The sequence below is a fragment of the Microtus oregoni genome, unplaced genomic scaffold, assembly GCF_018167655.1.
Source record: "Microtus oregoni isolate MIOR12 unplaced genomic scaffold, Mior012 000001F_ref0000356, whole genome shotgun sequence".
Taxonomy (NCBI): Eukaryota; Metazoa; Chordata; class Mammalia; order Rodentia; family Cricetidae; genus Microtus; species Microtus oregoni.
This window is the reverse complement of record NW_024543060.1, coordinates 64,166,046-64,309,198: the sequence shown is the minus strand read 5'-3', so window position 1 is coordinate 64,309,198 and position 143,153 is coordinate 64,166,046. Positions and strand designations below refer to the sequence as shown.

The window sequence follows — 143,153 nt, the reverse complement described above, 5'->3', positions numbered from 1 at the left end:
TCCTCTATACCGTTGGGGCATCCATCTTCGGCCTACAGGCCCATAGTATCCAGAGATATCAAGAAAACTGAATGGGTTGTGTAAGTAAAATATATTAAACCATATTTCTAAATTTATAGAGCTGGTTTTGAAGTTGGACTCTGGCTCAGTCCCTCTCCAATTCCAAGCCTGTTAGTAAGAGAAAAACCCAGAGTTTCTGGAGTTTCTGTCTCATGTCAAGAGCCATGATATGAGACAGAAAGAAATATGAGTTTAGAAAACATCTTTGCTTTTCTTCATATCTATCATACTTTTCATTGAATATATCTATCATGCCTTTCATTGAATATATATATGTATGTCTATATATGTCTATATGATTAATTTTTAAGTTTTTCACAATGAACAAGGAGTTTTTTCTGAAGTGACATTTGAAGTTTCCAGGAAGAAGATGGGGCCCCACAACAACAACTCTACCTGGTTGATATGATGTCATGATACTGATAGCGCTACTACAAGACCTGTTTTGGGTACCAGCTGCACAAGACGATCCCAACTTGGTTAGCTGAAATGGTGCACATCTTGTACAACATTCTGGCCAGACCTCCACAAAATACTCAGAGACTATTTGCAATTTTAAAAGACATTGATCTTGAAATTTAACCATCATTTTACTTTCACAGGATCCCCCAGGAAGAACGTCGCCCCCATGACAGCTGGAAGTAATTCTAGAGGACGACGTACCCTTTCCCAGTAAAGTTTGCCCCTGGGTTTAGGGACATCATTTAGGGGTTGGGAGGTTGGGGGAGGAATTTTATAAGCTCAGGGATCATTTTGGAAAGAAAAAAAAAGAGGGATGATGGGATAATAGATTTATAATTGTGAGTTACTGTTTTTAGACAAATATATTGGTATCGATTCTTGTATATTGATACAAAGTTAAATTATATTGACTATTGTATGCATGCATGTTTCTACCTCTGTTTAAAACATTTTTTTATGTATTGACATATATTGTATTGATATATATATTGTATATATTTACCATATTGCAGTGTACATTTCTACCTCTGATTAAGATACTTATATAATGTTTGTGTATTGATATATATTTACCATATTGCAATGTATATTTGTACAGTGTTTATATTTGGAGGTCATTATCCTCATTTGTTATACAGTTGTTTATTGTCTTAGTCTTTAAGTTAGATAGATATTGAGAATTATATAGATTAATAGTCATCTAAGTTTGTCATTTATAATTAGACTAATCAGGTTCTTTAGATATATAGAGATTATACTCAGTATAGATAGATAATCTTCAACCTCTTCAAAGAGCTGTAGAAAATGGCCTTTAATCCAACTCAGAGTTTCGTGATAGTGACACACAATTGCTCCTGGCAACACCGCTCTATTCCCGAGAGAATGTTGAGCGCCAAAGACACTCCACCCGCAGGGCTGGAGAGATGGCTCAGTGGTTAAGAGCATTGCCTGCCCTTCCAAAGGTCCTGAGTTCAATTCCCGGCAACCACATGGTGGCTCACAACCATCTGTAAAGAGGTCTAGTGCCCTCTTCTGGCCTGCAGACATGCACACAGACAGAATATTGTATACATAATAAATAAATAAATATTTAAAAAAAAAGACACTCCACCTGGAGCCTTTCTTTTTGGCAGAATTGGCCTTGGGGCAAAGAAATGCCCATACCTCAACCACTGACAGAGATACAGAGCGTGCATCAATGGATAAAACAGGACTGTCATATCCTGCCAAGACAGGGTAAGATAGTTTTGAAAAGTTGCCTGTCTTTGAAAATGGTATGTCAGTTATGTTAGGCCTTAGCCAAAGTTGGTTGCTTCAACGCTGCTAATGTGACTTTGGGTGATTGCCCAGGTAGCTAGTTGTCTCTGTGATTTGTTGCATGTTTTGGAAGTTGTTTTACTGAACTTTCTAATTACCCAGGTAACATTTTTTCCCTTCTCAGATCTTCGATGGGGTTGAAGACTATATAAATGTAGTTACTTTTCTCTCATGACTTGGCCAAGTTATTTATTATACAAGACCTAAGCTAGTTAGAATAGGATATTTGTACTTATTGTATATAATTTCACAGTAGGTTTAGAACTCTCTTACTTAAACAAAAGGGGGAGGTGTTGCGGGAGGTCCTTCTGCTCCTCCAGCCTATAGCCACTGAGATACCAGCCCATTGGGACGTGGTCTCTCTCCCTTTAAAAAAGCGGCCACTTCCCTCTCCTCTCTCTCTTCATTTCCTGCTCCCCCGGCGACTAGACTCCCTGGTTGCGCAGAGGGCTGTTGTCTGGGACGGTGATCTGTAAGTTTTTTCCCCTTTAAATAAATACCACCCTATTAATCATAATTCCAAACTGGTGTGGCATTGTTTGTGACTTACGCCTTCACTCAAAGAACTGATAAAAAATACCACTCAAAAAGACAGTAGCTGTGGCTGGAGACAAAAAAGACACTGAGCTGGGGCTCAGTGGTTAAGAGCATTGCCTGCTCTTCCAAAGGTCCTGAGTTCAATTCCCGGCAACCACATGGTGGCTCACAACCATCTGTAAAGAGGTCTGGTGCCCTCTTCTGGCCTGCAGACATGCACACAGACAGAATATTGTATACATAATAAATAAATATTTAAAAAAAAGACAGTAGCTAGATGTGGTGGTGTTCACATTTAATCTCAGCATTTCGGAGGCACAGAAGCAGGCTTTTGAATTCTGTGAATTCAAAACAAACCTGGTCTACATAATGAGTTCTAGGACAGCCAGAGCTACACAGTGAGACCCTGTTTCAAAAAACTACAAAAAAAGAAAGTGTGTTTTTAGTTGTGTACAGGATAGCTACGTGGAATTATGACGTTGTTATTTTCATATCTATGAAGCAAGGGTTGACTGGTGTCAAGGTGACAAAGGGTAAAATTTTGATAGTTAATCTTTCAGGCTGTCAACTTGATCAGATCTGGAATCAATGAAAAAAAAATGCTTCTGGGCATTTTTGTAAGAGTATTTTCTGGAAGGATTAGTTCAAAGAGGCCGGCCCTCCCCAGAGTGGGTGGCACCTTCTGGTGGAGGCCTAGACACAAAGTCTGAGGGAGAAGCAGTTGATTTTTTTTTTTTTTGCCAGCCTGCCTTACCCCTGTACCAGCGAGAGATGCCATCCTTCATTAACACTGGAACTCTGCTTTCTTGGCTAAAGACCGTAGACTAAAGACCAGAGGCTCTCCAGGAATCCCCGAGGCCTTCTGGGACAGACGGGGACCACTGAGCTGCTGGGTTCTCAGCCTGCCTAACGTTCAGAGAGTCACCACAGAAGGTCAGCACGCGTTGTGTAAGCCAATCTGAACATTCCCTTTGTAACATACATTTTTACTCTACCGATTCTTCTCCTCGAGAGTCCGTGTGTGTGTGTAATGTAATTTGATCTTGTTCTCCTCCGTTCACATCTCTTATTCCTCTCACACTCTATGGATCCCCCTTTCCCTAACAAGCTCCTACTGTGAAGTCTTTTTGGGCAAGAGACCCTCTGAGTTTAATTAGGGTTCCTTGCTTGAGCATGGGTGGGTTACTGACTGCACCATGGACACCTGATTCAGTGGCCACATCAGATCCTGCATTTTCTGCTCTGTTTTCACAGAGGCTGAAGAGTCAACAGAGAATGGACTGAGGTTTTTTGTGTTTTTTAATATATTTTCCTTCTCATTTTTTTTTTACTAAAAATTTCTACCTCCTTCCCTCCTCCCGTTTCCCTCCCCCCTCCCTCTCCAGTCCAAAGAGCAGTCAGGGTTCCCTGTCCTGTGGGAGGTCCAAGGTCCTCCCCCCCTCCATCCAGGTCTTGGATTGAGGTTTATTCGTTCATTTTTGGTTGTTTGGGGTAGGGTCTGGATTTGTAGCCCTGGTTGTCTTCCAACTTGATGTAATCCCCCTGCCTTAGCCTGACTAGTACAGGGATTATAGGCAATCTGCTGCCACACCTGGTTCAAACAAACTGTTTTGTTGATGGTTGTGCATCAGTGCCTCACAGTTTCTGACTGTCTGATTCGTAGTAAATGTTGAATTAATGTTTGTTGAATGAAAATGATGTTTGATCTTACTTAATAATATGTATTATTCCTCTCTCTCTCTCTCTCTCTCTCTCTCTCTCTCTCTCTGTGTGTGTGTGTGTGTGTGTGTGTGTGTGTGTGTGTGTGTGTGTTTCAAGATAGGGTTTCTGACTGTCCTGGACCTCATTCTGTAAACCAGATTGGCCTCTAACACAGAGATCTGTCTGCCTTTGCCTCCTGACTGCTGGGATTAAAGGTGCGTGCCACTACCACCCAGTTATAAGTTTATTTTCTAAGTGGATAAGGGTTGGGGGGAAAAAAAAAGAAAGAAGTACAGAGGGAAACATATACAGAGGTAATGCAAAACCTGTACTTCTGGATGTGGTAGGATGTGGTAGCCAGTCTTTTGTTCCAGCTACGTGGGAGACTGAGAATTATCTGAACCCAGGTGTTCAAGGCCAGCCTGGGCAACGTAGTAAAGTCATTAAAAAACCAGTAAAACCTGTCTTCTGTGGCATACTGGAAACTGCTTGCTAAGATTAAAGAGTAAGCTATAAGAATGAATATGGCAAAGCCAGGTTGTTGTTGGACACCTTTAATACTAGCACTCAGCAGGCGGAGGCTGGCAGATCTCTGTGAGTTCAAAGCTATCCCAATCTGCAGTGAGTTCCAGGACAGCCAGGGATATATAATGAGATCTTGTCTCAAAAAAAAAAAAATTAAAGAAAGGGCTAGAGGGAATGAACTAAGAGAGAGGATGTTGGATCCAGTAACGGGGGAGATTTTATGATGAACTAAGGAATCCGAATTGTGTTGAGTCTTTTCTTGCAGGCATTGTGGGGCGGCTTCATCATGTCTTTGCACCTCCACACTTACCTTTGACCTCTATTCATGGTGATTAGATTCTTTAGCCAACACTTAGAGACTGACAGTAACGGTGGGTAGTTCTTCAGGACTCCACACAGAAACAGGCAAACTAATCTCCCCCTTTTAAGATTTATTTACTAATGCACAGTGTTCTGCCTGCATGTAAATTTTCAGGCCAGAAGAGGGCGCCAGATCTCATTATAGATAATGTGAGCCACCGTATAGATGCTGGGAATTACTCAGGACCTCTGGAAGAGCAGCCAATGTTCTTAACCTCTGTGCCATCTCTCCAGGCCTAAAACTGTTTCTGTAGCTAGCCTGAAAAGCAACGGGCTAATGCATGGCCTCCTGGAACTAGCTCTTGTAGACCAGGCTGGCCTCAAACTCACCGAGATCCGCCTGCCCCTGCCCCCCTCTCCCCCAAGTGCTGGGATGAAAGGCGTGCGCCACCATCGCCCGGTCCTGCATGGCCTTTTCATTCTGACATCACACATCATTATACTTTGTTATTTGTCCCCCTCTTCTTACCACCTTTGTTGGTCCTCTTTCTCCCTGAACAGTTTTTGCTTTCATGTCTCATGCATTTCATTATCTTCTTTGACACAGGGTCTCATGTAACCTCAAACTTTCTAGGTAGTAATTGAGGGTGACGTCAAATGTCTGATCCTCCTGCCTCTACCTCAGGGAGCTGGGGTTACATCTTGTGCCACCACACTTGGCTTATAAGGTGTTGAGCCTCTAACTCAAGGCCCAATACCAATGGAGATACATCCCAGCCAATGAAAGCGATTTCAGCAGCGAAGCAGACTGGTCTGTATTTACAAATATACGTCGTATCTCACACAAGCTATTGGGTCTTCTGATTTTCCCACAAACAAATCCCTGTTTAATTTCCCCTCAACGGCCACTGGAATAGCTTTAATTTTTTAACCTTTATTTATTTTTAAAAGATATTTATTTATTTATTATGTATACAATATTCTGTCTGTGTGTATGCCTGAAGGCCAGAAGAGGGCACCAGACCTCATTACAGATGGTTGTGAGCCACCGTGTGGTTGTTGGGAATCAAACTCAGGACCTTTGGAAGAGAAGGCAATGCTCTTAACCTCTGAGCCATCTCTCCAGCCCTTTAACCTTTATTTTATGTGTGTAGATGTTTCACCTGCCGGCATCATGTGATCCGGTGCCCTCAGAAACCAGAAGCGGGCATTGAATCAGAACCCTGGGACTGGGTTACAAACGGTTGCTAGCTGACGTGGGTGCTGGAAACTGGATCTGCTGGAAGACTCTTAACTGCGGAGCTGCTTCTCCAGCCTCCCCTCCACACCTTTTTTCTTTCTTTGTAGCACATATAACTTTTCTTCTTCTGTCTCTGCAGCCTCTCGCATAGCCTAGGATGGCCTAAAACTTGACATATGGCTAATGCTCTGGCCTCCACCTTTCTGATACCGGAATCATGGTCATGTGCCACGGCACCTGGCGCTGGGTATATACCTTCTGTTAAGGTATCTGACACGCTGCACTGCCCTCTCTCTGGTTTTCTTACTGGCAATCAAGTCCAGGGCTGGTGCAAGTTCTCTTCCACTAAACTATATCCAAAGCCATTTGCCTGACAACATCTATTCTCTTTTCGTTCAAGGATATTCCCTCAAAATGTGGCTCTACCTGGTGACCCTTGTGGGCCTTTACTACCTTCTGCGTTGGTACCGTGAGAGGCAGGTGGTGAGCCATCTCCAAGACAAGCATGTCTTCATCACGGGCTGTGACTCGGGCTTTGGGAACCTGCTGGCCAGACAGCTGGACAGGAGAGGCATGAGGGTGCTGGCTGCGTGTCTGACGGAGAAGGGAGCTGAGGAGCTGAGGAACAAGACATCAGACAGGCTGGATACAGTGATCCTTGATGTCGCCAAGACAGAGAGTATTGTGGCAGCCACTCAGTGGGTGAAGGAGCGTGTTGGGAACAGAGGTACAAAGAAATATTTTCGCTTTTAATTTGTTTAGGCAGGAATATTCCAAGTTTTATAGTGTATACATTCCAAAAACATGTTTTAAAACACTTTGTCACTTGAAGGACTGTAATTTTTTTCCTTCTAAAATAGTCAATATAGTGGTAATTATCTATTTTCATTTTAAAATTCATTTTTTAAAAAAATATTTATTATGTATACAGTGTTCTGTCTGCATGTATGCCTGCACACCAGAAGAGGGCACCAGATCTCATTGTAGACAGTTGTGAGTCACCATGTAGATGCTAGGAAATGAACTCAGGACCTCTGGAAGAGCAGTCAGTGCTCTTAACCTCTGAGCCATCTCTCCAGTTCCTAAAATTCATTCTTTGATAATTCCATGCAGTATATTTTTTTTCATTTTTTTTTTGTCCCCCAACTCCTTCCAGCCCTCTCCCCTAAGCCAACTTCATACTCTTTCTGTCTCCTAAAAATAAAAGCCAAAGGAAAAAGGCGCTGAAAAGCACGGAGCCTGGTGTGTGGTCCTGACTGCTCCTGAGCAGGAGCCTGCCGAGACCGTGTCATTGGTGTCAGCACTGAAGAAAGCTGACTTCTGTCTTGCAACCGCAACCCATGTTGATAGCATCTTGGTTAGCAGTAGGATTTGTGCCCACTTCCCCTTCGTTGTGCAGGGATTTTGTCCAGCTTGAGCTTGTGAAGGTCTTGAACATGCTTCCATAATCTCTGCCTTAAAAAAGCTATTTATAAAAAAAATTAAAAAGCTGGGCGGTGGTGGCACACGCCTTTAATCCCAGCACTCAGGAGGCAGAGACAGGCAGATCTCTGTGAGTTCGAGGCCAGCCTGGTCTACAAGAGCTAGTCTTAGGACAGGCTCCATTGTTACAGAGAAACCCTGTCTCGAAAAACCAAAAATAAAATAAAATAAAAAATAAAAAATGCTATTTATTAGAAAGTTATTGTTTTTTTTTTTAGAATTTCATAGTATGTTTTGATCATATCCATGCCTCTCCTAATCCCTCTCAGATCCATCTTTCCTTTCCTACCCAATTTTGTGTCTTTTCTTTCTTCTTCGTCTTCTTCCACCCATCAAATCCAACTTGTACTCTTTGTATATTTTTGCATGTGCAGCAGAGTATGGTCAATTTACCAGGGGCTACATTCCCAGCAGCTACCAATTGCCGAGGGGTCCTCTGCTAGGGGTATGACTTTGTGCCCACCTCTTCTCACCATGTAGGATTTATGTCTGGTTGAATTTGCACAGATCTTGTGCGTGTCGTCACAACTGCTGTGAGTTCGTACGTGCAGCTCTCCTTGTGTGTGTCGTCACAACAGCTGTGAGTTTGTGCATGTAGCTCTCCTTGTGTGCATGTCGTCACAACCACTGTGAGTCCATGCGTGCAGCTCTCCTTGAGTGTCCTGAATATGCGGTTTTCTCGTGATCATTGCCTCTGGTTCTTACATCCCTTTCCCCCTTCCTCTGTAAGATTCCTGAACCTTGCGGGCAGGAGTAAGATACAGATGTCTCATTTAAGTCTGGGCATTTTGAAGTCTCATTTTCTGTACTTTGATTAGTTATTGGGTCTCTGTATTTATCACTGTCTATGAAAAATGGAAGCTCTTCTGATGAGGGCTGAGAGACGCACTAATCTGTGGGTGAATTGATGGCTCACGAGGGGCCATTTTAACACTAAGTCTGTTTATCAGCATAGTGGTAGGGTCTCCCCTAGGACCTGTGACCCGTGGCCTGATAGCGGTGCCAGGTAAGGGTTTTAATCCAAGCGGAAGATAGGAGTTATCCCTTGACGTTTGTGCCAGTGTTGCTCCATGGGCTGGTCTTGCCAGGCCAGTCACCAGCATGGTTCGCAGGGCTTGTGACTAGGGAAGATTGGTGGTTAGGTTATTTCTCAGATAAGACAGCCTTGATGACTGAGAAGAAGGGCCAGTAGGGGTGCAGTTTCTAGATCAGCACCAGCTCGATCTTTCCGTGTTCTATGACTCAAGAGTGTGTTTTCAGCAACAGAGACTTACTGCCAAGTTAGAATTTCCAGATACATATGGCCTACTGACCCTAAGTCAAGGTGTCGTGACCTTTTGTAGTGTCTCATTTCCTTGAGAATGTTTGCATGTTATACAGAAATGTTACATGGAAAAACGAACTCCATACATTTATAGACAAACTTATTAAATTTTCTAAAAATTTAATTACTGGGGCTGGAGAGATGGCTCAGAGGTTTAGAGCACTGACTGCTCTTCCAAGAGGTCCTGAGTTCAATTCCCAGCCATCTGTAATGAGACCTGGCGCCCCTTTCTGGCATGCGGGCACACATAGAAGGAATGCTGTACACATAATAAATAAAAAAAATTAATTATTTTATGTGTTATGGGTATTTTGCCTTTGTGAATGTCTGTGTACCACTTATGTCCCATGAAGGCTAGAAGAAGGCATTGGATACCCTGGGGCTAGAATAACAGAGTTGTGAAGATCCATGCGGATGCTGGTGATTGAGCCCAGGTCCTCTGGAAGAGTCGCCTCTCCAGCTCCATTAAACAATTCTTTATGTTCAGGAGATTTTTAGATTTCTTTTCTCCTTTGAAACAGTGCCTGGTGAAACCCAGGCGGGGACTATAAGCTTGTACAACCATGCTTGATTTCCCGACCAAAGTTTTAGTTCCACATTCTCCACTACTAAACGTCAAATAATACACATGGTTTTCATTTCTTTCTTTTTTTTTTTGTTTTTTTTTTTTTCGAGACAGGGTTTCTCTGTGGTTTTGGAGCCTGTCCTGGAACTAGCTTTTTGTAGACCAGGCTGGTCTCGAACTCACAGAGATCCGCCTGCCTCTGCCTCCCGGGTGCTGGGATTAAAGGTGTGCGCCACCACCACTTGGCTGATTTTCATTTCTTTAGCTGTTCTTCCAGAAAGTTTGACTGATTATCTAGCTTACCAAGTTCAATTTTTCCTTTAAAATATATTATTTGTTATTATTGTGTGGGGCACGCATGTGCCATGGTGTGCATGTGGGGGTTATTGTCTCCTTCCATCTTTACATGGGCTCCAGGGATCAAACTCAGGTCATCGAGGTTTGCTTGGCAAACTCTTCACCTGCTGAGTCGTCAGTCCAAGATTTTTCTTGTGTTGCTATTATTATTATCTTATTTATTTTTGAGACAGTCTCATGGTATAGCCTTGACTAGCCTGGAAGTCCTACGTAGACCAGGCTAGCCTTGAACTAACAGCATTTCTCCTGCCTCTGCCTCCTGAGTGAGTTTCGTCATTCCTTCTTGAGACTCTTCCATCTAAAATGACTTTCTTCCTGACTGAATACATTTCTTAGAATCTAAAACCCAGACATATTGTCCCCCTGCCCCCCAGAAATACTAAAGTTCACAGTGGTTGAAAACTGCCGTAAGAACTCAAACCAGCAATCCTGGTTCTATTTGTTTTCTCTGGAATATTGCATTCCTTAGGTTTGGTCTGACTTTTAAAAACTTCCCATTGACAGGGACCAAGTGGTGGTATGGGCTTTAATCACAGCGTTTGGGATTAAACGCTGGGCAGAGGCAGGTGGACAAGTAAGTCTGCACAGAGAGTCTCAGGGTAGTCAGGGCCATATAAAGAGAACCTGTCTCAAACACCACACACACGCACACACACACACACACACATGCATGCACACGCATGCACACACACAAATACACACACAAATGCACACACATGCATGCACATACACACGCACACATGCACACACACATGCATGCACACACATGCATGTACACACACATGCATGCACACACACAAATACACACACACAAATACACACACAAATGCACACACATGCATGCACATACACACGCACATATGCATGCACACACATGCATGCACACACATGCATGCACACACACATGCATGCACACACATGCATGCACACACACAAATACACACACACAAATACACACACACAAATACACACACACAAATACACACACATGCATGCACACACACATGCATGCACATACACACGCATACATGCACACATGCATACACCAGAAACAAAAACAAGCAGCAACAAAAACAAAAAAGAAAAACCCAAAAAATCCAACCCCTCCAAACAAAACAAAACAACAATAAAAATAATCTGTCTTAGGGTTACTATTGCTGTGAAATACCATGAGCTTTGGGGAGAAAAGGTATTATTTGGCTTATGTGTTTGTTTGTTTGTTTTTGTTTTTTGCTTTTTAAGACAGGGTTTCTCTGTGGCTTTGGAGCCTGTCCTGGAACTCGCTCTGTAGACCAGGCTGGCCTCGAACTCACAAAGACACGCCTCTGTCTCCCGAGTGCTGGGATTAAAGGCGTGCGTCACCACTGTCCAGCTATTGGCTTATGTTTCAATATCACTATTTAACACTGAAGGAAGTCAGGACAGGGACTCAAACAGAGCAGGATCCTAGAGACAGTAACTGATGCAGAGGCCATGGAGGGATGCTGCTTACTGGCTTCTTCCCATGGCTTGCTTTGCATTCTTTCTTATAGAAACCTGTACTATCAGCCCAGGGATGGCACCACCCCCAATGGGCTGTCCCTGCCCCATCAATCTCTAATTTAAAAAAATGCCTTAAAGCTGGAATTTACCGAGACATTTTCTCAGTTGGGGTTTCCTTATTTCAGATAACCGTAGCTTGTGTCACGTTGACATAAAACTAGCCAGTACAAAAATCCCAAACCCAAACCCCTTTCTACTAATATATTTTATAATTAATATATATGTATATATATTTCCACACACACAGACACACACATATATATATTTCCATATACACACAAACACACATATATTTCCAGACATGGTAGTTCACAGTTGTAATCCCAGCGCTTGGGAGGTTGAAGGATCATTAGTTGCAGGTTGGCCTAGGTTTTGAAAGGAGATCTTATCTCAATTTTATTTTTCTTTTCTCTAGAATTTTTAGTTGTTTATTAGCAGGAAAATTGGCCAATGTAAGTCATTGTTACTTTTATCAGAAATCTAAAGTCTTGATCTACATTCTGTTCTCTTAGGACTCTGGGGTTTGGTTAACAATGCAGCCGTTTTCCCACCAATTTCCTACATTGAGTGGCTGAAACCTGAGGACTACATGTCTGTCTTTCAAGTGAACCTCGTTGGTTTGGCCCAGGTGACTCTGAGCATGCTTTTCCTGGTGAAGAAGGCTCAGGGCAGGATTGTCAATGTCTCCAGTGTTTTGGGAAGAGTCGCTTTTTTTGGAGGATTCTACAGTTGCTCCAAGTATGGCGTTGAAGCATTTTCAGATATACTAAAGTAACCAGCTAACCAACTCTATTAATGATAAAATCAAAAGTCCCCAGAACTTGGCTGCTGCGCGCATCGTACTTTGTGCTCTCACAGACTCAGAGGCAACAGGAAGTCGACTGACTACCACACTGAGTGAAGCCTGAGATAAAGACCTCAAAGTCTGCCCCACAGTGACACACTTCCAACAGAAGGTGTGGCCCAGGTTAGAGGTGTGCCCTCCAGCCTTGAGGTGGGGGTTAAAGGCTGTGTCGTTCATCCTCCTGCCTCCAACAAGGCCACACTTTCTAATAGTGCCACTCTCTATGAGATTATGGGATTATAGATTATGGGGTCCAGTTACATTCAAACTAACACACAGAGAGAGAGAGAGACAGAGACAGAGAGAGAGAGAGAGAGAGAGAGAGAGAGAGAGAGAGACAGACAGAGAGGAACTGAAATAAAATTCATTTTCATCTAAGGAGATGAATTCATTTTCATCCAAGTACTCTCATTTCAGACGTGAGGTTCAAGATTTTGGGGTGAAGGTCAGCATAATTGAACCTGGGAGCTTCAAAACTAGAATGACAGACCCAGAGTTAACCATGGAGAGAAGCAAGAAAGCCTGGGAAGCAGCCCCTGAGCACGTCAGGGAATCCTATGGACAGCAGTTTTTTGACGACTGTAAGTTGTGTGTGTGTGTGTGTGTGTGTGTGTAGGTCTGCATGTGTGTGGGTGTGTTTGCCTGTGTTTGCACATGTGGAGAGCAGAGGAGGAGAACTTTGGGTGTCATCACTCACCCCCACCTTAGTTTTTGAGACAAGGTATCTGAGTGACTTTGGGGCTTGGCAGGCTAGGAAGTCCCAGCATCTATTATCTCCATCCCACCAGTGCCGGAGTTACAGACATGGCCTGGCTTTTCCGTGGGTTCTGGGGCTTTGTCTGGTAAGTATGTTACCTGCAGTACCTCTAATCCCAGAGTTTCTCTTTTGGTAGATATTATAGAGATAATGTGTGTGTTGTATAAGAAAAAGAAAGGAAGACAGGTGGCTTCTGTGGGCATTCTTTGCCATGCACCACATCCTAGGAGTATCGGGCATGGTTCTATTTATATGAAATGCCCAGGCAAATCCATAGATTAGGTGTTGTCTTGGGTTGGGTGGATTGGAGAGAAGAGTGGCTTCAGGGTTATGTGTTTATGTGTGTGTGTGATTGTATGCATATTAATGTATGTATACATTGTGTTTGAACTGGGTCTATATTATGTGTGTGTGTGTGTATGTGGGTGTATATATGTGTGTGTGGTGTCATGTGGTGACCAATCTCAGGGCCACGCATGTTCTAGGCAAGAACTCCACCATTGATCCACATCCCTATCCTACAGGGTTTAAGAATGCAGAAATATTATAAAACTCACATGTGATGGTCACACAACTCTAAACACATTAAAAACCCATGGTTTGTACACTTTAACTGGCTAGATTTTGTGATATATAAATAACTAAAATGCATACATTTACAGGTGAGGGCCAGCAATAGAGCTCAGTTGGTGACGGTGCTTGCGACATAATCCCGAGGACCTGAGTTCAATTCTCAGAGCCGTATAAAGGCGTAGGACAGAATCAACCCCACACAGCTGTCCTCTGACCCCGTGCATGTGATGTATCGTCTGCAGACATATATAAATATACACACGATAAATAAATAATCACATTTGCAGTTGAAAAGAAAATCTGCGTACATTTGTTGAATCAGTCATAGAGCTGAGTTTTACAAATAAAATTTACTGCTGGGCCATGGTGGTGCACGCTTTAATCCCAGCACCTGGGAGGCAGAGACAGGAGGATTTCTGTGAGTTTCAGGCCAGCATGCTCTACAGAGGGAGTTCCAGGACAGCCAGGACTACACAGAGAAACCCTGTCTCAGAAATAAATAAATAAAATAAAATTTACTAAGGCTGGGTGTGTTGGTACACACCTTGAATCCCAGAACTTGGGCGGCAGATCTCTGTGAGTTTGAGGCCACTCTGGTCTACAGAGCAAGTTACAGGACAGCCACGACTACACAGAGAGACCCTGACTCAAATAAACAAGAAAATCCCCAAATGTAATTTCCTAGAATTAAATAAAAGCTAAGGGTTGGTCTTTATGTATGTGGCTAGGGATGACCATACCAGGAAGCAGAGTTCTGCTCTGGAATCCTGGTCCTTGCGAATGTAACTGGAGTTAAGACGTCCATTGAACACGCACAACAAACCCTCAAACGATCCAGAGGAGACTGCTGACCTCCTTCCTCTGTTTCTTTAGTTTACAGAGTCACCAAACAAAACTTGATGATGAGCAACACCAACCTGAACGTTGTCACCGACTGCATGGAGCATGCACTGACTTCTACGTATCCACGCACCCGATACTCTGCTGGCTGGGATGCCCAGTTTATCTTCATCCCTCTATCTTATTTGCCTACGTCACTGGCAGACTACATATTGACCAGATCTAGGCCCAAGCCAGCTCAGGCAGCCTGAAGGATTCCCGTTCAGTGGCTCTTGGAACGAAGAAATTATTTCCATGTCAAGGTTGTTACTTCAAACCCAAGATGTCTGTGCAAATAAGCTTTCTTGCCTAAATCATTTTCCTGGCATTCTTTTCCTTTCCTCCCTGATGTGGGATGCCCCTTTGTATGATGTGAATATGACTGGTTAATTAATAAAGAAAACTGGCTTGGCCTGATAGGCAAAAGAATAGAGGTAGGCAGGGAAAACTAAACTGAATGCTGGGAGAAAGAAGGGTGGAGTCAGAGAGAAGCCATGGAGCCACCACCAGAGACAGATGCTGGAACTTTAGCCGGTAAGCCACAGCCATGTTGTGATACACAGATTAATAGAAATGGGTTAAATTAATATGTTAATAAGAGTTAGCCAATAAGAAGCTAGAGCTAATAGGCCAAGCAGCTATTTAACTAGTACAGTTTCTGTGTGATTATTTCGTGAGTCTGGGCAGCCAGGGAACAAACAAGTGGCTCCTCCTCCAATATCTCCCCACCCCCACACATACTGGGTCTCACTCTGTAACCTTGGCTGGCCTCACTCTCAGTCAAGATGTTCACATTGCAGGTTATCCAATTTGCTGCTCCTTTAATTATGTTTTTCCTGAGAATATTTCCATAGTGTGCCATTCTTTCTCATCCTATTCAACATAGCCACATAAGAACAATTGAACCTGCTTTTTCTTACATACTTATATATCCACGTGTGTGAGAATGTGCGTGGGAGTGCAGGTGTCCCAAGACACAGAAAATAGGCGATTGTGAGCCTCCCTGTGTGGGTGTTGGGAACTGAACCTGGGTCCTTTGCAAGAGCAGCAACTGCTTTTAATAACTGAGCCATCACTCCAGTCCCTAACTGAGCCTCTTTGTTTGTTTGTTGTTGATTTTTTGTTTGTTTTTTGAGACAGGGTTTCTCTGTAGCTTTGGAGCCTGTCCTGGAACTAGCTCTGTAGACCAGGTTGGCCTCGAACTCTCAGAGATCCGCCAGCCTCTGCCTCCCGAGTGCTGGGATTAAAGGGGTGCGCCACCAACACCTGGCTAAAACAGAGTATGTTTGTTTATTCTTCCCTCCCAACTTCTTGTCTTCTTTTCTTTTTTCCCATGAACCCCTAAGTCTAATTAGTGGTGTCTGTAGGTACAAGGGTGTGAAGTCATCCACGGGAGCATGAACAACCTTACACCCTACCAGGTCCACATCCCTAAATAAAAATTACCTCTCCTCCTCCAGCAGCAATCAACTGCCAATAGCTGCTCAGCTAGGGGTGGGGTCTCATGAACCCCCCCCACCCCCCATGCATGCTGGAATTTGGATGGGCTTTATCTCGTGCAGGGAACCAAAGCCTCTGAGAGTTAGTAAGTGCGATGGTTGTGCCATGTCCAGACGAAAACACTTCATAGCATCATTCTCGGCTCTTATGTCCTTTCTGCCCCTTCTCCTGCAATGTCCCCTGAGCCATGATGGCATCTAGTTATGGTAGGTATCCGAGAGCAATGGTAATGGCCTGTGTTGTTTTGAGGGCCTCTGGAGCCACCCCAGTCCGTGACTTGCCGGGATGCATTCCATGGCACTAAGATTTTTTTTTTCTTTTGACAGGGTCTTACTATGTAGTAATGCATGTAGGTTCGTACATGTATTAGGCTAGTCATTTGCTGAAAACAGTAAACATAGGTTGAAAGCAACCTTGTAAAATGAGTGTACGCCCTACACATGGAACTCACATGGGTATTGCTTGTCAGCATGGGTTTCTTATCTGGGTCAGAGCCAGTGACTTCATCCCTTGTTAAACGCTGTTAAAGATTTCTGTAAAGTTTTCCCTCTTTCCTTCCCCACGTGATGCTTTCTGTGCTGTTCAGTAAGAAAGAGTGAAACCTTTTGTTAGAGGTGACACACAGACAGAGACAAATTTACCGCACAGCCTTTAGGCATCCACAGATTTAGACTCAAACAATAGAAAGACGGAAGAGGACAGAAGGCACAGGGAGAATAAAGCAGAGAATTCACGTCTGGGATTGCTTGTGGTCAAATATATATATGTAATTTTGAAAGGGATTTTCACTTTGCCTAGCCATAGCTCAAGCTCCTGAACACAAAATCTCGTTTCCTTAGCCCCCTGAGTATCTGGGACTCACAGGTTTGTACTGCCATGCCTGGTTTGTCTAAGATAAAGACAAAAAATGGAGTAGCATGGATAGCACTAAAACTCTAAAAAAATATAACAAGATATATAACAGTTACAGGTCCACATGTCATACACAAGTATGTGTGAGAGAAATCTCCATGTCCTATGACATGCGTTCCCGAGGGTAACCAAGAACAATGGTAGCTTGGGAGGGCCTATGGGACCTTGTTGACCAACAGCTGGACAAGAGATAACACATACCTGGACTGAGCTTTTTAGCTGATAGCCCCCGGTGTATGAGAGAGGCATTCCACCCTCCCCATTATAGGTCAACACTGCCAAACTTCCTTTATATGTGTATATACACATATCACATACACACACATGCATGCACATATCACACACACATACACACTACACACACTTACATACACACCATACACATGCACACGTGCATGCATATACACAAACATATCACAAACATACATGCGCACACACCCCTCCACACCACACAGAGACACCACACATTCATGCTTGCGCACATCACACACACACATATACACTGCACACCCCTCCACACCACACACACATGCAACACACCCCTCCACACCACACACAGACACCACATACACACGCATGCACGTACCAAGTACACATCACAAACACATACACACACCACACACATGCACACACCCCTCCATACCACACACATACACGCACACGCATGCGTGCACGCACACATCACAAACATATACATACACACCACACACATGCACACACCCCTCCATAGCACACACACTCACACACACACACTCTAGGAAACTCTACGATAGTAGGTTTCCATGTGGCTTTTTCAAAGATCTCTGGTGTTAGCTATCCTCCTTACGCTCCTTCCTCCACCCTAGGGTTTCTTTTTCAACACTAACATGACCCTATCAATTTCACAGTTTAGCCTCTGTATTAATGAGAAGTTGACAACTTTTGACAGATACAGACTCAGATTTGATTGGTGGGAGCGAACATCTAAGCTCAAGAACCTGTCACCACTGGGGATTTGTTTTGTTTTGTTCAAGGCAAGGCTCTGTGTAGCTGCGGCCATCCTGGAACTCGCTCTGCAGACCAAGCTGGCCTTGAACTCACAGAGATCCACCTGCCTCTGTCTCCCGAGTGCTAGGGTTAAGTCTCTTTAAGGAGGGCACCTGTGGCACATTGCTAGGCTCCTCTATCTCTCGCTCCCCTTATTATTCCCACAAAATCAATGCTGTAAACCAATCTATCACGTCTAAACCAAACTCTGCACAGCCTAGTTTGTGACAAGGACAAAACCTTCTGCTCTGTGGCTCTGAGAACACGCTTCGCCCTCACGCATTGTGACCATTTCTTATTCGGTGTAGGGGCTGTCGTGATGAGCGCAGTTTTCCTCGACTTTATCAACTTGATTTTAAAGGTTGTTTCTAGATGATGTGTCAATGGTGACAGCTCAAGTTATAAAAGTTTAGAAGGCGTGGGGAAGGCTGGGACGGCTGCAGTGATTTCAGAAGCAGAGCTGGAGTCCCCCCCAGCCAGTATTACTCAGCGTCTGGCTGTGCAGCTACCGTAGTGCTATTGTTTGTCTCTTGCAAGTGGGTCTCTTGGGGGCTCCGAGAGAGATTGTTTCTTGAACAGAAGACTTGCTTGATAAATATTCATTGGATTTGAAAGTACAGGTCGTCATTTAAGATCCCTGCCAGCATGAAGAATAGCTCATTGGGATGTGGTGCAGGCTTCTGGTGTGGGCGGGAGTGGTAAAAGGAAGATGGTTTTATGTGGTACATCCAGGACTCAGAGGCAACTGGATAAAAAGTACTTGGAACAACTTCTGATGTGCTTTTATAATATATATATATATAATGAGGTTCTGGAGCTGAGGCCTCTTCAGTCTAGACCCAAGGAAATACAATGTCTCCTATACACTTCTTAGATTATTTAATTTTAAATTTTATTTTGAAATTAACAATACTTTTTTTCTTTGTTTTTGTTTTTTTGTTTTTGTTTGAGACAGGGCTTCTCTGTGTAGCCCAGACTATTCTGGAACTCTCTCTGTAGACTAGGCTAGTCTCTAACTCACAGAGATCCACCTGCCTCTGTCTTCTGAGTGCCAGAATTAAAGGTGTGTGCCGCCATCGCCTTTACAATACATTAAAGTCACCTCTGACTTCAACGATACATTTTGTTACAGACAAAGATAACTGGAGGAGGAAACTCCTCTTTGTGAGTGTAAGGAAACTGTCATCCATGCTGGATGAGGGGTTTCTAGGAAGGTGGTCTTGGGGTCACCTTTGCCTCTGTAAGTGACCCCTAAACATGCTCCATGAGTCAGTCAAGAAACTCATCACCTCCTCAGGTTGAATTTTGGTGGGATTGCACTTGTGCTTGTCAGCTGAGGTGACACAAGGAGGAGGGGACATTGCTTACACCGCCTGGGGAAGGAATCCTCAGGACAACTACTTTGTCAGCTTGTGTGTGCATAAGCACACATAGGCGCACACACTTTCAGAAAGGAAGGAAGGGGCAGACAGACAGACAGGAAAGGGAGAATTCAGGATGGCGTGGTTAGCTCTGCGTTAGGCAATGGCTCAGGTTGGTCAGGGCACACAGGGAGCATCGGAACTGTCCAAATGTCGACCCTATTCTAGTTTTCCACTTGCTGTGAAGTTTGTGGCTATTTAGGAAATCTGCTTCAGAACTTACTTATGCATTCTACACGTATTCTTTTGTATGTGTAAATGATTCTAATTTCGATGTTGGAATAAATCCCTGGCAGGAGTTGGCCCGTTTCTGCCTGCCTGAGTGAGACTTGATGTGGCAACGGCAGTCACATCCTCAAGGCTGAGAGGCCTGCTGACGCCAAACTTCAGAGCTTGGAACAGATCTTGGGTGAGGTGAGGACAGAGTTAAGCTGCCAAACTAAGACTGAGACAGGAGGCCTGGGTGCTGTGGTGCTGAGTCCTCACGGTGGGGTAGTCTGTAGCTTTAAGAGGGGCTTGGGGGCAGGTGTTAGTACCTTCCCTGACCCTCCTGATTGAGTCCACAGGGCTAAGTGCTCCTTAGGCACCTAACACCTTTATCCAGTTCCCTTCCTACTTCTAAAGAGCAAGGTTCTCTGACTCTTCCTGCAAGTGCCAGCTCATTCTTTCTTACAGCTTTGTTCGTCCCCTTTGGACAATTTCCTCTCTAGTTTTACTGTTTGTTTGTTTGTTTATTTGAGAGCGAGAGGGTCTTATGCATTTTCAAACCTAGTTTGTAGTAGAGGACAGTCTTGAGCTATGGGATTTTGCCTCTACCTCCATGTTGATTACAGTCATGGGCTACTATGGGCTCTGCGGTGCTGGGGATTTGACCCAGGGCTTCATGAGTACTGGGCCATCAGTCCACCATCTGAGCTACATTCCTAGCTCACTCTAAAGCCTTACTTGAGTCTTCTACCCAAACTTCTTTCTTATTTTGCTTCCCATGGAACTCAGTCTGTACCACACTGGGCTAGGGGTAACTGTGCAAAGATTATTGGGGAAACCGTCTGCCCAGGGGTTAGCATGTATGTATAATCCATGTTAGCATGTATATATAATCCATGTTAGCATGAATATATACAGTCTGCTTTCAAAGGGCTGAATCTGTACACTAACCCAGACACAGGTTTTCTATATGCTGGTGCTGTAGCCATATCTGTTTTTCCTGACACATCCTCCCACCCTGAAGCTGAGGTCAGCTCCGGCTCTGGATGTTGGGTTATTTCTGCCTAGGGCTTCTCAGTTGTAAGCTCTTTTGGTCTTTAATCCCTGTGGTTCTGAGTCTGTGTGGTGGATAACTATTCGGTATGGTTAAACCTCACAGCTTACTTGAGGCTTTGGGACCCAGATTCTAAGAGTAACAAGAAGAAAATTTCATCTAAAAGATTATTACTCGTTGGCACAGACCATTTAGTTTTATGTCCTTTGTTGGCATGTCTGCTCTGAGGTAAAGGTTAAATTCTCTGAGTCTTCACTTGTAAAAGGCTGTCCCCTACCCCTTGAGAACTTAGGGTTTTACAAAGCCGCCCAATTCTGCCATCCATGCCTTCAGTGGATGCTGGATCCAACTCTTATCAGCTTCCAGAAACTCAACAGCCAGGGTTTTCTATGAGTGCAAAGACGGCAAAGCAAAGACACTCGTTCTAGCTGAACCAAAGATGCCTGGGTAAACGACAAACTCAGAGATGGAGGGAGGACTACTGGGACAGGCTTTTAACAGAGCTGTGATCATCTTTCTCTGACAAACAACAACAACGAAAACTCGATGGCGGTCGGGGAACATTTGCTTAACCTTGATAGTGAAAGCAAGTTATAAATAAATCTTAAAAAAAGGGGGGGGGCTGGAGAGATGGCTCAGTGGTTAAGAGCACTGACTGCTCTTCCAGAGGTCCTGAGTTCAATTCCCAGCACCCACATGGTGGCTCAAAGCCGTCTATAGTGAGACCTGGCGCCCCCTTCTGGCATGTGGGCAGATGGAGGTGGCTGGGCCGGAGGAGGGTGAACGAGAGACTACAGACATCTCTAACTGCGACGCGGGAAGACAGGTGAGGCAATCAACAACAACACTGAATGATATATTTTAGCTATATCTCATTACTTCTTTTGAGAGAAATATATTTTTTTCTAGACTATTCATTTAAAGGATTTGGATCGTCAGCTTCTATCTGTGTTCTTAGGGACACAGATCGCGTGTATGCAGTTGAAGAGAGGGAGGGGCAGATGCAGGAGCCTTCCGGGTTGGAATTATTAAGTGGTGGATAAAGACTGAGAGAGAACATGTTCTAGGTGATTGGAGATAGGAACTTTCTGAATTGGGGCTAAATAGACGAGGTTAAGCAGGGCGTGTTTTCTAATCTGAATTCCCTGTCCAATCAGCTGTCAGTCTGAATTCCTGCAGAGGAGGAATTTCAACACTGGCCAAAGAGAGAGTTAAGAGGATTATCCACTTAGAATGTGCTATGGGGTATTGGAGGCGAGAGGACACGTGAAAGGAAGAGTCTCACCTGATTGCTTTGTTTTTCCGTGAGAGTCTGAGGTCCCCAGGAGGTCACAGGGGCAGGCTGTGAGGAGACTCTCCGAGAGGGGCTTCCCTGGGGAAGCAGAGAGTGGGGTGTGGCGTCTTTCCAGCTTTAACCTGGAAAATGAATCCAAGCACTGAGATCATAGCCGTGGCCGAGGGTGGTGAGGAGGACCTTCTTCTGGGGGCCTGATCCACAGGCGGGTTCAAAGGTTGGGTTTTGACAGGACTCATGTTCTGTGTGGATTTAGAGGCATACCTCAGAGCAAGACTTTGGCAGAATCTTATTTGCGGTTTGGTGAAATTCCAGGTGTGGGAGGAAGCCAGGATTTTATCATTTAGAAAGCAGGAAAACCTGCGTAAAAGGCTGTCTTAGTTTCTATTGCTGTGAAGAGACACCATGTTCGATGCGACTCGTACAAAAGAAACATTTAACTGGGGACTTGCTTAGGATTTCCCAAGCTTAGTCCATTATCCTCACAGTGGGCAGCAGGCGGCATGCAGGGCACTAAGGCGGTAGCCGAGAGTTACATCCCGGGTCTGTAGCCTGAGCGAGAAGTTCTAAGAGCTGGTTAGGAACAAGCCTGAGCTAAGGCTGAGCTTTCATGACTGATCTAAGTCTCCATATCGGGTTTATTTTTCCTTGTGAGCTGGAGGCCCAGAGAAAAATCTGTCAACAGGAGTTCTTGGAAGCCAGGGGCCACCTGGGATGGTTCTTGGAACTGAAACCAGGTTGTCTGCAAGAGCAGTGAATGTTCTTAATGTTGAGTCCTCTCTCTAGCACCATATTTGGTCATTGAAACAGATGTTGTATGGGCAAAGTCTATCCGCAAGTCTTTCCAGGAATTGCTCTTCGCTGGCCTGGTCGCTTGGAAAGGGTGCTGTTCTAATTTACCCTCGGGAAGAGCTTTGGCAGGAAACTCACTATATAGATGGGGCTGACCTGGCACTCACAGAGATCCCCATGCCTGTGCCACTGCACCTGGCATAAAATACTCTTTTTTTCTTAAAAGGCAATTTTATTATTATTATTTAAACTTAAAAAAACCTTTAATAAAATGTAGTTACATCAGTTTTCCTGTTCCCTATCCATCCTGCCTTCAGTTCCTCTGAGTCCCTCCCTCCCACTCCTTTCATGTCCCCCACTCTCACTTTGACAGCCTCTTTCTCCCGATTATTATGTTATGTGTGTATATGTGTATATACATACATGTATTAAATACAACTTGCTGAGTTCATTTTTTTTTTGTTTGTGTGCATATGGTTTCAGGACTTGTATTGGACAAACAGTTAGTGGGCTCATCCCTGGGATAGGTTAACCCTCTTGTCTTAGTAATCATCAACTGCCCAACTGCCCTTTTCCAGACTGTGACCCTGTGAGGTTTTCTTCCTTCTGCATTAATTTGTCTGTTGATATTGCCATTGTTCAGATGTTATTCTATGTGTAGGTGAGTGTCTGTGTTTGTATACAAGTCCAGTGCCTCTGAAGCCAGGGAAGGTGTTGTTTTCCCAGGAACTGGTGTTTTAGGCTGCTGTGAGCGGCTTCGGATGGGTGTCGTCAAGCCAGGGAAGGTGTTGGATTCCCTGGAACTGGTGTTCTAGGCTGCTGTGAGCAGCTTCGGATGGGTTGTGTGGACAGAGCTCAGGGTGTCTACAAAAGCAGTGTACTTTCTTTACCTGAGCCATCTCTGCAGCCCTGTGAAGATCATCTTGGCTCTTAGGCCTACAGACACTCCCCACCTCCTCTCTAGCCCCGCTCCTGGCAGGAGCCTTTTCTGGCTAGCGTACATTACTGTGGCTGAGTGGAAATGCTTTAAGGTGACTTTAAAAATGGCTCATTGTTTCGCTGGGCACAATGACGCAGACATGATGCCAGCCTCAAGAGGCAGAGGCTGGTGCCTGTCCAGATCTAGGAAAAGTTGTGATACACAGTGAGACCTTATCGTCAAAAAACAAAGCAGCCCTGTCTGATGCAGGTCATTAGCAGAGATCACGCGGCTCATCAATTTGTTTCTTAACCTGTGAGTTAGTTGATTTCTACTCAACCTGCGGAAAGCCACGTCAATCAGTTAAGAAATGTTTGACTGAAACTAGTACCCAAGACCCATTACCCTCACCCGACCTTTCTCCTCCCTCTTCAACGCTGAGGTATCAACAGAAGACTAGGGTATTTAGCTAGGCAGTGATGGTGCACACCATTAATCCCAGCGCTTGGGAGGCAGAGGCAGGCAGATCTCTGAGTTCAAGGCCAGCCAGGGTTACACAAGGCCTTGACCCCTGCAAAAGAAAAAGTATATTTCAAGGATAAAGATGGATTTTTAATATTTTGTAGGATTCCATCCTAGATAAAGAATATTAGCTTGAATCTGAGAGCAGCCCTCTTTAACAGACACACAACTGCTGTGCATCTTCAGCCGACGGCTTCCCTCACCGCCTCACACGCCCCCGCCCTGACAAAAAACTTTTGAATCCTTGAATCATCGGGCTTTTCAAATATCAAGTAGATGAACTGGGGTTTGGCAATATAATGAGACCATTTGATACTCCCACCAGAGGCCCAAAGCAAGGATTCTGTGATGCTCTGAAGATTCCCAAGTGTTTGGTAGATGGGGACAGGGGACAGCTGGGCCACTGTAAGGAACAGGGTACAGCTGTACAGCCGGGCTACAGTAAGAACAGGGTACAGCGGTACAGCCGGGCCTCAGTAAGAACAACAAGGAGTCAATTTTCCTCCTCCTTTCTGTTTTTTTTTTTTTTTTTTTTTTTTTTTTTTTTTTTTTTTTTTTTTGCTTTTTGGTCTGGGTTTCTTGTTAAGTTGCATAGAGAAATAAATGGAAGGTTTCCGAGTCATAAGTTTGAACCACAGATCTTTAAGGAGCCATGAAAAGGTTTTGCTTGCTAAAATCCCCAAAGGGCAGAATTTCACTCTCTGCGAACAGAAGCAGCCCCTGGGCTAAAACACTCTTTCTTGAGTCCTGCCTGGGACTGGGTCATTGGAGATGGGCGGATTGCGAATATCAGCAGGTAACATTAATTCCGTTTGAATTTCGAAATTGGCTATGGAAGTGAAACCTCCGAGTCTGGCAGCTTGAATTACAGAAAAAAAAACCACAATTTAACCAAATCCTGGGCCTGTTGCCCAGAGAAACAAAACTGCTTTGTCACTTGGTAACTGTGAGCACCTGAGACTCGGTCCTTTGGGATCCGCTGGTGTCTGAACACATAGAACAGGTTTTAAGGTTCCCCCAATCTCTGAGTAATCAGGAGGGTACCGTCTTACCTGTTATTTAGGGCTTGTTCTCTCTGTCCTTCCTGTGTATCCTTTTCTCAACATTGTCTCTACATTTTATGTCCTGTTTATTCCAAAGCTCGCTGGGAGCACAATTTTGTAGGCAAAATTGACTGTTTGTAATTTTATACTGAACATTTCTACTTTGGGTGGATGGGGCTAACTTTGCAGCCCGACTAAAAAATGTGTAGCCCAGGCTGGCCTCGAACTTGTGATCCTCCTGCCTCTGCCTCCTTCAGCAAATCCTACTGGCGTGCGCCACCACAACCGGCCAGATTGGATTTTTAACTAGTTCTAGATGTAGCCAAGTTGATAACCAAGAATGGGGTCACAGAAGAAGAGAGGGGGAATCACCCCCAAAGACCTAATTCTTACGACAGGCTCACCTCCCAGCGTCTCCACTGTCATTCAGAACCCAGTAATCTCTGATGGATTGTTCATTGATGAAGTCAGAGTTCCCATGGCTCAGATGTCTTCCAAAGGCCCTCCCTCTGAATATCGCCACACTAGGGACCGAGTATTCAGCACGGGAGCCTCTGGTAAGCATTTAAGATCTAAACGATGACAGTCCCTCACCCACTGGAAGCAGCTGTCCAGGATGGCCCTGTGCCATGTGGTCCAAGAATGAGAATGGAGACCCTGTCTTCAGCTGCTCCTTTAGGTATGTTCCAGAGGACCCCAAGGGGTCTGCTTAGAACTTCTGGAAATTTTTAGTTAGGTTCACCCAGATTTTACTTCTTCCCTGAGCTGTTTACAACAATAGATAAAAAAGAACCACCCAGAAAGATTCAGTTTGTGCCTGACTATAGGTTTCATTTGATTGCTTTGTCATAATTCTAACCTTGGGATACTTTCTGAATAGAAAAACTTAAGAATGTCCTTAGGTTCAAATTAGTTTTTCTGACTCCATGAGTAGGCAAATTCAAGAAATACCAGTTTATAGAACTGATCAACCCAAGAATAACACAAAATTAAGCAAGATGCAGTCTAATTGCCTCTTGGTTTAAAAAAAAAATACTAGTCTGTTTTCTGTTTCAATAACAGAGTTCCTGAGACTGGGTACTTTCTATAATGAGTAGAGGCTTATTTTGGTTCATGGTTCTGGTGACCGGGGCAACTAATAGCATGACAATGGCTCTGCTTCACTTTTGGTAAGACTCTTGGGTTTTTTCAACACCCGGCAGAACATGGAAGGTCAGCTGAATGTGTCTAAAAGAGACGAGGGATGAATTCCCAAAGAAAGTCATTAATCCACCACATCTCCCACCAGGTTCTACCTTCCCACGCTGACACGTGATGAACGACGTTTCCAGTACACGCACCTTTGGGCAGGGGTTCAAATCACAGGAGGAGGCGGCTAAAGCTACTTTTGAGCAGGAGGGTCTTTTCTTACAAGAAGAATGACAGTTATTATGCACCACCATTTGAATGACAGTTATTATGCACCACCATTTGAATGACAGTTATTATGCACCACTTGTTTACAAATTGACTTCCGTATGTTCGAGATATTTTTTTTCCTGCTTTCTTGCACAATACGTAACCAACTTGCTTAGGGGCAGCACCCCCCACGGTAGGCTAGGCCCTCCCACCACCTCAGTCACACAGATTTGTCTACAGGCATCTGTTGGAGGTGGCTTCTCCGTTGATGTTTCTTTTGCCTTCGCTTGTGTTGGGCTGATGACAACAACCAGCACAGCCATTTTCTTTCCTGCTTAATTTTGCATTTAAGATATTTTAGATTGGTGAGCCGGGTCCACGGACAGAGGTGCTTGCTACCAAGCCCACTGGCTAGAACTAGACCTCTGATACCAGAGCGGGGAGGAGAGAACCAGCTCCCACAAGCTGTCCTCTGATCAGTACATACCAGCGTGAATGAACAAACACACAAATAATGAACGTGAGAAAGTCTTCTTTAGAGAAAGGAAATTCAGGGCATTAGGAGACGGCTCAGTCATAGGAGCCTATCCTGCTCTTGCCTAGGACATGAGTTCAATTCCCAGCTGTCACAGCCACCTCTAACTCCAGATCCAGGGGCTCTTATACTTCTTGGGTACCTATACCCAGGCACACTTCCCCCCCTCCCCCCTCTGCAGGACTACAGTGTTAGGGCCTAAGGAGACTCAGGACAGATAGCTAACTGAGAGGCCTACTAACATGTCAAAGAGGACTCTGGCCTCTCCCAGCAACACAAGTACAGGTTACAGGTTACAGAGGCCTGCTCCTCTCAACCCTTCTCACTCCTACCCTAAACCTCTCCAGCCTCCGGACTTTGCTTCCCTTCCCCCAGCTTTGCTTTTTCCTATAGAACCCAGACATTTCGGCCCAGTGCTCTCTTGTTCCCCTCCCTCCTCTCTTTGTTCTTTTGGTCCTCTGCAGTTGGCTCCTGATTCCTTCTCTTGCTTACTTCTTTTCTCTCTCACTCTATACCCCCTCCTCTCATGGTTTTGTCTCTTCTGCTGGCCATGTTCACTCTGGACCCTTCCAGATAGATACCTCTGGCTGAATTCTCCGTCCTTCTCCTCAGACATACCTTGGAGCAGTCAAGTTCTCATTTCTTTACACAGGTTAATTTTGTAGACCCGACTCCTGCTGTAATTAGTCTGTCTGTGCCTGTCATCTGCGAAGCCGTGTGGCTCTTTTGGGTGACACTCATGGACCTGTACTATACTTTGCACTGTGCTGTGAGAGACAGAGGGTGAGCCAGCCCCAAATACACCACTATGTCTTCATCATGGGTGTGACTTGGGCTTCAGCAGCCTGCTGACCAGACTGCAGACCAGGTAAAGGCTGAGAGTACTGGCTGCACGCTTGTTGAAAATGGAGGCCAAGCACCTGTGGGGTCAGACGTCAGACAGGCTGTAGTAATAAGGGCGGCGGGGCCGCTTCCCCAGCACCCCAGCCGCCCGCTCGGCTAGCTTATGCCCCGAAATAACAACACACAAATTGTATTCATTTAATCACTGCTTGGCCCTTTAGCCCTAGCCCTTACTGGCTAATTCTCACATCCCGATCAACCCATCTCTAATAATCTGTGAGAACCGGTCTTACCGGGAAGATTCTAGCCTAGTCCATCCTGGGTCGGAGCTTCATGCCCGGAGCGGGGCATGGCGTCTCTCTCAGGCGTCTGCTCCGGAGAGCAGAGCTGTGGAGTCTCTGAGCTCACTTCCTCTTCCTCCCAGCATTTTGATCTGTTTACTCCTCCCACCTATCCTCTAACCAATAAAATGGGCCAGGGCAGTTCCTTTATTAGCCAATGACCTTCCTCCATCATTTCCCCTTTTTCGGTTTAAACAAAAAAAAAAAATGGCTTTAACTTTAACATAGCAAAATTACATATAACCAAACAGTTATCAAGTAAAAGTTACAATAATCTTTATCATAACTAAAGAAAACTATAACTAACTATTCTTAACTCCATCAAAGACTCCAGAAAGATATAATATTGCCTAAGTAAACAAGAACTAAGAAACTTCAAACTCTAGAAATGACAAAGACATCTCGCTGCCTGGACAGTCACCCAAAGTTCTTTTGTACCATTGGGGCATCCATCTTCAGCCTTCAGGCCCATGGTATCCAGCAGACATTTCCATAAAGCAGGAAAATTCAAAGTCAGTTCAGTCACTATCTGTTGTGTCCTGCAGAATATCTCGCAGACTCTTTCAAAATGAATCAGGAACCCCGAAAGATCATCTCACCTTAGGCAAGTTCAGTAGTCCTCTCTCTGCGGGTTCTCTGTGTCCAGTTTATGCAATAGTCCAGGCAAGAGCAGTTTCTTGCCCAAATGGCTATCAAACTCCATAAGGTGCCTCTTCGATGCCCATCTTCCTCTTGAAGTACATTGGTGCTGCCAGGAGCAGAGTGTCTCATTGTCATGAAAAGTCCTAAGTTATTAAAACATTAAATGTCCTATTCTGTAATCTTTGAAAGACATGAAGAATGTCTATCTAAAATATATCTCTATATATCTAGAAAATCTAACTAACATGACTACAAGCTTTACTATTATCAATGATTATCCATTAACAACCTATATTTCTTAATTATACAGTACATTTTTAAATGAACTACACAATCACAATACCTTAATCAAAATCAGAAACACTTATACATATAACAAAATTGACCTTAAATCTCTATCAATAAAGCAAAATCTATACTAATGTAAATTATTCATATCTATATCATATCCCCCTTAAAATGTAAAAGAACGTTTATAAACCATATTTGGGAACATGGGCGCAGTTATTTCTCTCCAAACTGCTTCCTGCTGAATGGGGGCGTCGTTAATTAGGTCTTTCATGGTATAACCTGTGTGCTAGTTTCATCTCAGTTGGCAGTTGAGCGAAGCAATTTTTTGAAGGCGTTCACACCAACCCTTCAGGAGGGCGTGGTCCATCATACCAAATCGGAATAGAAGAAATGAACAGCGTCTCATCCTCTGTGAAAACAAAATAAGAAACTCCTCTCCAAAGCATCATGTCCTTAGATCCAAATTTCAAAGTCAAGGCATTTTCACAATATTTATGTTGGATTAGTTCAGCAGCATTTATAAACAAATATCTTTTAGCATCTGTTGCTCCTTCCTCAGCATTTAAATAATTTAAAGAGAGCATAATAGCATACAGTATCAAAATTTTCTGTGTATTTTCCATCTTTGTACAGCTTTGTTTTAACCTCTATTTTGTTTATTTTTACTTTTAACTTTTTGCTTTTTGAGATAGGTTCTCTGTATCTTTGACCTGAAGTAACTCTGTAGACCAGGCTGTCTTTGAACTCTCAGAGATTCGCCTGTCTCTGCCTCCCAGGCATTCGGGATTAAAGGTGTACACTACTACACCTTGAACTCACAGAGATCTGTTTGTCTCTGCCTTCTAGGCACTGGAATTAAAGGCGTGTGCTACCACACACAACTCTCTTCCTTTTTTTATGTTTACTTTAAGAACTTCAACTTTTAGTCTGCATATATTTTTAACATACTTCAAACCATTTAGAAATTTTCTTTGTCTTTGAATCTCTCTTTACTGTATATCTCTCTTTTTCTGACCACACGAGCCTTTAAATTACTGAGCAATATGGGTAGGATTAAAGGCGTGGCTTTGCCAGCTAGATCCAGTCCATTCCTTAGCTTTCCAGCCTCATGGCGGATATACAGGCTGTAGCCATGTTTACTGCAACAACTGTATGGCATTTCAAGGTCCCTGCCAGCAAGTGAGCTACAACAGACAACACTCACGTCCTCTCTTGATAGCCGGCCCTCCTGCCTCAAACAGTCAGAGTTTGCCCTGGCAGGATGGCCCAGAAAGCCAGCATTTTTAAATGGCGCAGCTTTTTTCCTGCTATGGCTGAAAACCGAAAAGCATGCGTTCAGCTTTTCGTCAACACCGTTTAAGTGTTTCGTGGCAGGACCTCTTAATGAGCTGCAGTCTTTGCAGCTAAAGCTGAGTCAGGAAGCCTCTCTTAGATGAGGTGCTTGCTTGCCTCTGGCAAGCAGAGCAGACCCGAGGACACAGCGAGTCTAGTTGCCATCAAACTAATCGTAACACTTTACTCCATTTATGCTCTATTCAAAAGCTCTGTCTCCCGCAGGAGCCAGACAGAGATCGCAATGGCGGCACAGCCCCAGGAAGTCGCGCTTTAAAATGACACAGCGTTTTTTTTTTTCTGCTACTGTTGCCGAATCAGGAAATCTCTCTACAGCACGCCACCAACAAACAGCAAAAATCTGTGTTAAACTCTCGCTCCCTTATTTTTAAGCCTTCTCAGGTTTTTTAAGTGGGTTTAGTTGTGCACACGTCTGGGCGCCAAGTGTAGTAATAAGGGCGGCGGGGCCGCTTCCCCAGCACCCCAGCCGCCCGCTCGGCTAGCTTATGCCCCGAAATAACAACACACAAATTGTATTCATTTAATCACTGCTTGGCCCTTTAGCCCTAGCCCTTACTGGCTAATTCTCACATCCCGATCAACCCATCTCTAATAATCTGTGAGAACCGGTCTTACCGGGAAGATTCTAGCCTAGTCCATCCTGGGTCGGAGCTTCATGCCCGGAGCGGGGCATGGCGTCTCTCTCAGGCGTCTGCTCCGGAGAGCAGAGCTGTGGAGTCTCTGAGCTCACTTCCTCTTCCTCCCAGCATTTTGATCTGTTTACTCCTCCCACCTATCCTCTAACCAATAAAATGGGCCAGGGCAGTTCCTTTATTAGCCAATGACCTTCCTCCATCAACAGGCTAGAGAGGGTAACCCTGGAGGCCAGCATGACACGGCGCAATGCTACAGCCATCCCATGGATAAACCGTGTGAGGACAGAATGGACAAGGGATTCGGCTCATCAGAACCGCTAGAATTGCCAGACAACCCATGAGGTTTACCTGAAGCCTGAAGGGTCGGATCAAATCTGAACAGAGGATTCTATTCAGATATATGAAATATATTTTCATCACGTGAAGACTCACAAATGAATAAATGCTCATAGATTAAGAGAATAAGGATTTGTATTTGCGGCAGCACTGGGGAAAACCCCATTGTCTATTACACGTGTTTATCAGCGTGGAAAACAGAAAAAAGTATATTGGCAGCAACGAAGTAGATTTAACCAGTGTGTGTGTGTGCGCACATGTGTGTACGCACGTGTGCATGTGTGTGCAAGGTGGAACAAAGAGCAAGCGAGAGAACAGAAAGCGGTGGCTGTGCTGTAGACCTTGCGAGTCTCAGGAAGATCCGGAGTGAAAACGTTTTGACGGCTTCTCCAACACAGAAAGCCATTCTGGGGCTTACATGCTGTTGTCTATGTCTTTTCCTCTAGAGAGCGGGACAAAATTGCTCTTTTAAAATTATAGGATGATGAGAAGGAGAGAAATCTACTGTGTCTAGCTAGAGAAGGTTCCAGAAGCAACCTTATTGTACCCCTGCAGGCCTGGTGGTTTTATGATGGGCCAGTTTTGAGCAACAGGTAATTAAGCCACAATTAAGCTTAATTAAGATAATTAAGTTCCAGTGTGGTGTAAGAAGTGCTGGCATGGGGGAAGTGAGCACCAGTCCTTGCTCTGGGGACTGCCATTGCCAAGGGTGGCATGCAAGGGCCTCGTAAGCTCCTGTTGAAAAGGTTCCCTTTGGTGACTTCAAATTTGTCCGTGAAATGGGCAGCCCACGTGCGGCTCTTCAGGAGCAGGAAGCAGAAGAGGTAAAGGTGGAAGCAAGATTTAGTACAGCGAGGGACGGAGCTGATTATTGGAGGAAGGTTTGGATGAAGTGTGCGAAGCAGGGAGCTTTATCGGCTTGGTTCTCTGGGGTGTCCCAAGTGTGGAAAGATGTGCGGCACACAGTGTCACCTAATAAATCTATATGCAGGCACTGGAGATGTGGTCCAGCAGTCAAGAGAGCTTGTTGCTCTTCCAGGTTGGTTATCAGCACCCAAATCAGGCAGCTCATCACTGCCTGTAACTCCAGCTCTAGGGGATCTAGCACCCTCTTCTGGTTTCTGCCGGTATCTGCACATATGTGGCATATAGGCACACAGATACAGACATATAAATAAGAAATAAAAACGCATCTTAAGAAGTCTATATGGGATAAGATAATCCCAGCTGCCACTGAGAACTGACTAGCAGCTGGCGAGTGTGAGTTTATGCGTCACCAATACTCAGCGGTTTGATTGTTATCCTGGAGGCCCAGCCACTTCCTAGAGAGGATGTGGAAGGGGCAAAGTCAGCTCCAAACTGAAAGCACAAGGAGCGGGAGGTCTGGATGATGGCTGTGTGGTCTTGCAAAAGGACTGAAGCCAAGAGGTGGATGGAAGGGAGGAAGGAAATAGCAGTGGTTCAGACCCGGCTGAACCAACGTGTCGGAGGACTGGGATCTGATGTCAGAAGGGTTGCCATGTTACGATGAGAGACTCGTGCCTCAGCAGATCCATAGCCCTAGCACAATCCCGGAGCATTCTGGCTCTGAACCCAGAGTCAGTGACAAACACTCCCTGGACTGAATACATTTGCATTATGATATGGCTACAAGTCTTCGGGGGCCAGGGAGTAGAATATAGTGATGTGAAAGAAAATGGTCCCCAAAGGGAGTGGCTCTATTAAGTGGTGTGGCCTCGTTGGAGTAGGTGTAGTCTCACTGAAGGAAGTGTGCGACTGTGGAGGCGGGGCTTGAAGTCTCATATATGATCAAGCCACGTACAGAGAGTCAGTTTACTTCCTGTTGCCTGTAAGATGTAGAACTCTTAGCTTCCTCTCTAGCACCACGTTCCACCATGATGATAATGGACTAAACCTCTGAAACTGTAAGCTACCTCATTAAATGTTTTCTTTTATAAGAGTTGCTGCTGTCTTGGTGTCTCTTCACAGCAGTAGAAACCCTGACTAAGATGGTCTCTGAAGCTCCCAGTCACTCTGAGGTAAGAGAGACCATCCAGGGAGGGGGGACTCTTTTAGCAATCTGTTTGGGAATTTGCTTTGTGAGGTTGCCAAACATGGTTATGGAGTCAGTCTCTGAACTAGGCATGATTAAGGAGGACCATGGAAGGAGTCAGGCTGGCTACTTTTACCTATAGTAGTTAATTGCATGGGCTTGAGATGTGTGAGAAGTGGTCACACAGCGATCACACCTAAACCGTCACTGGGGGAATGTTGGAAGGGCTTCAAGTCATTCTTCTGGGACCCCCGAGTGTTTATGAAAAGGTAGTTACATGAGGAACACGCTTGGCTCTCACTCTCCCGGTTGCCTGTCTGGTGATGTCATTTCTTGCTCCTGTGTGTGCTCTGGTTTGTTTGCGGTGCTATCGTGTAGATTTGTCATTATATCATCACCAGGGATGAGCTAACAGGATTTTATCATCTTGTACTGGCAGCATCCGCAATTGCAAGCTAAGTAAATCTCCTTTCTTCATAAAATTATGCATCTTCAAGTCTTCTATTACAGTGTTGAAAGACAGACTACATGGCCTTTTCCACCCCTCATATCAGGGACCCTGATACAATGGTTGCCCCAAAGGGTCCTTATTAGGGGGTCTGGACTTGGTGAATAGCTAGGGGCTGAGCACAGACACAAGCATCCTTCTTTATTCCCTCATATTCCCGACTTCCTAGTACTGTTTTTTTCATCTCCCAGCCCAGTGCTTTAGTTCCTACTCCTCTTTCTATGTTTTCTTCCCTTCCTCGCCAACTTCAGTCTTCCTAGAGGCTCTGGAACTGCATGGATTATGTGTGGTAGATTGAATGTAATTGGCCCCCATAATCTCACAGGGAATTGCACTATTAGGAGGCATGGGCTTGTTAGAGTAAGTGTGGTGTTGTTGGAGGAAGTGTGTCACTGTGGAGGTGGTCTTTGAGGTCTCTTATATGCTCAAGATACTACCCAGTGTCACAGACACTTCCTGTTGCCTTCTGGTCAAGATGTAACTGGTACCATGTCGACCTGCATGCTTCCATGCTCCCTGCCAGGATGATACTGGTCTGAACCTGTAAGGTACCACTTCAATTAAAGGATTATAAGAGTTGCTGTGGTCATGGTGTCTTTTCGCAGCAATAGAAACCCTAACTCAGACACCATGCTAAGAGGAGATAGATTCAGGGAGAAGGGGAGGGGCCTGATCATTTCAGAAGAATCACCGTGGAAACAATGCTAAGCATGTCTGTAGGGATCTAGACGAGGTCAGAAGACTCTCCAGCACAGTGCGCAGTGCCATCCCGTGGACCCCTAGACTGAGCAAATGGTAAAGGCAGGCTGGGAGAACCCCAGGAAGATGGTTGTGTTCATGGTGCTGGCCACTGCTTTGTGCAGGGAGTGTGGATTGTGGTGGCAGCTGCTCCTGGGGTGACAGTCCATGGTGACAGTGAAGTGGCCAAGGCTGGAAAAGCAATGGCAACTATCTTCTCTCGGATTCTGGACCAAAGCCTCCCCGCTGACATTCTAGAAGAAGATCTGACAGCTCCCATTCCTTGACGTGGCCCCTCGGGCTCCTGCTCTTGAGAAGTGCATTCCCAGGTTCATTGGGCCAAAGACAGCAGCAGTTTTTTTTTTAAATATTTGTTTATTATGTATACAATATTCCATCTGTGTGTATGCCTGCAGGCCAGAAGAGGGGCACCAGACCTCATTACAGATGGTTGTGGGCCACCATGTGGTTGCTGGGAATCGAACTCAGGACCTTTGGAAGAGCAGACAGTGCTCTTAACCACTGAGCCATCTCTCCAGCCCCCAGTAGCAGTTTCTAGGGACTTACTCTCTGCTGCCCAGAAGACAGCAAAGGCTGAAGGTCTGAAGGACCGAGACTGACTCATAGTAGCTTGTGATCAGTGCTCGGAAGATGGGCACGTGATCTGAGCATCACCCACAGTGAGTCTCTCCTAAGTCTCGGAGGCTGACTGTTCCAGCCGCCTCCCAATGACCAAGGCCTGTAGGCTTCATGCCTGGAAAGGTAAGGAGAAAATAACCATGAGAGTTAATAAACATGTTCTCTCTTTAAAAGTGTGTGTTGGAGGGGGTTTAAAATGAGCCAAGAAGTCATCATTAATTATTCTCTGTTCAGCGTGAACAGCTGCCTCCTACACTGTCGCCACCGCGATGAACTGTGTCCCCCTCCAACAGTGAGCTGAAAAAACAAACAAACAAACAAACAATCAAAAACCCCACAAAACCTTCCTCCTTAAGTTGCTTTGGTCGGGTATTTTGTTGCAGGAACTAAACCCCAAACTAGTCCCAGCGTGAGCGATGAATCGCAAATCTGCTGCACGGAGTCTGCCCTTCTACCTCCGGCCTCAGCTAGCATGTCTGGAAACCTCGAAACCTCATGCATGGGGGCAGGATTACGTACAGCTGAGCTGGCGGTGGGTGGGAGAAAGGGAGTGCCTGGCATCTCAGCTGAGGGCACGGGGACTCCCCCAATCCTCCTCTGCAGGGATGTCAGCGGGATGCTCAAGGCATCGGTTCAGCGCAGAGGCGGCTGTGCCATTCCTGGACCGCAGTGTTCCACAGCAAGAGACTATGGTGCTGACTGAGAGCTTTCAATTACACCATCCCGTATATTCGCCACAGTCCTGGGGCGTAACGAGCCTTGTCTCTGAGAAGCCAACTGATCCTTAAGCAGGTTAACTTACTTAAGAAGGTGGATCAAAAATTCCACCTTCCTTGAGATCCCTTGCGCCACTTTACTCCACACTGCCACCTAGTGGGCATAACCACCGAACAGCTCCTTGTCAACCCACGACGGCTAGAACAGAGGTGTGGTTGGTGGGTCACGGGAGTGAGGGGGGGAAGGGTTGGGGTGAGCTTGACTGCTTTCGACGAACCTCCAGAAAAACTTTATATTGTGATAGGTGATTATACTATGATAGCTGACAACCCCAGGGAACATCCCACCATACCACAGAACTCATAAAAAGAATAAAATGAAGGTTATCCCTTGAAACCCCAGGGTTACATAGATGGAATCTTACGGCTGAGCCCAGAAGGATAAGATTGGGACCAAATTCTCACTGTCCTTCTGGAGACAAAAGTCCAGTATTCACTGTCACAAATAATAGGACTTTAGACGTTGAATTAGTGAAGCTCTCTATTCTTTCAATTTCCTTTAAAATATTTAGATTACCACAAAATCAATTAACTGTTGGCGTATAGATCTATGAATATGAACACACCAAGGGTTGTAATTACCACCACAACCGATATAGACTAATTTCATGACCTCTCGTACTTCCCGCCACCCCTTTAAGGTCACGCCTTCACCCCACCCACACCTGCCACCACCGACCTGGTTCTCATCGTCGTAACTTTGCACCCATCCCACGCATCAAACCCATTTCCTCTCGCCCACCTTCCCAAAGAAGCACTCCAAGATAGAGTTACACAACTCTTATCTACATCCCGTCAAAATCCTAATCCTATCACACAGTCTAATCAGGAGTGGAAAGAAATCCCAGCACATCTCTCCCTGGGGTCCTGTGAGATTAAACAAACGAGTTATGTGTTCCTAGAACACAGCGGAGTTGTGTCTATAGGGCTGTAATTGTAAACATTCTCGTTCAAAGTCAGGGAAATGTAGAACAGACAAAAGTAGCTTGCAAATCTAGCGGGGCAGCAGTCTCCGGGTCCCAGTGCCTGAGACAAATCTCCCACTCTCAGCCCCGCCCTCTATGCTTTTGTCACGCCCCTGCGTCCTCTTGGGTCCACCCTGTGAGCCACCCACCCTGCTTCAGGGAAGCTGGTAGCTAGCTTCTGGAGCTGGCTAGGTGACATTTCTCTCGGCTGGCTGTGATTCTGACCGATAAGAGCAACTTAAGAGCTGGGTGTGGTGGTGTGAGCCTGTAATCTTAGTTCTTGGAGATAGAGACAGGAAAGTCAGGGGTTCAGGTCGAGGTCAGGCCTGGCTGTTACGAGTTTAAGGACAACTTGGGCAACTTGAAACCTCGTCTCTCCAAAAACAAACAAAAATCAGCTTAATGGAGGAAGGCATTACATAGGCTTAGACACTGAGAATCAAGGGAGGGGGGCAGCTTGTGGTGCTGGGACCACGAGGCTGTGCACTCACATCTGGGCAGGTTGAGAGCAGAGAAATGGGGCTACAAACCTCAAGGCCCACTCCCAGTGACCCTTCCTAAAGTCTCCACATTCTCCCAGACAGCACACCAGCTGGGGACCAACTGTTCAATGACATGAGCTGGGGTTGGGTGGGGAGCATCTCCCAGTCAAACCATAACAACAATAGAGGTTTGTGTCTTTATTTAGTGACAAGATTGGTCTTGAATTTTGGGCTCAGGGAATTGTCCCACCTGAGCTGTGGAATGGCGGGAACTACAGGTGTTAGTATTCAGGCATCTGCACTGGCCTGCCCTTGGGGTCCTGACAGGTCCTCAGTTGCAGCCACTAAGAGCATCTCCCCTGCGTGTTCACTATGGTCCTTTTAAAAGGTGGGCTGTAGTAAATAGGGGTGGCGGGGCTGTGTCCCCAGCACCCCGGCTGCCTGGCTAGCTTATGCCCAAAATAACAACACACAAACTGTATTCATTTAATCACTGCTTGGCCCATTTCTATCTAGCCTCTTCTAGGCTAATTCTCACATATTTATTTAGCCCATTTCTAATCATCTGTGTTGCACCCCTAGGTGCGCTTACCGGGAAGATTCTAGCCTATGTCCATCCTGGGTCAGAGCTTCATCGCATGTGCCTGTCTGGGAGCTGGGAGCATGGTGTCTCTCTGAGGCATCTGCTCCCGAAAGGAGAGCTGTGGAGTCTGAGCTCACTTCCTCTTCCTCCCAGCGTTCTGTTCTGTTTACTCCTCCCACGTATCTTCTAACCAATGAGGGCCAAGCAGTTTCTTTTTATTTAACCAATGACCTTCCTCCATCAGTGGGCCTTGCCCACAGCCTTCTCTTTCTTCCCCCCACCCCTGTCTGCTTCTCTGCCTGTCTCTGTCTACCCCACCTCTACTCTTTTGCCTCTTTCTTCTCTCCTGCTGCTGGTCTCCCTCCTCTCCATCTCCATTTTTATGTTTCCTTTCCCCAATGAAAAAACCCTCCATGTGAGTTCTGTCCCATGTCTTAGGCAGTTTTAAAAAAAATTACAACAGGGCCTGAGAAACTTTGTTGGGCAGTTTCCTGCCAGTTAACCTATGAGGATTTGACAGCTGTCTTTCGGTAATTACACACTGTTTGGCCTCTTAGTTCAGACTTATTATTAACTAGCTCTTACAACTTAAATCAACACATGTCTATTCATCTATGTATCGCCACATGGCCATGGCATCACCGCACGCACATCTTGCTTTCTGGCAGCTGCTTGCATCTCCTCCGACTCCGCCTTCTTTTTCTCTGTATTCAATTTGGATTTCCTGCTTAGCTATATTCTGTCTTGCCACAGGCCAAAACAACTTCAACTTAAAAACATATTCACAGTATACAGAGAGACATCCCACATCAAAGCCCCATTTCTTTCTCTCTCTCTCTCTTTCTCTCTCTCTCTCTCTCTCTCTCTCTCCTCTTTTTCTCTCTCTCACCTGCCCTCTCAGAGAATCTCCAGCAAAGAAAAGACCCCAAAAGCCCAGTTCCGCATTCTTGGCGGCTACTACAGTTGCCTCCCCTGAAGTTGCCAGCTGTGGACTAGTCCCTGCCTAGAGCGCTCAGCTTTCGACCATACTTGGGCACAAACCTAGCTTCCCAGCTTGTGGCAGACACGCCATCACCCTGCCCCTCGCCTACAACATATATAATCTTCCTGCTTTAGTTCGGGTGTGCGGCTTCTCCAGCCTCAATCTCTGGGACTGGAGAACCTGCCCAGGAGTTGCTTTGCTCAAATAAACCTATTGTTACACTTTTTAAATTCTGCTTGATCTGGCTGTGTGGGCAGAGAAACACCTATCTGTGGAGAGCAGATGAAGCCCTGTGAACATCATCTGACATGGGTTAAGGACCAAAGTCTTAGACCCATGGGAATGCCCAAGTTTTACCCTACGCTGTCAGACTCAGACGAACAGCAAAGCCCTTCTCTAGTCTGTGTATATTAAATGTCTAAAGTCTGTGATGGCTGCCTACTGATCCTCCTACTGAGATGAGCTAACTGCTCCCTCTGTGTCAGTGTAAATTGCCTGCGAGGAAAACTACCCACGGCTTTTCACCCACACCTTCCCTTGTCCCCTCCTGCTGTGGTCAGAATGGAGATGTGGTGGTGAGCATCACAGTGTGTAAACAGTGTAGCTCCGACACACTAAGGGCAACCGTCCGAGGAATGGGGTCCTGACCCTTCCTCCACGGCTTTGTCAAACTGCTGCTCTAACAGCCTCCAGACTGTAGTAGACCTCCAAACCTTAGCACAGCTGACACCATGATGGAGCCCAGCCTGGAGACATCATTACCTACCAGAACAAACCCCGATTCATCGAAGTCTATGTAGCTCTGGAAAAGCCCCTAAATGTTCTGACTTTGACTTCTGGCTTCTGTGGTTCTGCTTTGCTCAGCTCTTCTCGCTGGCTGATGTGTGTCAACCAGGACGTAGTTTTGGTGCTTAAAAGCCCACTGTGGGAAAGGCTCCGGACTGCACTTGGGTCTCGAACACCCAGTTTGCTAATAAAGATTTTATTTTGGCTTGAACCTGTGTCTTAGTGGCCTTCCCTGCCACTAAGCCGTAACACTGACAGACAGCAGAATTATGGTTGCAATTAAACCACACACATGTACTGAAAATGTGTGTCATATAACCCGGGTTTTCCTCTACACAGCTGCCTAGAATTACATCACATATCTGACACTATGGATTCAAATAGATCATTGCATTTATTGATACGTACCCCACTTGGCTTTAAAAATTTGGAATTTCATAATATTAAGAGGCATGGATTTTTCCAGTCTTTATTAGTTTTTGATTTTATTCTAAGGTAGCTAGCTACCTTTTCTTTTCTTTTTTTTTAATATTTATTTATTTATTTATTTATTATGTATACAATATTCTGTCTGTATGCCTGAAGGCCAGAAGAGGGCGCCAGACCTCTTTACAGATGGTTGTGAGCCACCATGTGGTTGCTGGGAATTGAACTCAGGACCTTTGGAAGAGCAGGCAATGTTCTTAACCACTGAGCCATCTCTCCAGCCCCTACCTTTTCTTTTTGAAGGCAAGGTGACTCGGATGTCACAGTACTGACTCCCACTTCCAAGTGCTTGCCTCTTGACGTTTTTTGTTTTCATTTATTTTTAAATGATTTTGGGGGATTAAACTAGAGTTATGCACTCATACTGAACAAATGCTTTACCACAGGGTCACATCTCCAATCCATTGTTATTTACTTTTTAAAATTGAGATCTAGCCGGGCAGTGGTGGCACGCGCCTTTAAACCCAACACTCGGGAGGCAGAGGCAGGCGGATCTCTGTGTGTTCAAGGCCAGCCTGGTCTAGTTCCAGGACAGGAACCAAAAGCTATGGAGAAACCCTGTCTCGGAAATAAAAAAAAAAAAAAAGTTGAGATCTATTTCACATGCCATAAAATCCACCCTTTCAGGTATGCAATTTATGAAAGGCTATGAAATTGTCACTACTATGTAGCTCCAGAACATTCTAGCTGCCCTGAAAGGGACTCTGTAGACATGAGATTTTGGGACTGTTCCCCACAGCCAGGCTCATACAGACTTTCTACACAGCCAGGCAAAAGGATGCCAGATGGTTCAGGATCAAGAAGAACAAGAATAAGAACAAGGTTTGCTGCATCCGGACCCTTTACAGCCTGGTGTACGGAGGGAGGAGGACACGGACCAGGAGGAGTCAGAGACACCGAAGCATTCCCTCTCCCCTGGCTTGGCAGTGCAGGAGCTGAAATGAAGCAGACATCGGCTTTGGACCGGACTGTATTAAAACACCGAAAAGCAACACGAACACACAAAAGGACTCCGCGCCTGTTAGCAGTCATGCCCAGGAGCTCCAGGCAACAGGGAATCTAGAATCAGTTCCTATCATAGTGCATTGACTTGGCTTGTGTATTTCATATAACTGGACTCACACTGTCACAAACAGGTAGCTGGGACTCTTTGCTTTATCTGGAGAAAACCATGAAACTGCAAGGAACAAGTACCCTTAGTGCTGACCGCCCTGCGTGTCAGACCCAGAGCTAGGGGCTTATGTCTCCAAGCTTTCGAAGCCAATCAAGGTAGAAGTTTACCACTTTTAGTACCAATATCAGGTGGTTGGAGTTGCAGCTCCTGAGCTTGGGGTGTTGGGACTCTTGGCTCTGTGACACTTGTCAGTGAGCGCCAACACTTCTAGTAGCTGGGGCTTTCAGCATTTGTACGTTGAGCTCCTATCTTTAGATATTCACAGTATTTCTGGCCTCACACTCACAGAGATCCTGCTGCCAAGCGTAGGATTGTAGGAGTCAGCCACCAAGTTTGGCTCCTTGTGGTGTCTCTCCTTGGTTGTATTTGGGATTCTTTGGTGGCAATCTAGAGTTATATAGTTCTTTGGGCGGAGGGGATGGGGCAAGGTCTTATATTTTATATAGCCCAGGCTGGCCTTGAATTAGCTATATAGCCAAAGAAGACCTTGAACTCCTGACTCTTCTGCCTCCACATTTGGTTTTTTTTTTTTAAATATTTATTTATTTATTATGTGTACAATATTCTGTCTGTGTGTATGCTTGAAGGCCAGAAGAGGGCACCAGACCCCATCACAGATGGTTGTGAGCCACCATGTGGTTGCTGGGAAATGAACTCAGGACCTTTGGAAGAGCAGGCAATGCTCTTAACCTCTGAGCCATCTGCCTCCACATTTGAAATGCTTGGTGGACCAGCTGGTGTTATAGTTCTGAGACTTCAGGGTAGGGGCCCTAGCTCTTGGTAGCTCGCGGTAACTCAGCTACGTTCTTGATGTCAATATTGTTGTCCTCACCAGAAGTGGAAGCCAGAGTCCTTTGTGTCTGACCTGTGCAAGTCGTGATAAAAATCACGAACATAAAGAGCTGCTCCGTGAACCGGGATGGAGGGAGTGCATAGGATGCATCCTAGCCTAATCCGGAAACAGTGGAAACAGCCCTCTATGCGAGGAACATGGCATACAGCCGTGAGAGAGAGGGACATGGCCTGCTTGTCTGGTGATTCTCATCCCACCAACCAGCCCTGTGTGTGCACAGCAGCTGTCCTTTCCACTGGTTACAGGCTTTACACGTATACCAGTCACAGGTCAAGGTTACAAACGAATCCCAAACCTGTTGTGTCAATCACGGGCTTTTTTTTTTTCTGACTCACAGGGGAAGTGCGCCACCTTCTGTTGGAAGTGAGGATAGCTGCAGCTGTACAGGGTCATCTAAAGTACTTCACTGTCTTTGCTGCGCGGAGGGAGTCCTCTGGTGCCAACCTAAGGTACCTGGAGGGATCGGCTGGAACACACTTGCCTCAGGCTGTCCATGAAGTGCTCAAAGCAGCCACAGTCTTATGAGGACGGTCAGGCTGGTCTCCACAAGAGGGGCTGCTCAGCTGACGGCTCCCAGGTATGTACAGGAAGGGTCTGAGAGCTGCCAACCCAGCAGCAGCCCAGCTTACCTAGGGAAACGTGAACATTGAAGGGTGCTTACAATACAGACCAGACCCAACCTTTTGTTTGTTTGTTTGTTTATTTACTGACAGGGTTTCTCTGCGTAGCCCTAGCTGGCCTGGAACTCGCTCTGTTGACCAGGCTGGCCTGTGGACAGACACCTGCTGCTCCAGAGCTGGGTTAAAGGCAAGAACCGCCGCCCTCTCCTCTACTCGTTTTCATGGCTGTATCACACACACCGCACAGACAGCGCATTTCCATGGCCGCATCTCACACCGCATACACACAGCGCATTTTCTTGCCCGTCCCTTAGCTGACAGACGTGTCGGTGGCTCTTATTTTTTTAGCTTTTATGGAAGTGTAGCTGCCAACAGCTGTGTACAAAGTTCCCTGTGAACGTGTTTTTAATTCCCTATCAGACTCAGTGCTGAGTCATATGGTAAATCTAAGTTTACCTTTCTAGGAAATTATCAGTGGGTTTTCCAAAGCAGCTGTCCTGTTGAGCGGAATTAGCTTTACTATATGTCATATTTGGGCCAAAAGTTTTATGTTTGTGGTATTTAATATTTTCTTATTTTGTTTTGACTTTAACTCCCGACTAGATAGTTAAGATAATATTTTAATATTTTCCAGTCAGGTATGAAGGCAGACGTTATGATCTTAGTGCCCAGAGAAGGAGGCAGGAGGATCATGAATTCAAGGTCATTCTCAGCCATGTAGTAAGCTGGAGGCTAACCTGGGCTGTGGGAGAACCTGTCTCAAAAACAACAACGAAAGCAAAACAACCCACAAAGTCTGGGTGTGGCTGTTAGCAGACAATCGCCTAACATACAGGAAGTCCTAGGCTTGATCCCTCTCACTCCAGAAACTGGGCTTAGAGGCGCACAACCATAATCCTAGCCCTGGGATTGGAGGCAGGAGGATTGGAAGTTCAAGGTCATCCTTAGCTATGTAGTAAATGTGAGACCAGCCTGGGATACAAAAGACCCTTTCTCAAAAACAGCAGAACCAAAAAATACGCCTAAGTTTTTTGTGGTGGGGAATTTTCTTAGTTTGGTCTCCTCATTTTGAGGCAAGAAGTTCCTGGCCTTTAAAATTCCAGAGCATCTTTGTGTCTTTCACCATAAGGCTTATTCATATGCTAAGGAAAAGAGCTGGATTTTCTTATTATAATATAGTAGATTCTTCATTAAATCCACTTTACCAGGCTTGGGAGAGCTCTCAGTCCGCGAAGTGTCTGCTGTGCAAGCATGAGGGCCGGAGTTTGGTCGCAGCACCCACGTTAGGAGACTCTGGGCAAGTCTGCAGCTACAGTTCCAGGGTCCTTGGGGCTCCCTGTGCCAGCCTAGCCAATCAGTGAACTTCAGACCAGGGTCCTTGGGGCTCCCTGTGCCAGCCTAGCCAATCAGTGAACTTCAGACTTAGTGACAGCTCCTAACAATATGGAGAGTGATGCAGGAAGACACCAGTCAGTGTGTGAATGCTCACATACATACAGCTGCCTTTGCCCTCCTAGCGTGCCTACGCTCACATGCCTATCTCCTCCCACAGCAACGCACATATATGTAATTAATAAACTAAAAAAAAAACCAAATAAGACGATAAAACCAACTCTTTATTGCTAGCAGGTGACTGGGAGAATTGACAGGACAGGAGAACTGCGCTGGGCTCTGGTGGAGGTAGGAGCTGCCGGAAGCAGCTGCAGCTAGCCTCCTGAGGTTATTCCAATCTCTATACTTCCAAGGAGAGACCCCTCACCCCATCAAGTTCAGACCACTGAGGATGAGGCACTGGCTGGATGGTGTCGCTGAGCCTTAGGAGGTGGCAACTGGTTAGGGAGACTTCCCAGTGCAGAGGGAATGGCAACCCACGCAGCCAGATCTATAAAAAGGTTGCTCCGGTGGTACCCACAGGCCAAAGGTGTGAGGGAACCTGTCTGTTGGTGCTGCGCGGGGTGTGTGTCTGTGTGTGTGTGTTCCTAGAAAGGCCAAGCGTGGTCTGCACAGCAGAACGCAGAGCGCAGAGCACAGAAGGCTGCATTTGCAGGCCAGAGAGAGGGGTTTCATAACCAACCTCACCTCCCCACCCCCACCCCGACCCTGCTACTCTGCGTCAAATCATTCTCCACCTGTTGTGTTTCCAGACTAGAGCAAAGCGACCCTACCCTGTGACAAGCTGCGGGTTTCTTCTGTGCAAACAAAGCCATTTGCATTCTCTTCCCACAGTGAGAAGACACCTGGTCAACAATTATTGGCGGGTGACTTTCATAGCCTCCCTTTCTGGAGAGGAGAAGTAGAGTTGACAAAATAAACAACCAACAAAGAAACGCCCTCTCCCAGGCCTCAGTGGCAGGGATCCAACTCATTCTCCATGGTCCAAAGGCAGACACCTCTCCCCCGGCTTCAGTGGGTGATCTTGCAATAGTGGTAGGCTTGCTAACCTCCTGCTTATTCAGGCTAGAAACTGGGTCTGTGCGTCTGAAACTGGGCCCTTCTACGGGGGGCATTGTCGAGTTGACTGACCTCTTGCTCTTTGAAGTTTGTCCAGGGCATGTAGGGACCACAGGAAATCAACCAACCAACCCCTCGACTCTTTTGTCTTCCGCAAGTCTCTCCACCTGTTTTGACATGGGTTGCCCATGCCATCCCATGGCCTCAAGCCCCACCCTGCTAGCTTTGTCAGTTTGCCTGGATGCACGCTCCTGTCACGGTTTGGACTCAACACTTGGCCTTAGCAGAGGCTTTAGGACACTCCTTCCAGTGAGTGGTGAGCTCTCTGTTCCTGAGACCTCCGCTGGGGCCAGCCCAGGGCTAGGACAGCTGGTTCTGCAGGATCAGGCTCAGTAGCCACACAGTAACATCCCTGTCCACACACTCTCTGGCTTCCATTTCCCGTTCCGGTGCTGTACAAATTCTTAGCTTTTTTCCTCTCTCCTGCAGCCATGGTTTGCAGTGACTCACCTGAGGCATTCACGCTCTTGTGAATTCTTCCCTGTGTCTTATCCAGACAGCTGGCCAGTCCCCTCAGAGAAGCGAGACCTGTTCGTTTACGGACAGTGCAGACTCCTTATAGTTCTTAGAGATGCCCTGGAATATCTTCCTTTCTCCCCCTTCCACTGTTCCAACCATGTTCCAACCCAAGACTCTCACCCTATGCGTTAATATCTTTGATCTGGAGGACACTGGGACATGGGAGACTAGACCTCATTTAAAGGCAGTAAAGGCTGTACAGAAATCTGTGCACGTGTGCAGTGTCTGTCTGTGTCTCTGTGTGTGTATGTGTTCATATGGGTACGGATGCACTTGCAAATGCGTGTGTGGAGGCCAGAGGACCATCTTGAGAGCCATCCTCAGGAATGCTGTCCGTCTCTTTTGAGACAAGCCTTCTCATTGGCTTGGATCTCACCAATTAGGGTGTACTGTCAGGACAATAAGTCTTAGGAATCCTCATGCCTCTGCTTTCCCAGCACTGGGATTACAAACACCTACCACTGGCCTTGAACTCAGGTCCTTGAGATTGTAAGGCAAGTGAGTTACTGATTGAGCTATGTTCCTGGCCCAAAAGATGCATCTTGTTAAATTTAAAAACCTATTTTAAGAAGCTTTGATTTAATTTTATGTGCATGAGTTACGAACACGTATATGTCTTCAATTTGGTTTAGGAGGCAGTCAGATCTCTGTGAGTTCAAGGTCAGCCTGGTCTGTGTAGAGAGCTCTAGCCCAGCAAAGGCTACTGAGGCCTTATCTCTAAAAGGAAACATTTAGGTTCTCAACAGTGCCCTACTCCTGGCCTGGTACCCTCAGGGAGCGTTAAGTTCAAATAATGCGTCGTCTTTGTACTTAGTTCCTTCTACTGTCAGGACCCATCCTTGTAGCGTGGGTGGATCTGTTTTTTTTTCTTCCCTATGCAGTACCTGAAGAGACCAGAAGAGGGCATCAGATACCCTGGAATTGGAGTGCAGACTGTTTTGAACCTGGTTTCTAGGAATTGAACCCAGGTCCCTCCACAAGAACAACAAGTGCTCCTAACTGCGGAGTCATCTCTCCAGCCCCTTCCTTTTAATTCTTCGAGCTCAAAGTCTTGGCAAAGGCAAGAAATTAGACTGTTCTATTTTTTTGTTTCATTTTTGTTTTTATTTGAGATACAGTTTCTTCGTGTAGTATTGGCTGTCCTGAAACTTACTTTATAGGCCAAGCTGGCCTCGAACTCAGAGATCTCCTTGCCTCTGCCTTCCAAGGGCTGAGTTTAAAGGCATGCACCACCACGGCCGGGTGTGTTCATATTTCTGTTAATGTCACTTATTGGCCAATCTTTAACTTCCTTGTTGTCTTGGAGCTTATAGTAGGAGCACCTCTTTCTTTTCTGATTGGGTTCTCAGCATGATGGCTAAGGTATTCTTTGGCCTAGATGACGCGTAAGAGGAGCAATAAACAATGACAGGAAGGCCAATTTAAGTGACGAGAACATTCAAAGCCGGGCAAATAAAGACAATTATTAACTCCAGAAAAAATAAACTACTTGGAACTTGGCAATGATTGCGTTATCATTGGATGTAATGCGGCATGCCATTCTGTCCCGTTCTTAGCCTCTCTGTTTTAGGAGGGGAGGAGCCGATCGATGACACAGGTTGAAATATCATGGTCCACAGGAAGAATCGACAAAATGATACCCAACCAGAACCGCCACATGATTGTGCTGTTTAAATAATGTGGCAGAAATAAAGAGTCCGCTGAAGCACAGTCCTGTGTGGAGGGGAAGTGGGGAGGGAAGGAAGCAAAGCTGCTTGTCTCAGTTTCCTTACAGGACTACAGACACATGGGACTACAGACACATGTCACTTAGAGTGTCGTTACAGGACTACAGACACATGTCACTACAGACACATGGGACTACAGACACATGTCACTACAGACACATGTCACTACAGACACATGGGACTACAGACACATCTCACTACAGACACACGTCACTTAGAGTGTCGTCACAGGACTCCAGACACATGTCACTTAGTTAAGGAGATGCAAACGTGCCAGTGGGAGGTCGCCCTTATACTAAAACCATGGAGTGTACTATAGACGGCCATGACATCATGAGGTGATGGAATCTTCCGGACCACCACCATGTGTGATCTGTCATGGGTAGAAACTTTGTGATGTGGGATCCGGCAGTGTTTGGCTGTCCGTGGCCCTATGATGTTTGTAAAAACCATACTTTCGAATGCGATAAGAGAGAAGGGCTTTGTTATTTCTGAAAGCATTCTTGTGCTGTGAAACTTGAATTCGTGTTTTGGGGAAAATACCAGTAGAATAAAGAAGAAAAGAACAGCAAGTCCCTCGCTCCCCAAAGATGATTGCTGATAATTGCCGTGGAGACTGCAGGTGACAATGCTTCCTCTGGTCCAGGAAGTCACCCAACACATTTCTTCTGCAGCTCAGGACTCAGTTAACCCAACAGCCCACGCTGGGCATTGCACCCGACTACGGTGTTAGGGGAGAAGGACGAGATGCAGCCCCTGTCCCTCCATTCTGTCACAGGTTAGACTTTTACTACCAGGGAAGCAGTAGCAACATTTTTCAGTGCCTTGAGACATCTTTGCCTTAATTTTTAAATTACATTTTTTTTTAAATCTGGGGGAACATGGGTACCATGGTGTGCACGCAGTAGCCAGAGAACAGCTTGTAGAAGTCAGATCTCTCCTTCCCACCACGCGGGTTCAGGTAATTAAATCAATCCAGCTGGCTGCAAGCAGCAGGCCTCTTTACCCAGTGAGCCAAATCTTTGGGTCACTTTCACTTCTTACTAACAAATCAATATTGTGCCAGTTGAGCTTAACCCTTGCATCCCCAGAAGCAGTGGGAAGCGAGGAAACTTTGCCGAGGCCAGTGATACATTTCAGAAGAAATAGACACAGCCCAATCAGTAATCTACTAAGTTTAATTCTTGTTATATACTTACCACAAGAGATAACAGGCCTTGACTTTGGTAAGAGTAGAGCCCAGTTATCCTGGCCCTGGCTTCAGACTAAAGGTAGGGGCCAGTATATCCCGATGACTCCCAGATCAGTGGTTCCTTGCAACTTTATAATCCTAATAATAACAATTAAATTAGAGGCTGAGCGTGGTGGTTGTTATGGTTTTGATCCCTTTAAGAGACAAGCCACGCCCACTCCCTCCCCCATCTGCTGAGGCAGGCTGATCTTCAGCTTCCAGCCTGAGCTCGCTCTCTTTTCCATCTTCCTCTTGGAGAGGCAGCTTTGCTTCTGCCTCTCTCCCCACTTCTCTGCTTCCCCCTTCTCTGTCTCTTTCTCCTCTTTCTCTCTCTCTCTTTCCCTCCCTCTCTGTCCTCCCTTCACCCTTCCTCCTCCATAACCCCCTGAATAAACATTCAACCTCACCCTGCATGTCATGTCTATCCATGTTTCCGTCTTCTGCCTGCCCGCCCGCCATGTGTCTCCCTGCCTGGGACCAGCCATTGCTCAGGGACCAGCAGCCGTCTCTGCCTGGGGCCCACTGCCTGCTGCCACATGGCCTGCCACCACTGCTCTGAGACCAGCAGCTGTCTCTGCCTGGAACTGGCTGCTCCCAGAGTCAGCTGCCTGCCACCACATGGCCCGCTGCCACCATTTGGGACCTACAGCATTTCTGCTGCCTACTGCCGTGGGGATCTTGCAGCATTTTTTAAAAAAGAATAACAGTGGTAAATGCCCATGATCCCATCACTTAGAAAACTGAGACAGTAGGATTGTAATTTTGAGGCTACAGGGATAAATAGCAGGACCTTGTCTTTGAACAATTAAAATGAAGAAAATCAAATTATGTACATTTTAAGGCCAATTTGGATCAAGAAAGTAGTAATTTCTCCTTCTATAGAAATATCATGAAGGATAAAAAAAGTAGAGAAGGCAAATTGGTGGGGAAGTGTTTTGCACCCGAGTTACTCACTGGGCGCTGCAACCCGCTCAGCCCTGCGGTTGCAAAGTGGTACGAAGGAAAAACAAAGGCTTGGCACAGGTCCCTGGAGATGGCCATTCGGGTCTTCTGGTCAATCCCTTATTTGTAGGTGGTTGTTACTGTTGGCGGGCTGGATTTAGGCTCACAGGAACTAGGTAATTTAAAATTCTATGTCTGCAAATTCCTGGGTGACATGTCCTCTCCCGCTAGGAGCACGGAGTCCTGCAGGCCAGCAGCAGTGTCTCTCCTGGGCAGGGCAGCCGATCCCCTGGCATGGCCGGAAGTCCTCTCCCCATTCCAATCTTCCCTGCTCACCTCGGTGTGTGGAGCACGCGGGTAACACGTGCCCGCGTCATGTTCCAGGCCTGCTTTCTTGGTGATTTGCCTTGCCCTCACAAACCCAGGGTTCATGACACTTATCTGTGACACTTGTCCGGGTTGGGTTCCTTGTCCTCTCTTAGCTGAACATCAGGAGCTTCCGGAGCCTCAGCTAGTGACTCAATATGCGCATGCGTGAGTGAGGTGTCGATGTGTGACTGGCTGCCCAAGAGAGCGAGGAAGGAATGAAGACCTCAAGGCTAGGGCAAGCCTGATTCCTCATCAGGGACGGCTACTTGTCACCTCAAACTCTGTGTTTGTTTTACTGTATTTTCACTGACCCCAAGTAATTCTTACAAATGACCTTGCCATTAGTTAGAAACGTCTAGAGCCAAATCCAGACTTGGAAGAATCCAAATATGTTCCTACCAGTGGGACACGAACGGAGATCCTGAACCCTGGAGGGAGAGGAATGAAAGGGACAAGAGACACGAGAAACGGACAGCAAGTCTGTGTTCTGATCTCAGGAGCATTCTATAGCAAACAGGCAGGAGGGTAGGATGCTGGAATGTCAGGTCTGGAGACGACCCTAGCTGATAGGAAGAGATAACGAGATACTGAGGGTTTGTGACTAACATAGGGAATGTTAATTACTTCTGAGGCCTGGGGCCTACAGGTCTCACAGGGAGATAAGACACTGGGTTATTTTCCTAGGCCCCAAACTTGCCCTACAGAGGCTACTGAACATCTTACTTAACTTGTGACTAAGATGGCAGTAACCAAAATACAGGTCTTTACACCTGGCACAAATACATGTTCTTTGAATACAAGACCTATGCTTCATAGCCAGGAATGGTGGCTTCTGTCTATAATCCCAGTATTTAGAAAGTGGAGGCCAAAAGTCCCAGGCAGCCATTTTTTTTTTTGTTTGTTTGTTTTTCGAGACAGGGTTTCTCTGTGGTTTTGTAGCCTGTCCTGGAACTAGCTCTTGTAGACCAGGCTGGTCTCGAACTCACAAAGATCCGCCTGCCTCTGCCTCCCAAGTGCTGGGATTAAAGGCGTGCGCCACCACCGCCCGGCATCCAGGCCAGCCTTATTTCAAATAAAATTAGCTACGTGCAACTGGCACACGCACATACTTGCACACATGTACAAACACACACACACACACACACACACACATACACACACACACACCCCAAAATTTTAGGTCTCCTTGGCCACCCTGGAAGACAGTATCAAATTACTTGGAATGAAATAATTTTCTCTTTAGTGAATCTTAGATTTAGAACAGTTTTTTTTTTTTTATTTTTTAAGATAGGGTCTTTTGTATCCCAGGCTAGATTTGAAGTTGCTGTGTAGTTGAAAAGGACCCTGAATTTCTCATCATCTTGCCTCCACTTCCTGAGTGCTGGAATTACAGGTATATTCTACCTTGTCAGGTGTATGCAGTGCTGGGGATCGAACCTAGAGCCTCTTGCATGCTGGGCAAGCAGTTGACACGGGAGCCCCCGCCCCCGCCCCCCCCCCCCCGCCCCCGCCCCCCCCCCGCCCCCCGTGCCCTCCCGCCCCCCCCGCCCCCGCCCCCCCCCGTGCCCCCCCGCCCCCCCCCCCCCCCCGCGCCCCCAGGGGGGTCTCTGTGAGTTCAAAGTTAGTATGGCTTACAGAACAAGTTCCAGGACAGTCAGGGCTGTTACACAGAGAAACCTTGTCCCCCAAACCCAAAAACAAATATACAAATAAGCCTCAGCACATTTTACAAATAAAAATAAACTATGAAAGGAAAATTACTTTAAGCTACAATTTAAACAAATTAACTATAAATCTTAATAGTCAAAGAAAGCCCGAGGAAATACCTTTTCCCTCACAGATGCACCTTGCTCAAGGAAATGGACGCACACAAACTCCCAAAGATCACGTAGCACCTGCCATTGAGAGACTGGAAGCTGGAGGGACCAGGGACCCAGTGGGCTCCCTGGAAAAGACACTGACGTTGCTCACGTGCCGTGGACAGACCTGCCATCTTCATTGTTTGGGAAATAATGGATGTGTTCAGTATAGGTGCAAACTTCTCCCAGAGTAGTTTCTCTCCATGGCTGGTGGAGTCCATAGACATGGAACCTAACGATTGAGACATTATTGCCCAACACTTAAACGAACGAATTAGTCAAGCATGTGTTTTCTATATAACTTTGCTACATTGTCAACATCAGGTATTCCTTTAGAAGCACATGCGAGCCTAGAGGTTTAAGAGAATATGAAATGTCACAGGCAGCTACGACTTATTTTTTTTTTCCCCTCAACACACAGGCCACTAGGCAGACAATCACTGGCAGTACCCAGGTGATGCTGGCACTCACAGGCACACATGCAGACAGGGACACAGACCACAGGTAGGCACACACAGGCCTGCAAGGCTGCTGGGCAAAGGCAAAAGTCGAAAAGCGTTCTCCTCTCACCTCAAGGTCATGTTTATACAGAGTCACATGAAAGAGTCATTTTGCCAGAATCATTACGTAATAGACTACATCACTGTTTACTTTTGGGTTCCAGGGTCCCCCGCATATCCTGAGTCAACCACTTTTAGCTGATTCATACCAGATACGTCAGCATCATGACGTCTAAACAGAAACTGGCCCGCATGTCCTGTTTCCTTCACTGTGCACAGTGTATGTGCAAATATCGTTCCATTTTGTTTAACACATGCAGAGTTTGATGCTTGGGTCTTGGAACCCGATCGCCATGGATACCAAATGATTAAAGGTCTTTAAGAAGCTGCATTTTGAGAATCACTAGCTAGACAAGTTTTTTAATCTAAGGACACAACGTTCTTGTCATTAATCGGCTCGTTTGTGCGTGCTGAGTCTCACTGCGGACATTGAGACTCAGGCCTGGGCTCTGAAGATTTCCGGACATGCCCTAATCATGGCACGGTACTTGCGGTGAGAGTTAGGTGATACCCTGCTCACCCTTAGGCAAGCCATGGAAGGCTTGCTGGTGTGGGTTCTGAGTAACTTAGTGCGCGTTTTCAACTTGAAAGCAGGAAAGAAGGGAAAGAAGACAGTTAACTCCAATACCCTAAAGTCCCTAAAGACTAAAGAGTTTCTGGGCTGCTCCTTATAGGTGGGTCTGTCATTTATAGACGACTCCCAACCCCTGCGGAGCTGGGCACATTGCATATGTGTGGTGGTCTGGATGAGAATGTCTCTCCCAGGCTCAGGTATGGGAATGTGGGGTCCCCAGAATTGTTTGGGAAGGATTAGGAAGTGTGCCACAGCGGGCAGGCTTTGAGGTTTAAAAAGTCCTCGCCATTCTGAACTAGTTCTTTCTGCCTTGTGGTTGTTGCCTCTACATGTAAACTCTCAGCTCCAGCTGCAGCACGACCACGGGCCTGCCCTGCTCCCTGCGGTGATGGACCCGAGAAAACATGGCAAACACACACGGTTTCACCCAGTCAGACCGCAGCTCTTGGCTTTTTGAGACAGTTTCCATATATAGCCTAGTCTAACCTTACACTCACTAGATAGCCCAGGCTAACCTCAAACTTGCGATCCTTCTGCCAGTGATGGAATTCTATTTTATTTCCCATTTAAATGCTGCTTTTTAACTTCTTTCATCTTTGAACAAAAAGGTGACTCTAAGCCTAGTATCAGTAATGTGCTGGGTTTTTTGTTTGTTTTTGTCAGTTTGACGCAAGCTAGAGTCATTTGGGAAGAGGGAATCTCAGTTGAGAAAGTGTCCCTACCATATTGGCCTATAGGCAAGTATGTGGGGGAGGGCCCAGCTCACTGTGGGTGGTGCCAAGTTATATAAGAAAGCAGGCTAACACCAGACTACAACCCCAAGGTCCAAATCAGGAGCAGAAGGAGAGAGAGCACGAGCAAGGAACTCAGGGCCATGAGGGGTGCACCCACACACGGAGACAATGGGGATGTTCTTTCCGGAACTCACCAAGGCCAGCTGGCCTGGGTCTGAAAAAGCATGGGATAAAACCGGACTCACTGAACATAGCGGACAATGAGGACTGCTGAGAACTCAAGAACAATGGCACTGGGTTTTGATCCTACTGCACGTACTGGCTTTGTGGGAGCCTAGGCTGTTTAGATGTTCACCTTACTAGGTAAAAGTTGAATCTTTCCTCCCGATGAGTCCCTCACTTCCAAAGCCCTTTCTGTCAAGGTCCTCGTCTGGTACAGGAGGCAACAGCACTAAGCTAAACAGCGACAGCCAATCCATATCCCATCAGGGCAGCGTTTGAACACGGTCTTTTTTTTTGCCGGGTGTTTCCAATTGTATAACGGCAGCCAGCGTACAGATCCGAGTTTTTAAAAATGAGAATGTGTTTTGTCTGAACCCTAGGACCAGAACGATGTGAACTACAAAATGTGTTAGAACAGTCACTAGTGGGTACTTAGCGATTGTGAGCGACACCCCAAGACACCCTAGGAAGCGACTGGAAGGGTGCCCAGCCTTAAGCAAGAAGATCCAAGGAGAAAGTTTGGAAAGAATCCAAGTAGTAGTTGTTGGGTAATAAAGTCCCAGTTCTGTGATGATATTTCACCTTTCAGTGAGTAGGATTCATCTTGATAAAAGCTTAGTGGGAAAACCCCACTGCTCAATGAGGAAACCACACAAGGCTCGTATATCCACTTTACAAGGGAGAGAAAAAGGATCAGTAAATAATGAAATGTTGATGACGGACATGCCAAGTAAAACAAGAATGACTCTGCAATAACCAACTGGTGTTTGCTTTGCCAGTTCCTGTGTCCGGGGCTGGAGAGACCTCAGAGACCTGATGCTCACACACCGGGGGCGGGGTGGTCCCCCGGTGTCTCCAGGGGTTGCACCTGTGCGCTCTTCCCAGCACATCCTTTGCCATGAAAGCCTTACTGGCTTTATAGTTATTATTGTTTTGGGACATGGTGCCATTATGTAGCCCCGGCGGGCCCCAGACTCAGGCTCCTCCTTCTTCATCCTCCCAGATGCTGAGATTACAGGCCTGTATCACAATGCCCAGCTTTTTAGGAATACCTTTGACTCCTACATTAAAATAAAAAGAACTAGGGAGTAACTTGAGACTTTGGTTATTTCGCTTTTCAAAGAGCTTTGGGGTCAGCATTCGGCTTAATTAAAAGAAAATATTCTGGTTTTTATCAACCTTTTAAAAGGTTGCATTAGCGAGTCCTTCCATGAAAATTTCCCAGTAAACTGACCTTTATTTATTTATTTATTTATTTATTTTTTAAGCATCTGCCAACTCTATGCTGTCTCTTTATTGACGTCCTTTTTATTGACAGGATTTTGCCAAAGATAATATGGCCTCTTTGAAAAATTCCCCACCTCGAAACAGGCCATTTCAGACCCAGTTTTCCCATTTGATCCTGCTCTTTTGTAAGCCAGGTGCCCTTAGAGGACACGAGAACCACAGAGCCCTTTCTCAGGCCCCAAGTGCCAAGGCTGTATGGTTGGAGTCCTTTCGGGCCTGAGTCTCCACTCTCTTTGAACTGACGTCCCTGGATCCGCTAGATGCTGCAAATGTCCCATTCACACTATGCCATGGTTTTGGGTTAGTGGGAACTGGGGATTGCTGGCAGCAGCTGCAGTTTATTTTAAAGGTAACAGGAATGGCCTTCTAGAATTATTTAGCATCAGTACCCGGATTCTGTCATTCTTCTATTTCTTGGTGAATTTAGATGACAGAAGCTTTTTTTTTTTATCTTTCTTTTTTTTTTTTTGACTTTTCAAGATAGGGTTTCTCTGTAGCCCTGACTGTCCTGGAACTCACTCTGTAGCCCAGGCTGGCCTTGAACTCACAGAGATCTGCCTGCCTCAGCCTCCTGAGTGCTGGGATTAAAGGCCTGTGCCACCACCGCCTGGTTTAAGGTTCACTCTTAGAGAAACGTGATTTACTTGCAGAAAACAAGGCTTTATTACTTTCCCTATCATTCTTTCTTGGCATGTAAGAATTAAATCAGGATATGTTTGGATAAAAATGTGTTAGAATGTTTGATTTTTAAAAATTATGCAATTACATTGTATGATGTGTAAGTCGGGTGAGATACATTTCTCTCTTCAATCGTTCTCACGGTGAAAACTTTCAGGGCTACTCCTCCCAGCTTTTTTTTTTTTTTTTTTTTTTTTGGTTTTTCGAGACAGGGTTTCTCTGTGGTTTTGGTCCTCCCAGCTTTTTGTCTCATACTGTGCGCTATTGTTAGAAGTTGTTACCGTGCGTGCCCTGTGGCTTCTTGTTCCTCTGCAGCTGTAGCTCAGAACCCGCCTGTCACCCTGCACTGTGTGTTTAAACAGCCGCACCTCCAGTCACTGCTTCCATAAATCGTAAATATGAATGTATTTTGTGGCTTAGACAGCCCTTCTGTCATTACCTTGGCCAGCGGGTGACTATAGAAAGAAAAATTGATTCAAAGCAAACTTATATATGTGTATTCTTAGACTCTGCCTCATTGATTTGGGAGTGCTGTATCCATCTGCAATCTAGGCTAGATCCCCGTCCCCTGACTCTCCTTTTGAGACAGGGTCTCACTATTGTACCTCTGGCTGGATTGGAGCTCACTCTGTAGACCAGGATGGCCTCAACCTCAGAGATCCATCTGCCCCCTGAGTGCTGGGATTAAAGGGGTGCACCACCATTCTGGGTTTAGACCCCAATTATTGTCCTTTTCTCTGGTGTCCAACTGCAATTCTCCAAAATAACACTAGTGATTTCTTTTTTCTCTTTTTCTAGTTTAGAATCACTTATGTCAAAGCTGTCTTGTCCTGAAGCCCTGCAAGCTGGTTGGTGGCCGGATTAAAGACTTATAAGAAATAACCATGAGCCTTTCTGTTCTTCATACCTGTGACTGTCTGGATCACTCAGGAATAACGTTGAAATCGTCCTTCAAACACACAACAGATTATAGCGGAACATGCCAGAACCCAAATAGAAACCTTCTCCGTTGGCAGTCCTAAGACTGAAAAATTGAGCTCACACTTCGTCATGACTTCTTTCTTCTCTTGTTTCTATAGAAACAACTCTTGTTGAAGATCTGACTGCTTGCGCCCTACAGTGACCTCCCGTGCCTGCACACAGTACCCTGAAAGGAGATGTGTGATTATAGATTGGGAGACTGCTCTGGCTTCTTTAAGGGAATTTGGTTCAATGGCAGGGAGAGGAATGGGCTTCAGATCAGAAGATGTTGATGTTCAGAAAGTGACCCCCTCTCCTACCCTCTCGCCTCTCCCACCCTTCTTTCCACTGTGAGCCATCACAGAAACCACTAGGCCTCTTCTCTAAGCCGGTCCTGGAAGCCAGAACTTCCTTTCTCCCCAGGCCAGCCATAAAAATCCCTGGAGCTGACTGAAAAGAGATAAACCCTTAAACTCCAGAGGGTCCTTCTTGCCCTGTCTCCAAGAATGAGAGGCTACAAGAAGGGACCAAGAAGAATCTGAACAGACGTGCCTTGCAGGATTTGCCCACCTCAGTCTTCAGTGATACATACACACACATGCACACATACACATACATGCACACATACACACACATGCACACGTGTACATGCATGCAAACATAGACAGACATGCACACACACCTGCATGTACGCACAGACACGTGTACATGCATGCACACGTTCACACACACATACATGTATGCACTCACACACACATGGCTGTCTGTGCTTCACTGAATCCAAGCTTGGAAATAGGCTCGCTTTGTAAGTCTTTGGGTCTTTAATCTGCAGACTCCATTGTCATGTCTGTTGTCATCTGTTGTTAATTTGTCTTTTGTTATGAGGATGTCTGTCAGCTATAACCCTTATAATAGGCAGACAGGCATCACTTCTTTCTACCCTTACACTGTCTAAAGTCATTTGGCAGCTGATAAAAAATTAAACCACATAAAATAATCTATTTATTAGAAAGCTATTTTAATCGTTCTCTACTGAGAACTGAAGCTGGAGAGATGGCACGGCAGCTAACAGCACTTGCTCCTCTTCTGGAAGAGGCTGAGGTCGGGCTGGTCTACATAGTAAGTTCTAGGTCAGTCTGGGTTACACACTGAGAATCTGCTAAAAAAAATGAGAGAGAGAGAGAGAGACGGAGAGAGAGAGAGACAGAGAGACACACAGAGAGACACACACACAGAGACACACACAGAGAGACACAGAGAGAGAGAGAGAGAGAGAGAGGGAGGGAGAGAGAGAGAGAGAGAGAGAGAGAGAGGATAGAGAGAGAATGAACACAGGAATTGCCAGAGAGCTTTAATGGCTATATTAATGAACCTTATAAAAATAAGTATGATTAGAGACAAAGAAGTACATTTTATATTGATAACAATATTCAGAAATAGAAAAAGTATAATGTGTACACCTCTAATGCTAGAACCTGAGGTATATAAAGCAAAATGCACAGGATTACAAGAAAAGAGATGATTCAATAATTACAATGGAAATTTCAATATTTCCCTTTAGAGTTTTAACAGAACTACCGGAAAATGTAAAAGGCTGTAGGAGACTTGAACATTAACCATCATGACCTAACAATGCTACCCAACAATGCAAGAATGCGCTTTCCTTTCAAGCATATATAGAACATTTTCTTAAATAGCTGATATACGAGGTCCTAAAATAAATCTCAATTATTATTTATTTTTTCTGAGACAGGGTTTTTCTGTGTAGCTGTGACTGTCCTGGAACTAACTCTGTAGGTCAGGCTGGCCTTGAACTCAGAGATTCACCTGCCTCTGCCTCCCAAGTCCTGGAATTAAAGGTGTGCGCTAGCATGCCAGGCTATAAATCTCAATTTTTAAAATATTAAAATTGCATCAAGATTGCCCTACAACCATAGAGAAATTAAATTAGTATTCAATACCCATCAACAAAAAATTTGAAAACTCCCCGACCTGCACATCACACACACACACACACACACACACACACACACACACACCTGCACATCACACACACGCACACACACACAGTCCTGCACATCACACACACACACACACACACCTGCATACATATCACACACACACATGCACACACACAGACCTGCACATCACACACATGCACACACACACAGTCCTGCACATCACACACCTGCATACATATCACACACACACATGCACACACACACAGTCCTGCACATCACACACCTGCATACATATCACACACACACACACATGCATACATATCACACACACATACACACCTGCATACATATCACACACACATACACACCTGCATACATATCACACACACATGCACACACACACACATACATGCACACATATGGAACTAGAATGGGATTTTTCAGCCTGTTCCATATTCAGCATTATCTCCCAACAGGGAAATGCAAACTAAACCCACTGGAGCATGCTGTCCCTATTGACTGCATCCGAAAGACGGAGTGTCCAGTGCTGCTGAGCACGGGGAGAAGTCAGAGTAAACACACATCGCTAGTGGGAACGTAAAAGGCAGCAGCTGCTTTGGGAAATCTGGAAAGTTTCAAGAAGTTAGGGCAACTCACAACCCAGTTACACAGTTCCTGGGCACCTACTCGGGAGAAATAAAAGCTGCGCTCACACAAAGATAGATCTATAGTGTTTGGAGATGAGTTCTCATGTAGCCCAGGCTGGCTTTAAACCTTCGATGTGGCTAAGGCTGGCCCTTGAAGTACTGATCGTCCTGCCTCCACTTCCCACGTGCTAGGGTTACAGTTGTGCACCACGACACCGGGCTCAAAACTAGCGTTTCATGCTTCCAGTAGCATCCTTGATAGTACCCCTAAGAAGGAAAATAGTGGGCACTCATGCTGCAAACAGGAAGCACAATGTGGCATTGCACAGGTTATGGCTCAGCACTAAGAAGGTCACTGACATATGGAATAAGATGGCTAAATCTCCAGACACTATTCTAAGTAAAAAGCTAGCATAAGGGACTACCTATGGTGTGCTTATATTCATATGCAGTTTCTAGTCATGGAGGCTCCCTGAGACAGGGAGTGGATCCCAGTTTCTTAGTTGGTACAAGAGAACATTTTAAATGGAGAAAATATTTTATTGCTGAATTAAATGTTCTATAATTGTGTAAATTTAATAAAGGAAGGAAGGAACTAAAAGATTCAAGAGGATTTACCTATGAAGAATATATTTTTGCTGAGGACTCACACAAAGGCCTGGCTTTCTCGCTGGAGCAGAGACTAACAATTGGACCTTAATACACAGGCACCCTCTTCCTGTAGCAAGGGAACTCCTGGTTGAGGGCATGGCTGCCCAGAATGCAGGCCAGTTTGCGCCTTTCCCAAGGTGTGTCTACATCCCAGCCAGTGTGTGTGTGAACAAGTGAGTTGTGCAAAATGTGCCATGCCCTAAGGGAGCAGAGACCTCCCTTTCCTCGTTCCAGCTGGCTGCTGCCATCTTGGACCATAGAACGTCAGAGCAGAAAGACACAAGGCATCGTTGCCTTCACAGACAGAAGTAGCACATTTTCAGGTGGAAGAAAAATCAGTGGTCATATATGTTATCCACCATCAGTTCTGGTGCTGTGACATATAGCTGGGAAGCCCTAGCTTTACGCTGTGGGTCAGAAACAACATTTGCATCCCTGTCTGTCTTCCTCTTACCGCATGACCTAAGTGGAAGATGCTATCATTTTGGAGAGTGTATCTGCTCCTAACCTGAAGTGATTAATCAGGAACCAGCCTTTCTCCCAGGTTAGGTCAGCCCTAGAGCCCTGAACCACTGTGTATTGATCAGAATCAATGACCTTACATACTGACACCCAACAAGAATTCCTTGAGCTTGGGTCTAATGGGGGTAAGTCTAAACTCCCATATGCTAGAGCTATGAGGTGTGGGGTATGAGCTGGAAGCTACTGTGGTTTGTGCTGCCCCGAGGCTCAAGTTGAATTTAATTAAGTGGTCAGTCAGGGAACCTTACTCAGTAACCGGGGCTCGTGCTCTCTTGAATGAATGTCTCCATCCAGAGACTAATGGAAGAATGGATGAAGGATTCAATGGGCTACCTCGAAAGTGAGCCTGAAACTAAAACCAGTTTCGTTAGTCTCGTGCCTTGTCAGTACCCTTTGACCTTGGATTGGAACTCTGAACCAAAATAAACTTCTTTCTTCATAATTTATCCAGTCTTTGATTGTCTTAGTTAGGGTTTCTCTTGCTATGATAAAACTCTGAGACCAAAAACACCTGAGGAGGAGAGGGTCTGCCTCAGCTCACACTTTCAACCCTGGGGGACACCAGGGTAGGACTCAAAGCAGGAACCTAGAAGCATGAACTGAAGCAGAAGTCATGGAAGGGTGTTGCTAAATGGATTACTCAATTTGCTTTTTTACATACCCTAGGACCACCTGCCCCAGGAGGGGCACCACCTGTTGAAAGGAGCTGAGGGCTGTGTTCCTGCCTCCCAGCTCCCGGACACCTGGCTAGCTTATGCCCCGAAATAATTACACAGAAACTGTATTCTTTTAAACACTGCTTGGCCCATTAGTTCTAGCCTCTTAATGGCTAATTCTCACATCTTGCCTAATCCAAATTTAGTAATTTGTGTAGCACCAGTCTTACCAGGAAAGATTCAGCATGTCTGACCTGGTGGCTTTCTTCATCATGTCTGCCCTGGAGAGGAGAGGCATGGTGTCTGAGTTCACTTCCCTTCTTTCCAGCATTCTGTTCTGTTTACTCCACCCACCTATGTTCTAACCTATCAGGCCAAGCAGTTTCTTTATTAATTAACCAATGAAATCAACATATTGATATATGACACTCCCACATCAACCACCCACAGTGGGCTGGTCCCTCCCACACCGATCATTAATCAATAAAATGCCCTACATATTTGCTTACAGGCAATTTGATATTTTTTTTTCTCAGTGAAGGTTCCTCTTCCTAAATAACTCTGTCTCAATACACATGGGCAAAAAACAATAAACAAACAAAACTAACCCTCCCCCCCAGCTAGAATATTGATTTTGTGTTATTAGCAACAGAAAATGGATAAAGACCCAACCTGCTGTCTGGTGTCCCCATGAAGAGGCAATCAGTCTTGGAAGGAGGCTAAGGGGTGGACAGAAACCTAAGTCCTCACTTGTGACATTCTGCTACTCAAATATCTCTCCCATCTTTACAACAAATGGATTCTCTCTCTCTCTCTCTCTCTCTCTCTCTCTCTCTCTCTCTCTCTCGTGTGTGGTGTGTGTGCATGTGTATGTGTGTGTGCATCTTTGTGTGTGCATGTACACGAGAGGAGTCCAGAGGATCACTTTGGGTATTGTTTGTTGGGGGCCATCCTCCTGTCTCTGGAACTGATGGAGGAAGGTCATTGGCTAATAAAGGAACTGCCTTGGCCCATTTTATTGGTTAGAAGATAGGTGGGAGGAGTAAACAGAACAGAACGCTGGGAGGAAGAGGAAGTGAGAGCAGACTTGACAGCTCTGCTCGCTGGAGCAGAGACACCATGCCCCGCTCCCGGGCAGACACACGCCATGAAGCTCCGACCCAGGATGGACTAGGCTAGAATCTTCCCGGTAAGACTGGTTCTCACAGATTATTAGAGATGGGTTGATCGGGATATCAGAATTAGCCAGTAAGGGCTAGAGCTTAAAGGGCCAAGCAGTGTTTAAATGAATACAGTTTGTGTGTTGTTATTTCGGGGCATAAGCTAGCCGAGCAGGCGGCCGGGGTGCTGGGAACGCAGCCCCGCCGCTCATATTACTACATGGAACAATGTCTCTGTCTGTTATGGGACTGGAACTCATCAAGTAGGCCACCCAGACAGCCCAGGGATCCACCCACCTGTCACTACCTCCCCAGCACTGGGGTTATAACCGTGTCATGAGTCTTATGAATCTACATAGCTCTGACTGTTCTGGAACTCACTATGAAGACCAGGCTGGCCTTGAACTCACAGATACCCATCTGCTTGCTGAGTGCTGGATTAAAGGTGTGTTCCACCATGCCCGGTTCATATAGCTTTTTAAAATTATAGGTTCTGGAACTTGAACTTGGGTCCTCACATCAAAACAAGCACTTCTCCAGGAGCCCTGGCTGCTCAGACCCATGGTACGGAGTCTCTCGACTCTATTCTATTTCTCTGTTTCTTATCAGAGCAAAGCTCCTCAAAGGAACTGTTAGTTCTTAGGAACTTCAGTTCTCCCCCTTCCCCAGGTAAAGAGAGAGGCCACAGTGAGGGAGTGGACATAGAACAGAAATGAGTTAATGATGAGGGGAGATGAAACACGGGGCCCAGGCTGGCAGAAAGGAGGGGTGCAGCGTGACAAACAGAGTCAGTGGTCGTGTTAATTTGTCGCTTACGGGAGGGTGTGTCCACCCACGGCCCTCCTCAGTGTCTTCAGCTACCCTGAGCCAATGGGAGCAATACTTAATGGTAAGAGTTATAATCGGAGACACCACTGTGTCAATTTACAGCAGGCTATGCAGTCCTCTGGGTTAGTAATCCTTTTAATTGTTTCCATGACCTGTGAAATTGATATAATTATTACCCTTGTTTTGCTAGAGAGAAAAAAAACAAAGCACAGAGCAGTTAATACTTTGCCCAAAGTCACAGTGAATGAACAACAGAGGGAGATTTAAACCCCTTAACTTTACTCTGGGACCATAATTTTAGTGTCCTTTGAAAGGCAAACACGGCGGGTGCGATGGGCACGCTCTGCCAGAGCAGCTCCAAGGCCGGGGTTTGGTGTCCTCCTTCCTCATTGCCTTCCACGGCTGCCTCCTGTGGAGGAAGTCCGGGGCCACCACCACTGCCCACAGCTTTTCTTCTAAATTCTCCATCTCACATGCTGGCTGGGGTCAGTGGGCCGAGGACCAAGTGCTCGATGACTTTAGGACAGACAAGGGGAACTGGGGTGTGCGTGTAAGGAAAACAGTGTTTTCTCCACATAAACCGAGACCCACTTCTGTGCAGAAGATGCTGACCCTCTTGCTTGGCCTGTGAGTTCCAGCCCCATTCCCCACCCCATCCCACCCCACCCCCGCGTGTGTGTGTGTTTTATGCACATGCATGTGGAACCCCAAGGCTGATGTTCAACAGCGTCTTCCTTGATTGCTCAGTTGAGACAGTCTCTCACTGAGCCTGGGCACCTAATTGACTAGACTTGGGCACTCCTTAAATCACCAGACCCTGAATTTCTTGTAAACAATTTGTTTTCCTCTGCGTTGAGCAGCCTGCAGCTGCTCTGAGCATGAGACCCTGGTGGCAGGCTGGTGGGTCAGCAGCTGAAGGATCCCAAGAGCAGGGGCGTGGCCAGAGCCCTATATAAGCTGCCCCTGAGCACAATAAAGTGGGCATTCTTGTCTCAAGGATGTCCCCGTGGCCCTGTCTGTCTGTCTCTGTCTGTATGTTTTTAAATTTTCAGCCTATTTCCTGTAGTGTGTAGCAAGTAGAGCACAGAACGGAACCTGTGTAACTACACATGTAGGGAGTTCTGGAGAGCTGTCCGTTTCTGTTCAAACTTGTGTTTAGAGTCAGAGACGCATGCAATCATGTCCAGCTTTTTATGTGGGTATGGAGGATCCGAATCCGGGTCTACACACTTGCCTGGATTGAGCCATCTCCCAACCCCAACTTGATCTCTTCTTTTCCAAAGCTTTTCTATGTGTTACAGTACCTGTGTTCTACCATGGCTTCTTTCTATGTGTTATAGTACATGTGTTCTACCACGGCTTCTTTCTATGTGTTATAGTACATGTGTTCTACCACGGCTTCTTTCTATATGTTATAGTACATGTGTTCTACCACGGCTTCTTTCTATGTGTTATAGTACATGTGTTCTACCACGGCTTCTTTCTATGTGTTATAGTACATGTGTTCTACCACGGCTTCTTTCTGTGTGTTATAGTACATGTGTTCTACCACGGCTTCTTTCTATGTGTTACATACAGTACATGTGTTCTACCACGGCTTCTTTCTGTGTGTTATAGTACATGTGTTCTACCACGGCTTCTTTCTATGTGTTACATACAGTACATGTGTTCTACCACGGTTTCTTTCTATATGTTATAGTACATGTGTTCTACCACGGCTTCTTTCTGTGTGTTATAGTACATGTGTTCTACCACGGCTTCTTTCTATGTGTTACATACAGTACATGTGTTCTACCACAGCTTCTTTCTGTGTGTTATAGTACATGTGTTCTACCACGGCTTCTTTCTATGTGTTACATACAGTACATGTGTTCTACCACGGCTTATTTCTATGTGTTACAGTACATGTGTTCTACCACGGCTTCTTTCTATGTGTTACAGTACATGTGTTCTACCACAGCTTCTTTCTGTGTGTTATAGTACATGTGTTCTACGACGGCTTCTTTCTATGTGTTACATACAGTACATGTGTTCTACCACGGCTTCTTTCTATATGTTATAGTACATGTGTTCTACCACAGCTTCTTTCTATATGTTATAGTACATGTGTTCTACCATGGCTTCTTTCTATATGTTACAGTACATGTGTTCTACCACGGTTTCTTTCTATTTGTTATAGTACATGTGTTCTACCACGGCTTCTTTCTATGTGTTATAGTACATGTGTTCTACCACGGCTTCTTTCTATGTGTTACATACAGTACATGTGTTCTACCACGGCTTCTTTCTATATGTTATAGTACATGTGTTCTACCACGGCTTCTTTCTATGTGTTATAGTACATGTGTTCTACCATGGCTTCTTTCTATGTGTTACATACAGTACATGTGTTCTACCACGGTTTCTTTCTATATGTTATAGTACATGTGTTCTACCACGGCTTCTTTCTATATGTTACAGTACATGTGTTCTACCACGGCTTCTTTCTATATGTTATAGTACATGTGTTCTACCATGGCTTCTTTCTATATGTTACAGTACATGTGTTCTACCACGGTTTCTTTCTATTTGTTATAGTACATGTGTTCTACCACGGCTTCTTTCTATGTGTTATAGTACATGTGTTCTACCACGGCTTCTTTCTATGTGTTACATACAGTACATGTGTTCTACCACGGCTTCTTTCTATATGTTATAGTACATGTGTTCTACCACGGCTTCTTTCTATGTGTTATAGTACATGTGTTCTACCACGGCTTCTTTCTATGTGTTATAGTACATGTGTTCTAGCACGGCTTCTTTCTATGTGTTACAGTACATGTGTTCTACCACGGCTTCTTTCTATGTGTTACATACAGTACATGTGTTCTACCACGGCTTCTTTCTGTGTGTTATAGTACATGTGTTCTACCACGGCTTCTTTCTATGTGTTACATACAGTACATGTGTTCTACCACGGCTTCTTTCTATGTGTTACATACAGTACATGTGTTCTACCATGGCTTCTTTCTATATGTTATAGTACATGTGTTCTACCACGGCTTCTTTCTATATGTTATAGTACATGTGTTCTACCACGGCTTCTTTCTATATGTTATAGTACATGTGTTCTACCACGGCTTCTTTCTATATGTTATAGTACATGTGTTCTACCACGGCTTCTTTCTATGTGTTACATATAGTACATGTGTTCTACCACGGCTTCTTTCTATATGTTATGGTACATGTGTTCTACCACGGCTTCTTTCTATGTGTTACATACAGTACATGTGTTCTACCACGGCTTCTTTCTATGTGTTACAGTACATGTGTTCCACCTTGGCTTCTTGGGGAGACACTGTTGTTCCCACTTCATTGGAAAAGGTACCTACTCACAGGGAACTAATAATTTGTCCAAGAGCACAGAGAATTTTAATACAGATATCTGGATTCCAACTCCCAAATGCCATTGCCACAGCTTGTGTCAGAGCTATGAGCAAAGCCCTGGAATGAGGAGGTAAGACCCATGCATAAAACACTCAGATTAACTGGTGTTGTAACTCACGCCTATAATCGCAGCACTTTGGAGGACAAGGAAGGAGGTTTGCCATAGGGTGAGGCCAGCCTGGTCTGGGCCACAGAGTGGGATTCTGTCTCATAAAACACACAGCAGCAGACTGCTAAAATGGTTAGCATGAAATCAAGTCTCTTTCCATAGGACATGAATGTTGTATATAAAGAAAGCTGATTAAACTGTGGTGTGCTGTACAAAGAACACACAGTTCTGAATAGTCTGGATTGAATAGCTCAGTGGGACCGCAGGATGGAGAAGAGCTTCCGTCTGCAGAATAAAGCACACACATCCCATGGACTGTGAATAACTGGAATCAGACGTCTTCTTGGATCTAAAAGCAATGTTTCTTTGCATAAAGTAAGAACAAAACTTGTGGGCAGAGGTTGTAGCTCAATGATAGGGAACTTGTCTAGCATGTGCAAGGGTCAGGGTTCAACACTAAGTATGGGGTATGGACCAAATTACTATTTTGATGCCTCTTTCTTATTAGGAACATTGGTGCCGTCTTCTTGGAGGCCGGTATTTGGAATAAAGGGGCGTCCAGTTCAGGAGAAAACAAACCAGAGTCATGTGTAGTTCTCTCAGGTATACTTCACTGGGCAGCTAGAGTGGTGCTCACTGTCTGTTTTGGTGACGTCTGAGGGCACCATTTTCCAGGCAGCAGCTACAAGCCTCGCACGTTCAGCTGTCTGTCCAGCAGGTTCCCAGACCTGAGTCATATCTCACCATTAAACTGTCCACGTCTCAGGGGTGGCTCACGCAGCGCCTGCCCCGCCACCCGAGGTGCTTGACTACCATGCAGAACTCCTTATATAGTATAGATCCGCAAATAGGCCCATGAGATGGCTCGCTGGGAAAATGCATTTGCCATCAAGCCTAAGGGTCTGAGTTTAATGTCTGGGACCCACATGGTGGAAGAGAATTGACTCCTGCAAGCTGTCTTCTGACTCCAAGCATGCCCCAGCACGGTGTGTGTGTGCGTGTGCAAATATATATTTGAGACAGGGTTTCTCTGTAGTTTTGGTGCCTATCCTGGAACTAGCTCTTGCAGACCAGGCTGGCCTCGAACTCACAGAGATCCACTTGCCTCTGCCTCCCCAGTGCTGGGATTAAAGGTGTGCTCCACCACCGTCTGTAGGGTTAAGACAGCCCCTTGAGGGGGCGGGGTTTGCCTCGGGCGAATGCCTACAGATAAATGGGCGCAGGAGGCGGCTCCGGCCCCTTTCCTTCCTACCTCCTGTGCCACGCGGGAACTTCGGTTCTGAAAGTTTATCATTAAAGTGTAAATATTCTTTAGTATCTGCATTGCATTTATTTACGCCGATATAACCGTCTGACTCATAATAAATATTTTTTAAAGTCATAAGGATTTTAAAAATCAGATCTTTCCCTTTTCTAGAACAGTTAGAAGAGTCACTAGAGACATGTGTAGAGACATATGTCCCCTCTCCTTGTGTTAAGGCCCTCTGACGGGTTGACGGGTTGCCTGTGGATCTTCGGCGTCACATCAGAAGTTCCAGCAGGAACATTTTGTTTGCTGTTCTGAGTTTGCCATTAATAGCCTGTATGTGATTGAGCTTAAGAGCAACGGGCTCATGTTTGTAGAGTGTCCTTGTGTAGAACTGGCTCAAAAAGGCTGGTCAGGCCGGGCGGTGGTGGCGCACGCCTTTAATCCCAGCACTCGGGAGGCAGAGGCAGGTGGATCTCTGTGAGTTCGAGGCCAGCCTGGTCTACAAGAGCTAGTTCCAGGACAGGCTCCAAAACCACAGAGAAACCCTGTCTTGAAAAACCACACACACAAATAAAAAAGGCTGGTCAGGCAAAGAGTGGCCACTTTCTGGCGCCTGGGCTCTTATTTTTCTTCCCACCTTCTCTTGAGGTTGAGGGACATCTGGGAACTTGCTGAGGTTCCAGGGGTGTGTGTGTGGGGGGGACAATCATATTCCCCAGGAAAGAAAAGCCCCTGGAAGGGCAGTGGTTGCTAGGGAATGAGCTGAAGAAAGGCTGTCGGGGGGTGTCATGGAAACAGAGGGACCGTCACTCCCTAGCAGGTGGACAGAGAAGAGATAGAGGGAGTGGTAAAGAGTGGGTTCTAGAACTCAAAGAGGCTTCTCTGTTAATCACTGTAGGGCAACTAAGGGCAATGGGCCTAGCCTCTTCCTCACTGAAACTAGAATGCTATTGGCATGAGGTGAAATGAAACCTTCTATGCACACGGGTTACTTAAAGAAACGTCTGCTGTGGCAACGTGTACTCTCTTTCCTGGGTGGCTCTTCCGGCCTGTCCTGTAGAGTGGGACCCAGTATAGTGTGTGACATTCCCCAGGCTCTCACCTACCTTACACAGGGCACAGCAGCTGCTCACCTGTCTTGCCAGTCCCCAAAGTGCTTCTGGAAACTGCCCCAGAAACGTTAGACATCACCCAGTGACTCCTCGTGTCTTTGGAGAAGGGACAGCTTCATGGAGATATTGGCCTGTCCAGAAGTGACATTACTTGTGTTTCATTTTCCAAAGTCCATAATTTCACTAGCAACTTCAGAGTTGGGGCAATAAAAGCTGAGAAAGGGAATCTGTGTCTTGTCAAACATCTTGCCCTTGCGAAGGCTCAATTTAGGTACCTACTTGAGTCGGGGGAAGGGAAAATGGTACAGCAAGGAGCCTGGGAAAGTATATATGACTATCTCAGACTGTTGTCAAACACAATCTCCTTATAATACAGTGTCTGTGTCATTGGTTTGTGACAGGGTCTCATGTGATCCAAGCTGGCCTCAAACACACTATGTAACAGAGAGTGACTGTAAACCCCCGATATCCTGGCCTCCACCTTCCCAATGCTGGGATCATGGGTATGCATACCACGCATGCCTGAAGCTGCTATGTCTTATGTTTATTTAGCACTCTCAGTAGCATAGAGGTTTGAATTTTGAACTTTTCCAGGGCGGAAAGCAGTGTGGCCAACTCTCCAACACCCCCATCCTATGACCGAACTACAGTTTATGTCAGCTTGCAGCCTGATTGGGGTTGAGGCCAGGACAAGCCCAAGCCACTTTGAGTCAGTGGGATTGATAGCAGCTTTTCTCTTTCAGGCCACCAGTCGGCACCCGAATCATGACATGGAGACTTATTATTAGTTATAAATGCTCAGCCTTATCTTATGCTTGTTTCTTGCTAGCTCTTTGCTTTTTCAAGACAGGGTTTTTCTCTGTAGCTTTGGAGCTTGTCCTGGCCTCAAACTCATAGAGATCTGCCTGCCTCTGCCTCCTGAGTGCTGAGATTAAAGGCGTGCGCCACCACCGCCTGGCAACTAGTTCTTTTTTTTTTTTTTTTAGTATCAGAGGTACCTTTTATTTTATTTTATTTTATTTTTTTTAAATTTATGTATTTATTAAGGATTTCTGCCTCGTCCCCACAACCGCTTCCCATTTCCCTCCCCCTCCCCCAATCAAGTCCCCCTCCCTCATCTGCTTGAAGAGCAATCAGGGTTCCCTGACCTGTGGGAAGCCCAAGGACTGCCCACCTCTATCCAGGTCTCATAAGGTGAGCATCCAAACTGCCTAGGCTCCCACAAAGCCAGTACGTGCTTAAAACTTAACCTGTTTCTTGTTATGTATGTTGAACCTCGGGGCTTTTCTGTATGTCTTCCTTACCTTCTGTATGTCTTCCTTTTATTATTTTTTGTGTCTGTCTGGTGGTTGCCTGGCTTCTGTTCCCGAGCATGTCCCTCAATTTCTCCCTCGTTCTCTCCATTCTTCTCTTTTCCTCCTACTTATTCTCTCTGCCCACCAGCCCCGCCTATCCCTCCTGCATCGCTATTGGCGGTTCAGCTCTTTATTAGTTCAATCAGGAGCCTTAGGCAGGCAGGATGAAACAGATGTAACACGTCTTTACATCATTAAACAAACGCAGCAGAAACAAATGTAACACATTTTTGCCTAGTTAAAATAATAACCCACAGCAGGGATTCTAAAAGAAACCTCAATGGGGCTCTGAGAAAACACCTTTCTGGAAGGCTGGGAAAGCAAGCTGTCTTCCCTGTGAGTTAGGAGCCAAGAAGCAAAGAGCTACAACCCTTGGCATTCCTGCCTCTGCTGCCAGTGCAGAGCCACGGCCCTGGCAGCTGGGTCCTGCTCTCACTGTCTATCACTTAAACCAAGTGGGAGCGGGCTTTCTGTTACTCCTTCCTTGGTTCCTTCTGCTGAACCAGAATCTGGTGCTGGGAATAGTAGGTAACAGACTGTAGCGGATTGTATATATGTCTTCTCCCTTCCTAGGGATGGGAATGCTAATTCCTAGAACCTGGGACAGCTGCCTGACTTGGGAGGGGTTTGCAGAGACAACTAAAGTCACATTTATCTCCAACCTCACCCAGCTGTTGATGAGACACAAAGACATTTTGACTTTCAAGAATCATATTTGAGCTTTATTGCATAAATAGTCATCAAGAATTTCAACATTTTTATTTATTTATTTAATTGCTATTGTTGGGACTGGTGGCACATGTCTGTAGTCATAATACTCTGCGAGCAGAGGCAGAAGAATCGCAAGTTTGAGGGACTATTGAAAGTTATAGCAAGTTCACGTTCAGCCTGAGCTACTTGGTAAAGTCCTAACTGAAAATCCGAGGGCTGGGAATGTAGCTTTAGGGGTAGAGTGCTTGCCTAGAATGCTCAAGTTCTGGGTTTGATATTCAGTATCTCAGAAGAATTTTTCTTTTTAACAGACGCTCATATAACCCAGAAGTTCATGGCTGTTTTTTAAAGTATGTATTATTCAGTTCCATGACATATGTGAAGATGTTACAGTTACTGTCCTACAGCTAGAAAAAGGAACCTGAACACGAGCTCTGTTTGTTTGGACACTGAGCTGGGGCCCATGGGTAAGTTGCTTCCCACTCTGGGCGTGTCAGCTGATTCTCCTGCAGCACTACCAGTGGCTCCCAGATGCACACAGGTACATCGACTCATCTAGGTCCTCGGTACCAGTTCATAGTCCTAGCCTCTGCTTGGGTCTATTGAATCAGATTGTCTAGCATTAACATTCATATGTATTTTTTTTTTCTGGGGTTTGTTTCTTGAGACAGGGTCTTATTTTGTAAACTGTTTGCCCTTGAACTCACAAAAATCCTCCTGTCTCAGCGCCCTCCCCCAAGTGTTGGGATTACAGGCATGAGACACCATGTCCAGCTTCCATATCTTATTTTATGTGTAGCAGTGTTTTGTCTGCATATTACACTATGTGCATGCTTAGTGCTTGTGGAGATCAGAAGAGGGCCTCAGATGCCCGGAACTGGAATTATGGGAGGTAGTGGGCCACCATGGGAACCCAACGCAGATCCTCTGGTTAGTAAGTTCTTCCTCTCCAGCAGCCATATGGACTCTGAGTGATTATGAGCATCAGCTTGGTAACGATTACATTGTTGCTACTTTCCTATCTTGTAGCTGTTGTAACAAAATAAAACACAAACTAAACAAAAAAAAATTCCAAGATCATAATTTCCTCCTTCTCATCTACCCTCAGATCCTCAGTGCCTGGTAGGTATTAAGCAATCAATAAATACTTGAAACATTAATCAATGGTGATTAAAGAAGTGTGTGTTATATGGATCCCAATCACCTACAGATAGAGAAACGCAAAGGAAAGGAAACGACTTTGAATATTCTCTGGATATGTGCTGGCAGTTCCGACTGCCGCGTTACACGTTACACAGTTTGTCTATGCACAAACCCGTGCTTGTGAGGAGAGCTGAGGGGAGGGGCTGAAAGTCTCCCATGGACTAGGTTATCCTGTGGTATTTACAGGGTGGCCACAGCTTGTCCTTCAATAGAAGCCAGCTTTCTTCTTCTTGACTTTTCCAGGGCCAGGGCCGCTTATACCTGCCTTGACGAGAGGTGTCTTGGGGCCCATACGGCAACTCTCTAAATCAGCAGGGGCCACATCAGGTTTCTGGAGGCCCCAGCGGAAGTGGGGAGACATAAGCCAGCAGTGAGTGTCCCTCTTGTGATCTCACAGTCCTTTGCCCCCTCCTCCACGCACCGCAGGCCACCCCTTGAGCTCCCCAGCTCAAACACTGTCTGCTGGCCTCGGCAAGTATCGGCTCAGGATGAAATCTGTCACAGACGTGGGCAACTTTGCCAGGGGGAGATAGAGAAGCTTGACATCCAGGCCAGGGTTGTAGCGGACCCGGGGACTCCTGGAGACAACAGCATGCTCCATGCTGTTGGTAACATCGCTGAGTTTTGGATGTGCCAGCTGCATATAGTTAGCCAACTTTTCAGTATCTGTTTGAGACATTGGGGGTGAAAGGAAGATAGAACAAAAGCCTGTTATTCTTTAATAAAATAATCCCCACCCTAAATTCCATCCAAGCTCCCTGCCTCGTAGAAGTCTGATCCAGCTTTTTTTTTTTTTTTTTGGTTTTTCGAGACAGGATTTCTCGGTGGCTTTGGAGCCTGTCCTGGAACTAGCTCTGTAGACCAGGCTGGCCTCGAACTCACAGAGATCCGCCTGCCTCTTTAAAAGTGTGTCTCCCACACTAGGTACAGTGTCCCTCACCAAACGCCTATTTACAAGATCATTATATTATCTTATTTCTCTTTATTTTTTTTTAAGATTTATTTATTGTGTATACAATGTTCCTCCTGTACACCTCTATGTCAGAAGAGGGCACCAGACCTCATCACAGATGGTTATGAGCCATCATGTGGTTGCTGGGAATTGAACTCAGGACCTCTGGAAGAACAGCCAGTATGTTTATCCTCTGAGCCATCTCTCCAGCCCCTTATTTCTCTTTCTAAACACTGGAGTTGTGTCCTGAAATCTCACTGTTTTATTAGATGAGCAGCAAAAAGAACAAGCCCAGTTCTTCAACAACAAACCACTTAGTAGCTAGCTGTCTGACCTGGAACATATGTTTGGGTATCTGCAAAATGGGGGTGATCACACGGACCCTAGAGCATAGCACAGATGATTGTCATCTTTCTGTTTCTGTGTCAAAATACCTGAGGGAAAAAACCTAAAGTGAAGACTTATGTTGGCTCATGGTTTCAGAGGCTGCCCACCATGGCCAGTTGGTCCAGCTGTTCTGGGCCTGCCAGAGGCCAAGCCTCAGGGGGTAGCAGGCAAAGCTGCTCCTCATGGTGTCCATGAAGGAGCAAAGGATGGAAGAGAGGTGGAAAGGGAGGAAAGGAAGGATTAAGGAAAGAGGGGACAGGGACAACATACAGTCCCAAAGCCATGCCCCTAAGGACACACCCACTCTTTCACCGAGGGCCAGATAAATCTGCATTATCTGTCATAACCCAGGAAGTATGAATCACTAATAGATTAACCCTTTGCTTGTTTGTTTTTTTTTTTTGAGGACAAAGTCTCACCCTGTAACCTAAACTGGCCTGGAACTTACTATATAGCCCATACACACATGGCAATCCTCCTGTCTTAGTCTCTCAAGTACTGGAACTGGAATTATAAGTGTGAGACTTCACACCTGTTTCCCCACCTTTCCTGTTGCATGTATGTATGTATGTATGATGTACGTGGTCCTGGGGATTGAGCACAGAGTCCCACTGAACTACAGCCCAGCTGGGTTGCCCCATTAATAACATCCGAGCCCTTGTGATCCACTCACTCCCCTAAAGCCCCCACTTCTGAATATTGTTGTTTTGGGGACCCAGCCTTTAACACATAGCCTTCGGAAAACCTTTTTGGCCCAGACCATTCCTGGTTAACAGCAGAGTGGATGATATGGAAGGACAGTGTGGAAATGTTCATAGTCACAGAAACCTGGAAGTAGTGAACTATTGGCTGGTGGGTGCCTAGTTACTGCACAACGTTCCATGTTTTCTACCAAAGCATCTGGTGAATAAAAAGGTATTAAAAATGAGTAATTCTGGGACTGGAGAGATGGCTCAGTGATTAAGAGCACTGACTGCTCTTCCAGAGGACCCGGATTCAATTCCCAGCACCCACATAGTGACTCACAATTGTCTGTAACTCCGGTTCCAGGGGACTCGACACCCATGGCAAAACACCAATATACATTAAGAAAAAAAATAAATAAAATTTAAAAATGGCAATTCTACAAACAGGCGTGGAGACACAGGTGGGTGTCTAAGTAGTTCAAGCATGGGGCTCATGACGGACCTCTGGCATCTCACTATGCCCCTTCTCCTGTACTCTGGGACAGAGATAGGTGTGCAGAATAGGGGGTGGGATTCAAACTTCAGAGAGAGTAATAAGGGCTCCAAAGGAAGTGGACTTGAGGGTCAGACTTCCCTAGCAGGGAGTCAAAGGAGGGAAAGAGTAATAATGGTTAAAACTGGGAACAGAGTAACAAAGTTGTCCTGACTTTGGCCTGCTCTAGGTAGGTACGTCATCCATCATCCGTTACCTCAGCGTCAAGATGCTTAGAGATCACTGGTGGGGACTGGCCAATGGCATTCAAAAGTCCTTATGACAGCCTCTAAGGAGTTTCCTGAGAAGAAAGCTAGAGAATTTCAGCTACATATTGGGGCCTTCCAAAGAGCCATGCTCACTTAAATTAGGCTGTCTTTTTAGAGATGGAGCCCTAGGACACCTCCAACGCTGTACCTGTTGGGGTCTCCCACCAGCAGTGCCCGGGCAGGATGGTGAATGTGAGGGTGTGCTGAGGGTTCTGCACATCCCCCTCAGGACCCAGGACCCATGCAAGCAGAGGAGATGATGGAGTCAAGCCGAGGGTGCCCGGCCTTGACAGGCAGCAAACATCCCCACAGACAGTGAGGTGGAAGAAGGTGTCCAGCCATAAGAGGTGGTACGTTCTTACACTGTTTTCTTAAATATTTGTTAGTTCTAATTTTGCATGGGATGGGAAGAGAAGCAGAAGTTCCCACACAACTCTTTACTCCCCTAGATGGTGGGAAAGAGCACACAATTTAGATGTGGGCCCTTGAGAAAGAGTTTGCATTCTTGAGACAGCTCTCTAAGAAGTATTCGAGCCCAGGCTTTGCCTCTGTGGCCTTAACACTTGATGTCTGTTCCCTTCATACAGACACTCATTCCGAAGGGTGTGGCTAAAGGAGATGTTTGATGGCCTCCCAGCTGGTGAAGATGAGACAAAAAATCCAGTTAATATTCTGTCCCTCCTCAGCTCCTCCTGAACCCTCCTGACTCCACTTTATCATGCGATCCATCAGCGCCAGACCGTTCTCACGCCTGCTCTGGTGACTCTGAGCCACTTGAACATGGTTCTGCCCCAGACACAGTTAAAAGTAACACAGGAAATCTGGAGCCCATCCTGGGGTTCAAAGCCAGGGACCTGTGGGATTAGCCAGAGCACCTGGCACTGGATGTCTCCAGTCTCTCTCAGAGCTTGACCCTGTCCCTGCACTACCAGGACCTGCGACTTCAGCTCTCTGAGTTCCAGCGGAGCCTCCCATCTGGTCCCCTTATCACCAGCAGCTATTTTGAACTTCTTTAAAAGTCCTCTAGGGCCTTAGGACTAGACCCACGGTCCTTGGTGTGGGTATCTCCAGAGGCTTTCCCGCCCTGCCTGCCTCTCTACCCTGTCCATACTGCTGCCAGGTTGGTAGACAGAACTCCACCGAAAGTTTGCCAGGCTCATTCTACGCCAGTTTTGTTCAGTTCTCCTAAAAACCCATAAGAGAATCAATCATACTTAGGTGAATAAGCCTTCATTTCTGAGAGCTATGGGATCATGCCCTGGAATCTGCTCACATCCAGATCTCCAGGTGTTGCTCATGAGCATCTGTGGGAAATGACTAGTATCTTGTCCCTGTCGGCGAGCTCCTATTCACCCAGCAAAACTAAAGGATTCATTATCACCTCTGTGGGCCACTGGTCACAGCAGAACTGGGTCTCTGTAAGCCACTCCAGATTGGCTTTGCGTTCTGTGCCTACCCATTCGAGCGTTATGTTCTGGGTGTGAGGGATTTGCTCTCAGATCTCCTCTGCAGAGCTGGAAATGTTTATCTAAAAGCACTTATCATCTGTTCTTGAAAAATCACAGTGTGGAATAATAGGTAAATTAGCCTAGGGCGTTTAGCAATCCAACTCTTACTGTTCTTTAGCATAGTTATTACCCCCCCCCCCCCTTGTCTGACAAGTGGCTTTCAGGGAAGTTTGCCTCTCTGCATCTTCCTTCAAGGACCCCTTGGAAACTCCACAGTCTCTGTCTGCATAGGTATCCCCCCTGTGAAGTTTCCAGAGACTGACTAAACCTACATTGCACCCCAGCCTCAGAGTAGGTCTGTAAATAATTTGGCCCCTTGTTTGCTTAAGAATCCCACAGAGGATTACATAATTCATTCCCTCTACCACCTAATACTGTCCTTCGGACAGCTGCAGATTTCCCTCTGTGGGATCCGTGGGCACATGACCCAGCTTGAGCCAATCAGAGCCAGCCCTTTGTTCCTCTGAGCCTGTGATCCCCCAGGTCAGGATGAGTTTCTTAACTCTCAGGGAGGTGCTGGACAGGATTCTTAGCTCTGTTTAGAAGCTAGGGAACCAGACCAGACCCTAACAGTAACATTCCATAGCAATCTGATCAGATTGTACCCAGAGAGCACTGTTGCAAGAAATTCCTTTCTACTTAAATGGTTCAGGTAGACTTTCCTTCACTCAGTGCCCCAAGGTTCTATCTGATGTCCTGCCTGAGGGCACCCTTCTCCACACAGACTGCTGTTATGTGCAGAACAGAAAGACTAGTTTCTTTAAGGAACGAAATCAACCTTACCAACAGTGAACGAAATCAACCCTAACCAACAGTGAAAGAGGTTGTGCCCCCACCGGGTTCATCAACATAAACCCAGCCCTCATCCTATGTGGCTCCTCCTCACACAGCGACTGCTGGCCTAAAACATTCCAGGCATCCAGAGACTTCTCCCCACTTCTACTTCCTTTTCTGTTGGAACCACCATCCTGTCTCCCCTGGAAGTCTGCAGCCACCAGAGAAAATTTGAGACCACAGAGCAGATGGCTCTGTCTGATGCTCCCTCAGCTGCCCCTCACTGCTCCCTACCTGCTGGGTTCCTTAAATGCCCTCAAAATAAATGTCTTGTCTCAAAGCCCTCTGAGGCTTATAATTATACATTCCCTGTCTTCCCTTTCTACAACCCACCAGCACCCAGCTGACTCCTCAAGCTACCTCAACAGAAGCTCTTTTTATACCAGAATCTGAATTCAGGCTCCAGGCCCCTCTTGTCCTTCCTTCATAGCCTTATTTCTCTGCAATAACATTTAATCATGATTGTCACTAAATGTGTGTGATATTTATCGTCAGCTACGGGCAGCAAGGGGCAAGTGTGCTATTCTGTCCACCCCGGTGTCTGATGTGCGATAGTCTCACAGTGAAAGATGTCCCCAGTAGAGAGAGCTTTCTCGGTTTTCCTGCCTTGCCTTGCTTCGCTGTGGACATATAATGCCCAGGAAAACCGTCTCTAAGCACTCACTCCTATTCCCGCCATGGGCTTGACTGACTTACATTGTTGTAATTTGGATCTTAAGTGTTCCCTTAAAGACCTATGTGCTATCTTTAAGCTCCGCGTACAGGTGGGAAACTGAGGCATAAAATGATCCGTCAGGCTGGGAGTGGTGGTGTACTCCCGGGATTACAGAATTTAGAAACAGAAGCAGGAAGGTCCAGAGTTCAAGTCATCCTCAGCAAATAGGAAGTTTTAAGATAGCCTTAGCTACCAGAGACCCTGTCTCAAGAAAACAAAACAAAACAACAAACTTTTAAAAAGAAAACAATGACACCACCATAAAACAAACAAACAAACAAACAACAATGTCCACACTCACAAGTGGCAGACAAAGCCTGGACTCCCAGCAGGAGGTCTGGCTCTCACAAACTCACCCTCTGTCTTTTGCTAGTCTCCTCTCAGTGTGTTTTCACAAGATTCACCTGCACCGATGTTTGGAGGAGCTGTGCCAGAGCAGACAGCATCTGTCCACCCGTCCCTACCTTCCCCGCAGCTGTGGCCCTGCGACCTGGATTCTAATCTCAAACTCCAGCACTGTTACTAACTGTATGGATAATCTCTTGGGCTCTGTCTCATTCTCTGTAAACTGAAATTCAGCCAGTGACCCCCAAACCCCCACAGCTTCCTCAGAGAGCCCGCTTCCTCTTGGAGACTCACAGACACGAAAATACTCCTCTCCGTAGCTATCCCGGGTCTCCTGTGGCAGCCGATCCCACAGTTTCTTCATGCGTGATTGCAGAGTTTCCTGGCCCAGGATGGATGTCCGGTAGTTCCCCGGCTCAATAATGCTGACCTTTACCCCAAAGAAATGAAGCTCTCGCCTGTGGGATCAAGAGTTGCATTTGGTCTAGCCTCAGAATGTCAGGCATCAGAGACACCTTTGGAGCGACAATGTCCCTCCCAAAACCTGGAGGTGTTCAGCCCACCGCCAGAGCTAATTTCAACATCGTCTTTATGCAAATGGCTTTCCTTGAGGCCTCAGCCCTTTCCCAAACTGATCCAGTAGCCTGGAGCAATCTGCATTAGGCACAACCAACAGGAAATCCATGGAGAATCTAGGCCATGGTCCTGCCTCCTCCCAGGTTCTTTCCACCCAGCCCTACCCCAGTCACCCCAGTCACCAAGTGACTAAAGGAATAAGGGAATATGCACAAAGGCCCGCATCTTCTGAGGGGCTTCCAGAGGCACCTCTGCTCCAGGCCTCCCTCTATGTGCTTTACCTCTCTCTCTCTCTTTCTCTCTTCTTCTCTTCTCTCCTCTTTTCTCCTCTCCTCTCTCCTCCCCTTTAACCTCCCCCCCCCAATACTGAGACTTAACAGGGTTTGCTTCACTCCGGGTCCGCCCAAGGGAAGATCCAAGTGATGTCTTCTGTCCTCATTCCACAGGGCTCCCTCCTCCTGACTTCTCCCCTTGGTCCTGTTTGAGAGTCTTCTTCCCAGAACTCCCCTGCCTACACACTGACCCGCTCAGGCCCCGAGACCCCCACCTGGTTTGGTCCCAGGACCCATTCACCTGATGCTATCAGAGAAGGCTTCAACACCAAACTTGGAGACACAGTAGCCACCACCGATGACGGCCACACGCCCACCGGAACTGGACATGTTGACCACCCTGCCCCGGGCTTTCTTGACCATAGGCAGCATGTTCAGGGTGACTTCAATCAGTCCCACCAGGTTCACGTTGATCACTTTCACAAAGTCTTCTTTGGTCAGCCATTCATTGGGGCCACTAGGCAGGCCCACACCAGCGTTGTTCACTAGGGCCCAGAGGCCTGCGGGGAGAGACAAAGGTAGAGAGAACCATACAGGAATCAGCAAGTTCTCTGGAAGAGCTCCGTGGGACACCAGCCAACAGCTCACTGTCCATGGGTGGCTTAGCCGGTGGACAATGCCTAAGGACAGTGGGAAGACACTCAAAGATGGTGTGGCTTGGAGAGCAGGGAGAGCAAACCCAAGGCCAAAGTGTTCGATGTTCCCCGGGGGATGCTTTTTATTTCCCTGATTCCTGTGGTCTGCCAACTAAACTGGGCTCTGTACCTACTATAAACAAGACTGTGTGCAGCCAGTGGCCCTGAAGCCATGAGGAATGGGTAAGAGATGCCATTTTCATGCAAATGGGTCATCGCTTGGCTTCTCAAACACACATCCTTTTATCTACTCTTCCAAGTTTCCAGCTCTTCATCTATTCGCCTGGCAAACCTCATTCATTCATTCATTCATTCATTCATCCAGTTTCTGCTCTGTGTTGTCACTTAAATAAAGGAGACATAAAATGAACAAGTTGGGATCTTACACCTCCAGAAGCCCAGAGACCAGAGAGAAGAGTGAGCTTGGAGTATTTATAGAAAAGTACAGAAGAATACACACTATGGTACTTGTGGCGAAGGGGTGAGGTTCTCTCAGATCAGGAAGGTAGGACTAGAGGAAACCGGTGTGGTCATCTAGCTCTGCGGGGCCTTGGGGTTGAAGAAACCCAGGGCTCAGGTCTGGCTTTGATTCCGACCTTGGACAAGCCCCTTCCCTCCCTGGGCCTCGGGTTCCTGATCAAACAGCACCAGGACAGCTGTTTCCACAAGCCTGCTGGGGGTGGGGCTGTGGGAGAAGTTCTTTCATTTGTTTGATGAGTTGAGCTTTTGAGTGAAATGCCACCAGGGAGGTGATAAGAAGAGTTCAAGCCTCTTCTTTCCCCAGGGACCCCATGAGCCCCAACCCCTGACCCTTATGTTCTTTTCTCTGGTACAGTCCCATTTTGATTAAGACAAACCTCGAGACCCCTTCCTGAGTGCCATGGTGCACTCCCTCTCCCAAGGGCAGATCTGGATGTGACCATCAGTTCTGACCCTGGCTCTGGAGTCCCCCCTAAGCCATGCCTCTCCCCATCTTATCCCCTCTTCAGGCTGGAGAGGCTCCAGGAGGAGAACTGACTGGCAGGACTCAGAGCCTTCCCAGCTAAGGGACCTCTCTTAGCAGAGGAGAAAAAGAAGCTTGTGAGACGCAAAGATCATGACATTTGAGTGCTATTGCTCTAGAGGGGGCCACAGACCAGCCGAGCCTCTGATAGTGTTTGCTTTCCTATAAAGAATAACTAGAGAATGATCAGAGCAGGGCTCACAGCTCCAGGGCTGTGCTCACAGGAGCCCTTCTATCCTCCGCCTCAGTGTCTTGAGCTCTGGGATGCAGGGGTGCATCACCTCACCCAGTCCCTAGTGCTTCTTCCACGGAAGATGCTGCCCAAGTGGCACATGAAGAATATCAGTCCTCCAAGGATGTCGCCACCCCAGGAACCTGGGCGTTTGTTAGGGTGCACGGGAAAGGGAGGATTAAGGCTATAGGCGGTGGCTAATCAAGTGACATTATCCCAAGGTCACCAGGTAAGGCCACGTAACCACAGGGGACTAAACTGGAAGAAGAAAGCAGGGGCCAGAGAAGCAGAGAAATGAAAAAGCATAGAGAGGATGTGGCTCAAGTTTACTGGAAGGGAATGAACCATGAGCTGAGGAATGTCGGCAGCCTCCGAGGGAGGAGAATTCTGGAAGTAAGTTCTGCTCCAGACCCCCCAAATGAGCCAGCTCTATTGAGACATTGACTAGTGAGAACCATTTTGGACTATGGGGTAATAAATGCGTGCTGTCTAAGTCACTGCATTTGCATGGATTTGTTGCAGCAACAGGAGACTGCTACACCCAGTGAGTCATGGTCACAAATGGCTGCAGGCTGGGTGCAGGGAACAGGCTGAGGCAGCATGGCAGACCCAGACTCACCCTGCTGAATTATTCATTAACTAACTCAGTCAACAAATATTTATCAAGCACCTTTCTGGGTGCCAGATATTGTCCTAGGTGCTAAGGACATGGAGTGAGTGAGGGACACAGGCCCACTCTCAAGAGGCTTTATTCCTGCAGAGGAAACAGATGATAAAGAAAAAAGGGGCCGAAGTATGGCTCAGCAGATAAGAGTGTTTGCAGCACAAGCCTGGTGACCGGAGTTCAATACCCAGGGCTCACATGGTGAGGGAACTGACTTGCAAAACCTATCCTCTGACTTCCACACAGTTTTTCCTTACTCTGTTTTCTTTTTCTGTAACTCCTGATCCATAGAACCAATGCCCTCTTTTGGCCTCTTCTCTTCACACACACACACACACACACACACACACACACACACACACATCATAATAACAGCATAGTTTTTAAAAAACTGAAATGCGTTATGTACTAACCAGGGCTAAATACTAGAGCTCTGGGCAGAAGCCTAGCGAGTTTTCGGAAGCAAAAACTTCCCCATAGTCTCCGTTCCTGTAACTAAGCAATCCTGTGTCCACACCCTGTATGCCACGAGTTCACCAGGCAAGAAAGTCCCCATGCATTCTTGGTACAGCCCCCAACACAGGTTCATTTCCTAAAGGGAGAAAGCCCCTGCTGGAGGACAAGCAGAAGAAATGGGCCCACCCCACCCGTGGGATTCCACCTCTTGTCCCTTCCTTGTCGCTCCTAGCCTCAGCCCTCCAAGAACTGTGACTGCGTATCTATGGGAGCCAATCTGGGACTCCTCAAGTCTCCAAAAGGCACCTCCACTTTTAGAGGTATGAACATTTGGAACATTCCAGATGCTGCCTCTGTCCTGAACCTCTGAGGGAGAAAATGTCCTCAGGATGTTGCTTCCTCGTGTCAACTGGCCAAACCATAACCATGCCATGATTCCAGATTCAACCGCACCAGAGGCTCTTGACCTGCTTCCTAGTCATCTCTCCAACTCCATTTGCACATCAGGTCCCAGGAAAACAGAGAGAGAGAGAAAGAGAGAGAGAGAGAGAGAGAGAGAGAGAGAGAGAGGAGAGAGAGACAGAGAGAGAATGTTAAGGAATGCAGTTCACCCCACCTTGCTCGCCCACTTGGTCCCTCACCCACTGGGCTGCGGCCTTGATGCTCTCAGTCTTGGTGACATCTAGGAGGATGGTCTGCAGCTGGTAGGAGGTGTCCTGCTGGAGTTTCTGGGCCCCCTCCTCCGTGAGGCAAGCAGCGAGCACTTTCATGCCCCGGTCAACCAGTTGCCTGGCCAGCAGGTTCCCAAAGCCAGAGTCGCAGCCCGTGATGAAGACGTACTTCTCTGAGAGGTTTCGAACCAGATTGCAATTTTTGAACCAGCGGTACATAAAAGAGAGGTCCGTGAGGGCCGCCATTGGAGCTGATGTCCAAGGATGGGCTCAGGAATTGGTAGGATACACTGGTCCCTAGAACCTAGCAGGCAGCCTGCCAGAGCCCACAGGGAGAGAGAGCTCCGGGACCTGCAATAGACACAGAGCCTCTGGGTGAGCCGCTCTGTAATTTTATAGGTGGATGCCTCAGCACAGCAATTAGCTCAGATGCAAGAAATTCAAGTCCAACCTGAAGCGTGTCACCTCTGTCAAAAGGACTGCCCTGGTGACTGCTTCCACCTCTCTCCTTGACCTTTCAGGGATGGGAACCAGAAATTGAGAAATTCATAGTAGCGTGAGTTCAAGTGCATTACGGGAAGGGGCGTGAGAGGGCAAAGGGGAGCTTAGCCCCTATCTGAGCTCTCTTAAGGAAACCCCACCCTGCTTTTACCTCCCGTCGAGGGATCAAAACCATCTACAATGCATTCAGGCATATCGATAAATTTAATTTCTATTATCTGAAAAGAAAGGAAAAAAAAGACAAAGTCACTAACACAAAGCAAGCAAAAGCTGAATTGAGTCGCCAAGTCCCAGGAGAAATGAACTCCAGGGCATCCGCTCTTTGAGACCTTGAATTAATTTAGGTTAGTTTTGTGACAGAGTCTCACTAGTAGCGCTGGCTGGCCTAGCCTAAACTTGCCAAGCTGTGACACCCCTCCTGCCACTACTGGGTGCCACCACGACCATCTATCTTCTTTGGAGGTGTGGAGGGAGCCTCCATCACGAGAGAGGATAAAATGCACAGGGTTTTCCCAGGCTGGGTGTGACTCGCTGCTGACTCCAGAGGCCATGAGGCATCTCTGTAGGGGAGGGAGGCTGGAGATAGGAGTTTCAACTTCTAAAAAGTAGGAAGACTCTAAACAGCTGGGTGGGTGGCACACATTTGTAGTCTTAGCACTTGGGAGGATCAAGAGTTCAAAGGTCATCCTCAGCTATAATAGCTAGTCAGTCTGGGCTACGTAGGATTCTGTCTCAAACAAATAAAACATGAAAATCATCTACCAGAAACCAACCCAGTATTCCGCCCACCCTACCCCCTGGTGGCCAGGCAGTCACAGGAGTCCAATATGGAGGAGACAAAGGCTGTCGGGGACAGGTGTCTTCCCTTCTGTCCCAAGACCCTGGCACACTCTAGGTGGATTGATGAACTGAAGAAACTGAGGGCAGGGGAGGTGGCAGTGCAGGGACCAGGCTATTAAGTCATTTGTCACTGTGGCTAATTAGATCTCCAGAAGGATAAAAGGGCAGACATCAAAACGATTAGAAGGTATGGGGCCAAGGACAGACAACAGCAGCTGGCGAGAAAAGTCGGGAGGCAAGACAGCAGCAACAGGGAGGTTAGGGAAAGGACAGCTTCTGCTGGAGGACAGTCAAACAAGATGAGGCTGGACCACAAGGAACCCGCTGGGAATGCGGGAGGAGCTCGGGCAGAGTCTCGGATCCCAGGCAGATGATTGTAAGGAGAGCAGGGTGAAGCTGTGGAAAAGGCCAGCGGCGGAGCTTGCAGAGAGAGCTATCCCAGGCAACAGAGAGCTTACAGAAAATCGGAGGGGAGGAGGAAGCAAGCTGGGTGTGAGTCTTGAGGGACCACACCCAGCATTGCATAAGCTGCAGGGACAGAGCAAGGCTGGGTGCCTTCTTGGGTCATGAGTGACCTCGTCCCTGTTTAGAAGGGCTGTACAGAAATCGGGTGCAAAGGCGTCCTAGAGAGGGGAGCAACAGGTGCATGTCTGTGTCCCGCTGTTTACCGATGCTGGCCAGCTATGCAGGTAAAGAGGGTGTTATCACACCAACTGCTGATCCCACTGGGCAAGCACAAGACCGCTACCATAATTTTCGAGCCAAATTTGAAGCAAGCTTTATTCAGTACTGGTATGGACACTGGCCAGGTCCATACCTGCGATTCCCATAGAATGCTGCAAATTATGTCAGGTGCTTATAGAGGCAAACCCCACAAGGCTACCCACTTCCTGCCTTCGTCTGATTGGGGACAAGGATACATCCTGATGTACCTCTTGCCTATGGGTGATCAAGCACATCCCGTGCAGATGGGGCAGCCAACCCTGTATACAGATGTGAACATGCGTGGCTTGCTATCTTACGTGAGCAACAGTTCCAGCATTCTAGCAAATTGTCTGTCTTTGGGCAAGTGGGGCTTACAGGCAATTTTTTTGTTTTCTAGATCTCTTAAGCACAATAATTTAAACTTCAAACATAACTGTAGGCCTCACACAACAAGGCTGGGTCATTCTGTACCAAAGATTTGGGGGTGAGGACCAGGTCAGTGGCCATCTCTGAAGGGCAGACCCGTGGGCAACGGTAGATGACAAACCTACGTGTTTCATGTTTTCCTCAAGGCCACGGCATGTACTGGACTGGCTTGGTAAGCCTCCTCCAGTCTGGGCTGGCCTCCTGGATGAGCGATCAAAGAAGTTATGCCCAGGAGACATCAGTGGCCCTCAGGGGCTGAGCAGGCTGAGGGGCAGCAAGCATTCCAGTTCTTGGGGACAGGGTAAGACTGAGGTGTTTGACTCCAGAGTAGAAAAATTCAGAACTGACCTGAGGCAGATCTATACTGGATCCAGATACCTTCTAGGCCTCTCTACGAACTCTGGCTAAGGTAATGGCTCCCTGGACTCAAATTTAAAAAAAAGCAATCAAACAAACAAACAAACAAACAAAAAACCCGTAGGCTGAGAGTGGTAGGGCCACGTACAAGGCTGGGAGTGTCTCCTACTTTCAAATCCCAGCTATCCTCACCTTGCTGGCCTTTGCAGCCTGAGAGTTCAGCCTGCTTTGTCCCTTTCAAGGTCACTCAGTGTCCACAGGGACTTTCAGAAGAAGAAGAAAGGCCTCATTCCCTCCAGGTCATTCCCAGCCTGTGGGAGGGCAGGGACTGGCCACACCAAAACTTACCCTAAGGAGGTAGGCAGGGGGCTGGAGAGAGGGCTCAGAGGTTAAGAGAACTGATTGCTGTTCCAGAAGTCCTGAGTTCAATTCCCAGCAACCACATGATGACATACAACCATCTATAATGAGATCTGGTACCCAGAACACTATATACATAATAAATTAAAAAAAAAAGAGGTAGGCAGGAGACAGGACAAACTGAGTCCAATTCCCCTGCCTCTGCTCATGCTTCATCCCCCAAAGCAAAGTCCTCAGGGGGCTTCAGAGCCTTGAGTGACAGTTGACTGCACATATATACACAACTCCTCAGCTGAAACAGCCTTCACTCTTCCTTGTATTTCCCCAGAATCCTGATTAATATCTCAGGAAAAGCCTGGGGCAGGCATAAGGACGAGGGGAGCCTGCATGATCTTGGGGTCCTGAGATGTTCCCCTTACCTCTCTGTTCCTAACCCCAATGACGTATTACTATCACCAGCAACCCACTAGATTCTACCACGTTCTCTGATCTTGGTTCCATACCTTGGGGAGTCCATGGAACTCACCAGAAAGGTAGACGTACAGTTCGTGAGGAAGAGCAACCTTGGAGTCACAGACACGTGAGTACCACATATGATGCATTAGTGGTTAGTACGCTCACGTGAGTACCACAGGACGTGTGAGTGGTTAGTACGCTCCCTGCGTAGGAGATCTGCCACCCAGCGCAGTTTCAACTTGTGAGACCACTGTCGTGGCCTTTGAAATCTGCTCAGAATCAACGAATCTTTAATGCATTCTCTCCACGTCTACCTTCAATTCTGAATTGGGACGTTTGTAGGAGTTCCTGGTTCCACAGTAATGCCACCTCCTTGTCCTCGGTTCTTTCCTCGGCATGGAATGCCTATCACCCTCAGCTGGGCCACAACCTGTGCCCATCTGCCCACCTCTCACCTCTTAGGCTCATGATGGCGCGTGCGTGAGAAAAAAGGAAGCTAGCAGTTGGTCTTATATTTTTTATTTTATTTTCTTTCCAAGTCTCCCACACTTTGGAGGAATCTTGCCTTTGAGCACAAAAGAGATGTCCCCTTGACACAGAGACAAGACCCAAAGAGGAATCTGGGTAGTACCTTTGCCCCCCAACTCCTGAAACACATTCCTTCACCCTTTAGAGGCTACAGTAAATCTCAGGGTCATGGTCTCCAACACGTCTGATATCTTGCTCCCCAGCTGCTCAGCTTCCTTCCCCAACAGTTATTCACCCAGCACCCTCGAGCCTCATGTGTCCAGCTGTCTGGCCAGCAGGATTCTGGGGCTGGAGTCACAGCCCACGATGAAGACATGGTTGTCTTGGAGATGGCTCACCATCTGCTTCTCCCTGTATGAGTTCCACAGGCCCACTATGGCCGCTAGGTACAGCCCAGGACTTTGCAGAGAACACTGAATTCTGAGTCAAAATGAGCCTGGCCTCTGTTCAGACCCGAAGGGGTGGGAACAAGAGGGCTGAGGTAGGCAGGAAGGGCAGCCTGCAGGCTTTTGGCACAGAGTCCTCAGTTCTTCCCCTTTACTGCTTTCTGGTTCATTTTGTTCCTGTCCCACCTCGGCTCTGTGAATGGCTTTTGCTATCCTAATAGGTGAATATCCTTAGATATTTCTGAAAGAAACCACAACTTGGTATTCAGCAAAACCTCGCTAGTCCCTGATTTCCCTCACACCTACACCCATGTGCAAACCCATGCATATTTCACAGCGCATGCTCTACCCCAGTCAAGTCCCAGGCTCAGATTGTTCTTACTGTCTCAGAGGCTGGCCAGCTCCTTGAGCCAGGGCCTTTCTGAACATGGGTAGTCGCTGTTAATACCCTGGACTTGGCATCAAAACACATTTACAGCCACCTGTGTTGGGGACACCTGCAATCTGAACCACTCCAGAGGTGGATCCAGGAGCATTACAAGGTCAAGGCCAGTCTAGGCAGGGTAGCAGGACCTTGTTTCATAATAAGGCTTTTTTTTTTTTTTTTTTTAGAAGTCTGCTTATATATCTCACTGGCAGAGGTTTTGCTGATACCCTGGGTTCAAGCCGCAGTTCCTCTCCCCCAAAACCTCCCTTCATAGAAAAAATCCTCTGTGAATCCAGGTTTTCTCATTAGGCTTAGGATTCTTATTCAGAAATCTATTTTTTTTTTTTCACTTCTCAGAGCATGTCATTTAGTGTAGTGGGAAAGAAACAGAATGCCACTCATATGATTGTTAGAGTCTAAAAATACATTTTCACAAGGAAATACAAATGGTCTCAATTTGAGGGAATGAATGACTAGGAATACCCAAAGTGACTGATTAAAATGCTGTGGAAATTCTTCAGCCGTGCTTCGGGGATCTTTAACTCTTTCCTGTAGCCCTGGGACTACTCTGCCCTCATTAGGCTGTGAGAGCCGCATGTGCTCCCTCCCACTTTTTTTTTTTTATTGAGAAAAGGAGTAAAAAAAAAAATAACAAAAAACAAGTTTCCACCTCCTCCCAGCCTCCCATTTCCCTCCCCCTCCTCCCACCCTTCTCCCCCTCCTCCCCACCCTTCTCCCCCTCCCCCCACTCCTTTCCCCCTCCCTCTCCAGTCCAAAGAGCAGTCAGGGTTTTCTGCCCTGTGGTAAGTCCTAGGTCCTCCCCCCTCCATCCATATCTAGGAAGGTGAACCTCCAAACTGCCTAGGCTCCCACAAAGCCAGCACATTAAGCAGGATCAAAACCCCGTGCCATTGTCCTTGGCGTCTCATCAGCCCTAATTGTTCGCCATATTCAGAGAGTCCAGTTTTATCCCATGCTTTTTCGGTCACAGTCCAGCTGGCCTTGGTGAGCTCCCAATAGATCAGCTCCACTGTCTCAGTGGGTGGGTGCACCCCTCGTGGTCCCGACTTCTTTACTCATGTTCTCCCTCCTTCTGCTCCTCATTGGGACCTTGGGAGCTCAGTCCAGTGCTCCAGTGTGGGTCTCTGTCTCTATCTCCATCCATCACCAGATGAAGGTTCTATGATGATATGCAAGATATTCGTCATTATTGCTCTAGGATAGGGTCATTTCAGGTTCCCTATCCTCAGCTACCCAAGGAACTAACTGGGGACCTCGGCTTGGGCACCTGGGAGCCCCTCTAGGGTCAGGTCTCTTGCCAACCCTAAAGTGGCTCCCTTAACTAAGAATTGTGGTTCCGTGCTCCCCTGTCCAACCTTCCTTTATCTCAATCCTCCTGTTTTCCCAAAGCCCCCCCTCCTTCCCTTCTAACTTTTCTCTCCCCATCTCCCCTTACCCCCATCCCACCCCACCCCCAAGATCCCAATTTTCTCCCCGGCAATTTTGTCTACTTCCCTTAGCCAAGAGGATAACTATATGTTTTTCCTTGGGTTCACCTTCTTACTTAGCTTCTTTAGATTCACCTATTGTAGACTCCGTGACCCTTATTTATGGCTAGAAACCAATTATGAGTGAGTACATCCCATGTTCATCTTTTTGGGTCTGGGATACCTCACTCAGGATAGTGTTTTCTATTTCCATCCATTTGCATGCAAAATTTGAGAAGTCATTGTTTTTTACCGCAGCGTAGTACTCTAATGTGTAGATATTCCATACTTTCTTCATCCATTCTTCCATTGAAGGGCATCTAGGTTGTTTCCAGGTTCTGGCTATTACAAATAATACTGCTATGAACATAGTTGAACAAATGCTTTTGTCATATGATAGGGCATCTCTTGGATATATTCCCAAGAGTGGTATTGCTGGGTCCAGGGGTAGGTTGATCCCGAATTTCCTGAGAAACCGAAACACTGACTTCCACAGTGGTTGCACAAGATTGCATTCCCACCAGCAATGGATGAGGATACCCCTTCCTCCACAGCCTCTCCAGCAAAGGCTATCCTTGGTGTTTTTGACTTTAGCCATTCTGACAGGTGTAAGATGATATCTCAAAGTTGTTTTGATTTGCATTTCCCTGATTGCTAAGGAAGTTGAGCACGACCTTAAGTGTCTTTTGGCCATTTGAACTTCTTCTGTTGAGAATTCTTTGTTCAGTTCAGTGCCCCATTTTTTAATTGGGTTAATTAGCATTTTAAAGTCTAGTTTCTTGAGTTCTCTATATATTTTGGAGATCAGACCTTTGTCTGTTGCGGGGTTGGTGAAGATCTTCTCCCAGTCAGTAGGTTGCCTTTGTGTCTTAGTGACAGTGTCCTTTGCTTTACAGAAGCTTCTCAGTTTTAGTAGGTCCCATTTATTCAATGTTGCCCTTAATGTCTGTGCTTCTGGGGTTATACATAGGAAGCGATCTCCTGTGCCCATCTGTTGTAGGGTATTTCCCACTTTCTCTTCTATCATTTTCAGTGTGTTCGGGCTGATATTGAGGTCTTTAATCCATTTGGACTTGAGTTTTGTGCACGGTGAGAGATATGGGTCTATTTTCATTCTTCTACAGGTTGACATCCAGTTGTGCCAGCACCATTTGTTGAAGATGCTTTCTTTCTTCCATTGTATACTTTTAGCTCCTTTATCAAAAATGAGGTGTTCATAGGTTTGTGGGTTAAAATCCGGGTCTTTTATACGATTCCATTGGTCGACTTCTCTGTTTTTATGCCAGTACCACACTGTTTTCATTACTGTAGCTCTGTAATAGAGTTTGAAGTCAGGGATGGTAATGCCTCCAGAAGATCCTTTATTGTATAGGATTGTTTTGGCTATCCTGGGATTTTTGTTTTTCCATATAAAGTTGATTATTGTCCTCTCCAGATCTGTGAAGAATTTTGATGGGATCTTGATGGGGATTGCATTGAATCTATAAATTGCCTTTGGTAGAATTGCCATTTTTACTATGTTGATCCTCCCAATCCAAGAGCAAGGGAGGTCCATCCATTTTTTGGTATCCTCTTCAATTTCTTTCTTCAATGCCTTAAAGTTCTTGTCAAATAGATCTTTCACTTCCTTGGTTAGATTTACCCCAAGATATTTTATGCTGTTTGTGGCTATCGTGAATGGTGAAGCTTCTCTGATTTCCCTCTCTGCTTCCATATCCTTTGTGTATAAGAGGGCGACTGATTTTTGGAGTTGATCTTGTATCCTGCCACATTACTAAAGCTGTTTATCAGCTGTAAAAGTTCTTTGGTGGAGTTTTGGGGGTCGCTTAAGTACACTATCATATCATCCTTATTCAGAAATCTAAGTCATTCCCCTGCACCCGTAGGAGAGGCCAGAGGAGAGAGCAGGAGAGCTGTGGTGGCCGCAAGCAGAACGGTGTGGAAACAGAAAGTGGGGTCTCCAAACAGGAAGTGTGATGCCATGAGCAGAGAAAGAAGAAAGGGAGAGGAGTGGGAACTGGAGTGAAACTTCCAGAACTAGTGGGAGAGAAGACTAGAAAGACTCCACCGCCACAAGACGCCCCTTCCCCTTGTTAGGAATATTTCTTAATATTAGCTCCCTGCCTACAATCCCCAATCAAGCCAAATCAAAACAAGCCAAGTTAAGAAATATCCAGGTCTAATGGGAGTTCTGCACTCTTGGGTGGCCCCGAGGGGGAACTGGGAAGCCGTGGGAAGGCGACCCCACCCCCCCCAGGAAGAAAGGGAGACCATGTGTTCCTCTTTCAGGAGATCACTTAAGTATCCTGGGGAGTGGTACCCAGGGAGGGGTCAGGATCTGGCCTGCTGAGATTTGGAGTTCAGACCAGGCCTGGGGGCTGGGATAGATGCGAGGGACTGGGGCTTATGCTCCCAACTTGACATTCCAGACTCTTTGGATATAGGGGTGACAGAAAATTGGAATGGTAATTATGACACTTAGGCTCTCTTGGGAACAAAGGGCATAGACTCAAATCTGGCTACTTCCTGCAGGCACGGGGTGGAATGGGGAAGGGGCGAGCCAGGTTCCATGCTTAGCGAGAGGTGTGGCTGGAAAGGCATCCCATGAACTGTCATCCCAGAGAAGGCAGGCATCTGTTCCTTAGGGGTGATGAGAAGGCAGGTGTCTAGGAAAAAAATTGTTATCGCTAAAGATGAGTGTGCCAGAATGAGGAGCAGGTAGGCCCTTCATTATGGCATCCTGGAAAACTGGAGGGTGGAAGGTCCTGTCTGCTGGACAGACCAAGTGTCCTGAGTAGGTGCCCGCTTGAGCCTGGAGAGATGGTACCAGCATGGGTGTCCCAAGAGCTTGGCAGCCGAGGGTGTGGTGAGGATTACCATGTGAGGTCCTGTCTATGGAGGCTCGAGAGACCTAGGAGTTAACTGTTTGAGGAGTACTCTGTCCCCTGGGGAGAACAGGGCAGGTTTAGGGGCATTAGGCTCCACTGGTGTGGTGGCAGGGAGACAACTGTCAGCGTGTGAACAGAGAAGGGACCTTAAAAGGGAGAGGTAGGGTAGGTACCCCGCTAGTGGAGGAGTTTGAACTGGGAGGTGATGGCTAAGGAGAAAGGGCCTGCCATAAAGCAGCTCAAAAGGGCTCAGGCCCATAGGGGAACATGGGGTAGCCCTGAGACGAGTCAGGGCAAGGGAGAGAACAGAGGGCCAAGATAACCTGAGTTCAATGGAGAGCTTGCTTAGTTGTTGTTTGACGAGTCCCATTGTCCAGGAGATGTTGAGAGCTTCTGACGTCAGCTCCATGACCCTGAGCCACCACATCTGCTGTTTCCCTGGAGACCGGAAATGCTTCTATCTATCCTGTAAAAGTGTCCACAAGTGTTAAGAGGTTTTTTTTTTTTTTTTTTTTTGAGTAGGCATATGGGTAAAATTAACCTGTCAATCTTTGCCCGGTTGATGTCCATGAAGCTGGTGTAGATTCTGGCGGATGTGGAGAGCTCCTTATAGGTTGGCCTGGGCACACGTCTGGCAGGAGGAGTGAACCTGTAAAATAGAATCTTGGAGATGGGTGGGATTAAAAGGGGCTCCAAGAATTGGAACAAAGCTTTGGGGAAGTGGCTAAGGATATCTCCATCCAGTAAATGTGCTGGGCAAGCCGGTATCGCTAAGAAAGAATGAGAAAAAAATGTCCTGCAAGATGGTAGGGCAGTGGCAAAGTTTTAAGTGGGGAGGAACGGGTCCCGTCTACCTCCGTTGCTGAAATTGGTAAGGCCCAAGTGAAAATAAAAGTAATGGACTTACCCACCACTTGTAGCATGACCCTAGGCTGGGAGAGGGTTACGGGATATACCAAGTCTGAGCAGCATCAATCCTTTGCAAGGCTGAGACATTTGAAGGCTGGCACAGTTTTACTTGCCGATGGTGATGAGGCCAGACCTCTGTGGCTTGGCATAGAGGACAAGCCAGCATGGGGGCATTGTGATTTCCAGTGTCCAGGTTGCTGGCAGATAGTGAAAAACTCTAAATGCATTTGTAAGCCCCCTCAACCCTAAGACCTTACACTCACTCTCTCTTGGAAAAGGGACAGTCGCCCACACACACACATGCTGGACTGCTCATCCTCCTGTGTCTGTGAATAATCATCTTCAAACATACTCCACTCTGGGAATTGAGGCAAATACAACCCACAGGTGTTGACTCAGTTCCTGATGTATTGATTTAGTCACTGGACCAAGGTTAGGATGGACCACAGACGCTCTCTCTTATCACCTGACCACGCAGCCGCCGACCTTGCGACTGGCTGGAACCATTGCTGCAAGATTCCTTCCTGCCCATGCCCCTGCCCCCCATCCCAACCCAAATTCCTCATCCAGGGGCTATATAAGCTGCAACCATGATGCTAATAAACGGAGGCTTTGACAAACCTAGCTTGGCCTTCTTCCTTTCTCCTGCCCATGTCTTTTCAGATAGCGCCTCTCTGGGACCCTGGAATAACTGACCAGCCAGGAGGGTTACAACCCCTAGACTAACTGACCCGCCAAGGCGGTCTACAACCAATCACTGCTAGTAACCCTTTGAATAAGCCAATCCAATAAGTTGGAAAACAACCTACAGTTTCCCCCCTTGTGTCTGTGGCTTTTTGCTTTAAAAGATGGACTGTAACAGCTATCAGTTGTCCTTCATATCCCGAACCTGAAGGGCCCTGTCATGACAGAATAAAAATCCTCTTGCTTTTGCATCAATTGTGGTTGTGTGAGTGGTGTCTGGAGCAACTCCTCCCTGACGTTAGGACTTCTAGTCCAACAAAATAGGGCATAACCTCCGAGCAGGTGTAGTGCCATATCGTGCCACGTGACCATTTAGGCCACACTTGATAGAGCCCTGTGACTGGCTTCCCTTGTCCCCCTTCCTGTGACCTTAGGGCAGCTGATAAGACCTGGGCCTGTAGATTGTTGTAGTTTTGTCTGTTGGGAAGACTCAGCAGATTTTTCTCAGGCATTAAAAACTTTAAAGGCCATTTTCATCAATTCCCATATAAAAGTTTGGGGACAATCCTCAACCTTTTTTTTTCTTTTTTAAACTCTTTCTTAATATCTGGTACTGACTGAGGAAGCAGAATTATTAGAAGAAAAGGAACCTAGCTGCTTTTCTATTTGAGAGAGATCTGGAAGAGAAAAAGGAACACGAACCTTCATAATGCCATTAACTCCTGCCACCTCCTGGAGTGGGCAAAGAAGGGTGGAGCTATAGTGGGATCTGGTATGGGAAGAGACTGGGGAGGATTGTGAGGGGCTAGCCCAGTGTGCAGAGGGAGTCCAAGGTAGGAGAGAGGAGGTGGGAGGGGGAGGGGGAAGGTGGATGAGGTAAAAGTTGACCTTGAGCCCCTGGGTTAAGAAGGGAGGGGTAGGTGAGGAAGGGGAGGAATGTGAAGAATGTTGCTCCATGGGAGGGGGTTGGGTAGTGTGGGCTTGAGGGAGTGGAGGATGGGCCAGTGCCTCTGGGTGCGTGGTCCAACACCCCGCTGGGCAGTTTGTCACAGCATCAGCCATCTTGAGTAGTCATAACCATAAATAACCTTGGCTAGCCCCAGTCAGATTTTCTTACACAGTTTTAAAAATGCTGGCGAGTCCCGAGCAGCTGACGATGGGAAATGCTGGCGGGTCCCTGGTGGCAGTAGGCAGGCCCACAGAGCAGCCAGTCCCCAGCGGGCTGGCAGGTGTGAGCAGGCGGCGGGTTGAAAACACATAGACACATCATACAGAATAGAATTAAATATTTATTACTTAGGGGAAAGAGAGAGTGTAGGGGAAGGAGAAGAGAAGAAAGAGACAGAAAAGTGGGAAGTGGGGAGACATGTGAGCTCCAAGAGGGGACAGTAAGAGATCCAAGATGGCAGGGGGAGCAGGGGTCGCTGGGAGTGGGCATGGCTTGCCTCTTAAAGAGACAAAAACCATAACATTCCCATCTCTTTCTTATAATAAAACACAGGAGATTAGATACCACAGTTTGAGGGAATTGGGGCAGCGAATTCTCAAGACTGCTTCTGGCTTATTTGTGGGCATCGTCTTTGCGGGGGGAACCTGAGAAGGCTGGGTGCTGGCCACATCCTGGTCTCTTTGCTTCTGACCAGTGTCTGTGGCATGGAAATGTCTGGTGTCTCTTATCCTGTTTAAGGTATTGGCAGAACAAAGAACAAAGTTAAATTAATGAAAAAAAAATTTAGGACCAGGGAATTGAGGGGGTCTCTGACCTGTTTAAAGTGGATTCTTTAATTCGGCTCCCTGGAACTCACAAGAATTCCTTGGGTTTGTGAAAACAGAAGTTTTAGACACATAATAACTGTGGCATATTTTTGTACAATGAAAAGTATTTTTTAAGACTATGGAAGGCAGCATAAGAGAGAAAGTTGATTTGAAATTTGTTTGGTGAGGTAACCTGGTAAAACCTCTCAGCTATCAGACTGTATTAGAGATCTTTGAGAAGGATAAGATTTTACTTGAGTTACTGATTAAAAAATGACAGAGAACTTACTTGGTTGACACCCAGAGCTACTCTCTTTTGGGTCTTCCATGGTCGCTGAAGGTTGCACTGGACCTTTGCTGGTTAGTGCCAGGCCTGCCAGGCTCCAGAAGACACTGTGGGCTAAGAAATCTATAGGAAGACAGGCCTACCTTGACCTGAGCAGCTAGGCTGTCGATTCCAGCGATTCTGTTCATATCTGGAACAGTTGTTTAGGTGAAAGGCAGTTTTTCCCAATGGTCAGCGCTCGGCAGTTGGACGTTGTTCTGTGTGCCCATTTGTCTTCTGTCTTTTTTGGAGGAAATAAGAGTGCTGCTGCTGGGAGCCAACCTGTCTCTTTTTGTTATGAAAAGCTTTTTTTTTTAAATAATTAAATATTTAAATATCACATTCCCCAGATCTCTGAGCTGCAATATAGAATCTGACTGGAAGGTTGGGTCTGAGCATGACCACCAACCCAGAGACAGAGCACCACCCACCAGGGGTTGGGCCCTCCCACATTGATCACTAATTGAGAAAATGCCTTGCAGCTGGAGCTCATGGAGGCATTTCCTCAGCTGAGGCTCCTTTTTAGAAGATGCTAGCTTGTGTCAAGTTCACACAAAACAAACCAGCACACCTACTGCAACTTTCTCCCTCATCCCAGCAGTGGGAAGCCCTCGAGCTGCTGTCCAGGGCTTCTAGAACACAACAGGGTCTAGTCAGTCTCTGGAAATTCTGGATAGAGTCAGTGGGAATAGGAGTCCGGGTATGACTCCCTCCCATGAGGCCACAGGGCTGTAGAGACATCCTCAGAGACACTGACCTGTCCCGTGAAGCTTCCCTCAGTCCATCCATCCCTCCACTGAGATCCCTGCACAAACCACTTGACAGTGCACAGCTGGCCCTCCTCTATGTCCTGGGTAGCAGATGCCTGGTCCCATTCCAGGATGGAACTGTGAGTGTCTAAACTCTCCAGCCGTTCTGAGCTCCAGCTGTGGTGCTGAGGTAGAATCTGAGCAGAGGCATCTACAGGGATCAAGACTCCAGAGGGGTCTAGCTCAGCCAGGTGGGAAAAGTCAGGTCTCCCCACCCACCCCACTCTTTCTCCTTCATGCAGGAAGGAAGGGACGGTGCCTGGAATATGTGATGTAAAGCATGGGAAACAGGCCCACTGTGCAAGCCTGTTCCCAGTCCTGCCACAGGGAGCCCCTTCTCATTCTTAACTGGGGACCCAGAATTGAAGAACCAGTTGTGCTCTAAGGCCTGAAGGTCTACAGCAGCGATCTCAACATTCCTAATGCTCCACCCTTTAATAGAGTCGCTCACCTTGTAGAGACACCACCATAAAATCATTATCATTGCTATTTCAAAACTGCAACTTTGCTCCTGTGATGAACCATAATGTAGTATCTCTGTTTTCTGAGGGCCTGAGGTGACACCCAAAGGAGTCACCACCCTCAGGCTGAGAACGGGTGGTCCAGAAGTTGGGCTTAATTAGGTGGCCATCTGGCAGATGGCCATGACAACAGGGGAATAAACGAGGTGGCTTTTTATAGCAGTCGAAGAGGAGGAGAAGGAGTGGGAAGGGGGCAAGATAGAGGAGGAGGAAGCTAGGGAGATGGCAGAGTCAGTAAACTACTTGCTGCCCAAGCATAAAACCTGAGTTCAATTTTCCCCAACCCATGTAGAAAAGTAAGAGTTATTCTTGCTTTTGGTCTCATGCTGGCAAGGCAGAGGCTTGCTAACCTCTGGGACTCACTAGGCAGGCAGCTTTTTCTGCTGGTGAGCGCTAAACTAGTGAGAGACACTGTCTCAAGAAACAGGGAAATGGTACCAGAGCAACAGCAGTAGAGGTTGTCCTCTGGGGTTCACATGCTTGCACACACATGTGCATATACCATTCCTACACACACACACACACACACACACACACACACTTAGTCAGACACATGCACAAATATGCACATATACACACGAGAAGGAAGAAGAAGAAAGGAAAGTTTAAAGACCTAACAACTAACAATAAGCTAAGGTGGGGGTCCTGATTAATACCAGTAATGCCAGCCACCCAGAGGCAGAGGCAGGAGGGTAAGAAACTCAAGCTCAGCCTAGGTCATGATGTAGACGGTTCCTTTACACTGTGTGAAGCTATGTCATTGTTGTAGGTTTAATTAAGAAATTGAAAAGGGGGGCTGGAGAGATGGCTCGGTGGTTAAGAGCATTGCCTGCTCTTCCAAAGGTCCTGAGTTCAATTCCCAGCAACCACATGGTGGCTCACAACCATCTGTAATGAGGTCTGGTGCACTCTTCTGGCTAACTGTATACATAATAAATAAATAAATTAAAAAAAATTAAACAGCCAACAGCTAGGCAGGATTTTCTGGGCAGAGAGAATGCTAGGAAGGAGGAGGAGGAAGAAGAGGAGGAGGAGGAAGAGGAGGAGGAGGAGGAGGAGGAGGAAGAGGAGGAGGAGGAGGAAGAGGAGGAGGAGGAGCATGATCAGAGAATGCTTCAGGTACTCAGGAAAGACAAATCCGGGCAGGAAAAACTCCAAGCAGGCTAGAGTGTGTTGAAAAATGTGTGTAGGCTTAAACACAAAAGAAAATGGGTATAGACAGTCATAGAAAAAATAGTTAATAAATAATAAGATGAAGTTCTTAAAGAGAAAATAAAATAGTCTAAATCAGTAACCTACACAGAGATGAGAACTACACAGGGGGGTCTTGATCATGTATGTTATAGTGTGTCTTTGAATTTTTTGATTACTGATAAGCAAAGGACAGCTGCTAACAGACATGGGATTAGGAAAGGGACTGCTGAAAAAACCAGCCTAAAAACTTCCAGAATGTCTTAATTTTAAATTGGAACTCAAAAAATGTATTGCTTTGGGGGAAACTGTGGATTCATTCAAGTTTGCAGGAGATCAGATTTGGTTAGGGAAGACTCCCCCTGAAAATCCTGGTTACAAACATAAAATTTATCTTTGGCTGGCTGTGTATGATGCACGATCCATGTGTATGGGAATGCAGATTTGTATGTTACCTTTGAAAATTTGTGTGTGTAGGGATAAGTCCCGCCCCTTAGGGGGCGTGTTCGCCTCAGGCTAATGTTGGCCTATAAATTTGGCAAGTGTGCTCCCAGCCGTCCCTTTCTGCTTTCCTGGTCTCCCCGGTAACGGTGGTTCTGTAAGTCTATTTCGCCATTAAAGCTATATATATATTTACAATCTGTCTGCATTCGTTTACGCTGTTACATGTGTGTTTTCAGAGCTGGGAGCCAGGGCAAGCCCAGGAGCATCTCTGACCTGGAGCAGCAAATATTGACAGAAAACAAAAGACCAGAACCCAGAAACGATGCTCACTCCATTCAGAGGTGGCAGATGTCACAGAACAGAACACTGTGACCTGAGAGGGTCAGTGACTGGGTCTGGAGGGCAGGTGCTGGTGACAGAAGGGAAAGGTGGGAGAAAGGAAGAGCCTGGGGGCTCGTAATACACCCCCCCCCATCTCCTTGTTGAAAACTCTTCTGCCTTATCCTGGGAATCAGGTTGCTTAACAACCCTGAAAGGGAAGCAATGGTCACTGTGCTCCATGGAAGGAGGTGCTGAGCAAGAGCAGAGGTGACAGTTGCTGGTGCTCCTCAGGACAGTTCCCTCTCCCTTAACTCTGTCTCCCCGTGGTCCACACCTCACTGCTCCTCTAGGTCAAGGCACAGGACACAAGTAATCTTTCCAACATTTATTCTAAAATGAAAGAAATCCAGAGAAAGCCATGGTTTCAGTACAAATCAAAAGTTGGTTTCACAGTCTTGAGCAGGTTCCATACCATGAGTGTTATCTTCTAATGTGGCATTTGGACATGGGGTGCTGGCGGTGGCCCTCCCACTTGACAGCATGGACAAATATGATTGAGAAGAGGGTTGTCTCCATGCTACGTGATGGTGTGAGAAGCCAGGCCCATGCACACCCTGAGGAAAGAAGCTGTAACCTTCCCCAGTTCTGTGGATTCTCACAATCAGCCATGATGCACAGACTCATGGGAAGTTGCCTATTTTAACAGGTGACTGTCAGCACCTTTGTATCCCTAATTCCTTGGTGAATTCTTTGGCTCTTTCCTCTGAACTTCACTGGTCTAGAGCAGTGTGAAAGCAGAATGATTTTCATGAACATGGTGAACAATGGCCCCTGGTGCCATCCCCTCCCTCCATCCACCCAGCTTCCCCACTCTGCACAAGGGCAGATTTCACAGGGCCTGGGCAGGTTTTGCTGAGCTCCAGTAGAAGAAGGCATCTGAGAGGAAGGTGGGCAGGTAGCTCATGGGGAGGTACAAGAGCTTAGCGTCCCAGCCTGCTGAGTAGCGGGTGCGAGGATGACAGGAAGTCAGTGCATGTTCCATGCAGTCTGTCACCAATGTAAGGTCCTCCGAGCATGTTTCCACCAATGACGTGACTATTCGCAGGTCTGCAGAGAACAAGACGTTATTCTGGTCGCCTCCACATCCCACCACCCCTGCTCAGTGACCAACTGAAGAAAGCCTGTCTAGAACCCACATATCCAAATCAGAAGCCATGCCAAGCCTAGCCTGTCCCGGGTGCTCAGGAGGACACAAGCAAGTTTCAAGAAAGAACCCCCCCCCCCCCCATGTCCCTGTTCAGAGACCTTTCTGGCTGAATAGCTGGAAGATCTCACCCAACACCAGACACTAACCCAAGCTTATGGAAAGCAGTTTCATGTTTTCTGTGAGATAATGAGGGGTTCATATAAAACAGAGCCCAATGTTCTAGAAGCCAGAATGTCTTTGTGTGAGCAGAATCCCACAGGCTCCTAAGGAAAGGGGAACTAAACTCCACTGTGAGAAAGACAGTCTGGATCAGGCCATGGAGCAGTGACAGAAAGCAGAGACTTGGGACTTAGGACAAGGTTTTGTCTCAGTTCCTAAAGGGCACTCACAGGACTGCAAAAATTTGTCTCCATAGACCTCTTTGACCTCTGAGCTGGCCTGGTCCCACAGCATCTTGATAATTGACGAATGCCTGTCATTCAGAGCAGTCTTGAAGCCTCCAGGCTCTACGATAGCCACCTTCACCCCAAAATAGGAGAGCTCCCTCCTGTAAGAGAGCAGACAAATGTCAATGACTTTAGATGTTTGGAGGAAAAGAAAACATTTAACAATGCAACATAACAACAGGAGCCTGTGGTGAGGAAAGTTCAGAAGGTTTGTGTCTGGTATGTGCATCAGTTCGGGACAAAACTTTTTGGTTTAGTGTAGGAAAATAAGGATTGCAAAGCTGAGTGAGGAGTCAACCTGCAGTCTGCCTGAAGGCCTAGCCACAGGCTCTCTTGGAGGTCCTGATCACGCCTAGCATTGCAATGAAGGGTGACCACCTGATGCTGCCTAAGGCCCTAGGGTGGGTGTTATCAGAGGTCCCGGTGGTTCTTAGCCAATGAGAGCTGACCACGCAATGTCAATATATCAGAATGCAGCCCCAGGCTCTCCTCACTGCTGAGTAAAGGAGTGTGCTGTCTGCCTTTTACCTGACTTCCAAAGTCTATGCCGTTGATGCTGTGCCTCTCGCCCCGTCACCATGGGAGCCAAGAGGATCCAACAAAATTTGACACCAGAACAGGTGCCAGTCATCTCCTGCTCCTCATTTGAGGCACTGGACAGCACGCCCAAGGTGGAGTGTTTTAGTGAAAAGGTCCCTCGATGTTTGTGTTTTCAGTTCCCTCAGAGGAAAGCATTGGGACCCACATCTTTCCATTTATTTATTTATTTATTTACTTACTTACTTACTTATTATGTTGTCTGTAATGTCTGTCTGCCCACCTGGTTAGGAAGGCATATTTTTTTCTGCTTTGATTTGCCCCATGCCTCCACGTTAGCACTGTCCTCCACAGAAGGTGGAACCAAGGCTCTGCTTGTCATCTGGAGACACGGTGTGGGCTTAGAGCCGTGGCCAGAAAAACCACGGAAGGCCCCAATAGTCATGAATCATGACACAATTTTCCACTCCTGTTGGCCACTGTCTTTTCTCTTGACTGTAGCTCACCTGGTAGCTCCCTCTCCAAAATGGGTGACCTCTCCATCACCCCCACCCTTTCCATGTGTGATCTCTCTACAACATCCAATGACGGGGAGACAGACACGTTAAGGAGATCACAGGCACAGTTAAGAGCTCATGTGCCACTTCCCATCAGATTCCCTCCTGCCGTGGGAGGCTATGCCTCGCCCTGCGACCCTAGGATTGAGATGCCTCAGTGTCCACCTGGCCCTGACGGCAGACTTTCTTGTCCATCTGGGACAAATGCCATTAGCCAGCCCTGGATTCCCACTCCCTTAGAACTCTCTCTTACTCAGAAGCTAATGAGTCAGGCCTGGACTCATTTTACTTCAAAAAGATTCTCACTCAGTGGGCAATGCAACTACAGACTTACTTAGATAGGTGCCCCTCAAGGCTGTGCCAGAGCCGGCCCCCTTTTGTAGCTGGAAAACAGCTTACAATGGTCAGGCAGGAGCTCAAGCATGGACAAACCTTACAATTAATGTTCCATTGACCCTTGAACTGATCACTGGTGAGGTAACTCTGTCTGTCCTGTCCATCGGGCACAGATTGGCCATCAAGTCTACTCCCAACAGATTTCTAATGTGGCCTTCAAGGCTCTCAAGGCACGTACCACGCGGGACCATTCTGCTTACTTCTGCAATCTTATTCAACAGACACATGAAATTGTTTTATTAAATCAGAAAAGGGCAGAGGTTATAGCTTTGGACTCTTCATTTTTTGAAAAAGTTCGGTATAATATAAAAAGGCCATTTGATCCCTCCTGGGTGCTCACTCGTGCCTTAATTGGCAGGGTGACACTGTTAATCCTTATTCTTTTAAAATGTTTCCTGCAGCATATTCAAGAGTAGTGGCAGCAACCAAGGGGACTCTTCAGGTGTTAATGGCTCTCGGGCACCCTTTTCTCAGTCCTCTGCAGGAGGTTATGCATGCCTGGTTATCTGAAATCTAAAAGGCTGCAGCCTTGTCTTCCCACCCTGGAAGCTTTCCAGGAATGAATGCCCTTTGAGGAATGGAGGTCAATGAAGGATAACAGCTTGTTAGCAGGCCAGTCTAAGACAGGCAAGGCAAAATCCAGTTGCTGAGCCCTTCCAAGGCAGGATCAACAAGACCTGAGCAAAGAACTCTGGCGCCTGCGGAGTGACCATGTAATTAAAAAAAAAAAAGGTAGATACATAAAAAGTAAAGGCATCCAAGGCTGAGAAATGAGCCAACCTGGAGTCTGCCTGAGAGTCTAGCACAGGCACTGTGAGAGGTCCTGATTGTGCCTGACCAATGGGTGGACCAAGTGATGCTTCCTGGGGGCCTAGCAAAGGGTGCTGTCTGTAGAGAGAATAATAAAAGCCCAGAGATAGACATTGGGGTTCAAGCTGAAGATCAGCAAAGCAAAGCAACCAAGCCACTAGAGAGTTCTTACCTCTACCAAGGCTCAGATCATCAAACAGTCGATCCTATCCTCAGTGTGACTGTGGACTGCAATGCTCTCCACCAAACCTCAGACTGCAATGAGCTCTCATCTCTTCCTACTGCATACACCTCTCTCCACCCAGCCATATCTCTCCTGTCTCCACCTCGCTCATGCTGGGATTAAAGGCACATGAGACCCGAGGGCTGAGAGCATCTTTGTGTGAGTTCTATTTCTCTTCTTAGACAGATTCAATCTGTGTTGCCCAGGGTGGGCTTGAGTCCTGGGATTAAAGGTGTGTGGCACCTGAACCTGGCCTCAGGTGGCTTAGCTCTGCACTCTTATCCTCAGGAAAGCTGTTTTTATTAAAACACAAATTAAATAGCACTATAGCTGTCAGATGTCCTGACTGTGCCTGGTCTATCAGGGGGCACCATGCAATGTCAACAGATAGGAATGCAGCCTAGGAGCTGGGAGGAAGGTACATACAGCCATCCCCATTGCTGAGTAAACAAGTCTGTTGTTTGCCTTTTACCTGACTCCGAGTATCTATGCCATTGACATCACCTTTTCTCAAACCCCTTAGGACCCTGTAACAGGCGAGTACACTGTTTTTGGGCTGTGGAGTGTCACTCCTATTATTTACTGTATGCAGCTCACTGCTCTAAATCTAGATATTTCTCTCCTATGAAACCAAGGAGGACTTCTGTCCATAAGGAGTCACATGACTCATCAGGCTTGCCTAAATCAGCTCCTCCTCATTTCTGGCCCCTTGCCTTCACCTACTACTGGCTCAGGAAATCTCAGACAATTTCTTGCCTGGCTCCTTCAGAAGCGTTCAGGGAGCTATTCTGTATAAGTGTTTGTAGGACTCCACCTTGAGATCTTCTTGTCCGGAAGCTAGTAGCAAGTCTAACCCCCTTTGCTACAGTGATGCCACAGCTTCAGATGGCTGAGCCGCTACCGCATTGTGTATATACAACCCTCAGCCTCTGCACAGCCACCTGGTGAGTCTTCACAGACCCACAGCTGCCAGAGCTGACCTGCCTTTTGCTCCAGGATGACGCAGCCCTGAAGGCACTCTGCAAATGTCACACTGGGCCTGGGCTGTTAACATTTTCTTATCCTGGAAGTCCAAGTTCAGCCTGACCTCAGACCCATGCTGCAGGGCCCTCCACACATCTGGTGATTAATGCAATCACTACTGTTAATGCCCTGTCCATCCTGCCCATGTTCTCTCTTTTTCTCTTTACTTTCTCTCTCTCAGTTGCTGGGGTTTTGGGTGTTGTTGTTGAGGTGTTTGTTTATCAGGGCCAAGCATCTTGGCATGCTAGGATGTGAGAATTGTAGACCTTAACATAGCTTGAGAGAGCGGTAGTATTGAATATTATGCTCAGCCACCCCCAGGGCATTTCTACCTGAGCATCAAAGATGGTGAACATCTGGACTCTTGGCCAAGGCCAGTGCCACCTCAACAATTCCGATTGTTCACAGGGCAAACATCTAGGACAGGACAAGGGTAAATGAACCCAGGGGTTGGTCATCTACCAGGGGTATGGCAAGCAGTTACGATCACTTTATTCCAGGGAGGCAAAGGTAAGAGAGTCCCCCAAACAGGATTGAAAAGCTCTTCATGAGGGTTTCTGAAAAGCTGTGATCAAATCAAAACCCCGCTGAAGGTTTTCCACAGGACACCATAACTCCCCATTACCTGAGGGAGTCCGAGAAGGCCTCTACACCATACTTGGAGATGCAGTAACCACCACCAAAGAAACACATTCGACCCATGACGCTGGAGACGTTGACCACTCGGCCCCTTGCCTTCCTCACTAAGGGCAGCAAGCTCAGAGTCACCTCGATCATGCCCAACAGGTTCACATCCAGTATCTTGGCAAAGTCCTCTTTCTTCATCCACTCATTGATAGCAAAGACAGCATAGCCGGCATTGTTGACCAGGCCCCAGAGTCCTGGGAAGAAGAAAGAATCACATTATACAGGTATAATTATGACTAAAATCACATTACAGTGGGTAAGGCCACATGGACAGGCATTGGATGGAGAGTAAAGTACAGTTAACAGCATGGTGTCTGTGGGCTGGAGCTACCCATCCTGGTAGTCATGGCTCACAGCAGGATACCTTCCTCCTCCTTTGATTCCTGACAGCTCCCTCCCTGAGAATGGACAACCAGTGACTTCACGTTTGCTAAAAACCAGTACAGATGTTGAAGACATATGGCGCCTCTGCTAATCTGGACCCGTGGAACTGTGTTTGCATCTCATAGGTTAGTAACACCTTCCAGGTGAGGGAGCAGAGGACAGGACAGGACAGGAAAGGGACAGGGCAGAAGGCAGAGCTACTATCCTAGTGGAGTTTGAGAAATATGGACCCAAAGTCCTGGCTGGAGGAAATTTAGGGAAACCCTGCTGTGTTTGTGCTTTGGGGAATATTGGCTTAGGCAGGCCCAGCATTACTATTGAACGACTTCGGGAACTTGGTGCGTTCTATTTTAAAAAGAAGATGTGAGGTTGTGGAGGAAGATTCGAGAGAAGGGTGAGAGAGGCATTAAAGGAAAGAGTGAAGAGTTGGGTGCAGATGTTACAAATACACGGCTACTCCATGAAATTACCAAACAATGAGTAAACAGTCTTAAAACTCTATCGAACCATGTTCCTGGGACGCTTGCCACACAAGGCCAGCAGGAAAGAGGAGGTGACACTTCCTGCAAACAACAGGACACGAGCTCCACCCTTTGTCCCAGATAATGGGGCCCTCTCTGCACACTCACCCACAGGCCACTCTCACCATCCTGCCAGTCTCTAGGCAGTGGATCTTCAGGGAGCCACCCTGCAGGATCCACCATCAGCTACACAACGGTCAGCACTGGACGCCGCTAACCTCCATGTGTAGAGAACAGGGGACTGGCTGATTTAAGAAGAGCAGGTCACTTTAGATCTGGCTCAATAAGTCAGATGCCTCCTCAACTCAGATCCATGCCTGTCCTTCTTGAGGTGAACATGTTTAATCAAGGAATTTTACTCTAGGATCTCAATATATTCATGCTTGCTGATAATTGAAATAATTAGCTTGCAAAGACAGTGCTTATGGCAAAAAAAAAATTACTTAGGAAACAGCTGGGCATGATGGAACATGAAAACAAGATCCTTTTACAAATAAAAATAATAATAACAATAAAAGAAAAGAAAGATATACGAGCCAAGGATTCTAGTATTCAGCCCCAAGATACATTTAAGTTCTTAGAGATTTGTTAAATGCTGGCTCTAAATCAATGAATACCATTGTTTGAAGAGATGTTCTTGAGGTATAAAATTGACCATATTTTCAAGCAAAAAGGACCCATATATTTTAATCCTGTGTAGGTAAAAATGTTTACAGGGTTTATATTCATGGGTATCAGAATATAAGTTAATTTTATTTTAACTACATTCCCCAGTGTTTTAATGAAGAATTATATTTTCAATATATTCTTAGATTTCTTTAAATATCTCTTCCTTTCTTGCTGTTGGTATAATAAGAGAAGAACAGCCATCAGTGGTGGTGCATGCCTTGGGAGTGTGACCATCCCAGCACTCCAGAGACAGAGGCAGGAGGATCTCTGAGAGCATGAGTCCAGCATGGTCTATCGAGTTGAGGTCCAGGCCGGACAAGGATGCACAGAGAAACCCTGTCTCAAACAACAAAACAAACCCACAACAAAGCAAACTCCATACAAGTACATAGTTTGCCATCTTACTCTTTAATCTTGTCATGGCCGCTCTACACAGGAGCAGTCTTGTCTCCCTCCACAGAGGATGGCAGGTGACAAGTAAGAGCAAGAATGGTGCTGACCCAAAAGATCCACCTAAGTGTGGTCCCAGATACCCTGCACACATAGCCCAGGGACAAGTCCCATCCTTTGCTCCAGAAAGGGACCCTGCTCTAAGCATCCAGCAGTCTTGATTGTCTACATAGAGAAGGGGACAGAGCACAGACAGGAAGGTGAGAAGGCAAATCCTCCACAGGGCACCTTCTTACAGAGACAAGAGAGCTTGGGAGACAGCTTGGAGAGAGAAAACGCTCAGAGGTGACATTCAGGGGAGAGCAGGAGGCTCTGGTACTTCAAGTGCCCCAACCCACATAAGGCTTCTTGCCAAGGACTGTGACCATGAGACCCCTTCAAGCGGGGAGTCAAGTTAGCAGACACAGACAGGGATCTCAATGGTACCTCTGTTCCCAACACGCTCCTTCACCCACTGAGTGGCTGCCACAATACTCTCTGTCTTGGTGACATCAAGGATCACTGTCTCCAGCCTGTCTGATGTCTTGTTCCTCAGCTCCTCGGCTCCCTTCTCCGTCAGACACGCAGCCAGCACCCTCATGCCTCTCCTGTCCAGCTGTCTGGCCAGCAGGTTCCCAAAGCCCGAGTCACAGCCCGTGATGAAGACATGCTTGTCTTGGAGATGGCTCACCACCTTCCTCTCCCTGATCAAGCGCAGGAGGGTCCACAGGCCCACTAGAGCCACCAGGTAGATCCACATGGCTTGCAGAAGAGAAGCTGAGAGCAAGAAACTCCTAGTCAGAATAAGCCTGACTTAAATTCACACAGGACAAGCTAGGAATGCTGGACTGTGGATTTCTACCATAGAATCCACACTTCCCTCTCAAACCACGGTATTTCTGCAACATTTATTTCATGCCTGACCTCTGCTCTTTGAACTGCTTTTGGTCTTCTGATATCCAGTGCCCTCTGGCATGCCCTTACATGCTGCCAAAGAAAACACAACTACTTGTTAAATAACACACCTCAATTCTCTTATGATCTTTGCTTCTTTTATTCATGAGGCAATATATTCATGTTTTATTCCGCAGGCCCATACAGTCAAGCCCCAGGCTCACCTTGTGACTCAGCACCTTACACACAGTGCCATAACCCCAGGGCCATGGGAACACACTTGGGTCTGGTGCCACCATGCACTTGGACTCAGGACACGATTTATAAGGAAATCCTGCTCTGAGCTCAGGTCTCTTCCTTGGGCTCCTCAGCCAGAATCTCTCCTCATAAAACAGAGCAGCTCTTTGTGTTTCTAGAGATTAAGGGGAAGCTAAAGAGACCTCAGGGTGAGCTGGTATCTTCCTGCTACAGCATCTGCCTGGGATGAAGGAGGTACCAACTACAAACCTCAAAGGATAGTGAGGGGATGGTCATATGGGACCCAGATACACACGACTTCCCAGAATGGATGTGAGGGAACGAATGACTTTTACCTTCTCAAGATGCCATCCTTGTTTGTTCTCTTCTTTGTTTGTTTCTTTGGTTTTCTGTCTTTTTTTATTTTGTCAACTGACACAAGGCAGAACCAACTGAGAAGAGGCTCCCAAGGGATTGCTATAGGCAAGACTGTGGTGGCATTTTCTTGATTGTCCATTGATTAAGGAAGATTCACACTCCTATGGACAGGGTCATCCCTGGACAGATGGTTCAGAGAGGTATAAAACTGATAGTTGAGTTAGTCAAGAGGAGCGAACCAGGAAACAACATCCTCCCCCATACCCCATGCTCTCTGCCTCAGTTGATGAGTCTGGGTTCCTGCCTTGACTTCCCTTCACAATCCTGTCTTCTGAGAGGTGAAATAAATCCTTTCCTCCCCACGTTGCTTTCAGTCATGGTGTTTCAGCACAGCAATAGAAGGCCGCTGAGGGCAGATGTCCTTCTCTTGACCGCACAGAATCACACAGACATAAGTGGAGCAATCTTGAGTTGTAACGACCATGAATGCCCCAGACCAACCTGAGCCAGGATTTCTTGCATGATTCCCACCAATCCTTACTTACACAAAATGTCTAGAGATACTTGGAGCTTTGCATGTGGTTCCTGCTTGAATGCTAGATGCTGCGTCTGAAGAATGTTTGGGAAGCATTGGGAGAATGACCTTGTTGGAGTAGGTGTGTCACTCGGGGCCAGCTGTCAGGTTACCAAAGAGTCCATCCCCTCAAATTCGCTCTGTTCCCCCACTTCTGTGAGATGTGAGCTCGCCTGCTGCTCCAGCTGTCTGCCCTAAGGGCTTTGCTCCACCATCATGGACCTGAGCGTATCGAAGCCCAGCTAAATGCTTTCTTCTGGCAGAGGCCTTGTTGATGGCATTTCATGACAGCAGTGGAAAGTAGTTCCTGCACATCTCGTTCCTGTCCCGGCATCCTACCTTACCACTGCTCCAGAAACATTTGCTCATCACAGCATAGGGACAAAGGGACTCTAGAGAACCTAAGCAGTCAAGGGACCTCAAAACCCGAGAATGGTTTGCACCTTACAAAGTGAATTCTGGGGCTCTCTTAACAGAGTGAGGCTGAAGGTAGATCCCCTGTCCTATGTCACTTCAACTGTGAGTTCGCTAGGTCCATCCATTCACGTCCAAACACACTCCTCACAGCAGCTGGAGGGCTCTTCCTCATCCTGACAGCGGGAAGCCCTCGAGCTGCTGTCCAGGGCTTCTAGAACACAGCAGGGTCTAGTCAGTCTCTGGAAATTCCGGTAGAGTCAGTGGGAATAGGAGTCCTGGTATGACTCCCTCCCATGAGGCCACAGGGCTGTAGTAGACTTCCCGAATATCCTGGTTAGAAACATAAAGATCATCTTTGGCTAGCTGTGTATGATGCACAGCCCACATGTGTGGTAAGGTAGCTATATTATGTTACCTTTGAAAATTTGTGTGCTTTCAGAGCAGGGGACCAGACACCAATGGAAACAGGTGGCCCAGGTAACCCAGCCTCTGATGCGGTTTCCTCAGAGTTCCACACCCAGACCAGCTTCAAGGCTGCGGGTTGAGACGCTGCAGCCTCAAAGACTACTCCAGCCAGAGGTCAGATAAGCCCTAAGCTTTCCCAGCATGCTGAGAGTAGACAACAGCAAACTCTCCCAGGAACTGAATATTATCCCAATTTTCTCAGGGTCCCCTAAATGATGCCAGTGGCTCCAGACAAGAGGAAGCAATCTAGAGATGACAAAGCCCATATTCTGAAGAGGTGGGATGGGTGAACTTTGGACATCCAGTGGGTTATGGATATATGTCATTGTTTAGGGGGCTTGGTGACAAGTTGTTACTGGTCAGGTCAGAAAGAAAGCTAAACAAAGGAGATTAGATTCAAGGATCTCTTTCTGAAAGAAAAAATATAATATAGAAATAACGAAAGAGTGGATTGTCGAGTCTACTTGTGAATATCCGTTGGTCTTAAATATTTTCCATTGATATGTATTTTTGTATATTTGATACAAAGTCATGCGTCCAGATTCTGTTTCAAAAACCATATGAGAAAAAGGTTAGAAATGAAAACAATGAGTAGGCCTGCAGCATGGAATGTCAATCTCTGTTTTCTACTGAGACTGTAGTCATCGCTCAGTGATTCAGCAAAGACGCCATGGCCTCCATTTTTACAACTGAAGGAGGACACCAGGGCATCTGGACAGGCTCCTCCCATTGGCAGTGTAGGACTGAATCCAGGGCTCTGTCACTCCCTGCAATTGTTCCTCCGCTCATCCTTCACTGAAGGGATCCTCACAACCCTCCTGACCTACAGAGCCAGGACTTGGGAGCCAGGGCCAGTCCAGGAGCATCTCTGACCTGGAGCAGCAAATGTTGACAGGAAACAAAAGACCAGAACCCAGAAACAACGCTCACTCCATTCACCAGAGGTGGCGGATGTCACAGATCAGAACACGGTGACCTGAGAGGGTCAGTGACTGAGTCTGGAGGGCAGGTGCTAGTGACAGAAGGGAAAGGTGGAGGAAGGAAGAGCCTGGGGGTTTGCAATACTCCCCCCCCCCCCATCTCCTTGTTGAAAACTCTTCTGCCTTATCCTGGGAATCAGGTTGCTTAACAACCCTGAAAGGGAAGCAATGGTCACTGTGCTCCATGGAAGGAAGAGCTGAGCAAGAGCAGAGGTGACAGTTGCTGGAGCTCCTCAGGACACTCCCCTCTCCCGTAACTCTGTCTCCCCGTGGTCCGCACCTCACTGCTCCTCTAGGTCAAGGCACAGGACACAAGTAATCTTTCCAACATTTATTCTAAAATGAAAGGAATCCAGAGAAAGCCATGGTTTCAAGAAAATCAACAATTGTTTCTCAGTCTTGGCGAGATTCCATACCACCAGCGTCACCATCTCCCAGCCATAGGTTGCTGATGTGGCATTTGGACATGGGGTGCTGGCCCTGGCCCTCCCACTTCACTACACAAGGGCAGATTTCACAGGGCCTGGGCAGGTTTTGCTGAGCTCCAGTAGAAGAAGGCATCTGAGAGGAAGGTGGGCAGGTAGCTCATGGGGAGGTACAAGAGCTTAGCGTCCCAGCCTGCTGAGTAGCGGGTGCGAGGATGACAGGAAGTCAGTGCATGTTCCATGCAGTCTGTCACCAAAGTAAGGTCCTCCGAGCATGTTTCCACCAATGACGTGACTATTCGCAGGTCTGCAGAGAACAAGACGTTATTCTGGTCGCCTCCACATCCCACCACCCGTGCTCAGTGACCAACTGAAGAAACCCTGTCTAGAACCCACATATCCAAATCAGAAGCCACGCCCAAGCCCAGCCTGTCCCATGACCAAAGAAGGACACAGCCCAGCTAAAGGAAGAACCGTGCACACCTCCACCTGTGTCCCTGTTCAGAGACCTTTCTGGCTGAATGGCTGGAAGATCTCACCCAACACCAGACACTAGCTCATGCTTATAGAAAGCAGTGGTTTCATGCCACCTCCCACCCCTGGCTTCATTTTTATCTCTGAGATAATGAGGGGTTCATATAAAACAGAGCCCAATGTTCTAGAAACCAGAATGTCTTTGTGTGAGCAGAATCCCACAGGCTCCCAAGGAAAGGGGAACTAAACTTCTCCACTGTGAGAAAGACAGTCTGGATCAGGCCATGGAGCACTGAGAGAAAGCAGAGACTCTGGATTTAGGACAAGGTTTTGTTTCAGTTCCTAAAGGTCACTCACAATATAACATAAACTCCTCTCCATAGACCTCTTTGACCTCTGAGCTGGCCCGGTCCCACAGCATCTTGATACTTGATGATAGCCTTCCAACACTGTTCAAAGCAGTCTTGAAGGCTCCAGGCTCTATAATAGCCACCTTCACCCCAAAATAGGAGAGCTCCCTCCTGTAAGAGAGCAGGCAAATGTCAATGACTTCAGAGGTCTTTTGAGGAAAAGATTACACCATTACAACAAGAGACTGTGGTTAAGAACATTTTAGAGGTTCGGGTCTCGTATGTGTAGCGGACGGGGACATAATTTGTGACAAGTGTAGGAACATAGCTGTCAGATGTCCTGACTGTGCCTGGTCTATCAGGGGGCACCATGCAATGTCAACAGATCGGAATGCAGCCTAGGAGCTGGGAGGAAGGTACATACAGCCATCCCCATTGCTGAATAAATGAGTCTGTTGTTTGCCTTTTACCTGACTCCCAGTATCTATACCATTGACACAGACACACGCCTGCACAACCCCTCCCTTGTGAGTGTGCATAGACCCGCCACTGCCAGGGCTGACCTGCCTTTTGCTCCAGGATGACGCTGCACTGAAGGCAGTCTGCAAATGTCACACTGGGCCTGGGCTGTTAACATTTTCTTATCCTGGAAGTCCAAGTTCAGCCTGACCTCAGACCCATACTGCAGTGCCCTCCACACATCTGGTGATTAACGCAGTCACTACTGCTAAAAGTCTCTCCATCCTGCCCATGTCCTCTCTTTTTCCTCTCTTCTTTGACTCTCTTGCGCTGTGGTTTTTGCCGTTATTGTTGTTGGGTTTGTTTTTTAGGGTCAAAACATCATTGTCATGCTAGGTTATGAGAACTGTGTACTTTAACACAGCCAGATAAGCACAGCTGAATTGAATATGGTGCTCAGCCACCTCCAGGGCATTCCCTACTGAGCATCAGGGAGGATGGCAAAGGCCAGTGCCGCTCCAACGCATCCCTGCTATGTACAGGGATGTCTTCCTGGTCAGGACAAGGATAAGAAAACCAAGTGTTGGTCATCTCCCAGGGTTATAGAGAGGGGCTTCCCAGCTTACTCCCGAGAGGAAGAGGTAAGAGAGTCCCCCAAACAGGAAAGAAAAGCTTTTCAAAACCACAGAGAAACCCTGTCTCGAAAAACCAAAAAAAAAAAAAAGAAAAACTTTTCATGAGGGTTTCTCAAAGGCTGTGATCAAATGAAACATAGGACCTCATAACCCTCCATTACCTGAGGGAGTCTGAGAAGGCCTCTACACCATACTTGGAGATGCTGTAACCACAACCAGAGAAAGACACTCGACCCACAGCGCTGGAGACATTGACCACTCGGCCCCTTGCCTTCCTCACTAAGGGCAGCATGCTCAGAGTCACCTCGATCATGCCCAACAGGTTCACATCCAGTATCTTGGCAAAGTCTTCTTTGTTCATCCACTCAATGGGACCCAAGGGAACACAGATTCCAGCATTGTTGACCAGGCCCCAGAGTCCTGGGAAGAAGAAAGAATCACATTATACAGGTATAATTATGACTAAAATCACATTACAGTGGGTAAGGCCACATGGACAGGCATTGGATGGAGAGTTAAATAGAAGTAAAGGCATGGTGTCTATGGGCTGGAGCTACCCATCCTGGTAGTCATGGCTCACAGCAGGATACCTTCCTCCTCCTTTGATTCCTGACAGCTCCCTCCCTGAGAATGGACAACCAGTGACTTCACGTTTGCTAAAAACCAGCACAGATGTTGAAGACATATGGCGCCTCTGCTAATCTGGACCCGTGGAACTGTGTTTGCATCTTACAGGTTAGTAACACCTTGCAGGTGAGGGAGCAGAAGACAGGACAGGACAGGAAAGGGACAGGGCAGAAGACAGAGTTACTATCCTAGTGGAGTTTGAGAAATATGGACCGAAAGTCCTGGCTGGAGGAGACCACGGAAAACCATGATGCATTCGTGCTTTGAATAAAGCTGGCTTTGGCAGGTCCAGCATCACCATTGAACGACTTATCACACGTGGTGTGTTGTATTTCAAAAGAAGATGTGAGGTTGTGGAGGAGGATATAAAGCAGGGTTAGGAGGAACTAGAGGAGAGAGAGGCATTGGATTGATATGATACAAATTCACTGAATGACTCCATGAAATTACCAAACAATGGGTAAACAGTCTTAAAACTCTATCGAACCATGTTCCTGGGGCGCTTGCCACACAGGCCAGCAGGAAGGAGGAGGTGACACTTCCTGCAAACAACAGGACACGAGCTCCACCCTCTGTCCCAGATAATGGGGCCCTCTCTGCACACTCACCCACAGGCCACTCTCACACATCCTGCCAGTCTCTAGGCAGTGGATCTTCAGGGAGCCACCCTGCAGGATCCACCATCAGCTACACAACGGTCAGCACTGGACGCCGCTAACCTCCATGTGTAGAGAACGGGGGACTGGCTGATTTAAGAAGAGCAGGTCACTTTAGATCTGGCTCAATAAGTCAGATGCCTCCTCAACTCAGATCCATGCCTGTCCTTCTTGAGGTGAACATGTTTAATCAAGGAATTTTACTCTAGGATCTCAACATATTCATGCTTGCTGATAATTGAAATAAATAGTTAGCCAAGACAGTGCTTATGGCAAAAAAGAAAGAAGGAAAGAAAGAAAGAAAATAAAAGAAAAAAATAAATGTGGGAAACAAGCTGAACATGATGGCACATGAAACCAAATCCCTTTTACAAAAATAACAACAACAATAATAATAAAAGAAAGAATTATGTGCAAACATTCCAGTATTCACCTCAAAATATATTTATATTCTTAAGGATAGGTTAAAGTATTCCCTGCTCCTTATCAGTGAATACCATTATCTGAGAAAATGTGCTTCAAGTATCAAAACTGATCATACTTTTAGGTGAAAACAATTCATGTATTTTAATTTCATATGAGTCAAAATGTTTATAGGTTTAGGTCAAAGGAGTGAGAATATAGGTTAATTTTAATTAAAGTATCATTCCCCAGTGTTTTAATGAAAAATCATATTTTCAATTTATTCTTAGATTTCTTTAAACACCTCTTTCTTGCTTGCTATTGGTTTAATAAAAGAACAGCCAGCAGTGGTGGTACATGCCTTTAATCCCAGCACTCCGGAGACAGAGGCAGGGGGATATCTGTGAGCTCGAAGACACCCTGAGATGCACAAAGAAACCCTGTCTCAAAAACCAAACCAAACCAACAACAAAGGAGCCCCCTTTCAAGTATGTTGTTTCCCAAGTCAGTCCTTAAGCTTGTCATAGCTGCTCTACACAGGAGCGTTCTTGTCTCCCTCCACAGAGGATGGCAGGTGACAAGTAAGAGCAAGGACGGTGTTGACCCAAGAGATCTACCCAAGCGTAGCCCCAGATACCCTGCACACATAACCCAGGAACAAGTCCCATCCTCTGCTCCAGTAAGGGACCCTGCTCTAATCATCCAGCAGTCTTGAGTGTCTACATAGAAGGGGACAGAGCACAGACAGGAAGGTGAGACGGTAAATCCTTCAAAGGGCACCTTCTTACCAAGACCAGAGAGACAGAAACAGCAAGTAGGGGCTGGAGAGAGAGAAAGTGCTCAGGTGATGTTAAGGGGAGAGGAGGAGGCTCTGGTACTTCAAGTGCCCCAACCCACATAAAGCTTCTTCCAAAAAGTGTAACGGGGAGGCCCCTTCACACACGAGTCAAACCAGCAGACACAGACAGGGATCTCAATGGTACCTCTGTTCCCAACACGCTCCTTCACCCACTGGGTGGCTGCCACAATACTCTCTGTCTTGGTGACATCAAGGATCACTGTCTCCAGCCTGTCTGATGTCTTGTTCCTCAGCTCCTCGGCTCCCTTCTCCGTCAGACACGCAGCCAGCACCCTCATGCCTCTCCTGTCCAGCTGTCTGGCCAGCAGGTTCCCAAAGCCCGAGTCACAGCCCGTGATGAAGACATGCTTGTCTTGGAGATGGCTCACCACCTTCCTCTCCCTGATCAAGCGCAGGAGGGTCCACAGGCCCACTAGAGCCACCAGGTAGAGCCACATGGCTTGCAGAAGACAAGCCGAGAAAACGAAACTCCTAGTCAGAATAAGCCTGACTTAAATTCACACAGGACAAGCTAGGAATGCTGGACTGTGGATTTCTACCATAGAATCCACACTTTCCTGGTATCTTTGGAACACTTAATTCATGTCTGACCTCTGCTCTTTGAACTGCTTTTGGTCTTCTGATATCCAGTGCCCTTTGGCATGCCCTTCCTTGTTGCCAAAGAAAACACTTCTTGTTAAGCAGGACTAAGCGGGACACCTCCATTCCCATATGATCTTTGCTTCTTTTACTCGTGTGGGAATACATGCATGTTTCCCTACACATGCCCACCACAGTCAAGCCCCAGGCTCACCTTGTGTCTCTGCATCTGGCACACAGTGCCGTAAACCCCGAGCTATGTGGACACAGTTAAGTACTGTTGTCATTGTGTGCTCGGACTCAGGACAGTCATAAGAAAATCCTGCTCTGAGCTCTGTCTCTTCCTCATAGCTTAATGGCAAGGTTCCAGCATCTTCCCCTTCAACAGCAATATGGCATGGGCACGACTCTGCCTGCTTTCTCCCTCTTTTCAGTTGAGTTTTCCCACCTACTTATATCCTGCCCTGCCATAGGCCAAAACAGCTTATTTATTAACCAATGGTAATAAAACATATTCATCGCATCAGGGAAGAATCCCATACCACATTTCCTTACCAATGCCCACTACAGTCAAGTCTCTGGTGCAGCTTGGGCCTCTGCATCACACAGTTCACGTCCACAAATGCAGGCTTTGTGAACACACTTAGGTTTTGTGACCGATCATCACATAGACTTAGGTCACATTCACAAGGAAATGGGGCTCTGAGCTCAGGTGTCCTCCTCAGGGTCCTCAGCTAGAATCTCTCTTCAGAAAACAAAGTTGCTCTCTTTGTCTCTAGAACTGCAGGGGACAGGCTGAGCTGGTGTCTTCCTTTATAGCACCTGACAGGGAAAAAGCAGGGGCCAACTACAAACAGGAAGGCTGACCTCACAGGAAAACAAGGTGATAGCGCTTGAGACCCCAGATACCTAAGTCCCAGCATGACTGGGGGAGGAAATGATTTTTACCTCAACAGGACCCTCTCCTGGCTGCACGGATTCAGGCACACATGGGCACAGCCACCTTGAGTTGTAACCTCTGTGGCTGCCCCCCCCCCTTTTAGTTATTTACAGGACCCCATATAGATATTGTGCCTCCTAGACAGAGGGAAACAATTTTAAAAGAACGAAGACCCCTCTTACCACAGATTTTGTTTTCTCAAGATAATGGATAATTGTCATCTTTTAGGAATAGGTTATAAGTCATATAACGGTTGAGGGTGGAACAATCAATTTAGACTCAGGATTCTCATTTGGAATAGAAAAAATGTAATAAATAGGATAGGTTAATAAGGAAGATTAGTGTGATTATGTATAAACTATTTTAGCAACTATTAGTTTTAGGCAATTTATATTGGGAAAGATTCTTGTATATTGATACATGTGTAAAGTTATTTTTTATTCCTGTCTAATATAATTTGAATATTGATACAAATAAAAATTCTATTTCTCATATTGTGTATGTTCCTACTTCTGTCTACAGTATTATTGTACACAAATGTGAAACTATTTTTGTTATACTATATGTATCTTTCTAATGCTGCTTAAGATATTTTGCACATTGATACAAGTTAAGGATATTTTTTTCACATTGCACTATGTATTTCTACCTCTGACTAGACATTTTATACATTCTTACAACTTTGAGATCATTGTGATTATGCTGTGTACATGTTTGAAGATTATTTTCATACTGTGAAACTTTATTTAAGCTATATAGGTTATTAATAAATACAGGATAATAGCCAGCCATGTTAGTCATACTTATAGTTATGTTAGTTACGTTCTCTAGATGCACAGTGATATATCCTTAAAGATAGGTTATTGGTGTAGGAGGTCCTTCTTTTATGTGTTGCTTTCATTCATTGAATAAAGAAACTGCCTTGGCCTTTTGATAGGGCAGAACTCAGGTAGGCAGAGTAGACAGAACTGAATGCTGGGAAGAAGGGCAGAGTGGCAGAATGTCATGGATCTCCTGCCTGGGATAGACACTGGATAAAATCTTGCCGGTAAACCACAGTTATGTGGCTATATACAGATTAATGGAAATGGGTTAAATTAAGATGAAAGAATTAGCCAATAAGAAGTTACAGCTAATGGGCCAGGCAGTGTTTAAATGAATACAGTTTCTGTGTAATTATTTTGGGTGCAAGCTAACCGGGCAGATGGGATGAAAATCAGGCCCTCTCTTCTCTTACAGTTAATGGTACAGGACAATTCTATATTCTGTCAATTATATTTTAAATAAATGCTGATTGACCGGTAGCCAGGCTGGAAGTATAGGCAGGAAAACCAGACAGGAAGTAGAGGTGGGGCAATGAGAACAGGAATATTCTGGGAAGAAGGAAGCTCTTTTCCCAGTCCTGTCTCAACCACATAAGAAGCAGGATATAACCTACCCTTTTGAAAAAGGTACTGAGCCATGTGCTAACATAAATAAGAATAATGGGCTATATAAGTTATAAGAGCTAATACGAAGCCTGAGCTAATGGGCTAATCAGTTTATAACTTATGGAGACTTCTGTGTGATTTTCTTTGGGGCTTACCAGCTGTGGGAACTGGGCAGGATAGAAACCTCAAATAGTAGGCCCACATGCTACAGGTTATCTTCAAACACTTCAAAGACCTATACAATATGGCATTGAAATGTTGTCTTAATTTAGAATTCTTAATTTAGAATTGACTGAGACACGACTGCTCCTGACAATACCAATCTACTTCCAAGGGTATGATGGGCACCAAAGACACTCCATATGGAGCTTGTTTTCTTCTTGGCAAAACTGGCATATTGGGCAAAGGACCTTACCTCAACTCCTGACAGTAAGCATGCTGTCCCATCTGGACAAGCAAGATACACAGAGAAATGACTGCTGAACCTTGCCAAGACAGGGTAGATTGTCTTTCGAATTTTCCTGCTTCTGAAATGGTCTGATAGATATTCTAGGCCTCTAGACAAAGTTGATTGCCCCAACATTGCAGAGAGACTTTGGGTTACTGTCCAGGTAGCCAACTGTTTCTATCATTTCTTATATCTTTTGGAAGTTGCCTGGTTGCACTTCCTGTTTACTTGTGTAATATTATTTTCCCTCTCAGGTCATTGGTAGAGTTGCAGATTAAATACTTACAGTTACAATCCTCTCATAGCTTAGCTAAGAGCATAACAGGTATGAGATTCAGATTCTTCAGGATAGGACAGCTATTTGAGTAATCTCTGTGTTTTGCCATTCGCATATGATCTGGACATTTAGTATGTATTTTTTTCTTGACATTTCTTATTGGTTATAGTTTCATTTTATTGTATGTTGTTGCCCTTTCTTTCTCCTAGAAATGATTTGATAATTGTTCTTATTGTATATAGTATTGTATTAGGTTTAGAACCTTCTTCTTTAGACAAAGCCCCCTTTGTATATGGGTATTCCTATACCCATGACCTTGGGCTATATGGACCAATAAAGGAGGTGTTTCATGTCTGTCTATGTGACCTCTTAAAAGAAAACTGGGAGTGGTTGCTTGCCCTCTTGTGTGGTGATTAGAAGTCAAACTGCTGGCTCCATTCACATCCAGGGAAAATGGAAGACCACAGCAGCTATTTACCTTGGGCGTTCTGGAGGGGATGCTGAAAAATCACTGGTGCCCTTGAAATGGGCCCTTGAGGAGTTGCCTGTAGTGCATTTCCTTCTAATTACACTTTGCTCAGAATCATCATCACGTACTTGAGCCCATTCCCATGTATGCTGCATTGAACATAATTGATCCCAATAATCTCACAACAAAGCACAATTAATAAAAACTCAGGGAGAGAAATTGGGGTTCAACCTGAAGAATCAAAAAGCAAAGCAGTCAGCCACTTGTTCTTACCTCGAACTCAGTCTGAAAATAGTGGTCCTGCCACCAGGAAATGAAGAATAAGATTGTGTTTGAGAGCTGTATCCTCCTGTTTTATAATCCTCCCTAGGGCTGGGCTTAAAGGTAAGCACCACTGGGATTGAAGGCATGCACCACCCTGTTGCTATGACAACTAGTGTGGCTATTGGGATTAAAGATGTGTGTTACCATTGCCTGTTCTATAAGGTCAGTCAGTGTGGCGGTTTTACTTTCCCAAGCACCAGGTAAGATTTATTTATTATTATTTTATTTATTAAAATACAATTGAAATGCTTCTATATCAGAGGAGTGATACTATTAGGACTTGTTACCCTGTTAGAGTTGTTGAAGGAGTTATGTCACTACTGGGGTGGAGTTTGTATTTTCCTCTGTTCATGTATACACATGTCTGTACACATGTATGCATAGAGAGCTGTAAATCCATCAGACTTCATATTTACACTTGCCTTCCTTTATATCCTGGTCAATCTGTCCCTTTACTGCTCTGATGCTGGAACCAACACTCATTGTGACTTAGATAAGGAATTGCTTGAAGTATTACATGGTATTGTATTATCATGAGTAATAGTATTCAAACGTATTGATTGAATATAATATCATATAATCAATGCATGGTGAACTGGGTATGCTGGTGCCATGGACAGTGCCATGACAAGGACTAAGGTATCAATCCAGGGGCAATTGGCAAAGTCTTTTTCCTCTGCTCACAGTTCAGGTGTTCATGGATGATGATTAGTGTGAGCAAAACCAAGCAACTGCTGTTTCCTGGAGGTTCTAGCCGGAGATGGCTGCTTTCAGACCTCCTACAGAGCCCAGACAGCCTCTTCCCCTTCGCTGTTATAATAAACAAGCCGAGGCTGCCGCTCACAGTGGAGCAGCTGAGGCTCCATCAGAGCACACACGAGCCACTGATGCCAGCTTTTCTGTCCATGTGTCTGTGTGTCTGTCCTTTCTTCATTCCCTCGCTGCCCCTCAAAGGTCCTGTGGGTGTCAGACCTAAGAGATGTGCTAAAGCAAGGCTAGAGATCGAGAAGGTCATGATGTACCTGGGGGACATAGTGAGATCCTGTCTCAAAATAGAAAGTTAACTAGAGATGTAAATAAGGAGTTTAGCCATAGGGACAGGTGGTAGACTAGAGGACCAAAACTGTGTTCCCAGCTCTACAGTTAGGTAATTCACAAGAGCCTGTAAGTGCAGGCTCAGGGAAATCAATCATCTGGACTCTATGGGTATTCCTACTCACATGCAATAGAGACACACATGCAGACAGACAAATAAAAAATTTCTTAATTAAAATGAGTACAGTGGATGATGATGATACATGAAAGATCATTTCTATTTTTACCAAATGTAAAAAAAAACATTTGTAAACAACATTTGGGGATATGGGCACAGTTATTCTCCAAACTTCTTTTTGCTGTTCATTAGGTAAAGTAATTTTTTGAGGGGTATTCAAGGTGACCTTTTAGGGGGTCTTGGTCCATAAAACCACATTAGCTTGGAATGAATACACAGGTTTTTCATCCTCTGTGGAACAAAAGAAGAACCTCTTTTCTAAAGCAATGAATCCCTAGATCCATATTTTGAAATAAAGATACCTTTAAAGTATATATGTTGGTTTAGCTTAGCAATCCCCAGAATCAATTGTCTCTCTGCAGTAAAAATAAATTCAAAGAAACAACATAGCATACACAATCCAGACTCTCTGTGCATATTTATCTTTACGTGGCTTGTTTTTGCTCTATTACCTTTTAATAGTAATTTTATTATCTTTATTCCTTTAATCTATGACTGTCTATACTCTGTCTTCTTAAAGACTTTACTTTAAAAAAACATTTACTTCCTTTTATAACTGTCTGTATTATTCATTTTCTTCTCTATCCCAAGCCTATGTACATTAATCCAACACTGTGACCCATACTTTTCCATCTGTATTTGTCTTTATTGCATATCTGTAATTTGTTGGAGGAAGGCCACTTGTTTGTTTCCTGGCTGCCCAGCAGCTCAGACCCAAAATAATCACATAGAAACTGTATTAATTAAATCACTGCTTGACCCATTAGCTCTAGCTTCTTATTGACTAGCTCTTACATACTAATTTAACCCATTTCAATTAATCTGTGTATCACCGCATGGCTGTGACTTACCAACTAAAGTTCCAGATTCTGTCTCTGGCAGGGCTACATGGCATCTCCTTGACTTTGCCTCCTTTCTCCCAGCATTCAGTTTAGTTTTCCCTGCCTACCTCTGTTCTGCCCTACTATGGGTCCAAAGCAGCTTCTTTATTCATTAATGATAATCACAACATGGTACAGGACTATTCTGTTTTCTGTTAATTATGTTTTAAATAAATGCTGATTGGCCAGTAGCCAGGTAGGAAGGATAGACAGGACAACCAGACAGGAAGTACAGGCAGGGCAAAGAGATCAGGAGAATCTGGGAATAGGGAAGCTTTTCCTCCAGTCCTGTCCAGACACCAAAAAAGCAGGATGTGACCTACCCCACTGAAAAAGGTACTGAGCCATGTGGCTAATATAGATAAGAATAATGGGTTAATATAAGTTTTTTAAAAAATATTTATTTATTATGTATACAATATTCTGTCTGTGTATATGCCTGCAGGCAAGAAGAGGGCACCAGACCTCATTACAGATGGTTGTGAGCCACCATGTGGTTGCTGGGAATTGAACTCAGGACCTTTGGAAGAGCAGGCAATGCTCTTAACCTCTGAGCCATCTCTCCAGCCCTGGGTTAATATAAGTTATAAGTTAATAAGAAGCCTGAGCAAATGAGCCAATCAGTTTATCATTAATATAGACCTCTGTGTAATTTCTTTGGGGCTTACCAGCTGTGGGAACTGGCAGAACAGAAACCCCAAGAAGCAGGCCCTCATGTTACAGAATGGTGCCCACGTGGATAACTGCATCCACATAAAGCCTCAGTGATCTTGGGAAGTAATTCTAGACAGAGAAGAATAGAGTAAAGCATGGCTTGTTGGTAGTAGCAGTTTCTCAGGTCTGTTCTGTTTGCTAGAGGCAAATGCATCTCATTTAAGAGAGGCTTCCTGAATAAGCTTTAGCAGCTTTGCAGCTCTTTTAAGAGGTCCTGCCACGAAACACTTAATTGGTGTTGCTAAAAAGCTGACTGCATGCCTTCTGGTGGTGTCAGGAACTATGAAATGCCATAGAGTTGTGGCAATAAACATGGCTCCAGCCAGTACCCCCACCATGAACCTGGAATTTCAGAAAGCTAAGGAATGGGCTGGATCCAGCCATCAAAGCCATTGCTTTAATTCCCCTCCACATTGCTTAGCAAATTAAAGACTCATGTGGTCAGAAAAAGAGAGAGATATACAGTAAAAAGAGATTTAAAGACAAAAAAACCTCTAAATGGTTTATAGTGTGTTAAAAATATATGCAGGCTAAAGGTTAAAGTCCTTAAAATAAAAAAGGAAAAAAAGAGAGTAGTTGGGTTTGGTGGCATACACTTTTAATCCCAACACTTGGGAGACAGAGGCAGCCAGACCTCTGTGAGTTCAAGGTGTGGTGGCACACACCTTTAATCCCAATGCCTGGGAGGCAGAGGCAGACAGATCTCTGTGAGTTCAAGGTGTGGTAGCATACAACTTTAATTGCTGGCACTTGGGAAGCAGAGGCAGGTGGATCTCTTTGAGTTAAAAGACAGCCTGGTCTACAGAGGGAGTTCCAGGACAGCCAAAGATATACAGAGAACATGTCTCAAAAAGTAAACATAAAAATAAAAGAAATAGAGGTTAAAGTAAAGCCACATAAAGATGAAAAATACACAGAGAATCTGGACACTGTATGTTATTATGCTCTCTTTGAATTGTTTGAATGCTGAGGAAGGAGAAACAGCTGCTAAAAGATATTTGCTTTAAAATGCTGCTGAATTAATCCAAGATAGGTATTTTGAAAATACCTTAATTTCAAAATTGAAGGCGAAAGTTATGTTACTTTGGAAAAGAGATTTTGCTTTTGTTTCCACAGGAAATGAGAGGCTGTGGATTCCTTCTGAGCTAAGAAAAATCAGGTTGGATCAAGGAAGACCAACTGATAAATCTCCAGTAGGAACAGATGGCCTGGATGTCTGAGTTCTATATCCAGAACAGATTCAAGACTGCTGCCTGAGATGATCAAGACTCACAGAATACTCTAGTCAGGATTTGATTAAAATTCAAAAATTTTTTAGGTCCCCATAAGATTATCAGTGCCCCCAACCAGCGGGAAGTAGCCTGGGATACTACGCTCACATTCCCAAATAATGAACTATAGATATTTTTCTTTGTTTAAAAAAAGGAGAGAGGAATCTAGGTTGTTTCCAGGTTCTGGCTATTACAAAATAGCTGCTATGCCCCTCAATGTTAGAATGGATAAAGAAAGTGTGGAATATATACACATTAGAGTACTTCTCAGAGGTAAAAAATAATGACATTTTGAATTTTGCATGCAAATGGATGGAAATAGAAAACACTATCCTGAGTGAGTTAACCCAGACCCAAAATATGAATATGGTATGTACTCATTCATTAGTGGACTCTAGCCATAAACAAAGGACATTAAGCCTAGAGAAGCCAAATAACAATGTGAACCCAAAGAAAAACATATATAGATCCTCCTGGAAATTGGAAGCAAACAAGATTGCCAGGCAAAAGTTGGGAGCATGGGGGTGGGGGTAGGGGTGGGGGTGGGGTGGGGGAAGAGGAGAGGGGGAGAGAGAAGAGAGAAAGGAAAGACTGGAGAAAGCTTGAGGGAGTGGGAGTGTGGAGATGGAAGAATGGCAGATATAGGAGCAGGGCAGAAAATATCTACATTAAGGGAGCCATTTTAGGGTTGGCAAGAGACTTGGCTCTAGAGGGGATCCCCGGTGTTCATGGGGATGTCCCCAGCTAGGGCCTTGGGCAGCAGAGCAGAGGGTGCCTGAACTGGCCTTGCCCCGCTATCACACTGATGATTATCTCAAATATCACCATAGAATCTTTGTCCGTGACAGATGGAGACAGAGACCCTCATCAGAGCAACGGACTGAGCTCCCAAGTCCAGTTGAAGAGCAGAAGGATGGAGAAGATGAGCAAGGAAGTCAGGATTGCAAGGGGTTGGTCCAACCACTGAGACAGTGTGCCTGTTCTAATGGGAGCTCATCAAATCCAGCTGGACCAGGACTGAATGAAAATGTGATCAAACCAGACTCTCTGAATGTGGCTGACAATGGGGGCTGACTGAGAAGCCATTGATAAAGGCACTGGGGCTTGTTTCTACTGCATGTACTGGCTTTTAGGGACCCTAGTCTATTTGGATGCAAAGCTTCCTAGGCCTGGATGGAGGGGGGAGGGCCTTGGACTTCCCACAGGGCAGGGTTCCCTGCCCTCTCTTAAGGAGAGAGCAGCAGGGAGGAGGGGGAGTGGGGAAGCAGGAGTGGAATGGGAAGAGGGGAGGAAATGCAAATTTTTGAATGGAAAAAAATAATTTTTTTTTTTAAAAAAAGGGGGAAATGATACAGGACAATTCTGTACTCTATTAATTTTTTTTTTTTATAAATGCTGATTGGCTAGTAGCCAGGCAGGAAGTATAGGTGGGACAACCACACAGGAATGGAGGCGGGAAAATGAGAACAGGAGAATTCTGGGAAGAGGGAAGCTCTTTCTGCAGTTCTCTCCAGACACCAAAGAAGCAGGATGCCCCGCTGAAAAAGGTACTGAGCCGTGTGGCTAACATAGATAAGAATAATGGGTTAATATAAGTTATAAGAGTTAATAAGGAAGCTTGAGATGATGGGCCAATCTGTTTATCATTAATATAGACCTCTGTGTAATTTCTTTGGGGTTATCCGCTGTGGGAACTGGGCAGGACAGAAACCCCAATGAGCAGCCCCTCATGTTACAACAGCATCCAGAGGGGAGTCTCACATCACATGTGGACTGACTGAGCAGTTTCCCCTAAGAGTCCCACATCGGTGTTCCAATCAGGATCTGCTAGACTTAGCATGGAGGACTGTACAGTAAAGTAGAGGGTCTCATGTCACACAAAGTCTGGGTAAGGACAGAGAGCAGAAGGAATAGAGATGAGGAGAAAAGCCAGTTTCATGGCTCTGAGAGCTTCCAAAGGCTTTCATTTATCCATTCTCTAAAGCACCAGTCATGCCCTAAGAGTAGGAAGCCTTTACACAAAGCTCAAGGAAGGACAGAAGCCAATGATAAAGCAGAAAATGGTGGGTACATTACAGCTCTACCCTAAGGCTAAGCCGTGGCTGTCAGCAGAGAGTGAATTGTGACCTGGAGCTGGGCCACCCTTCCTTCAAGTGGGTGACTGCCTTGGTTCTAGCTCTGTTCCCGCTTCTGCCCTGCCCCTGTGTGCTGGTTTGCTTTTGTCCATGTGACACAGTGAAGAGTCACCTGGAGACAGGGAATCTCACTTGAGGGATGGCCTCCCTCAGATTGCCTGTGAGCTTGTCTGTGGGTCTTTTTCTTGCCTTGGAATGCATGAGACGGGCCAGCTCACTGTGACTATGCCAGGCAGCTCTTCGTTAGCCATTGATAGTAATTCACATTCACAGCGACTGTTCCACACCAGGGTACTCTAGTGGGTGTTACTCTGTGTGTGACTTGACCAGATAGAGGTTAGAGGTGGTGAATCTTTTCTACCGAAGTGACCTCTTTAAAGGAAAGAGGGGGGCAGCTGAACTTTCTCTTTTTTTCCTGCTTCCTTTCTCCCTCTCTCCCTCCCTCAGTGGTGGTTGGAGCTCAGACTGCTGGTTCCATTCATGCCCAGACATAATCTAAGATCTTGGCAGCTATTTACCTAGTTGTGTATCTGTGAGTGTATTCTAATAAATTCTTGATATCCCTTTCAAGGGGCTCTTGTATGGTGTGGGACAATGCTCTGTATTCTTACAACTATGTTTTAAATAAATGCTAATTGGCCAGTAGCTAAGCAGGAAGTATAGGCGGGACAAACAGACAGGAAGTAGAGGTGGGACAATGAGAACAGGAGAGTGCTGGGAAGAGAAAAGCCCATTCCTCCACAGTCCTGGCCCAGACACAGAAGAAGCAAGATGTGACTGCCTCACTGAAAAAGGTACTGAGCCATGTGGCTAACACAGATAAGAATAGTGGACTAATATAAGTTATAAGAGTTAATAAGAAGCCTGAGCTAATGGGCCAATCAGTTTATAACTAATGTAGAACTTTGTGTGATTTGCTTGGGACTTAACAGCTGTGGGGACCGGGCGGGAAAGAAACCTCAGTCAGCACTTGTGGATTGTCCTACATTTAGTTTCCAACTGAACCCCATGGCCTCCTGCTAACCTGCATGGCATCAGCTTCCCACGCCTTGCCAAGACACCCTGCTAGAATCCCGAGAGGCAGGATTCCCTTGAAATTCAGCTGCCCCCTCCTGTGTTCCGCTGCCTGTGAGGGGGACCCAGAGCCTTAGCCTGTAGGCACCCATGAGCTGCTTAGTTCCTGCTCCCATCTTGGCCATTCCGCGGCTCCTGGCACGCCTGGCCAGTATGGACAGCCGCTCCTCAGCCAAGCACGCGTGCTTTGCATTCTGGCACGACTCCAACCATTCTGCTCTGCTCTATTTAAGCAAAGGAGCCCACAAAGGCCAGCAGCTAGCTGCAAGCAGCTGAATGCCCTTCAGTAGCTGGAGCTCCTAATTTGGAATGCTGCCTGCTGCAGATTGGACTGCAGCTTTGCGTTCCTTTCCACGTGCTCACAGCCCATGGCTGCCCCCACAGCTCTGAGCAGAGTGGCTGCTACGTTCTGCCTGCCTACCACCGACTGGCGGCCCCTCGGCACCTCCTGCACTTGCAGGCTGCTCCTTTTCTTTTCCCTCTAACCAAAATCTGTTCCGTGTAGTTGCTTCCAGTCCTGCTTAGAATTTACAGGTGGCTCGACTTGGGAACCCAAAGCCAGAGCAGAGGTACAGTAGCCCAGGACCTGCTTTGGCGTTACACCTCCGGCACCTGCTGGCCAAACCCTGTCATTACATTAAAAAATCACCCTTCAAACCAGCTATCCATACCTGCCTGCTTAATAAGAGCATAGGACATCTAGGACCATCTCCCAAGGATTTATCTGAAGTAAATGATTGGATGTCTTTACACTTTACATATATATTAAAGTGTAAAGACAAATATATATATATATATAATAGTTAGATAGATAGAAAGATAGATGGATAATTTGCTATTTACATGTTGTAAAATTCTGTGCCAATAGTGGATAATATTATTATTCAGAAATTTAAAAAAACTTTTATTTTCTACTATGGATGGCGTTTTAGAAGAGATCCCTGATTAGCTTCCTTACAATCTATAGTCTGTAAGCTGAGAAATGCTATTGTTTTTTTCTAAAATGTGATTTGTGTGTGAAGGTGTTTGTGAATATACACATTTATGTTCACACGTATGTAGAGGGAGCTGTAAATCAAGCAGACTTCATAGTCCCACTTGACTTCCACTCACAGCGATCCTCCTGGCTCAGCTTTGCAGAATGCTAACATTGCAGGAGTGACCCACCATGCTCTGGTCTTGCTCTTCCTACAGGGAGAACCTGGGCTTGTCTGAATGAACCACACAGGATCATTTGGAGTCTCTGAGCTCATTCACATCCTGGTCGTCCTGTCTCTTCACTGCTCTGATTCTGGAACCAACACTCATTGTGAGTCTGATGAGGAATTGCTTGAAGTATTACATGCTAGACTATTATCATGAGTAATAGTATTTAAATGTATTGGTTGAATATAATATGATATGATATAATATAATATAATCGATGCATGGTGGCATGCACTCTCCAGTACTGGTTAAATGTGAGCAAAACCAAGCAACTGCTGCTCCCTGGAGGTTCTAGCCCGAGACAGCTGCCTTCAGACCTCCTACAGAGCCCAGACAGCCTCTTCCCCTTCGCTGTTATAATAAACAAGCCGAGGCTGCCGCTCACAGTGGAGCAGCTGAGGCTCCATCAGAGCACACACGAGCCACTGATGCCAGCTTTTCTGTCCATGTGTCTGTGTGTCTGTCCTTTCTTCATTCCCTCGCTGCCCCTCAAAGGTCCTGTGGGTGTCAGACCTAAGAGATGTGCTAAAGCAAGGCTAGAGATTGAGAAGGTCATGATGTACCTGGGGGACATAGTGAGATCCTGTCTCAAAATAGAAAGTTAACTAGAGATGTAAATAAGGAGTTTAGCCATAGGGACAGGTGTTAGACTAAAGGACCAAAACTGTGTTCCCAGCTCTACAGTTAGGTAATTCACAAGAGCCTGTTAATGCAGGCCCAGGGAAATCTATCATCTGGAATCTATGGGTATTCCTACTCACATGCAATAGAGACACACATGCAGACATGCAAGAAATTTTTTAAAATTAAACTGAGTAAAATGGATGATAATGATACAAGAACGATCACTTTGTGTTTTTACCAAAATTGGAATCATTGCATAGACATAGCAGTTTCTCCTGTGGCTCGATGTTCTCCATGGTCACACTGAAAGAAGACAAGTCAGGCACCTGTGGATGTCCCTCCCAATGACAAGTTTGTCCTGAGCCCAGCATCTGCCTTCTCCTGAGGATTCTCTCCCTCACACTGCACTCTTATACCCCCCAACTATAGAATCAGAAGCAGGCTTCACAGAGCTTTGTCAGGCTTCAGAGAGGCCCTGTAGAAGATGGCATCGGCAAGAAAGGTTGGCAGGTAGCTCACAGGGATGAAGAAGAGCTTGGCATCCCAACCAGCTGAATATCGGGTCCGGGGGTGACGGGAAGTCAGCGCATGCTCCATGCAGTCCGTCACCAAGGAGAGGTCCTCTTTGCACTTTTGGTCCAGTGACTTTAGCCCTGTCATATCTGTGCAGAAGGAGAAAGTATTTAGGGGGTGATTACCTCTACCACTCATACTCTCGACCAACATGGAGGAAAGCCTCACTAGAGCCCAAGCCTCCCATGTCAGAAGCCATGCCCAAGCCTAGCCTGTCCCACATCATCAGGAGGACACAGCCCGGCTTCAAGGAGCAACCATGCACATGCTCCACCTGGGTCTCAGTTCATGGAAAGTGCTGTCTAACCCTGCTCCTGTTGGTGACTTCACTCTCAGCTGAAGAGGATGAGAGGTTCAGATGGAACAGAGCCCCACACTCTGAAGGTCAAGAATGCTTTCATGGAAGGTACCCACCTACCCCATGGGTCTAAATGCCCTTCTTTTGAAGAGAAAGGTCCTGTGGTTACTTCTGGTAAAATGAATAGGAGCCTAGGGATTTAGACTAGTTAGACTTGGGCCCTCACGGATCACATACAGGATGCTAGAAACTTCTGGCCATAGATCTCTTTGACTTCTGAGCTGGCCCGGTCCCACAGCATCTTAGCACTACACAAATGCCGGTCACTATTGGAAACACCAGTTCGGAAGAAGCCAGGCTCTACAATAGCCACCTTCACGCCAAAATAGGACAGCTCCCTCCTGCAAGACAGACAGACATTAAGGACTTCAGAGGACTTTCTGTGAAGTCACTCAGAATCAGAGTACAGTCACATGACAACGTGAGCCTGTGGTGAGGAGAGGCCACAAGCTTCAGACAGGCGTTGTGTAGCAGATGGGGATGAAACTCATGGTGAGGGCAATGCCTCTGCACTTTAAATGTCACCCTAAGTACTTGGAGCATGAAGCTCACCTGCCTAAAACCAGGCACTCTGTTCTATGACAGCATGTGTGAGCTCTCTCCGTGTAGGGTTGACGAAAAGATCACCATCCTTGCCCAGGTCACCTCCATCTCACCCCTAAGTCTCAGTCTGCCCTCATCGGTCCCAGGACGCTCCCAAGACATCTCCTCCTTGCTTCCCGCAGGGGTCTTCAGAGAGCAAGCCCCTGCCTGCCACTTCCTCCCATCCACAGCCTCCATGTTCCCTGCAGCCATGGACCTACCCCGAATGGCTCCCCTCTTGCCATACCTTTGATGTGCTGTACATAATTGTCTAGCACCCTACGGCTCTCCTCAGGTCTACCTCAGCCCACCTGGTGACCATCCTCCTCCATATCTCGCCTGTCCTTTCCCCAAGGAGAATCCACCTACAATCAGGTTCCAGGTTTCCATGTTCAACCTTCACTCTGCTGCTGCCCAGTCCTGCTAGGGGACCCTGACGACAAAGAGATGACAACCATGGCCAACACAGCTGGCTGGGCCATGGCCACTCCTAGGGAAGGAACCACATCATTTGTGTCTCCTCTGTTAGTTGCCATAGTCTTCAGGTCAGGTCAGGTTCAAAACATTTCTGGTCTCTGGAATGTGTTGATTGTGGATTCTACAGGGGCCTGATACCTGTCTGTAGATACAATGAAATGTACAGCCGTCATGTGGGATGTCGTTCTGTATATGTGTTGCTTTTATTAGTTGATGAATAAAGCTTTTTCTGTCAATGACAGGAGGGAAATCTGAATATATATATATATATATATATATATATAGAGAGAGAGAGAGAGAGAGAGAGAATAGATGGAGTCAAGGAGATGCCATGTAGCTGCTGAAGGAGAAAGATGCCACTGGAAATTACCAGTGGTTCATAATCTCGTGACAATGCACGGATTAATAGAAACTAGCTAATTTAAAATGTAAGAGCTATCTGGGAATACATCTAAGCTATCGATCTAACAGTGTTTTAATTAATATAGTTTCTGTGTGATTAGTCATGTCAGGGCAATTGGGAAATGAATGAGCAGTCTCCAATCCCATAATGACACCACATAAACCTGAGAGAGGTTAGGAAGAAATTCTAGACACAAAAGAACAGCCTTAAGCACAGATTCTTAGTAGCAGTATTTTCTCAGGTGGGCTGTGTTTGCTAGAGGCAAACAGAGATGTGGTTTCTTTAAGAGAAGGCTTCCTAACTTAACAATAGCCTCAAAAACTGTGTGGCTCCTTTAAGAGCTGACTTTCTGGCTCATGCTGGCCACTTAAATGGCTCTGTTTTTTTTTTTTTTTTTCCAGAAGGTCTTGTAATAGAGCATTTAAATGGTGTTTGTGAGTAGAGTGCTACAAGTTGCTTCATGATGACACAGACCCTCTGTTTCCCTGGAGGTGGGGGTTAAACATTACTCACAGAACTGGTGGTGAACACACCTCTGCCATTTTGGACTGGGCAGAGACAAAAGGCAAATCATGTCCACTTAACATTGTTTTTGTTAAAAGGGGGCACTCCTGCTCAGAAAATGTTTACAGATACTCAATAAAGACAAATTCTAATAGAAATAAACCTCCAAATGCATCATAGTGTATTCTAAAAAAATGTACATAGGCTTCTGAGAGAGAAAAAAAAGAGTATAGACAGTTATAAAAGGAAATAAATGGTTTTAAAAATAAGACAAATCCTTAAAGAAACAGTGAAAGTAAAAGAGTACAGACAGTTATAGATTAAAGGAGTGAAGAAAAATAAGTCAGGTAAAGATGGAATATACACAGAGAGCCTGGATTATGTATATTATTGTGTTCTTTGAATTGTTAGACCGCAGGGAGACAATTGATTCTGGGGGATGCTAAGTTAAACCAACATAAAGGTATCTTGACTTCAAAATTTGGATCTCAAGATATGTTACTTTGAAAAAGAGGTTCTGCATTTGTTTCCACAGAGGATTAGAACCTATAGATTCTTTCCAGGCTAATGTGGTTTGATGGAACAAGACCCCCTGAAAGGTCTCTGTGAACCCTAAAAATACTTCACCCATCAAAGAGCAGGAAGCAGTTTGGAGAAAATAATGCTCAAATTTCCAAAATTATGGTTTATAAATGTTGGTTATCATTTAAAGGGTGTTGATTATAAAAGTTTAATGGTCACAGCAAATATCTTACCAACAAAAACAAGGATAGATATAAGATATAGATATGAATACTTTGCATTGGTATGGATCTTGGTTTATTGCTATAAATTTAAGGTCGATTTTGTTATATGTACATTTCTACTCTTGTTTAAGGTATTATGTTTATGCAGCTCATTTAAAAATGTAATGTATAATTAAAAATTATGGTCATTAATGTATAATTAAAAATTATAGTCATCTGTAATAGTCAAACTTGTAGTCATATTAGGTTTTCTAGATATACAGAGATATATTTCAGGTAGATAGATAATCTTCAACACTTCAAAGACAAACAGAAAATAGCATTTAAAATGTTTTAAGAACTTAGACTTTTCTCAACAATGAGACATGTCTGATTCTGGCAGAACTAATTACTTCAGAGAGGTTGATGGACATTGAAGAAGCTAGTTATGGAATTTGCCTTCAATGTGACAAAGCTAGCCATTTGGGCAAGAAAGTGCTCTTGCCTGGACTGCTTGATGGTATGCTATGTGAATTGGACCCACAGAAAAATGACTGCTGAAGTTGCCTATAGAAAGTGAGACAGTCCTTCAGGATTCCTGTTTCATGAAAGAGTCTGCCAGACATTTTTAGGACACAGAATAAAGTAACTGACCAACTGCCAATAGAAGCAAAACAGTATTTCAAATTTCCTGACTGACTGGAAAGTCTGCCACATATTATGGGCCTGTAGACTAAAGATTGATGCCCAATGCTATAGAAGAGCTTTGGGTGACAGTCCAGGCAGCAAGATATTTCTGTCACCTATCAAACTTTGAAAGTTGCTTACAATACACTTCCTGTTTCCTTAGGTAATATATATATATATATATATATATATATATATATATATATATATCCTTCTGGGGTCTTCGACTGAGTGGAAGAATAGAGAGTTATAATTATTGTTTTCCTTCATTATGATAAAAGATAAAATAGATATAAAATTTTTAATCACAAATATCGGATTGATGATGTAGTATTTTTCTTAATTTGCTAAATGTAAATAGGTTAAGTATTGTAACTATAATTCTGCTTGATGACTGTTTTGTTATATGTAATTTTACTATGTTAAAGTTAAAACCTTCCTTTTTAATTAGACAGAAAATAGGAGATGATGTGTTGTGTAGGAGGGTCTTCTTTCTATGTGTTGCTTTCATTGGTTGAATAAAGAAAACTGCTTTGGGTTTTGATAGGGCAGCCCTTAGATGGGCGTGGTAGACAGAACAGAATTCTGGGAGGAAGAAGGCAGTGTGGCAGATGCCATGGCTCTCCTCTCCAAGACGGACGCTGGTTAGACTCATGCCGGTAAGTCACAGTCAAGTGGCGATGCACATTAATGGAGATGGGTTAAATGAATATGTAAGAATTAGCCAAGAAGAGGCTAGATATAAGGGGTGAGGTAGTGTTTAAATGAATACAGTTTCCATGTAATTATTTTGGGTGTAAACTACTGGGCAGCTGGGAGCCAGGTGGGATGCAGCTTGCTGCCCTCTTCACTACAACAGATGTGGGATTTCCTTCTGTAAATGTATTGCTTATATTGATTGATGAATAAGGTTGCTTCAGCTAATGGCTAAGCAGAGTAAAGCCAAATGGTAAGCATGAAGAGATATATAGAGAGAATAGGCAGAGTCAAGGAGATGTCATGTAGCTGCTGAAGAAACAAATACTGGAACCTTACTAGTAGTCTACAGCCTTGTGGAGATACAGAGATTAATAAAAAGGGGTTAATTTAAGATATAAGAGTTATCCAGGAATATGTTAGAGCCATAGGCCAAACAGTGTTGTAATTAATATAGTTTCTGTGTGATTATTCAGGGCTGGGTGACTGGGACATGAACAAGCAGTCTTCATTTATAAAGCCCAACTAAAAAACATGTTCAGCATCATAGAGCTCAGGGGTCTGTAATCTTGACTTGCAGGACCAATTCTATGTCAATAATGTCCCACAGTGCCCTCCCTCCTCTGACAGGACAAGATGAACTGAACTCAGCTCTCAGTCCTGCCCTCTAATGGGGACACAGAAATGTGCTTCCCAGTGACTGATTCAGCGAGGATGAGTTGAAAGGGCCCCAAACTAGAGTTTGCCATCTCCATGATGGCCTCACAATGGCCTTGATAGAATAAAATCCCAGTCAAAGCTTCCCTCAGGGACCCACATCCCTGTCAATACCTGAGGGAGTCTGAGAAGGCCTCTACACCATACTTGGAGATGCTGTAACCACCACCAGAGAAAGACACTCGACCCATGATGCTGGAGACGTTGACCACACGTCCCCTGGCCTTCCTCACTAAGGGCAGCATGCTCAGAGTCACCTCGATCACGCCCAACAGGTTCACATCCAGTATCTTTGCAAAATCCTCTTTGTTCATCCATTCATTGGGCCCCGAGGGAATGGAGATGCCAGCATTGTTGACCAGGCCCCAGAGTCCTGGGGACAGTGGGAAGAGAGAGAGTCACACAGCACAGGTATAGTTATGGATGAAATGCACAGTCCACAAGATAAGACAGCTTAGACATGTGTTTACTGGAGACTAGGACACAGTGAAGAGCAGCATGGTGTCATCAGGGCTGGGGAACCATCCCTGAGGCTGTAGGCTCACAGCATGGATACTATCCTCTAAGTCTCCATGACCCAGGTCTCTGCCTGAGAAGCAAGAAACAGTCATTTCTCACTCACTGATTTTACAGATGTTGGAGACATAGTGTGCCTGCATTTATTGGAGATCATGAAACTATGTTTATATTTTACATATTATTCCCATTCTTGAAGATATTTTATTCTTTTAATTGCGGTGTTAGTTTGAACAAGAATGTGAGCCTTAGATCCATAGATTTGAAAGCTTGGTCATTGTGGAATAGCACTGCTTGAGAGGAATTAGGAGGTGTGGCCTTGTAGGAGTGACTGTGGCCTGGTTGGAGGAAGTGTGTCACTGGGATGAATTATGGGACTTCTAAAGCCCAAGCCTGAAACAAGTCTCTCTCTTCCTTCTGTCTGGATGAATGAATGTGTAACTGATTTAGATGTAGAATTCTCAGCTCCTTCTCCTGCATCATGATTGCTGTGTGCCACTAAGCTTCTTGCCCTTCTGATAATGGACTAAACCTTTGAAACTCTAAGCCAGTCATAAAAAAATGTCTTCCTAAGTGTTACCATCGTCACTGGGCAGTGCTAGGACAGTATGGCTTTAATCCCAGCACTCAGGAAGGAGCGGCAGGTGGATCTCTGTGAGTTCAAGGTCAGCCTGGTCTATAAAGTCACTTCCAGAATAACTAGGGCTGTTACATGGAGAAACCTGTCATGGAAAAAATAATTACCATGGTCATGATATCCCTCTTCATAAATAGAATAGTAAGACACACTGCACAATACTGTCTTTGTCTTTCAAATGGCAAAGGAAGACAGTGATAAGGAAGTTTAGGGAGAGAGGAACAGAGGAAAATACAACACAGAAAAATAGTAAAGAGAAAACCAACATCTGGGTGAAAGAGTTTCAGAAACAAACAAATGTGATTGGGGAGGTTTTGGAAAACAGTGTTATGTTCAGGGCTCGGATGAAGCTGGGCCTTGCAGGGTCCAGCACCAATATTGAGGAGCTCTCCTCACATGCTTGCAAAACCCAGGGAGAGGATAAGGGAGGTGATAATGCTTGCTGATCGCCAACAGCACTGAGCCTGCACTCTCAACTTCAAAATATGGCGCTTTGCAAGCTGCTCTTCCTCATCCCTTCTGGTCTTTCGGTCCTGGATATTCAAGTAACTAGTCAGAAAGGCTTACAGCTGAAGACATCTCCACTGTTAGTATCTATGCAGGGTGTGTTGGAGACTGCTTGACTCAGAATAAACACGACATTTGCTGATTTCAAAACTTGCTCAATATGTCATATCTCTCCTTGGCTCAAAAGCAGAGAGGAACAAGTCTTTCCCCTCTGAAGGCAGGGAGGGAGGGAGGGAGGGAAGGAGAGAGAGAGAGAGAGAGAGAGAGAGAGAGAGAGAGAGAGAGAGCCCTTCCTAGGTTTTCTTTCCTAAGTCATCCTCCAGTGTGAGTGTGCACTTAATCATGACAATGACTTTGGCTTCCCAGAAGGAATCCTAGGTGGAAGGGGAGACCAGGTTCCTGTACTGAGAGAGGAGATGCAACTGTCACAAGACCAGCCAGCTTCACACAGAGCCAGGGACCAGCCCTCCTCTCTCTCACTCTCTCTAATGTGGCACTCAGCAGCCAAGAATTCAGTCTTCCTCCATACAGTGGCAGAAAAGGACAGACGGGAGTGAGGACGTGAGATCACACAGGGCACCAGCTGACCAAGAGTAGAGAGCTTGAAGGACTGGGTGTAGGAATAAGAGGAAGGGCTGATGTGCTGGGGAGGGCCGGAGTCTGCAGCCCCTCAATTCCACCCCCACACACATCGGGAATCTATGTGGTCAAAGCAGACATTCCCTTCATGCAGCCAACAAACCAGCAGACACAGACAGGGATCTCAATGGTACCTCTGTTCCCAACACGCTCCTTCACCCACTGAGTGGCTGCCACAATACTCTCTGTCTTGGTGACATCAAGGATCACTGTCTCCAGCCTGTCTGATGTCTTGTTCCTCAGCTCCTCGGCTCCCTTCTCCGTCAGACATGCAGCCAGCACCCTCATGCCTCTCCTGTCCAGCTGTCTGGCCAGCAGGTTCCCAAAGCCCGAGTCACAGCCCGTGATGAAGACATGCTTGTCTTGGAGATGGCTCATCACCTTCCTCTCCCTGATCAAGCGCAGGAGGGTCCACAGGCCCACTAGAGCCACCAGGTAGAGCCACATGGCTTTCAAAGGACAGGCACAGACAGTCTGGGACAGAGTGAACCTGGCTTCTATTCACAGAGGACAAAGTAGGCACACAGGACTCAGGAGACACAGAAGAAGGCAGGCTTCTAGCAGGAAGTCCACACTTTGTTCTTTGCTGACTGCCTGTCTTGGCATTTATTCACGCCTCACTTCTCTGATCTTTCACCTCTTTATTCATGTGAAATATAACGACCTTTGACATTCCCTAACTTGCTGCCAAGGAAACCACCACTGACTACTCAGTAACACACCTCCTTTCTCTTATGATCTTTGTATCTGCTACTCATATGGGAATACGTACACATTTCTGTAAATGGAGACTGCCCTTTCATTTCCAGCCACCCTGACCTGAATAATCACACCAGAACTGTATTGATTACAATACTGTTTGACCAATGGTTCAGACATATTCCTAGCTAGCTCTTACATCTTAAATTACCCTATTTCTATTAATCTATGTATCCCCACGAGGCTGTAGCTTATTGGCAAGGTTCTGGCATCTTCCTCTTTTAGCAGCAATATGGCATGGGCATGGCATTGCTTGCTTTCTCCCTCTTTTCAGTTGAGTTTTCCCACCTACTTATATCCTGCCCTGCCATAGGCCAAAACAGCTTATTTATTAACCAATGGTAATAAAACATATTCATCGCATGCAGGGAAGAATCCCATATCACATTTCCTTACCAATGCCCACTACAGTCAAGTCTCTGGTGCAGCTTGGGCCTCTGCATCACATAGTTCACTTCCACAAATGCAGGCTTTGTGAACACACTTAGGTTTTGTGGCTGATCATCACATAGACTTAGGTCACATTCACAAGGAAATGGGGCTCTGAGCTCAGGTGTCCTCCTCTGGGTCCTCAGCTAGAATCTCTCTTCAGAAAACAAGTTGCTCTCCTTGTCTCTAGAACTGCAGGGGACAGGCTGAGCTGGTGTCTTCCTTTACAGCACCTGACAGGGAAAAAGCGGGGGGGGGGGGGGGGGGGGGGGGGCAACTACAAACAGGAAGGCTGACCTCACAGGAAAACAAGGTGATAGCGCTTGAGACCCCAGATACCTAAGTCCCAGTGAAAGACCCCCCGCCCAGCTTGTTAAACAACTTAGCACCGGTAATGCCATTTTACAAGGCTTGTACTGAATATTCAGGGTTTGAACAAAGGGCAGTTTAGAAGCTGCCAAAACGAGATAGAGACACCTGTGGCTGGGCCGGGGGAGGAACGGGGAATACCGATACCCTGTCTGCCCTAGATAAGAGCCAAGGCAGCCCATATCTGAATTCTCGGGAACCAGGGACCTTGTCCCGACCTGAACTTGGCCACATTCAAACTAACCAATAAAAACCCTGTAACTACGCTTCTCACTTCTGTACCGCACTTTTTGCTCCCCAAAACATATATAAACCCATTACCCCGACCTGGAGGTGCACAAGTCCTCCGAGAGACTTTGTCGCCCCAGGTACCTGTGTATCTGAATAAACCTCTTGCTGTTTGCATCCGTACAAGTGGTCTCGCTGTTCTTTGGGAAGGGTCTCCCCAGAGGAAAGACACTCTTGGAGGGTCTTTCATTTGGGGGCTCTATCAGTATCTGGCGGGCCAGGGAAGGAGCTGATGAGCTCAGACTCCCCCCCCCCCCCCCGCAGCCCTAGAAGACGTTTTAAGGGTGTCTGGAGCCTTTGGGGCTCAATCCGTAACTGGAGGACACTCCAGTATCCGTAGGGGCTAAGAGTGACCAGGTCACTCCTCTAGTTCCCAGGAGGCCTCCATCTGAATCCGTAATGCTGCGCAGCTTCTGATTTTGTGTTTGGTTTTGGTTTTTTTGTTTCTTTGTTTTTATGTCCTTTGTTTTTGGTATATCTGTTTGTACTCAGTCTTAATCTGGTACCGTGAGACAATCGTTAACAACACCTTTAAGTCTCACTTTAGATCACTGGCCTGACGTCTGGGACCGAGCAAACAATCAATCAGTCGAAGTATGAAAGAAGAAATGGGTGACTGTCTGTTCGTCTGAATGGCCCACATTCATAGCCACGGGAAGGCACTTTTAACCTTGATATCATTTCCTAGGTGAAGGAGCAGATGTTCGACATAGGACCTCAACCCCCTCTTACTCCCACAGCTCCTAAGGCATCCCCTCCCCCCGGGAGGGGAGCCGCTTACCCCCCTTCCCTCTGCTCCATCCCCTACTCCCCCCTCCTCTTCCTTATATCCTACTATCCTCAAGAAAAAAATCCACTTTACCCCCGCCTGTTCTTCCCCCGGACCCTGAATCTCTCCTCGTAGACCTCCTATCGGAGGAACCTCCTCCATATGCAGGATCAGCGAGCCCCGAGGGACCTGAAGCAGTGGCAGCCGAGGGGCCCCCACAAGAATCCCTGGCCCCTTCGCCTATGGCCCATCGACTGAGGGGCAGATGCAGGCCACTGCCTGATTCCACCTCCCACGCCCTTCCCCTCTGAGAGGGTCCGAATAACCAGCAACAGCACTGGCCATTCTCAGCTTCTGATCTTTACGACTGGAAGCAACTAACTTGATAGAATCTATCCTAGTTACACACCAGCCCACCTGGGATGACTGCCAGCAGCTCTTGCAGGCTCTGTTGACCTTGGAGGAAAAACAAAGAGTCTTTTTGGAGGTGCGGAAGAATGTCCTGGGCCACAGTGGATGCCCGACCCAGCTGCCGAACGAGATTGATGCGGCTTTTCCCTTGACCCGTCCTAATTGGGACTTTACCACGGAGGCAGGTAGGAGATACCTATGTCTTTACCGCCAGTTGCTTATAGCGGGTCTCCAAGGGGCAGCACACCACCCCACTAATTTGGCTCAGATAAAGCAAGTGATACAAGGGAATGGGGAGACACCCTCAGCATTTTTAGAGAGGCTTAAGGAAGCATATAGAATGTATACCCCTTATGACCCTGAGGAGCCTGGACAGGCCACTAGCATTTCGATGTCTTTCATTTGGCAGTCCAGCCCAGATATTAAAAGCAAGCTACAAAGATTGGAGGGTCTGCAGGGATATACCTTACTGATTTACTGAAGGAAGAGAGATTATGGCAGAGAATGAAAAAAAAATCAGGAGGAAAGAGACATGAAAAGAATAAAGAATTAAGCAGGCTGCTGGCCACTGTAGTTCAAGGACAAGATAAAAAGGGAGGTAGGCTGGGAGAACTGAAGGGGGCCAAAATGGATATTGACCAATGTGCCTACTGCAAGGAACGAGGCTGCTGGATCAGGGCATTCTCACTCCCTGCCGATTGCCATGGAACAACCCCCTCCTGCCAATAAAAAAAAAAAAAAAGCCGGGGACTGGGGACTATTGGCCAATGCAGGATCTGAGAGAGGTTAACAAAAAGGTGGAGGACATATACCCCATGGTCCCCAACCCTTACAATCTATTTGAGTACTCTGCCACCATCCCACGTTTGGTACACCGTATTGGATTTAAAGGATGCTTTCTTCTGCTTGCGGTTACATCCTGAGAGACAGTCCCTTTTTGCCTTTGAATGGAAGGACCCAGATCTTGGACTTTCGGGTCAATTGACCTGGACCAGGCTCCCCCAGGGATTTAAGAACAGCCTGACCCTCTTTGATGAGGCCTTACACTGGGACTTGGCAGACTTTCGGGTTCAGTACCCCGCCCTGATATTGCTCCAATATATTGATGACCTCCTTCTGGCGGCCGCCTCGGAAAAAGAATGTCAGGAGGGCACAAAAGCCCTCCTACAGACATTGGGACAATTAGAATATCAGGCATCAGCCAAAAAGTCTCAGATATATCAGAAACAAGTCATTTACCTAGGTTATCAATTGAGAGATGGACAGAGATGGCTGACCGAGGCGCGCAAACAGACTATCACTAACATCCCTGCCCCCCAGAACCCCCGCCAGCTGCGGGAGTTTCTGGGGACAGCAGGATTCTGCTGCCTCTGGATCCCAGGGTTTGCAGAGATAGCTGCACCCCTGTACCCCCTAACCAAGCAGGGGGCAATGTTTAGATGGGAAAAGAAATAGCAAAAGTCTTTGAGGACAATATCAAAAAGGCTTTACTAACCTCACCCGCATTGGGCCTTCCAGACGTTACCAAGTCCTTTGAACTGTTTATAGATAAAAAGCGGGGATATGCCAAGGGGGTCCTGACCCAGAGACTGGGCCCATGGAGGCGTCCTGTGGCCTATCTGTCCAAGAAACTCGACCCAGTGGCTTCTGGATGGCCACCCTGTCTACGAATGGTAGCAGCTATTGC

At 46.2% G+C, this 143,153-nt stretch overlaps 5 protein-coding genes across 5 annotated transcripts; 1 reads left to right on the top strand and 4 right to left on the bottom strand.

Annotated features, from left to right (window-relative positions):
• Positions 1-6,547: 6,547 nt before the first annotated feature.
• LOC121463305 (17-beta-hydroxysteroid dehydrogenase type 6) lies at positions 6,548-14,677 on the top strand. The gene is made up of 4 exons (XM_041675422.1): positions 6,548-6,869; positions 11,925-12,183; positions 12,674-12,837; positions 14,460-14,677. Exons 1-4 carry the CDS (start codon positions 6,557-6,559, stop codon positions 14,675-14,677), a joined length of 954 nt encoding a protein of 317 aa, XP_041531356.1. The 5' UTR covers positions 6,548-6,556.
• Positions 14,678-71,765: 57,088 nt separating this feature from the next.
• Sdr9c7 (short chain dehydrogenase/reductase family 9C member 7) lies at positions 71,766-83,980 on the bottom strand. The gene is made up of 4 exons (XM_041672018.1): positions 83,680-83,980; positions 80,315-80,573; positions 79,460-79,623; positions 71,766-73,603 (listed from the first exon to the last, which is right to left on the bottom strand). Exons 1-4 carry the CDS (start codon positions 83,978-83,980, stop codon positions 73,386-73,388), a joined length of 942 nt encoding a protein of 313 aa, XP_041527952.1. The 3' UTR covers positions 71,766-73,385.
• Positions 83,981-100,424: 16,444 nt separating this feature from the next.
• On the bottom strand, positions 100,425-108,859 carry LOC121462964 (retinol dehydrogenase 7-like). Its single transcript, XM_041674954.1, has 4 exons — positions 108,391-108,859; positions 105,879-106,134; positions 101,651-101,808; positions 100,425-101,161 (listed from the first exon to the last, which is right to left on the bottom strand). Exons 1-4 carry the CDS (start codon positions 108,701-108,703, stop codon positions 100,944-100,946), a joined length of 945 nt encoding a protein of 314 aa, XP_041530888.1. The 5' UTR covers positions 108,704-108,859; the 3' UTR covers positions 100,425-100,943.
• Positions 108,860-112,204: 3,345 nt separating this feature from the next.
• Positions 112,205-117,386, bottom strand: LOC121462956 (retinol dehydrogenase 7-like). The gene is made up of 4 exons (XM_041674940.1): positions 116,900-117,386; positions 114,393-114,651; positions 113,145-113,308; positions 112,205-112,620 (listed from the first exon to the last, which is right to left on the bottom strand). Exons 1-4 carry the CDS (start codon positions 117,210-117,212, stop codon positions 112,403-112,405), a joined length of 954 nt encoding a protein of 317 aa, XP_041530874.1. The 5' UTR covers positions 117,213-117,386; the 3' UTR covers positions 112,205-112,402.
• A 13,199-nt stretch (positions 117,387-130,585) lies between these two features.
• LOC121461090 (retinol dehydrogenase 16-like) lies at positions 130,586-138,903 on the bottom strand. The gene is made up of 4 exons (XM_041671856.1): positions 138,576-138,903; positions 136,257-136,515; positions 131,529-131,692; positions 130,586-131,082 (listed from the first exon to the last, which is right to left on the bottom strand). The coding sequence occupies exons 1-4, from the start codon at positions 138,886-138,888 to the stop codon at positions 130,865-130,867; spliced, it is 954 nt and encodes a 317-aa protein (XP_041527790.1). The 5' UTR covers positions 138,889-138,903; the 3' UTR covers positions 130,586-130,864.
• Between the last annotated feature and the right edge of the window lie 4,250 nt (positions 138,904-143,153).

Coding starts and splice junctions, on each gene's coding strand:
- LOC121463305 (XM_041675422.1), top strand. CDS start 6,557: ATGTGGCTCTACCTGGTGACCCTTGTGGGCCTTTACTACCTTCTGCGT. Junction 12,184..12,673: donor GCATTTTCAGATATACTAAA/GTAACCAGCTAA, acceptor CTCTCATTTCAG/ACGTGAGGTTCAAGATTTTG. Junction 12,838..14,459: donor ACAGCAGTTTTTTGACGACT/GTAAGTTGTGTG, acceptor CTGTTTCTTTAG/TTTACAGAGTCACCAAACAA.
- Sdr9c7 (XM_041672018.1), bottom strand. CDS start 83,980: ATGGCGGCCCTCACGGACCTCTCTTTTATGTACCGCTGGTTCAAAAAT. Junction 80,574..83,679: donor GGACCAAGTGGGCGAGCAAG/GTGGGGTGAACT, acceptor CTCTCCCCGCAG/GCCTCTGGGCCCTAGTGAAC. Junction 73,604..79,459: donor AGAGGAGTATTTTCGTGTCT/GTGAGTCTCCAA, acceptor TGTCTCAAACAG/ATACTGAAAAGTTGGCTAAC.
- LOC121462964 (XM_041674954.1), bottom strand. CDS start 108,703: ATGTGGATCTACCTGGTGGCTCTAGTGGGCCTGTGGACCCTCCTGCGC. Junction 106,135..108,390: donor GGAGCGTGTTGGGAACAGAG/GTACCATTGAGA, acceptor TCTTCTTCCCAG/GACTCTGGGGCCTGGTCAAC. Junction 101,162..101,650: donor AGACAAATTTTTGCAGTCCT/GTGAGTGCCCTT, acceptor TGTTCTCTGCAG/ACCTGCGAATAGTCACGTCA.
- LOC121462956 (XM_041674940.1), bottom strand. CDS start 117,212: ATGTGGCTCTACCTGGTGGCTCTAGTGGGCCTGTGGACCCTCCTGCGC. Junction 114,652..116,899: donor GGAGCGTGTTGGGAACAGAG/GTACCATTGAGA, acceptor TCTTCTTCCCAG/GACTCTGGGGCCTGGTCAAC. Junction 112,621..113,144: donor AGAGGAGTTTATGTTATATT/GTGAGTGACCTT, acceptor TGTTCTCTGCAG/ACCTGCGAATAGTCACGTCA.
- LOC121461090 (XM_041671856.1), bottom strand. CDS start 138,888: ATGTGGCTCTACCTGGTGGCTCTAGTGGGCCTGTGGACCCTCCTGCGC. Junction 131,693..136,256: donor GCCTTCTCAGACTCCCTCAG/GTATTGACAGGG, acceptor TCTGTCTTGCAG/GAGGGAGCTGTCCTATTTTG. Junction 131,083..131,528: donor CCAGAAGTTTCTAGCATCCT/GTATGTGATCCG, acceptor CCTTCTGCACAG/ATATGACAGGGCTAAAGTCA.